The 110,307-nt window shown below is 38.3% G+C and overlaps 3 protein-coding genes across 3 annotated transcripts; 2 read left to right on the forward strand and 1 right to left on the reverse strand.

The window, feature by feature from the left end:
- Window positions 1-8,387: 8,387 nt before the first annotated feature.
- Window positions 8,388-52,168, forward strand: LOC139717217 (transcription cofactor vestigial-like protein 4). The gene is made up of 4 exons (XM_071628720.1): window positions 8,388-8,744; window positions 45,963-46,143; window positions 50,141-50,499; window positions 51,260-52,168. Exons 1-4 carry the CDS (start codon window positions 8,681-8,683, stop codon window positions 51,601-51,603), a joined length of 948 nt encoding a protein of 315 aa, XP_071484821.1. The 5' UTR covers window positions 8,388-8,680; the 3' UTR covers window positions 51,604-52,168.
- A 12,782-nt stretch (window positions 52,169-64,950) lies between these two features.
- Window positions 64,951-88,454, reverse strand: LOC139717181 (ubiquitin-like modifier-activating enzyme ATG7). Its single transcript, XM_071628682.1, has 19 exons — window positions 88,354-88,454; window positions 84,997-85,167; window positions 84,400-84,454; window positions 83,459-83,576; window positions 82,738-82,815; window positions 81,959-82,075; window positions 81,180-81,320; window positions 79,877-79,965; window positions 78,963-79,084; window positions 78,249-78,339; window positions 77,698-77,842; window positions 76,995-77,153; window positions 76,441-76,498; window positions 71,360-71,496; window positions 69,428-69,619; window positions 68,599-68,714; window positions 68,002-68,086; window positions 66,452-66,652; window positions 64,951-65,081 (listed from the first exon to the last, which is right to left on the reverse strand). The coding sequence occupies exons 2-19, from the start codon at window positions 85,157-85,159 to the stop codon at window positions 65,037-65,039; spliced, it is 2,112 nt and encodes a 703-aa protein (XP_071484783.1). The 5' UTR covers window positions 85,160-85,167; window positions 88,354-88,454; the 3' UTR covers window positions 64,951-65,036.
- Window positions 88,455-96,317: 7,863 nt separating this feature from the next.
- Window positions 96,318-103,024, forward strand: LOC139717135 (cytochrome P450 2U1-like). The gene is made up of 7 exons (XM_071628636.1): window positions 96,318-96,478; window positions 97,199-97,395; window positions 97,898-98,046; window positions 98,638-98,779; window positions 100,367-100,566; window positions 101,250-101,712; window positions 102,840-103,024. The coding sequence occupies exons 1-7, from the start codon at window positions 96,318-96,320 to the stop codon at window positions 103,022-103,024; spliced, it is 1,497 nt and encodes a 498-aa protein (XP_071484737.1).
- Window positions 103,025-110,307: the final 7,283 nt, after the last annotated feature.

Below are 110,307 nucleotides of genomic sequence, written 5' to 3' on the forward strand. Positions count from 1 at the left end.
AATCGACACACAGATGGCGCTATGCAAATTTTATCTTAGCTTTGCAATCACTCATGGGTACTACTTGGCCAAGAGAGACATGTAGTACCGAACAAAGAGTTCTGGATGCGGTGCTCCTCAATATACAGTACACCTGTACTAAACTTTTAATTATGTACATATTATACAATAAGGCAATGCGAACCGCTGTTATGGACTCAAATTACTTAACACATGTATTGCGGAAGAACCCTCGGGTGTTTTTCCCCTGTAATGCTATTAGAATTCGCTTTGATGATGGTGAACTGTCGAAGGAGCGAATATATTTAATCTCATATTGTCGTGAATAAACCCAAGTAGATCACACGCCACGTAATATGATGGCTGTCACAAATATTGCATCAATATCCTTACAGTAAAAAGAACGTCCAGTGTCCTCTGTCATCAGGGCAGGAATATACAACATGTATGATGATGGAACACAACAGAAGTACATGATTACCTCTAAACGGACACAAAAACCTACAGGCGCTGTAATACACTTTCAGTATTGATATATTGAAGATATTGTGAGTGTTTGATAATAAGTGTTAGTAAATGCCGTTGGCAGTTGCCAGTTGCCAGTCCTTGTAATGGAAACTGATCAAAGATATTTCATAAACTCGTCCGATACTATACAATGTACTTCCATTTCATACCTTGTTTTCCGTATACTACATTATTCATGAACCGTGATAGATAGAATGATATCCTCTGTTATCGGGCACTTATAAGAGAGTGAGAACGCAAAATGTCAATCCATGTTTTATTATCTCATTGCACTGAACGTTACCACAGAAGAACTCTACCACGGCTCTGAAAGCCGACGACGAATTAATGACGTGATTTCAGAAAGTAAACTTCGTATATCACGCGAAATAATTCATATAATACACATGTATATCATAGGCTGACCCTCTCACCGACAAAGATGGACAAGCAAAATGTCCCGAGTAGTCTCTCTCTGTTTATGTTTTGAGATTGTGAAAACAATGCTATTGTGCATGTACCTTGGTATAGTTATAGTTTTGCTTAAATATGGATCATGTTTGTTTTCAATATGTAATGTATTCCACGATGTCGCTGCTTGAATTTCAGTCATATTCAGTACAGAGTGATAATCACCGGACATCTTGTGAGGTTTTGTGCCGATATGCCAACGTGAATGTCACAATGATTCATGTCTCATTGCTAGGATGGCTATCGATAGTATCGTTCCTCCTATAATCGGTGCTGATAGTCTATAGTCCAGACCGTGTGCAGCAGCACTCGACTTCCTTTTCTCTCAACCAAAGGAAATTATATTTTTTAAGTGACCGAGACTTCAAAACGTAAGCTCCACTTAGTTTATGATGCTCTATTCATAATCGACCTAATAATGATGGGTGATATTTATATAGCGCCTTTTCCGCTGGATACAAATCGCTTTGACACTGTTTTATGTTCGCCTTTAGACAAAACAGACAGAAAAAACAAGTTTTTCCTCTCCATATGAAACGTTGATGGGATACAGACAATCATCGTGTTGTGTGCAATCCGTAAGACATTGTACATTTTCGAGATGTTTTTAAATAAAGTGATACACCGTGTCCATGCTGGATCAAAGAAGTGGTATACATTTTCTTTGAAGACTTAGTGGTTGGCGTAAAAGACCATTCTTTTTTTTCCCTACCGTAGTCTGATTGGTGGAGAAAGAATAATAGATATTCACAAAGACAGACGGAGAGAGAGGGAGAAAGAGATTGCAAATGTTAATGTTTCATATCATGTGTATGTGTGTGTGTGTGTGTGTGTGTGTGTGTGATATACAAAAGTATTTCATTTTCGGATTAAAATGTGACTAAAAGTTTGTTTACTCATCGCTGTATTCCAATTAAGTATTTTACACTCTCAAACAAGAAGATGCTGACGCACAATGAGGATACAATTTATTACACTATAGTGTCTTTCAGGGATACATAATATTTACCTCCATTTTACTTAAAATTTGGAATACATGTATGCATAATTAATTTATAATTTCTTCCTTTCTTTCTTTCTTTCTTTCTTTCTTTCTTTCTTTCTTTCTTTCATTCTCTCTTTCTTTTTATGGGGGGGGGGGGGTGATATTCGGCCTCTGTATTTAGAACAGAAAGCGCATTCAGCATATAAAGCCAGTATCAGTAATATCGACAGAGGAAGAGAACTCGCCCTGAAACGTACCACAAAAATCAATCTACAAATACGTGGATTCGAGGGCTTTCGCTACTAGTCTCTTCTATACGTTTTAAAGGGAACACAATCACAGCCGATATGACGATGAACGTTTGAGTGAATCTATTTGCTCAAACATATATACTGTTTTATTGGAAAGAACCCCTTTCGATATATACATGTACTTATTTGTAAGTATCTTTTGAACAATTAGATCATTCGGTAAGAGCATACCGCGTGCCTATAGTATAAGTAATATACACATAACTTTGTCGAGGCCCTTTACCTGTAAAGTAACCCAAATGGTAAATTCAAGAGAAGCAAAGCAGAGGTTCGACCCAGAGGCAACCTCGCGCACATGCTCTTCGGCTCGCTTTGACGCTCTTCTTGACGCTCTTCGGCTCGTTTGCTGGCCATTATTGGCGCAAACAACTGCGTGAGAGCCTGTGAAAAAGGCTAGCCTTTTGCTGGGAAGTCTCACTTCTCTCTCTCTCTCGCAGCGTCAAACCGGATGTCACGTGGCTAGAATTAACCAGTGAGGGCAAGGAGATGCTAGTAACTGGATGAAAGCACCAGCCTGCATATTATGTTACTTTGTATCATGCACTGCACTGGACAGGTCCTTCGTGCCGTTTTCCGGTATACTATACCGGAATAAGGAAGGGCCATTGCATTCCCTAATGTGATAATCAGGGAGGTCGTTTTAATCTATAATAGCCAAAATGTTCTCCTGATGACTGGGTTTCGTTTGTATTTATTTTTGTGTAACTCTTTGTACAAAGAGAGATAAACAAGATTAAAGCACAAGATGTTTAATACCATGATCCATACTAAGTCTAAAAAAAAAAATCGAATTGATTGCTTTTTACTGTCTTAGTATTAATATGCAGCATCAGGCCTTTCCCCCTAATGGATGAATGAATAAACAACTAAAATGATAAACTAAATTAACACATATGATGTTGAGTTCGTATGAAGTTACTGGCAGTTTTCTTTTTGAAAATGTGTTATGATAAAATATTTCGGTAGGCCTATAGACCAGTCACGGAGGTTATAGGTGTTACAAAAAACATTTCCCACTTTTGATCTTTACTAGCTCAAAAACTATATATCAGATAACACTGGCATTGATATGAACAATAGCTGAATGGTGTACAACTTTGTTTGAGGTAATGCAAAATAAAATCATAAATCTGTTTCATTAAATTCAAGATTTACTTTTAAGCTAGGTTTTGGATTTTGCTCTATATTTTCAACTCTCTGTACAAAACTTTAATTTTGTACAGGGGTCAATTTGTGTGTATGGGAGGACAATGGTATACTGAACAATGGCAAGGGTTTGAATGCTTTATTACATATTCACGAGAAATTCCACTATCACAGCTAGTCTTTATTCAGCCTGAGATGTAGTGTACGCAAGCACATGAAAGCATGTGCTTATTCTTTTCATGTGCATGCATTTTACCCTTTACCATGAATTCAGACTAACTGTGCCGAGGGTAATCCATCATGAATAACATGTATTAATAAAGCATTCATGTGCCCGGGAGCAAGAGTCCAGAAGCCTAGTCAGCAGACTTTTGAAAAAGGTGGTATTCATGGTATGCATGTCTATTGTTCAGAGTCATTGTAAGCACACACTCACATACACGTCATTGTTCCTTGTGTAAAATTCAATTTCGAACAGAGGGTTCGAATTTGACCAAAATTTGGAACTTTATACTTGAATATTAATCATGGATTTAACGAAATTGACACATGCTCTCATTGCATATTCAAATCACCTAGAAATTGTAAACTATTCAGCTATAACTCATACATTATAATAAAATTATATGAATGACAGTGTTATATGATGTATATAGTTTTTGAACTATTAAGGATCAAAAGTGGGAAATGTTTTTTGTAACACCTATAAGTCCTTCCATAATTACCAGTAAAGCATCGAGGAGAACCACCAAAGGGCGTCACAGTCTTTCTAAGGCTGCTGTCATAGTGATTGTAGTACTCGAGTATACTCTTTGCCGCCAACTTAGTCCAATTTATGCTCGTTTTACTTACCGCTTAAATTGCTTTATCGCTAAGTGCCCAGAATTCCTCATGTGGATTTATTCTCGTTAAAACCCTTCTTCATCTACTATTCTAATGAGGTTGTTTAGCGGTTGTTTATCATTTATAACGCCGGCATGTTATATAGGATCGTCTTGATTTCATAATATATATACAGAAGGTGAACAATATGAATGAAACCCAGAACCCGGAATATTTTGTTTTGCGGAGAAGTTAGACTGCATTCACCAACAAATATTCATTTGTAAAAACTACACAACAACAGTAAAGAAGTGCAATGTTATAGTTACAACAATGGTGATAATCACGTCAAAAAATATTGTTATTCATGATAACGATGAGCATGAAAACAACAATAATATCATCATTAGCAACATTGTCAGCTCAAAAAATGTCTAAATGGCGCGTCATAGCTGGATATATAGCACTTCCAAGATTGCAACTCACGATAATCCTTTTTTTTTGTGATAAACTGCCGATATACAATCAGCAAAAAGAGAAAGTAAACCTTTTCAAAGTTCACATTTTTCGTACAAGACTGCAATAGAATCAAACGAAACATTAACATCAAAATAAGTAAATTGTATTCTCTTTCATAGGGTAGCATGAAGAATTAAAAAAGTCAACTCAATTTCATAATGTTCACAAGTTGACATTAAAGTAGCGTAAAATCAGACCAAAAGAATGGCAGCAGCTTCATAAAGAGTTTCACAAAGTTTCATAAATCAGACCTATATAGAAAACAAGGAAGCTATTAGATTTCAATGTTGTACTTATTTAAAAAAAAAAATGATATCAGGAGCAACCACACACAACGTGAAGGATTCGTAGAATTGGGGCAATATCGATACCAAACATTAAAGGAGAAGGGAAGGCGTGAACACTTCGAGGTGATTATGTATGTCATTACTTATATAACAATTAAGCCTTGATTCTATCAACCTAATGTACGTAACTCTTCATTAAATTAAATTTACTTTTTTTCGAAATGAAATCAATAAATCAAGCGATGTTCTTCTCGTCAAATTATTGCAGTCGTGTAATGACTTATGTATATAGATTACAACCAACAACGGACTTTTCAGGAGGTAATGGGTTGTAATAGATTATCAACCAAAACAGTATTTTTGCTTTTGCAGTCCAGTAGGAGAGTTACGGGGTGAGAAAGTTTAATGATTTATACCACTATCAGGTGAAAAAATTAAAATCGATAAATTCCGTATAACTTTTGAATACTTTTTTTTTTAACGTCTGACTTTACCCTTTTTTCTATAAATTTATCATAAACATGATGTGGAATTGCACTTTAAGTTATATTCCTATAAAACGAAGCGACGGTTGCTGAGGGTTGCAGAATAAAACACACATATTATATACTGTATATTAAATTCATTTCTCGATTTTAACGAACTACTGTATAGTTATGACTGAAGTTACTGCAGTTAGAGAGTCAAGTCTGGAAAATGATTAGACACAATGAAATCTGAAGTCAATTTAAGATCTAAGGTTTAAAATGTCATTTTGTGACAATAAATACGATGGAATTCAACCCGTCATCTACAATGTGATAATGATAAAGTGGTTTTAGAGCCTACTTTTTGGAACCTGTTTTTTATGTGCTTTTGATAGTATCAATTAACAAATCATATACGTAACATAGTACAAACTTGGTGAAACGAAAGGTCATCACAGAAAGATAACCAGCTACAATCATGACAATAATTTGGGATGTTTGAAAGGTTATTTAAAAAACCGTCGCCATAGCAGACATGCCAGTGGACAGTTTAATATCGTGCGCTGCCTGTATCCATAAAATAATGAGGAATCCAATGGCTCTCAGAGTAGATCAGATAGGCCATATAGTATCATTATTGATCTGAAGAGTAACATGCAAGCAAGATGTCATTGCCGATGAATTTGTGGTGTCATAATCATGTTTTTCATCATTTTAGTCGTTTTAGTCCAGCCAAAGCACCCAGTCATCTATTCTGCATCATATCACTTAATTTCACACTGAGAAATAATTATTATCCTCACGTGCGCAAAGTTGTTGCTGTGTGAGTGTGTATGCGTGGCATGAATATATCAATATATTAGGTGTGTTGTGCTTCTTTGTATGTGTGTGTGTGTGTGTGTGCGCGTGTGTGTGCGCGTGCGTGTGTGCGTGTGTGTGTGTGTGTATGTGTGTGTGTGTGTGTGTGTGTGTGTGTGTGTGTGTGTGTGTGTGTGTGTCCCTCGGGGTGTTCATTATGATTCATAATGACGACGCATGGAGCACCGTTATAGTCCAGTTCCACGCACGAGGCAGAAAATTATCGTCTTTGTGTCTTGCGTCCTGATGATTCAACGGTGGCAAACTCAGGAACGAGTATCGTACATTGGCGCCACGCCTAGCACTGGAATGAGTGTGTGCGTGTGTGTATATATGTGTGTGTGTGTGTGTGTGTGTGTGTGTGTGTGTGTGTGTGTGTGTGTGTGTGTGTGTGTGCGTGCGAGCGCGCGTGCGTGAGTTTGTGTGCACGTGTTTATTTCCAGAATATATTATCCGTCCATTTGGTGATATTGATAGCCACAATAGTATGACTTTAAATTCCATGATAGCACACAATATAATTATTTTCAAAGCTCGCTTGCGTTCGTTGTGTGTGTAGGCCTATGTGTGTGTGTGTATGATAGGACTGTTTATTAGAAATCACAATTCGATGATATTAACGGACAATAAAAGCTACACTGCTACTAAAAGAGTATCGTAAGAACGCAAAACAGCTTGTCCTTTAAATATGATCTATACTCGTATGTTGACGTAACACATAAACGCCATTAGTATGATTTAGCAAATAAGCATATAGTGTAGGACCACTAAGAAATATGAAAATAATACCTTTATGGCATTAGGTATTCATTTATACTCACTTTATAAGTAAAGTGCTGCGGTGTGGAATGAATGAGAGAACGTTTGGTCAAATATCCACAATCGTTCAGTCCCCCCCCCCCCCTTCTCTCTCTCTCTCTAGCGGAAGAATGGAAAAGAATAAAGCCGTCGTTACACACAAAAAAAAAGAGACAAAATTCTGAAAAGAACACCACCTTTGTTCAAATTGTGGTCGAGATTCGAACAGTAAGGCGCAAGTCAGGGTATATCAGAGGATACATTGTGTTTTAATGTGATAACCACGCCGCCAGCGGCGTAGCCCAACATGAAAAGCAACACATTAATGTCTTCAACTAAACCGTAAAATACCTAGACCTTCCATCACTAAATACTGTTATGTAGGTGAACGTAAACCTTAGATAAATTCCACGTAAATAAGTGGAAGCCTGTAAATTTAATGACACTGTTAGTAAATGGTAATTAACTGTCGCAACATACTCTACCTATATCTCCTTTATCATCAATGTTCTATCATGGAGCTACCTACAACACATGGTTTTATGTCTTGTAGCCGAGTAGCTCCACGGTTTTATCGTGCAGCGTGGATAGCGGTAATGGGGAATTTATTCTTTCGACATCGTGCATTTCGCTCTCCGTTTCACCAATAAGAGCAGGAGAGTACCGAATGGTAAGTGCAGTATATTTCTAACAGTGAGTTAAACTTGCAGGTCAAACTGCTCCAATCTTGAAGATTGGCCACATTATATGTATGCCCCGGAATTGACATAGCAGACATCTCTCCTACAAAAATTCCTATGTGAAAAGGGATCCATCGATTTTTAACAGGTTGTGTTGATTCACTGGTGCGGGTTGGAGGTCGTGTGTTTTGAGGTAGTTCAATAGCCATGAAATTCCAAAACACGAACTACGTTTAGGGTCCACAGCATCACGTTGAGTTATTTATTGTGGTTTATGTTACTCTTTATTCAGCAATATGTAAGTAGTCAACCTGTTGTATGACGCCAACGTCGTGATGAAATGACAAGTAATGAAAGATTGATTCAGAATTGCGTAGATATGACTTTAATATCTAAGAAAAAAATCATTACAATATCAAGTCCCCATATCAGAATGGTATAACCCTACTCAACACACATTCCTTCATTCCTCGCATATTTTCTATCAACTTGTTTGATCCCCGTTGCGAGCTCTCGCGCTAGCCAACGATTGTTTGTCATTGAGGTAGATTGTAATTTGTAGCTGCCAGCCACTGCGCTATTGTACAGCGGAAGAAGAGAAATTTCTTCTTATCAGTAATTTTACACGCGTAGGAGATCTATTTCTGCAAGTTTTTCGTCTGTGTAGGCATATTCGTTGCAATTCTGCGGAATCCCGCTTTGTTTACATCTTTGTTTACAGGGCATGTGATTCTGGAGATCTGCTCGGTGGTTCTCAGTGGGCGCATGTACTGAAGACACGGTCGTGTGTTGTGGGAAACAGAGCAGAGAGACGTCGTCGAAATACACCATGGAAACACCTCTTGACGTGCTTTCCAGAGCTGCTACCCTTGTAGAAACCGATCCCAAAGACAGTGAGTATATGATTTCGTACCTCCTTTACGTAAAAATTGGTTAAATGAGGGAAAAGATATAAAAACATTTGTTTCGGTGTGTTTTTTACTGAACAATGCGATAGGGACGAGACCTGCGTGCTTGCCGGCAATTTACGTGCAGTGTACGGAGGGCAACCTGTTCGCACGCTGCTCTGCTCTGTACCAATTCTCCTGTGCTCAACTCGTGTCTAGATCTTGCGCAGCTATCGACCCCCGTTTATAGCGGCATAGCTTCCAGCTAGCCACCCATGCCATGCCATATCAGCAGGCAATCTTTTGAGTCTCTGCGCTGTTTTCTTTCCAACATGGCATTCCTTTCTATTGTCATGATTGTGTCGGATGTTGTTGGTGTTTTTGGGGGTGAATGGACCTTGAGACTATCCTCAACATGCAGTCCAAGCGCCACGGAAGGTGGTCGAGACAAGGCGATACAGCTTCTAGCTCTATTCTAGTTTAGACAGGCCAGTTCTCTTCCCGCCCACCTCCCTTAGATTATAGCGACTAGACTCTAGATCTACTGTAGTCTAAAGACTCTACCAATTTGCATTACCAGCTATGCTACCACTATAATCTACAGAGTGATATCCGGATGTGATTCCCAGACAGCATTATAGGACAGTGGAAGATGAAATGAGAATTTACGTTGTTGAGGTATAGATCTAATTTCTCTCTGAAAATGAATTTATTTTGTGTCATCAGAGTCGGCTCAGTCAAAGCTGACTAATACTAATTAATAGAACGAAATGATGACAGTGTATGATTTTCATTATTACTGAGCCATCCCCAACACTATAACAGTGAATACCATTTGAAAACAGTAGGGCCTACAGTTTGCAAAAGATCACGAGAAGATGATGTAGTTTATTGCTCACATTTCATTATAAAACTAACCGTACAACTATATGCAGTCAAGCTTTAGTTGTACTTCAGAGATACAGAAGATGAATTCCATCACTAGCTATGGCTGCCCCTGTCAAGAAAAAACCCCCCCACAACAACAACAACAGCAAAACACAATCCACAACACAACAATAGGAATCGGCACTGGCTGATGGGGTGGAAGCTCAGTAGTCTAGTAGTAGTGGATATGATACCTGTCTAGTAATGAAGAGATTGTTGGTTTGAGTGCAATCCCTATATTTGTTTTCTTATTTATGTTGATGACAGGCAAATCATAAATCAGTGGCAAAAAAAACCCCCAAATAAAAAAGTTTAAAAAAAGAAGAACCCTAGCCGTTGAATAATTTGATTGGTAGAATAAAAAACAGAACAGTTAATAAAGGTCTCCTTCCACTTGGACCTAAATTCCTAGACTTGTAATATTTCAATCGTGCAGATACAGTGCTCATATTCAGAGATAACTATATACACGTTGTACATAGCCCTGTTGCTGTACACAACTTCATACGGCGTCTGGTCAGGCTAATTCAAAGATAAAGTGCAGATCTGGGAGATAATTTATAGGTGAAATAGAAATTAAAATCACAAGTAAATTTTTGTTCAGCACATCTCAAGACAGCCATATTCATTGATATACAGTCAATTAATGTCTCTCAGTTGTAAAGTTCTGTAAAGTATAAATTACGCATTAAGAAGACCAGAATATTTCAGTTGTGATTTATTTTTATTTATGTATTATTGTAAAGAATATAATATTTTTTCTCAGAGTCATTCTAATCTTTCATCCAATAATTGAAAGCAATACCATTTTCACCAGAGCAGAACACTGTCTGAAGACTACCATTATATAGTGGCATACAGAAGATTTTAAAAAAGGTTAATAATCAGTGTAGTAGGCCTACAGCTGTATGTCATCTACACTGTACATTGTATACCAGTTGACAAGTTCTTGAAGTGAATGGCATGGTGTAATTTCAGTCTAAGAAGTGTGATGTGATGTCTGTGGCATGGTGTGATACCTTCGATTATTGTCAGAATGAGACAATGATAGTCTCATGTTATCCTTGAAATAGATAATCTTTAGGACTCTGCTACTGGTACCAGGTATACAATGTATAATGTTATTACACATCTGCCATAAGATATGAAATTGATTCTGCAAGGAAATTGTGAAAAAGTGGGACATTTGTATGCAAGAAGATCAATGTATTGTCCTGAGAAGGGTTTTATTTTTTATCCAAAAATATGATGGTCATATGACAAAGACTTCTTTTGTGAGGCCTCCAAAGGATGTTCTGTTGGATGAATTTGTAGCATTCTTATTTAAATGTCTGTCTTCAAAGCTTCAAAGTGTCCTCAGTTTTCTTGGCTTTTGTTATTTTTTTTCTTTTCTGTTGCTTACTTTGTGCAAGTTTTTCTTGAGGTTGAATCTCATTTGATTTCTGTGATTTTTGAGGTTCATGCATGGTTGTGTTGAAGCACACTTCCAAGTTTTTCTCACACGTCACATTACTACTCCCCAATTGATGGGAGGAACACTCTACAGTGAGTGTAGCCACCAGGAAAACCTATCGCGCCCTGGCTGTCTTTCCCATTGAAATTTTCGCTGATGCCTTTTAGGCTGGAACAGTGAGTGTGACCAGACTGAAAAATCATTTGAGATTTGCCATAACATTAACCACTTCCGCTGCAAATTTTTGCGCTGTGAAAAGTTGCAAGGAAAACTCTTTTGACTTGGTTTCAGATTGCATGGTCTTAGACAGTCACATGCATTTGGGGATATTTGCTTAATTTCATGGATTTCAAGCTCAAAGTGTTCTTACAGCTTTGCCAACAATTAGATTGAAATAGGTTTGGAAATATGATATGCAAAGATGATTTTGAAATACAGGAATTTCTTAAAATATTTGGTCGTCAAAGATTCAGTTGTTTTTTTTCCATTTGCCCAGATGTATAAGATTTCACAATTGTCAGAAGTCACAGAAAATGCCCTCTTCAGCTTTGTTTATAGAAATTGCTGCACAGAATGCAATGTCAGACGTTGTGGCTTTGCTGGTAACCGTCTTAGAGTTGGAACCACTTGGGCGTGATTACTGTACTTTGTGACCTAGAACTTTCATATACATGTCTAGCATTGTATTGCATAATCAAGCTTATATTGCTAGCAAAAGGAGATTATATAAAACATTATGGGAAATTTGAAATTTTGAACTTAGCTGGCAGATAGATCAAAGCCCCATTTAATGGTCAATGTCTGTATGGTAAAATATGGCAAAACACTTGGTGAGGAACTGTTATGATGAGTGACTACCATCAATTTCTTGGGCAGATGCAGTGTGGTTTTAAAGGTTAGGCCTAGTTGTTTTTCAGAAAAATCCATATTCAGAAGAAATTAAAGGAAATTGGGTAGTACTCATTGCCCCATTAGTGATAGGGTATAGATTGTGTGACTAAAGTGTGAGTTAGTCATTTCTTGCACTTGTAACAAACTTGAGTTCTTAGTTTGTCCATGGATGTTTTGTCTTTGATGACCAAAGTGAGTCACCAAGAAATGAACGGCTGACATCAAAGCACCTCAGTCTTGAAACAAACTTGGTAGTCGGCATACATGGTACTGCAGCCGGATGTATATAACGCCAGTAGTTTGCCAAGAGTGGCTTGCTCTTTGTCTTAGACTTTGGCTGGTCCAATTTTGATTTGGCTAATAAAGTACATTTTTTTTCTTCGCCAATATGGTTCAAATTGGACAGTATTTGTTCGGTTAAAATGTAAAAGTCAAGTGTTCAGATTTCTACAAGGTAGTCCTTTCAGTACTGGCAAGTTATTGTATGTAATCAGTGGATGATGCTAATTTCAATGTTATATTTACAATTGTAGGTTAAGATATGAAGACCCAAAGCACATAAGCACTTACAATATTATTATAATCATTGATATCCCTGCCCATTGTGGCTGGTGCATCTTCAATACTACTCTACTGACTCTATTAAAGGCAGAGGAATCATACAGTAGGAGGATTGTAAGAGGTACATTCAATAATACATGTATACCAAGAAAGCTGTACAGTATCTGTCACAATAAAGTTTCACCTAACGTTTCACCTAACGTTGGTGTCGTGAAAATTGTCCTGGCTAACGTTAGCTAACGAAAGCTAACGTTAGCGATCGATACCTAACGTTAGCTATCGATACTGTAGCTAACGTTAGCTGCCAAGCTGGCTAACGTTAGATGCCAGCTAACGTTAGCTAGCTGGCAGCCAACTCGTTTGTGTGTTGGCTCGATGGAAACTCGTGCACCGGACTCGAGTACTAACGTTAGAGTTTTCTCGGTTCCGAAAAGCGAATTCGCGATCGTGATTTTTTTCTTCTTTGCTTTCGGAACGGAAAACTCGGAAGCGCGGCGGCGGTGCCGCACGCTTCCACCACCTGCAGGTCGCGTCACAGAGGTAACTTCTTCCAGATACTGCACTAGAACTAGGTCTCGTAAAATCTCAGACCTACGTTGCATCATGCATAACTATAAGAAATACAATTAATCTTCGATAAGCTCACTCGATATCTCGGTCCTGAAGGCATCGGGAATTCGTAGTGCTCGCTCGATTGAGCGTAACTTTGCTAGTGGACAGTTTATCATGTAAATTAACGCTCCTGTGGTGCATGGATCGAGCTGCGAGCATGATCGTGCCTCGTATCATTCCTAACGTTACAGGCAATACAGCGTACACTGTTACAGGCAGTCTGATTGATGCCTTCTCATTCACGTTCTTACTGTTACTATGTCACTGCATTCGACTGTGTAGCTGTAACTGTTAGTACATTCGGCCTTCCTAACATTAACGTTAGACTTCTTCGTTGGATAGCTGTGTACCGTGCGTTTTATATAGCGAGCTCGCGAGTTGAGTATGGACACAATACGACGCCACAGCACATTAATGTCTCTGCATACAATAAACTGGTAGCGAACACGTGTTGATGTCGATCAGTCTGTGAGCTGAGATTTCATTGCGCAATTGAGTAGCACGCGACGCATGGCACTGCTGGGCCCGCGTGGCAACTTGTAGTGCAGGTGTGTGTACCTTGACCCAGGGAGGTGAGAGCAATAGAGTAAAAAGATAAATAAAATAATAATTATAATAAATGAAAAAAATAGAAAGAATTAATGGATAAATAAAGAAAAGAAGACTCCGGACAGACGGATCTTTTTATTCCTATGATGCAATTACTTGGGCTGACGTTAGCTTTAGTCCTATTCAACTACAGCTTTACAAACGTTATTTGTTTTTTCTTTATATACATTACATATTTTAACCACGCTCAAACACACACACACACACACATACACACACACATCCATCCACAAATCTCATTTGGTGTGCATTGCAGAGAAATATCTTTCCTTTCTCCCGTCCCTACCTTTTGTCAGATAACAATGAATATTAAATTACTAGCTAACGGCAGAATTGAGGAGACAGTATTGAACAGGACAGACCAACCCTCTCTTTTCAGTCCAATAATTAGTGTCAGTAAACGCATAAGTGATGAAAGCTAGGCCTATATTCAGTCAAAAATATTTTTTTTTAATGAATTCGCAAAGAATTGTGTCTTGTGTAACTACAGTGGAGCGTGAGTCGTAACGTTAGCTAACGTTAGCTATCGTTAGTCTGTATAATTCTTTACAGACACGCTCTCTCTCTCTCTCTCTCACATTATGTACAGCCACCTAAAGCTCATTAGATGTACACTCTGAGAAATTTCTATCCCTCTCCTGCATCTAACGTTAGCTAACGGAAGTTTGTTGGTTACCCTGTGTCAGATATCAGCGAGCTCGCAGAAACGTTTTTTTTTTTTTTTTTTTTTTTAAATGAGTAGGACCTATATTGGACAAAGCACTTCTTTTTATCATTGTTCATTAAGTATTGTCAATAAAACGCTTTAGCGATGAAGACTAGGCCTATATTTAGTCAAAAAGGGGAACTTCTAATATGCATTCGCAAAGAAAAAAATAAGTAAAAAAAAAAGGATTTTCCGATTTCACGTTGAATATTCAAGATCATGAATAATCGGAAAGAAAAAAAATCGGCAATATCTCGCTAAATCAGTTCACGATCCTCGGTGTTACACTATCATAAATACTGTAATTATAAATTCACAAACCTATAAATATAACCCTATTATTATGTAACGTAATAATAGTAGCGTAGTACAATCACTCGGGTTAACGTTAGCTCAGACTAGTCCTCAGAATACGTTTGTGTATACAGTGGATCGTTAGCCCTAACAAAATACTTTGAACGAAGTTTTATCCAGCTTGATCTTTGTAGAGTTTGTGTTGTTGTCGGGAAGGTTCTTGGTACTTTGTTACGTGATTTGTTTGCTTCGGTGTGTTTCTCGAGTGATGATGGTGGTCGTGTTTCTGAATGAAAAAAGGCTAAGGATCGAAGTGATGGTGATGATTGTGATGCTGGTGTACAACATACGTGGCATACTTATTTCATTTCTCCCTCTTTTACTCTTCTTTCCCCTCCCATGAATGATTAAAAGAAAATACAAACAACCCAACAAAAAGAAGCACACAAACACAACACAAAGAACCAAAGAATAAGGGGAAAACGCAAAGAGATTGTATGCGGTCTCTTCAGATAGAAGAAACTTGACACCCCTCCCCCAACCCTTGTGAAAATTTTTTTCACAAAAGCAGGTGCCGGACCATCAGGTGCCAGACGAAAGAATGCACGCACTGGAGTTCTGGTAATATACAGCGTGTAATTAGCCTGGAAATGTCGATCCAAGAATTAGCTAAGTGAGTTGAGTTAAAAGAATCATTGCAAAAATCACAATTTTAAGCAACATAATGATTTTACTTTTAGAGCCTTTCTTTTGGCTCATAGTCGAAATATCAGTCGATTATTATAGTGTACTTAATCGAGTATGCCATAACCGTGATCTGCCATAACCATGATCGCTAAATGCCACGTTGTATTTATCGATCAGATTTATGGTAGACTTTCTGATTTCAGTGAGGTGGAGGGCGGGGGAGAGAACTGGAATACTTAAAGAAAACGATGTTTAAAATCCATGAAATTGAAAAATGAAACAGCCTGAAAATAATGCATGACTATAGCAAACAATTGAAAACAACCCCGCCCCAAAAAGTTTTGCATTCGCTTACACAAAAGCTCTCGTGAAAGATGAAAGCGTACTTTGGCATAAATTATGTCGTAATGTGTTTAGAGCATCTACGCCTTATACGTGGGTGAGTTTACTTAAAGTTTTGAAATGGTAAATATAAAGAAGATTGAAAGTAAGACAGTTAAAAGTAAGTTTCCGCGTCGACAGTAAACCTTTCTAACTTATACAGAATATACCTCAATGTACATGTTGTATACTTTTTTTAAGTGGAGACGTAGCAAATAATCAGATGGTGAATGGATATTTCGTATCTGTTAAATCACGCGAGCGTTGGTAAACGAATTGCAGTTACTTGAGCTAGTATAATTTCTGTCTCTTCATAATCCAGAAATGAGCTATCAAGTCATGTAACTCATGCCTTACTTTCGAAGCAAAATCTAGTTGTCAACGACCTGTGTGAGGATGTCTCTTTCAGTCCGACTTCTGCTGTTTTTTGTCTATGCTGGACCATTGTCCGATGTTGAAGCGATGCGTGAAAATTCTCCTTTGAAATCGGCAGACCTTTTTTGTGCAAGGGCTTTTGTTTTGTTTCTTTTAACGTCCGAACGTAATTAGCTGGCCCAGTTACTGCAGGTAGTTATGACTCTTTCGACTCTGAAATGTCTTTTTGGAGCGCAGAAAATTCATTTTGTTCAGACAATAACTACTTTTGCGGATGTGCATCATCCGTCGTTCGTACGATGATTATTTTTTTTTCCACACGTTGCGCCTGTGTAATACTAGTAAACTCAACGAGAAGTGGCCTATAGGCGGAGGATGCAGCTATTATTTGCTGCTACGCTATGTACATCTAATACGGCGAGACTTATCTTTGCTGAGCCACACGTCTGATGCGGCGAGACTACGAAGTACGAACAGTGAAAGTGGATCAGGATGCTTCGCTCGCGTCTACTGTTCGTAGTCTCGCCGCATCAGAATTATTGCTCTGCAAAGACAGTCTCGCCACATCAGCTGGTCAGAGTTATAAACAGCATAGACAATATAGCAGAGGTGGCCATGTCTTTAAAATGTAAAACGTTATATTTTGGGGTAACGTGTACACAATGTGGACGTGTGAGTGTGTGTGTGTGTGTTGTGGGGGGGGGGGGTGGGTCAATAAATAACAGTGCAATCTTCTTTCTTCATCATGATAGGTATAACAAAAATATGCAGTGTAATGTACATTATGACTGTGATAACGCATTTCTTCGCTTCATCTCCGCAACGCTTGCAACACGAGATTGAACCATCAATGTTGTGCGTGTGATAAACGATGAAACTCTATAAATCTTTTCGTGATATTCAAGGGGGGGGGGACGACGCTTTTAGACATGTTAATCAGCCAGAATATAAGGCGCGCGGAATGTCAAAACAGGGAGGTAGTTTCAATATTAGTTTGGCAAAGTTGTATTGTCTTCATGTCTTTTCTTAAATTCATAAACATTTACATGTAGTTTGTCGTGATGTTCAATTACTTTTTGTCTCGCCCACCGGAGGTGAAGGCGAGACTAAGGGATCCAAATGGCGTCCGTCCGTCGTCCGTCCGTCGTCCGTCCGTCGTCCGTCGTCCGTCCGTCGTCCGTCCGTCGTCCGTCGTCCGTCCGTCGTCCGTCGTCCGTCACAAATGTTAAAGTTTACCTGCAAGACTCTCTTATGATGCATAACTTGGCAACTGTTACAGCAATGGCAGCCACACTTGGGTGATAGAAGCTCTAGGGGTATCTTCATGTTATGGTGTTGTCAGAGGTCATGTGATGATGTCAAAGGTCATTTTGAGGTCATATATTAAAGAGTATGTGCAAGACTCTCTTTTCTATGTTAAAGTTTACCTGCAAGACTCTCTTTTGACAAATAACTTCACATAAGTTGCTTGGATTTCAACCTAACTTGGGTCATAGATGCACTAGGGGTACCTTCATGTTATGGTGCCGTTGGAGGTCACAGGATAAGGTCAAAGGTCATTTGAGGTCATACGTTAAAGTTTACTTGCAAGACTCTAATCACATGTAACTCGACACATGTTGCTACAATGGCAATCAAACTTGGGTGATGGTCAGAGATGATGTCTCTTGGGAAGTTGAAGGTGACCACAAGGTCAAAGGTTACAGACAGGGGTCAACGAACTTTTAGGGCCCAATGTTAAGTTTTTAGGGCGCATTTCGTTTATGGCTCATAACTTTTGATCCCTTTGTCCGTTTGTGACCAAACTTGGATGAAAGATGTCCCTTGGGGAGATTAAGGTCGTCACAAGGTCAAAGGTCACAGAAAGGGGTCAGCAAACTTTTAGGGCCCAGTGTTATGTTTTTAGGGCGCGTTTTGATTGTGGCTCATAACTTTTGATCCCTATGTCCGTTTGTGACCAAACTTGGAGGGTAGATGTCCCTTGGGGAGTTAAAGGTCATCACAAGGTCAAAGGTCACAGAAAGGGGTCAACAAATTTTTAGGGCCCAATGTTAAGTTTTTATGACGCGTTTCGATTATGGCTCATTTCTTTTGATCCCTTTGTCCGTTTGTGACCAAACTTGGATGGTAAATGTCCCTTAGGGTGTTGAAGGTCACCACAAGGTCAAAGGTCATAAGCAGGTCAATTAACTTCTGGGAGTTATAAAAAATATTAATTCCTTGTACGCGAATGGGCGAGACACAATTTGGTGATTGCCTTGTTAAATGAACAAGCACAGCAGAAATCAAACTTAAATGTACAATGTATTTCCGTATTGCCTTTCTTGTAATTCATTTAATTACTACATGTAATGGCATGATTTGGCGAGATTCAAAGGTGTCTTTCCTTGTCAATCAACGCTGATATCGCGTACCAAGATCATCCAAAGTCAAAAATCTTAGTTGCGAGCCGTGATAAAGGCCTACCTCCTTGGATTTCCATTAAAAGAAGACGCTAAATCTTGCACATTGATTAAAGGTCTGCCGATTTCAAAAGAGTCACATATAGCTGGTAACTCCCTGCATCAACTGGGCCAGCTAATTACGTTCGGACTTTAACAGAAACAAAACCAAAGTCCTTGTATACAAGAAACAAAAACAACAACAAAAGCCTGCCGGTTTCAAAGGAGAATTTTCTCGCATCGCCCGATCAACGATAATGGTTTAGCATTTTCGACAAAAACACACGACAAAAGACGGATTGAAAGCACCTTCCTCACACAGGTCCTTGACAACTATACGAACTAGATTTTGCTTCGAAAGTACAATTGTATAGGTATGGGTTACAGGACTTGATACCTCATTTCTGGAAATGAACTATGGACAGACAGAAATTATACTCGTTGTAAATTGTAATCTGTTCGCTCACGCTCGCGTTATTCAACAGATAAAGATGAAAATCCATCTCAGTATATTTTATTAGGCCTACTGTTATCATTAATTCCCATGAAATATCTTAGACTAATCCAATCAAAATTCTACCTACAAACATTATATAACCCTAACCCAAGTCCAAATCATCATATCAAAATTAAATCTAAAGCCCTACAGTCTTAACATAATCCGGCGCAACTGTTGCAGGAGCAAATGTTGTGTCACCAACATCTAGAATAAGCTGAAAAGGTTTACGTGTCGATGCGCCAACTTACTTATGACTGTCTTAATACATTGTAACTTTCTCTTGGTTTTCCAAACTGAAGAGTATTCATATTAGACCACGCAAGATTAATTATGAATATATATATATAAAACATCCGAATGAAAATATTTGCTCATTATATATATATATATATATATATATATATATATACTGTTATATATCAACATGACTGTAGTCTCAATGATGTCTATCATTACCGATTACCGATAAAAACGGTAACGTTTCATTCTCTCTATAATGTGTATCTCACTTTGCTATATACTATAAGCATATTATATACGTTCTAAAAACTTACATCCCATGTTCATCATCCCTGGATCGTAACAGGTGGCATCCATTGTCACACTCTCTTCCTGCCATTGAGAAGCTCTATAGCAAGTCATTAAGACAATCCTTTGTTCGTTGCCCCTCCCGCTTGCCGAGGTTTTTATTGTTCGTCAACAAACGATCGCCGCGATTCAAATTGTCTTCATCGTGCATCTCGAAGTGGCATCATCATTGCGTGATCGGAGACAATGAGGTCTTAATCTTTTACAGGCGGATGGTTTCAAGGGACGCCTTGAATTCTTTCGTGGATAGGAGATTGGTCCTGAATAGAACCTTCTCTATCTCAACGTTTCGGTAAGCATGTCCTTATTAACCTTCTTTTAAATTTGCCAAAACAACCTGTAACCGGGACAGACACTCAGTTCTGTCTCTCTACTTTAACGTTAGCTACAAACGTTATCTATTGTGGTTTTTGTTTTCCATACATGTCATTATGCTTAAGAAAAAAAAAAAGGCGTAATGAAATGAAAGTGATGCTAATATATAATTCTGTTAGTGTGAATGAACTTTTGAACGTGTCTAAGTTGTTGTGTTTTTTTTAATATGGTATACTCCAGACCAAAAAACCACAATGTTTACTCTTCATCTTCGTAACCAGCATGATACAGCGTATTCACGAGACCTCGCAAAAATTATAACGGCAACAGACCCCGTATTCTCTCATGTCATATCCCTATAACATTGAAGCGTGTCAACTTCTTCTGAGCATGCACAGTAACAAAATGATTTTTACAAGTATCATCGTTGGCATTTTGCGATTTTGTCTACTTTTATGCCTTAAACCAAAACCTCGTAAAGCGAATGTAATTGCAGAACAAAACCAATATAACAACAAGACTCGCTGTATACCCGGTACAGACAATGCAGTTCTGTCTCTTTAACGTTAGCTAACGTTAGCTAATGTTGTTGTTTTTTATACATGCCATTAACTATAAAGGCCAAAGGAAATTAAAGTGATGCTAAACGTGTGTTGGTTACATGTGCATACAAAAATCAGACCAAAGTTCACAATCTTTACGCTTCATCTCGTATTCAACACGATATTCACGAAATCTTGTTTTGTCTACTTTTATGCATGATACCAAAATCTTGTGAAGCGAATGTAGTTATACAGAATACAGACCATTGAAAACACAGAGAAAATTCGCTGGGTACCCGGTAGACGTGCATGCAGTTCTGTCTCACTAATCTAACGTTTATAGCTATAACGTTAGCTATTGTGGTTTTTGTTTATCATACGTTTTTCTATGTTTCGGAGAAAAGGCAATATGAAATTAAAAGGGATGCTGATTATGTGTGTACAAATATAAGACCAAAGTTCACAATCTTTACGCTTCATTTTCGTGTCCAACACGATATTCATGGAACCTCGCAAAAATAATGGCAACTCACCTCGTATACTCTCTACTCTCAAGCACTAACGTTAGCTTACTGATGCGTGTCAACTTGTTCTATAACAGCATGCATAAAAGTAAACAAAAATCGCAAAATGCCAATTTTGGTACTTGTAAAAATATTTCATTTTGCGTGCTCTCATAGAACAAGTTGGCACGCTTCAGTATAACGTTAACATTAGCTAACGTTAGTGCTTGAGAGTAGAGAATACGGATTGAGTTGCCATAATTTTTGCGAGGTTCCGTGAATATCGTGTTGGACACGAAGATGAAGCGTAAAGATTGTGAACTTTGGTCTTATATTAATTTTGTACACAAATATAAATTACTCACGTTCAAACGTTCATTAAGAGAATATTACGATCCCTTTAATTTCATTTTGCCTTTTCTCTTAAACATAGTTAATTGCATGTATGAAAAACAAAAACCACAATGGCTAACGTTAGTTAGCTAACGTTAGATTAGTGGGACCAGAACTGCACGTCTCTACCGGATACCCAGCGAATTTTCTCTTTGGTATCAATGGTCTGTATTCTGCAATTACATTTGCTTCAAAATGTTTTGGTATCATGCATAGAAGTAGACAAAATCGCAAAATGCGAATGTTGATACTTGTAAGAATATTTCATTATGTATATGCTCTAGAACGAATTGACATGCTTCAGTATCAAAATTAACGTTTGCTAACGTTAGTGCAGAACTGCCTGAGAGTATAGAGAATAACGTTAGCTAACGTTAGCTAACGTTAGTTTTTGCTTTTCTTACATGGCATTGCCATTAACTGAGTTTAGGAGAAGAAGACAAAATGAAATTAAAGTGATGCTATAATGAATCATTATGTCGATGAAGGTTTGAACGTGTGGAGTTATAAGTAAGTACAAATATCAATCTAAGACCAATGTTCACAATCTTTGCACTTCATCCGCGTATCGAACGCGATGTGCACGGAACTTATAGAATCGAAAATAATGGCAACACAACCGTATTCTCCAGTCTCAAGCACGATGAAGCGTGTCAATTGCATGTAGCATGCATAATGAAATATGTTACAACTATCAACATTTGAATTTTGTTATTTTTCTACTTTAATGTATGATACCAAAACCTCGTAGCGAATGCAATTGCAGAATAAAACCCACTGAATTCGGCCTACACAGAGAAAAACTCGCTGGCTACCCGGTAGACATGTAGTTTTGTCTCTCTAACGTTAGCTGATTTGGTTTTTGTATTTCATACATGCCGTTTACTGTTTAATAGAAAAAGGAAAATGAAAGTTTTTTTTTCTCGGTATAGGTATAAACATAACTATTTGCAATTAAAAGTGAGTCTTTATAATATTCAGTCATTCTACCGTAGCATATAAATAAACTGCAAGATTAACAGCGTATTGAACATGCTAGGCACGTTTACTGTCAAGTTACACCCGGTACCCGCGCGCATAAATAAATGTCATACTGTTATAATTATATTTCTTCGGAAAACCTGCAAATAATGTCCTGTAAATACTCAGTATAAACACTTTTAATAGCTTGGCGATCGTAAAGAGAGAAAAAAATAAAGTGTTGGTGCACATTGAGAGGTATAGAATTCATTTCAAAATTACGGGACCGACGCTCATCCACGCTTCGATATCTTCTCAGCAGAGAGAGAGAAAAAAAAATGCCTTAGCTAAACATAAATGCTTGCCGATCTCACAATGAAGATCGGAAACGACATCGAAATAAAAAAAAGACAGGGAAATGTCCACAAAAAAAAATAAATACTCGGATCACCTAATAAAATGGCGATACACTCGATCGGTCTGCCCGGCGAACCGCCGCTTTTCACCCCAAGTATCGGTTAGGCCTCACATTAGTTCTAACATTAGGCCTAACATTGTACTGTCATGCTTGAAAGTACAGTTCGATTTGATTTTAACGAAAGTAAGTAAGCAGTGTATGATGTTTTCTTTCTCTGGTGCATTGTACGTTCTTTACGAATGTACTGTTTCTGCTGAAAGTACAGCTTGGTTTGATTTCATTATAATTATGTCATGCTAAATCGTGGATTTTGTAATACATGTGATTTGATTTGTTGTGAAATTGTTTTGAATATGGAATCAATAACAGATTATGGGAAAAAAATTAGTCCTATACAAACGTTGATAATGTTTTTCAGTACACGGAACGCTACTTTATATCACGGAGGTCGCTGGGCTACCGAAATACATTGACATTGTATCAGTATTATTATCGTTGGGGATATTTTCCGTGGGCATCACTGGTACGTCTGGCTTCACGGAACCCCCTCCAAATTACATAATGATACAAACTGAAGGCTAAGTACATTGTACAACAGGTGGGATGCTCTAGCACGGAAACCGATTCGCCCGTAATCAGTTACTAGTTCAGAAGCGCCGCACGTGCGCGTGACTACACGACACACACATGCTGTTGGCAGAGCTAGTACTTGGTACAGGTAGGTGGAAGTATGTGGGAAGGGGATTTCCTGCACTCAACACGTTATACATTATGAACATTTCACTGTCAAGATAGATCGTTGAGTGTACGATTTATTGTACTGTATCTGTATGCATCGTGAGTTTGCAAACAGTGTCGACGAGCGCGAGCTGGTAGCTGTGTTTTCCATGAAAACTACACCCAAATCTTCGCTTTTTCGAACAGTCGGTGAGCGTGATTGCCGATGTGTTTATGAGATAATACATACAATGTAATAAGATTAATTTTGCCGATCTATTACGTCCGTATAGTCAGTGTAGGGACAGTGGTGCATCCCGCTACGCAGCGTTGTAAATTATGTCGGCCTTCCGTGTGTCTCGATCTCCGGAGCTCGGAGGAGGACCGTAATACTGAACAGTAAAATAAAACTCCGAACAGACGAAATTCTCCGTCTAACGTTAGTCCTCACTACTCCTACATTATGAGCAAACGTTAGTTGATATCGATAGCTAACGTTAGCTATCGATAGCTAACGTTAGTCAGCTAACGTTAGTTATCGATAGCTAACGTTAGCTGACTTCCCGGCGGCTCCGTTAGCTAACGTTAGCTAACGATAATCTCCGTTAGCTAACGTTAGAAGTGAAACTTTATTGTGACGGATACTGTACATGTGTACACATGTACAACTTGTATGTGTTGCACCCATGGAAGAGAGACTCAAATGATACAATTACATACAATGTACATTTGTTGTACAAGTTGCATTAGAAGCTAACAAAAGGCTTTATAGCCTCAAAGCTTCACAAATGCTTTGATCTCAAATTGTCCCTTTACTTTTTTTTTCTTCTCATAATTACCATCTCAGCAATGGAGCACTGCTTAGCTGCCTGGTTTATGAACAGTGAAGATTTTGGTTTGAGGAGTGAATCTCAGCTTAATTTGCTGTGTCGTGTACAACAGTGGTCATGTAGTGTTTCACTGCTCAAATGTTGTAATTCATTTCATTTCATTTGGGCCTAGAGTTACAGTACTGTTGTAATTAATTTCATTTCATTTGGGCCTAGAGTTACAGTACCTTATGCACACCACGTGAAGGTGAGATGTACCCAACTCCTTCCACAAATCGAGTTTCACAACGAAAACACATGGGGAGTCACCTTTTGATTGCACTTGCGAATTATTCAATTAGTGCAGGGCCTTAGCTGGGTGCGTACTTGAGAAATGCAGTGCAATATCCTGTTTAATCTATCACCAACTCTTGTGGGATTTCCAGCCTGATGTGGAGCTCAGGGATTGTAGGAAATGGGAGAGTGAGAAAAAAAAAGTGGTTGTGGGAAATGGTTGGTAAAGGAAGGAAATTGTCACTTTAGTTAGAGAGAAGTGGCCATGTGGTTATAAAACTTAGTTTCTTATTTCTGTTGAAAGTGAAAACATGTCATGTTGTCTCTGCTACAAAGGGGAAGACAGTGATTTCATGAAAGGGGAAGTGAGTTGTGAGCCGCATACCTCTGAGGTATAAAAACAAGGCAATGCTCTTTGAGTGTGTGGATCAACTTTCATGTAATCTGTAAGTCGTCCAAAGTTATACAGTAGTCTCCACATAACTGGTCACCAAGTGTTACGGAACTCGTTTTGATTTGGTAGGAATTCAATGAATAGGCCTACTTCTTATTTAATGATTTTTGCTCGTGTTGTTGATAAATTGAGTAAAATCTGCTCCGACCAACTGTACGCATAAGCACAGAGTATTACTGGAGAGTAATCTGCCCAAGGAAGTTTCAGTTTAATGGTTTAAAGGGATAGTACAGTATTGGTGGAGATGAGAATTGGGCTTTTAACTTTTTGCGAGATACCTAGAAAACACATGATATAGCACAGAGCATACCATTTTAAGAGGAATTCAAAGTTTATTTGATGAAAATTGGGTTTGGAATGACTGAAACATCCAAAAACAGAGTAAAACAAAGCGATCGTAATAAAGTGTGGGTCCCACACTTTATTAGAATCGCTCTTTTTTGGATATCTCAGCCATTTCAAAACCAATTTTCATCAAATAAATGTTGAATTCCTCATAGAATTACATGCTCTTTCATATTTCATAAGAGGTTTCTCATTATCTCACCAAAAACTGTTAGAAACATGAAATAAGGTCTCAACCAAAACTGTATGATCCCTTTAACAAAAAGACGTTAAAATGTTCCCTGAAATACAAATGCATATTGATTTGTGTTGATTTACATTGTATGATACCCTCAACATCACTTTTGCGGTAAAATGAATATCTAGAAATATTCCTTATATTTTTAACCAATTTTTCTTCAGATTGCTTGGATATATGCCCACAAAAAATCCCTCCAAACCATTATTCCTGTTGTGACCTCATCTGTCAATCATTGCTAAAGTAGTGACGTTTAACAAAAGACACTGGAATGCACCTTCCCCTCGACTCCGCATAACTTGCATGTTCCCTCGCCATGTCTTTTGTTAGTCACATTAATATCACAGAAACATGCATTCTGTATCCCTTGCAGGGCATGACATTTACTGGTGGCCTGGGGCCCCTAAAAATTTATGTTGGGCCACCAAATTTCCAAAAAGGCCATCATTTGGTGGTTTGATTAAGCAGCTAGAATTAAAAACGAATTTTGATATATTTCCTTTTATTTTTGGCCACTAAATTTCTTTGTTTGAGCCGCCAAACTTTCAAATTAAAAGATTTGTAGTGGCCCGAACAGACCACAAGAGAAAAATGTTGGTGTCAAACCCTGTCTTGGTAACTTGGGTGGCAGTACAATGTGCATGTACATTGTATTTGAGTCATCCATGCTCCTATGATGCATGAGTATTTTACATGTAATTTGTAATCAAATTATGTATCTCAAGTAATCTCAAGTATTGCGCTTTCATGTCTATGTGTACATGAAAGAGTTAAGAGTTAAAACAACAAGAAAATGGATTGTTGAGGTCATCATATGCTGCATATATTGCTATAGACTACTCAGTTCTCAGTTTGTAAATAAACTATTTCATTTGTTTCATTTGCTGTAAGTGAGCACATGTGTCCTCTTGGTTCACTTTTTGCCTCCTGCAGAATGGAGCAAAGGATTTCCATACTCTGTCAGCAGAAACCTTTTTATTCCAGAGGGAACACCTTAGCAAATACCGCCATGCAGAGTCTAATACATGTATTACTCTTGTGGGACCCAATCTTACCTAGCCCCAGGAAGTCACTAGAAAATTTGTGGAATTCTGGTACCCAAGACACCTCTAACAAGCTGCAGTCTTTATTTTTCCCCATTTTTTCTTTTTCAAGGGGAAGTGGGGGGGGGGGGGGAGGGGAGGGGAAGATTATGGGTGGGGAGCGGAGCTGAAGAGGGGAAGTGGTCTCTTTATGTGTGACTCTAGTAGATGGGGAAGGGGGGGGGAGGGAGGGGAAGATTATGGGTGGGGAATGGAGCTGAAGAGGGGAAGTGGTCTCTTTATGTGTGACTCCAGTAGATGGGGAAGGGGGGGGGGGGTGGGGAAGGGGGGGGGGGGCTTTTAGGAACCTTGGGCAAACAGTGGGGATTTAGTAGGCAAGGCCTGGCTGGTATGTGGGGACAAATGCACTGAATTCAATAAAGGAGCAGGAAAAAATAACAACAAATGCAAGCTGTACCTGGTGAGTCCTACAGTAGGCTGGAAGTATTCATCTTTCTTGATGTTTGGCTTGGAGAGCTGGAAGAGGACTTAAAGGACAAGTTCACCTTCATAAACATAAGGATTGAGAAAATGCAACAATATTAGTAGAACACATCAGTGAAAGTTTGAGGAAAATTGGACAATCGATGCAAAAGTTATGAATTTTTTAAATTTTTGTGTTGGAACCGCTGGATGAGGAGACTACTACAGCTTGTGAGTCATATGCGTACAACAGTATAAAGAAAATGTAAAAGAAAATTCAACATATTTTCACTTTTTTCGCATAATAAAAGAGCACTTGACTTGCCTCTTTCTAAAGGCAGGGGGAATAATATTACCCATAACATTTGTCGGTAACGAGTCAGGGGAATATGTACTTTTTTCAAAAGATGGAATTTTGTGAAATTCTCTTTGTATTTTCCTTATATTGTTGTACGCATGTGACATCTAAGTTATTCATACACTGCAGTAGTCTTCTCATCCAGCGGGTACTGCACAAAAACTTCAAAAATTCATAACTTTTGAACGGATTGTTTGATTTTCCTCAAACTTTCAATGATGTGTTCTACTAATATTGCTACATTCTCTCAATCCTTATGTTTATGAAGGTGAACTTGTCCTTTAATTGATTGTGCTGTATCATGCCCTTGGTTTTGCAAGTGATCAGAGGAATGTATTACTTTGTACAATAAACTCCAAGAGGAAGAATCTTATACAGTTGTATTTCACTCATTGGACACTGAAGTAAGCTGCAGTAGGTCCTATCAGGGAGGTGAGACACCTCCCTGATCCTATCTGTTATATTATTCAAAGACATGCAACTTTTTTGCTCCATGAAGAAGATACCATCTTCTATATAATTCTGAGGAATGAGGAAAGTGTTCTTAACTTTTGAAGTTACCCTCAGAGCTTATAATATGTAGATGGACACATGTTGAATCTTCAGTTAATTCGTACTGGTTGTATCTCTTGACATTGTGTGATGTTGATAAAGTGACCTGAAGAATTATCATTTGATGGTTGTCAGTCCCTTTGTGAAAGTGGAAGCATCCACTTTGAATGGGCAAATGTCATAGAGACCAGACCAACTCAACTGAAGAAACTATGGAAATTTGGGCGATTCCATTCTTGAGGAGGGGCTATGTTCCCTTCACTGGCTTCCATCCCACACTTTCCTCCGTGCCTATGCTTTTGTTCATGTCTCACTGTGCCCCAAGCTGTCCTCAGGATCAGGTATCCAGGGAAGTCGGGATGACCCTTGCATTCCTGACATAACTCAAATTGTCATTTGCATAACTCTCTTGGCGTGTGGGGCCAGTCTTCACAAGGAACTGGTTCGTAGATGACTTCAGACTGCTTTTTAACTGGGACATTACCAGGATGCAGGTACAGTCTGACCTGGTCTCAGTCTCAGCTGGTCTATCATTCCTTCTGTGGATTCCTCTATCATCCAGACAAGACATGGCATATGATTGTTGTATACAACACAAAAAATTGCTTGCACATACTACGTGATAAGAAAGTTTGGATGTAAATGTTGATTTCCATTCATGATTAATTTTATTTCCACATTGTGTGACTTATCAAACATGCAGATATCATGTAGATTTTCATGGTAATAGTAAGATGGCAATGCTCTTAGGCTGTCCATTCCCCCAACAAAACTTACTGGAAAGTGTCATGCTTAAAAACATACAAATGTATCTCACTTATTTGACAATACCACTGATACAGATGGCTGCTGGTCCTGCATTAGCTAGCTATATCTGAGGTTGGATGGTACATTTTGTGTACATGTACATACGTATGTGTAAAGGGTGACTTTTTATTATTTTATGTTTTATAATCAAATAATGGATGATGAAAAGTTTGGCAGAGTTAAATAGTATCTGTACTTTATCATTAGTTGAGCCATTAATATTCTTGCAGTGACTGCTGCATCTTGCCACATTAAATTTTCTTTCTCAATAGTTTGAGATTTATGGAGAGTCAAGTCTTACCGAAAAAGAAAAGAAGATTTTTATTTTCACTTAGTCGTGGGTGATACTTTATTGAACAAGCAAATTCCTGTTAACAGCTGTTGAACCTCTCCTTTGATACACGTGTATCAAATTATTTTAATCTTACATAATAGCACAGACTTACTGGGGTTACTGGCAGCCATGTTAAATTTTGTGACTTAAAAGAATAGTGCACTCTTTCTTCCACGTGACAGCGACTGTTTATAAGAGTTATCAGAAAACTTTTAGTACTTAAATGTGAAGAAGGGAATCATTGCTTGACTCGTCATTTTTTTTTTTTTTGCATTGTGGCTAGAAAGGTATTGAGCTTATATAGCCTCAGTTCTGATTTGACAGACTAAAAATGTAGGATTTAATGATTGTCACTCTCATTAGATATGTTCACACGCAGTTGCCAAATTTGAAGTTTTAGGTAAAAAACTTAACTGTCGATGATTAGCTCCACTCATGAATTCACGACGCAGGTTCACACCCGCACCTAAACTTAAAGTTACATCTTACGAGTGAATTCCAGTCGATGATTACGCCGGAAGTGCAGAGTCTTTGCTAGATGACGTTATGCCCATACAAATAGCACAGCTGGAGGTTGACCCGGATGCGAACAAGAAGCAAGGGTCACACTAACTCACAAGCTCACTGATTTAATATTGTGTCCACACAGAGCGAAACTACGAGTGGGTACCCCCCGTGGCTCGTGGAGAGAGCGTAAACCCTAAGATGTCTCGTGGTTCTAATCATCGACTAAATTTTAAGATTGCTAACTTTCAAGTGCGTCCACATGGTGCTAAACTACAAGCTAATCATCGCGGGTTAAGTTTTCGACCTAAACTTAAAGTTTAGGAACAGCGTGTGAACCTAACTAAAGAGAGTGCAGACTGTCGCCAATTCCAAGCAACCCTTTGGATCCTATCAGAACAGGAAGTTTGGAACCGACTTCCCCTTTTCCCTATCTTGTCTGGTGATGTTATGGACATTGCAATCGTGTAATGAGTTTAACATTTCTTGTTGATCCATTCGAGGCAGAAATCCATGTTTTCCATCACAGTGCCTTTTTCTAAGTGCGTCCCAGATTACATGTGCATGCAAGGTATGAAACTTGGGAGGAGAAAATTGAGAAAAAATGGGTGAGTACAGAAATGTAGTCTATATTATCAGCATACAGTAGGCCTGAAAACTTTACATTGTCATTCACCTCCCTGGTCATTCCAAATGAAAGTGTAATCAGATTTTAATAGTACCAGTGCAAATCAGATATTCTGAGGGTGTGAGCCTTTCAGAGAATAATTGATACACTGTTTTCTGGAGTTGGATTCCTTTTTTTTTTAGAGAGAGAGTGTAGGGCGTCACAATTAAAAAACATATTTGTGCAAGCTTTGCTGTGGCTAACTATGAAAATATGCAATTGCCTGTATAATTCACTTGTCCATCGGGTTGTTTCAGTCACCCTGGGCAAGCTCGCGTGTTACAGTTTGAGTCATGATGGAGAGTTGAGCTTTATTCCTGCCAAATGTTGTGTGGATGTCAAAGATACAGTAGTATTTTTGTTTTCCATACTCATGAAAAAAAAAAGACTCTCTCTGACAGTGAATTTAATTACCCTTACTAGTGGTCTCAAACGGGTTTGTAAACCTAAATACTCCCTAAGCTCTATCGCTTGTAGCAATCTTTTGTTTTTGAAATATCTCTTTTTACAGGTGGTTGATGAATACACTGTTCCACTAATTAATACCAATCAATCTTCCTTAGTGCAATAACAAACATGATCACTCAAATACAGGTCATGTCATAACAATAGAATTAAAATATTAATAACAACAATATATGATAGGTACAGTTGTACATTTGGGGATCATAATGTGACTGTAGATAGCAGGTGATTGACAAGTGTTTTTTTTTTAAACCATGTTTATCACAATGAACTTATTGTGTTTTGATTATTTAATATGTGGTTGATGAATGTAACAAATATTTGCATGCAAAGAATGTGTTGCAATGCTTTCTTTGAAAAATAGAAAAAGAAAATACATAGAGAAAAAGCTACAATGTGTTCATTGTAATACACAGAGTTGAGACAGTAATGCTTTAGCCCAACTTCTGAAGCTTGAAAAGTTAATCTTTTATGAAAGATTATAACTTTATACTGGACTTTTTTGCATAAATTGATCCATTTCGGAGAATGTGTGAGATATGAAATCATGCTTACGTGTATATCATATACATGTAATATCCTATTGCCTGCCCCCTAGCCCTTCCACCTAAACAGAGTTTACAACTTCAAAATATTTTGTTTTTCTGTTCTGCAATCATAACCATGAATAGAGAGTGATCACAATCTTAGGATTGTCTATTTCTCTTGTTTGTTCAATCAGTCAAAAGAAATTAGAGTAATTCCTGTACATCTACTGCACCAGAGGTATGTTGTATAGAAATTAGTGCATCTTGTTTCTGTCTACATCTAATCTCAGTAGACTATCTCTCAGACGTATGATCTTCTTCATCATGTCTCCTTTCTCACATTTTTTCCCCTTGTCTTTATTTCCTCCTGATGATGTCATTAAAGGGATGGTATACAGTAGAGGTGGAGATGAGAATTGGGCTTTTAACTTTTTGCGAGATACCAAGAAAACACTTATGAAATAGTACAGAGCGTACCATTTTAAGAGGAATTCAAAGTTTATTTGATGAAAATCAGGTTTGGAATGACTGAAACATCCAAAGACAAAGTAACAAAAACAAAGTGATCGTAATTAAGTGTGGGTCCCACACTTATTAGAATCTCTCTGTTTTGGATATCTCAGCCATTTCAAAACCAATTTTCATCAAGTAAACATTGAATTCCTCATGGAATTACATGCTCTTTCATATTTCATAAGAGGTTTCTCATTATCTCTCCAAAAAATGTTAGAAACCTGAAATTAGGTCTCAACCAAAACTATACGATCCCTTTAACCTCAATACATTTATATCGCACATATTGTAAGTGATAATTTGTGGAAGTGTGCATGATTTCCCAGTTGGAAATAATCTTAAAAGTGCGGTACTGGGATTGGAACTGGGTAAACGTTCATAGCGATCATTTCGTGGGATTGGAACTGTTCCACTTCTTACCAGTGAAAACAGCACCAGTGTTGGCCCTGCATGGAGGCAAAGTGAGGGTGGGAACAAACGTTGGTATTTTGGGGTTGGTTGCAATCTGTGGCATCCATGGTGTTTTGTATATGGAAACTTGCCTTTGACATCAGTAGTCTATGTTTTTCAGAATATTTTAGCAATATTGCATTGACACTTTTTTTGTGGTTTGATGAATTAATGCGAAATGTGATGTTGATACAGCAGCATCTCATGAAGTAAGTAGGGAAAACCTTTTCAAGCCAATCTCTGAAAGTGTTCATCCTTTCTTCAGAAAACAAAGCAACCAGTGATTACTCTGTTGTTTGAAGGAAGAGACTAGAGGAATATCCTATGGCATATATCTTGTATATCATGTTAGTCTATGTCTGATGACAGTTTGTTAACAGTGTACCAAATGATAGTTGGCTCTCAAAATGATGAGAATTCACATGTCTTTGATTTCTTATGTTTGCAGCCAAGAGTTTTATTTGACAGAAAGAAAGACAATCATAAGACAAAGTTTGATAAAAGTAAGGTTTGTAATGCAGACACAGTGTTGCTGTGAATCGCTCAAGGGTCTAGAGTGTCTATGAGATAGAGACTGAAGAGGATGCCAGTGTTAATGGAAACCGAGGAGGGTGCAAGGAAAGAGGATGCGACATTTGATTGGACAAAGTGAACTCCAGAGTTTGTTAGAAGGATGAGGTGGTGTCAGTGGTAGTGGTAGTGGTTGTGTGCTAGAGGAGGAGGGAATTCTGGAGTGGGATACCTGATCACGAATATTTTTTTTTCCTCTCTAGCTGTTGAAAAAGTTTGACGTACAGTACATTACAGCAATGGGGGCTGTATGAATGAACGCTGAGTGGAGAACTGTTGCACTTCTTTTGTCTGCCCAACCAACTAGGTACCTGCCTGCTTGTTTTCTAGTTTTGGTGGTGTTGGGTGGAACTCATCACCCTAGGGTTGCACATCTCTTCAGTCCAACTTGGAGTCCATGGTCAGAAGCATCGAGACTCCTTTCCAAGCTAAGAGCAGAGAAGTCTGGCAACCTGAACGAGGCACATAAATGGCCCGCTCCGACCATATGACATCAACTTTGTCTTTGTAAAGTTAGATTTGTTTTCAACTTTCCACTACTTGTTCATGTCAGATCAGGTCAGGTGGTACACGCCTGTATGTGTGTCGAAGTCAAACCTAATTTACTGTGAGTAGTGCCCTCAACTCATCTCTCGTGCAGGCCATGTAGTCTTGTTCATTGACCAATAGGGTGAAGCCTTGGTGACCTAGGATCTACACGTGGTGAACCACTGAAAGTTGGAATCAAACACTGCTGGTGTTACAGCAAACTTTGGTGCCATTCATCAGAGGAAAGTTGATTGTGACAGAGAGGAGAAACTTTCATCCAGGATGGAGACCATGAGCTATTCTCCCTTTTTGACATGCTTCAATGCCTTTCATCTACCTTACCTATCTCCGCCAGGTAAAAACCCCGAGACTTTCATTGCAGTGATTGAAGAATAATACTTTTACAATTAAACTTGGTATTTCAGCTATTTTCTTGATGACGATGATGATGGTGATGATGATAATGATGATGATGAGGATGATGATGGCAATGATGATGGTGGCGATCATGATTATCATTATCGTTATCATTATCATCGTTAAAATGATCACCGTCATCACTGCCATCATCATTGTCATCAATAAGCCCTAGATATCTTTAGACAAAGTGCTTATCATCGTCCATAAACAACTGATAGAGAAAAACTAGATGGTATGAAGTGGGCAGTCTGTGCAGGTACACTGTAAGGCATAAAAAGGAGTACTCTCAACTGAAAATAGTGGCACTTGCATGTATAATGAACAAGTAATATACAGTATCGTGCCAACCACTTTTACAAGTCCTCATCTACATCTTTCCATATTGGTCATGATTTTACTAGTCAAGTAGTTCAAAGCTCCTTGATTTAGTCCACTCCTGCAGTGATCACTGAATTTGCCATGTACATCTTTGTGCATTGCATCGTGAATACTGTTTTCTCAATTTTTAGCTTTTCAACGTTCAGAAACCTATCAGCATTAGGCCTACATTGTATACGTTAAATGTGCCTCACGAAACCAGCAATGCAATAAATCCCGCAGAAATTTAGATGTGCTAATATTGTGGTGGTAGGCCAATATGTTTATTAAGTTTACAATTTGCCGTGAGTTTTCGGCCAGTTACAATGTGTGTAGGGCAAACATGTAGGGGGCCTACAGTTATAACTCCCAAGTTTGTGCCATGTCTACACCAGGGGGTCAGCAGTGTGTACAGGATATAATGGCTTTGCATGACTCTGACAGCTAGGATAGTATGATGATAAGTCGTCAGCTGTTAGGCACAACAGACAAGGTTCTAGTGAGTCATTTTTTGTGCTCTTGTTTTCTGCAAAGGAGGGTCACAAAATATTCGGGATGGATTTGATTTTGCCTTCTTTTTATGTGGTCACAGTGTAAAATTTAGCCTAGATAATTTTTTACATTGATCAGTCAAACATGAATAACACGAAGCAAAAAAGAGCCTTTGTGCATGTACATTTTGTAGTTGTACTGCATAATCATACAATGTAAAAGTCTGAATGAGAAGAGAGTTGATTCTGAATTAAAGAAAAAATGAATTAAAAAAGATAGTTACAGTATAGTCATAGAAGCTACATTTGTATATTCAAAATACCTGATAAGACCTTGGTACAGTGTAAGTGCCATTTTCCCTCATTACTAGTGCAGACACTTTCAATAAAGAGTCTACAGAGCTCTAGTCTGTACGTTTGAAAGAAGTTTGAAAACATTGCACTCTTACTGCTGTTACAGCTTCTTCTTTTTTTCTTGTTAGCCAAGGAGGGAAAGGATTAACCACTGGAGCAGTATGCACTGTTTATTAGAAACATGCATTCCTCAAATCAATATGGGTTATTTATTGAAATATAAGAAAGGAAACCTTAAATCTTGATTGGAAATATCTTGATAATTTGCCAAATTCGTGTTAAGGAGCAAAAGATCCCAAATATAAAATGCAATTCATATCTATGCATTATGCAGGGAGGTGTGTTTCACACCTCCGTGCAGTACAATTACATGTTCAAAGTAAATAATAATGCCAGATCTGAAATATAAAATGTTGAATGAATTGCTTTGTGTGTGAATTCTTTAATGGGTTGGTACTGTCATGTAGTATAATGTGAAATGTATTTGTTATTTGACATCAATTCCACTATCATGCCATAACAGGAAAGATGATTAGGTAGGCCTACGTGTACCAATAATATATCTTGTGAGATGAACCTGTTCGTAGCATGGTACTGCAGCCATGTGGCGTGATGGAGAGAGAGAGAGAGAGACCACAGCGAGAGGGAAAACAGCAGCATGAGGAATACGGAGTGATGCAGACATTACGGCTGTGTGTCGGTATGTAGAAAACACACATTATGGGGCCTGCCATCCAAGGCGTAGTACCTCACCAGCGTGCATAAATTAGTGCTGGTTCATCATAGATAGATATTTGTAGTGTTTTTTTTTTTTCTTACCCCCAAAAGATGAGTCATGAGGTGTTCAAATCCAAGCATCTGCCATAGGGTCTTTGGCCAGGAATGCAGGCGGGTATCATCTTTCTCCTCCCCATCCTCATGGGGAGGGGGGGGGGGGGGGGGGGGGGAGTGGCTGGGGGTGGTTTTGAAGAAGAATAAAGACAAAATGATACAAAACCTTGGGTTTGCATACCAGTTCTTTGTCTGAATACTAGTAGAATGTATTCCATCCTGCCATTACAGCCAATTCTCAGTGTGTTGACTGCAAATTAGTCACCAAATTTCATCAAAAATGGCATTTTATTAACAGGTTATAAGAGGAGATGCCCTCGGGTTAGAGGGTTTGATTACTGGTGGGAATGCTGGTAACTGGCTGGAATGTAGTGTAGGTATTCAGACTAGTCTTGATTTCAGCCACACAGACCACAGCCGAACTCACTTTTCTAATCCTTCCTCACTGACTATCGACCACTGAATCTGAAATCATTCTCAAGTTGTTCAAAAGGTCACCTCTTGCATTTTGGTAGAATCCTGATGACAACATTGTAGTACTCATTTTACCAAAGGAAGAATGGTTAAAGGGATAGTACAGTTTTGGTGGAGATGAGAATTGGGTTTTTAACTTTTTGCGAGATACCAAGTAAACACTTATGATATAGTACAGATCATACCATTTTAAGAGGAATTCAAAGTTTATTTGAAGAAAATTGGGTTTGGAATGACTGAAACATCAAAAAACAAAGTAAAACAAAGTGATCATAATAAAGTGTGGGTCCCACACATTATTATAATTGCTCTTTTTTGATATCTCAGCCATTTCAAAACCAATTTTCATCAAATAAACGTTAAATTCCTCATAGAATTACATGCTCTTTCACATTTTATAAGAGGTTTCTCATTATCTCACCAAAAAATGTTAGAAACCTGAAATTAGGTCTCAACCATAACTGTACAATCCCTTTAAAGTCAACTTTCTTTACTGTGTATAAAAAGTGCAATGTCAAAGATGTATGCTGCATGAATGGTACCAAGGTGGCTCCACGTTGTCAGGGAAACAGAACCAGATATGTCTTTTTTTTTGGGGGGGGGGGGGTGGGGTGGGTAAGGATTGAAACAATTGATTCTCTCAGGCCCATGTTCATTGGGAAATGTAGGGATAGTGAACATTGCAGTATTTGACTGAATCCATTCACACTGGAGTGAAACCTGCAATGATACAGATCGGCACTAATGAAATATCACCATATCATAATGCCCAAATGTAATAAGGCCTAATTGGCAGTTTACTGCCACTTCCACTGACTTCATACATTGTACTTGTAATAGCGTAGCCAGCTCACTGGGCATTTTGCATTTGGCTGTGGGGAGCAATCAGAACTTCATATGTAACAATAATGACTTTTTTTTTTTCCTGGGGGGGGGGGGGGGGTTGTGGCTGGGGTTCATATTCCAAGTTGCCCAGCAGCTTTTAATTTACAAATGTGTTTTGTGATTTTTCCTGTCAAGTGTCAATATTTCTCATTTGATCTCACATTCCGTGCTCCTTGTGAAATCATTAAAAAGAAGAATCCTGCAATATACGTTATACATGTACAACTGTAGGCCTACTTGTAAATTTGTTTTCATTTATCAGCTTTTCCCACCTCCCTGCATGTATGCATGTACATTTACAGCGGTGTAGGCTTACATGTGTGTGTGGTATATGAATTCACAAGTTAATCGTGGAAATCATATCTTTAGCTTCCACCATGCTATCCAAACCTGTTTAGGTGCCCATGATTTGTGCAGTAACTGGGCTTTAGGTGGTGGTCTGAAGTATCTGTCATAGCCAATGAATGAGTCATCTTAGCATGGCATACCTGTGTGATATGTATATTATGTATGCACACTTTGTATGAGTGTATATCATCAGGAGGTGGACACAGAGTGTGATAGTCTTAGAATTCAGACTCAATAAAGCGCTGGATAGATGACTGTACCACTGGTGATATTGTGCTGCATATTGAATAGTATTTTTAGGCCCACATGCACTGTCAAATCCATGTGTACACATATGCAGTGTAACTCAGAACCAAAAGGTCGCTTATCCATGCTCATTTATTGTTACATTAATATAATTTAATTGATTTTTAGCCACAATAATGACTGTAATATCAGCAAAATATTATTAGACTATGAATACTGAAAAATGAATAATTCATGAACATGGACATGTTGGAATTTTCCCAGTGGAGTCACTCCCATGTGTACCTACCTCACTGCCAAGGCACAGTATGAATGAAGGAAGCTGATGGATAGGTGACTATTGAATGCTGGACATGCAAGAGCAATAAATTCTGCTGCGATGGTGATGACTTTGATATTGATTATGATATTTTGATTAAAGGGATGACAGCAGTGGCGTTTAACCGAGAAGCCTTGTAGAGGACAGTTTAGAGAACAGGGAATTCCCTGTGTCACTGAGATGTCTTCATGTGGATGCAACTCATTGGAATAGATGACTATCAGAAATTGTGAAAGCAAGGCTACTACCTTTGTACATTAAAACAGCATGAGTGGCAAATTCCTCTGTCCATTCAAAGGTATCTATGTTTGCTAGATGCTGTGAAATGGAGATACATGTGGGTTGTCATTCTTTCTCCTATAAAGTTTTACCTTACAGACATTGAGGAAACTGATGTTTCATGGAGTATCATCTTTTTTTTTTCTTCTTTTTTTTCCGTAGTTGATCAGTCCAGACTATAACCAAACACTTGCATGGTGGCCTTGTGTAATAAGAAATCCATGCTTTATCTTCACACAGACTTGGGTGTGATGAGTGCATCATTGACGACACAGTCCCTTGGCATTTTGAGTGAAATTATGCAAGCATGCTCCATGACAAGACTCATTTTGACTGTTCTGTTGATGAAGTCCTGAACTTGGGAAAGTTTTACGTTGGTGCCACCATCTGCGGAATCCCAGCTGCTGTTAATTGGATGTCATCCAAGCATCTCAGTTCTCAAGTGGCCACTATTGGACTGATTTCCTCCTCCAGTGAAGACTGGCTCACAGAGGAAATGTGTTCAGACAGAAACAAGAAGTCCAATCACATAATATGCCATGTCTGATTTCAATTTAGTCTAAATTGAATTGCGTCTCTGGTATGTTACCAGTTCTTTGCAACATTCTGAAGTGCTTCCCCTCAGAGATACTAACTCTGTGGTCCAGAAAGTGATGTTCAAAAACTTATAGCAAATTTCAGATGTGTAAGCAGGTTTATCAGTGACTCGAAACTGATATAGTAAACTGTTCTTTATGTTGTTCTTGGCGTGAATCTTATTCATGGGGGAATTTCAAACTCACAAACAGACTTAAAAAAATGAGAAAATCAAGAGTTTTATCACTCTGCCATGCCATAATGCTTTGTAATGTGCGATTGAGTTTAAAGGGGACTGTTTAGATCTTTATTTGAGACTACATGTAGGCATTGACAGATTTATCCTGTATGTAAAACTTCTTAAACAATAATGTATGTACATCTTGGAAATTATTTCAATAGCTTAAAGGATTACTTGCTTTTGTACTATATAGTCGACAGTATTTGACAGAAGGGAATATTTATGTTAACTGTAAAAAGGCAATGATACCAGTTTGAGAGAAGAAGGGCACTCATCTCATGGTGTTGTTTGTGCCTTTTTGCCTCTCAAGTAACGCGATTTCTGTGCACAGGTCAATGATAACCAAATAGACATGTACAAACTGAGTCCAAATTGGTCTCTCAAAATGATTCACAAGATTGACACCTTTGAAGTTAATGTTTTTTTGGCAGCCAAAGTTCACTACAGAAGGTGAAGGTCCATACAGCACTCAAGTCGATCTGTATTGAAGGGTTTTGCTTTGTGGAAACTAACAAAGATGTACAACTGTTCCATGTTGTACATGTGATCTGTTCCTTGCACCTCACAGCAGATACCCTTTTCAAGCATTTGTCATTATATGACAGGCATTACCGAGTTGACAAATCGCTGTGAGATATCCAGTATCTGGTACAGATGTGTTTCAGGCGAACAACACTCTATTTGAAACCTGGACAGCCAGGAATATCAGCGAGCAAGATAAGCATGCTTTCACTGGTCTCACGCAACAGAATTACTTGTGTTTCCGCCTCACAAATGTGGCCTCATCTCAGTCGATGATATGAGAGATGAAATGGATGGGAGATCAGAAGCACACACTATATCAAACTTCCTGTATACTCTTCCACATTTATTGCTAAGCTTCCTCCATCTTAGCTCAGATCGGACAAACACGTGCTGGGCCTGGATAGACAGCAGCAGACAGAAAGGAGTGAGGCTTCCTGCTTTATGAGAAATTATTATTGCATTTGATTCATCATTTGTGCTTTACATTGTAGATGTTGATATGGTAGTGAAGCTTGCGTGCATTGAGGCAATCTTAGTCTAATAAACACTGGACACTGGGGAACTACAATTCCATTCTTTATAAACCATTTGGTCATGTTAAGAACCAATATCATCATACTCCATATTTAGCTATCAAAAATTATTGCAGACTATGGGATAGAAAACTGCATGTATCGAATCAGGTTTTACTGCACAACAGGTGGATCTGAAATCAAATAATGTAAAGTTAGTGGTAACTGTCTTTCCACCTGTTGGAAATCAACAGTTTGTTTGGTTTTATTGGCTTGGTTTAAATTTTTGTTAGTCCCTGAACAGGATTCAAGTTATATGGCAGATGTGAAAGAAATTCCTACCCAAACATTTGTTATCTATGATGGGTGGAATTTGAGAAAAGTGGATATAGGACCAATGAGATTTTGAGCCTAACAGGATAAATGAAAGAAAAGAGCCAGTGGACTATATGAACACGAGGAAATCACCCTCACGTAGCATCCTATAGGTACCTCTCAGACTAGCTGTCTTATTCAAAATCATAACTTTTCTCAATACGACTCATTTAATTCTGACACTTATGTGGATATTTCCAGTCAGGCTTCCTGAAAATTTCTCTGTTTCATTGTTTCCTTTGTTTGCATTTGTAGATGCTAACTGTGTAGGTATGTGACTACCTTCTCAATGGATATTCCTCTAAATGGATACAAACTGAGTACCCTTGATGAATCTCAAACAAAATTGTAGACAAATTTGTGTCCAGACCTTTCTCATAGACATATTCTGGCTTTGTGTAGACTGAATAAATGGTTTATGCCATTTGGATGCTGGTGGCTGTATTAATATGGAAGATTTTGTATGAAGCTGATGTTTGGATCCATGATTGGAGGTGATCTGAAACCTGATAGACAGCCTGGTGGTATTCATGGCTAATGACACTACTCACAATACCCAGTCTCAATAATAAATCTATCTGTCCTTTTTTCTCTGTCTGTCTGTCTGTCTTTGTCTAAACATCCCGCCATCTCTCCCTCCAATCGATCTTGGGTTCAAGTTCATGTGGGTGTGAATCAATAACCCGCCATGTCGTGACATTCCAACCATTCCAGCCTTTTGAGAGAAATATGGCAAATAATCTGAAATGAGCCGCCTGGGTGTTGACATAAGGACCCAGGCAGTCAGGGGAAGGCATTCAGGTGACTGCTCCCTTCTGAAGAATGGTGGGCTCTCACTGGGGGATCTATTGGGAGTTAAAGGCCATTTCAAAATATCAGGAAACAGCAAAATAAACTGCAATGTTATGCTCTGAATTCGTGCAACACTTTGGAGAAGGTCTGAGAGAAATAACCATCAGGATCATTTAAAAAAATACCCTATGTTTGGAGTCCCTGTTTGAAATAACTTGTTCCAGCTTATATAAAGCACTGTGCAAGAGCAAGGTTCCTCTGTTACTGTTAAACTGACAAGTCATTCCATTACTGTTGATAGCTTCTGTTGCATAGCATATCTGATCAATTTTCAGTATTAGTCCATGCCTGCATTGATAGATTATGTTAAAACTGTCCAGTGTTTTTTCGTGTTCAATATCCAGAAAATGCATGTAATCATATAGGCAACTGGATGACCTCTCTGCTTATACAATGTAGCTGACAGAATTTGCATAGATACAGCTGCACACAGTTTAATGTCTCTCGGTACCTGGTTGTGTGCCAACCACCTGTGTCTAGTTATCATCTACAATTTATTACATTGATGGAAAATACCATATTCTGGATCCTTGATCTGTTTTTAGTAAAGCCATCTATTAATTGTAACCAGTAATAGGTTAGATATCCTATAGAGTTATATCAGTGCATACCAAAAAACAAAAAGAAAAAAGGTGAATGTGTAAAAGAAATATCAAATTAAATGCTTACATATTGCAAGACGTCACAAACATTATCTTCCCTTATTCTGAATTTGTTCTAGATTGACAAAGTATGCAATTTCGTACAACTACTGCTGAAAATCGTCAAACCTACCAAAAAAAAAAAAATGCTTAGAATCAACTCATGCCAAAATTACATCAGCCTGAGATTCAATGACTCGAATATAGTTGCTGACAATTTGTGCTTTGTTGATCTGATGAAGCAAGGTGGGTGTAAACTTGATTCTTGTGAAAACATCCCCAGAGACTCCAACCCGAAGCACCTTCTGATCTGGAGATTCTCCCGCCTGAAACCCCTTGCAAACGGGAGACTCCAAATTTATGTGCGCGTCACGAGCGCGAAGTCCCTTGCGGCCTGGGTCCTGGGCCCGCTTAAAGGACAAGTTCACCTTCATAAACATAAGGATTGAGAAAATGCAACAATATTAGTAGAACACATCAGTGAAAGTTTGAGGAAAATTGGACAATCGATGCAAAAGTTATGAATTTTTTTAATTTTTGTGTTGGAACAGCTGGATGAGGAGACTACTACAGCTTGTGAGTCATATGCGTACAACAGTATAAAGAAAATGTAAAAGAAAATTCAACATATTTTCACTTTTTTCGCATAATAAAAGAGCACTTGACTTGCCTCTTTCTAAAGGCAGGGGGAATAATATTACCCATAACATTTGTCGGTAACGAGTCAGGGGAATGTGTACTTTTTTCAAAAGATGGAATTTTGTGAAATTCTCTTTATATTTTCCTTATATTGTTGTACGCATGTGACATCTAAGTTATTCATACACTGCAGTAGTCTTCTCATCCAGCGGGTACTGCACAAAAACTTCAAAAATTCATAACTTTTGAACGGATTGTCTGATTTTCCTCAAACTTTCAATGATGTGTTCTACTAATATTGCTACATTCTCTCAATCCTTATGTTTATGAAGGTGAACTTGTCCTTTAAGGGCCCTGGAAGCTTTAGGGTTCCAGATGCTCTCTCGTGCTATCTCATGCTTGTTTTTGACATACGATGATACTAGGTAAGATATCATTTCAAGCAGGAGACACAAAGCCAGGGCGGGAGAAATTGCATCTCAAGCGGGAGAACGGGAGATTTTGCAAAAATTGGCTTTCGGCGGGAGATCTCCCGTCGAAAGCAGGAGAGTTGGAGTCTCTGCATCCCGCCTACGGCTAGATGGAATTCTGAAGGGGTGTCATGTAACTTTTAACAGTAGTATTTGATAATCGAAAGGAACAAATGTTTGTTATGACTTTGCATAAACCATTTATCATCGTCAAACAAGGATATGCCTGCACAAGGATATCAAGGGTCAGTTTTTCCTTGAATGTGAGTCTAAGATGCGGTATGGAATGGAGATCCTACCTCAAAGGTATTAACTTCTTTCAAGGAAATGAAATGGATTTGTTTAGAGAGTGAAACTGGAGGTTCAATGTAGATGATATGCCAGCATTCAAATAATATTCATTTTAAAGTCACCTCAACTGTTCAATTTAGCTCTTGTTCCGAGCCACTCTCGATTGATGAGTTTTGCCATACATGTCTGATTTCTGGTGTTATGACTTTATCCGAGAAGCAGGATTGAATACTGGCCATTAGACTTTTCTTGAGATGTAGCTAGGCCTGTCTTCATCAGCCCAAAGTTTCAAAATAGTGCTCTATTTTGCGGTCACAAAACTAGCCCGATGTCAAAATAGTGCACTATTTGTGCAGCGAAGACGCAAATTAGCTTGCTATTTGATCGGGAAAGTTTCCCCGAAAATCTTAGGCTAGTTATAGAATTAGCACACTATTTAGAATGCATCTACATCAGCCCGGAATTTTCTCGATCCCACCATAGTAATGATGCCAAGTACGCATGCATCAAATTTCGGGCTAATTTCCCCAAGCGGGCTGTTTTGAGCTGATGAAGATGCACTATTTCCCGAAACCACAAAATATCCCACTAGTTTGAACTTCGGGCTGATGAAGACATACTTGCTGAGATGTCAGGGTGATGTACTGATGTTTATCAATTATCAGATTGCTTTAGCAAGGGTGAAAAGAAAATTATTTGGGTCCTTTAATCCTAGAGATGTTTATTGTTGAGATGTTTTTGCAAATTTTTATAATGGTCTCTTCAAGGGTGAAGACTTCAAGTGAAATTAGAATGGTACGAGGGAGAGAAGACTCGACTGGCGGTGGTGCTGCATCTGTCCGTGTTTTCTGGGGAGAGGAAAATTAAATCAATCCCTGTGTGCCATTCTTGGCATAGTCGGCATAGCAGCGGCCTCACCGCCGGTAGGATGGCGTGGGAAAGTGTCTGCATCAGTAAGGCTTGGTGGTAGGAGAGGACGGATCGGAGGAAGAGATGATGAGAGAGGAGGAGTCCAGGAAGAGACAGGTTGATCCCTACCGGTGTCCACTCCCAGACCCAAGATGGACGGAAAACACGAAGAATGCACAAACATCACAATTTCAATGTCACATTTTGTCTGAGTTGTTTTGGCTCAGGACCTAGTCAGTTTCTTCTTTTTCCATCGTAATTATGGATGATGGCTGGCATGCCGGAAGAAAGGAGAAATCAAAATTGTGCATGTGTTGCTTGGCAGGGTGCAAAGCTAACAAATGTGTGATCGTCTCACAACACAGTGGTCCAGTAAATAATGAATATTTCGATGAACTGTTGATCAGTGTAAAACAAAGAGGTGGCAAAGACCAGCAATGTAATCAACAAGTGGTTTGCACAAACTGGCTACTCAACCTCATGTGTGGTGGCAAAGACCAGCAACTCAATCAACATGTGGTTGTGCAGGGTCCCGTTTCATGAAACTTGTTATCAGTGACAACTGCCACATTTCTATGACAGATTTGCTCTTAAGTAATCAGATGCAAGGATTTCAGTAGCTTATAACAACTGTGACAACTTGTCACTGGTAACAAATTTTATGAAACGGGGCCCAGACCACCACCACTGTCACTGCATTGTCGCAGATAATGGATGGTTAGAACTGGTAAAAAAGTCTTCCAAACTTGCAAAAGTAAAGTTTGCATCAATAAAGACCACTTTGCATTGCAGGCATCAGAACAACAGTACGGTACTGGAAGAGGACAGTACCTAACCCCTTTTCTATGTGCAGGCATTTTGTTGTTGTTGTTGCCATTGCTGATTTCCATGAAAGAAAACAAAAAAGATACATAATGCTCAAAAAGGTCCCTAGTCATAGTCAGTTAACTGACCCCTTGTAAATGGGATTGATGATGGTCTAGGTGGGCATGCACAGTGACAAAGCACTGAGTCAGAGCTAAGGTATGGCGTTTGGGGATTATGATCAGCGGTCAGTAAGGTATGCAGGATGCCTTCAAGTTATATGTCCTGTGAATAAACGGAGGTCACGTTTCAGTCAAATAGGGCTAGCTCACAGAATAGCTGAGTTTCGTGAGGTATTCATCTTCAAAGATGTTTACTAAATAAGGCGACCCTTAGTACTGGTTCTTTGTACACTGGTTTCCTGTTGCTGAAGTTCTCGCTATCTTGTGATCACCTGAAAATCACTAAAACACAAAGAAGATGAACAAATACAGCACAACAAACTGACTCAAAACAGGATGATTTTTCAGAGCCTGGCAAGCACACCTTCCCACCAATTATAATCAAAGTCTTTGTCTTTGCTTTGTTTCTAGATATGGGCTATCCCAGGGGGACTAGATCAGAGTCACCTAAGGAGCTACCATCTCGTATCAACAGACAAAGGCGGAGCTCGGAGCGTCGGGAGGGACCCCTAGGGGTGAAGTGTGATGACGACCACAACCACAAGGCGACGAGCACAGCGACCACGTCAACGAGATGTGCCAGCACTCAGACGTGAGTGAAGTTCCCTCGCTACCATCCTTTCATTACTCACCCTCACCCTGTCTCTCTACTCCTCCTCTTTAAAGGACTGAGAACTGAAGAATTGCAAAGAAAGTCATATTCTAAGGGAGAGCAAAGGAATATTACAAATCAGCAGCAACAGCTTGATGAGACAATATTGCATTAAAGTTAAACAGTATCAAAAGGACAATGAAATGTATGATGTCCAGCAATGGGACTAATTCAGTAACTTTCCAATTAATGGTGCATGTATCGTACCATAATGGTGTTCTATGGTTCTTACCAAAAAGTTCTTCACCCTTGATTCTTAAAGATATCTTAATACCAGGGAGGTGGGAAGAGACGTCTCTTCCCACCTCCCTTTTAATACCTACTACGTCATTCTAGCCTTGGCAAACTACCAGCCATACTCTAATTCAGTGAATACTAGCTTGTCTTGAGAGCTGGGAAACAATAATGTGTGATGATATTCATACATACTTTACAAAGTAAGATTTGTCCATCTTGTTCTTCATATCAAAAACATTGAAATATCATATGCGTGCAAATATTCTAACAACAACCCGATAATTCATTGAGATCAGTCTGACATAAGCTTGTTGACATTAATTCTGATGATAAAATTTCAAAGTAATACTTGGCAAGTAACATGTTGCAGTATTGGATTAGCATGCATAAATACACTATGACCTCCATACATTCATTCCTGTTTTTGGAATACTGTTGAGAAATAGGTTTGATCTCCCTTCCAAATCAAATTAATCAGACCAGTCCATACTTGCTTCGTACTCTGCATTCAGCATTTTCAAATTAAAAGTATGTACAATACCAGTCTACCACCTACGCCATTTCAGCCATTCACATGATTTCCAAAGCACATGTTGAAATAAGAGTTCTCATGTCTGGTATGGTTTCAAAACTGAAGTTACGTTCAGACGGCAGGCCCTAACCTCGAGGTTAGGAAACCTCGAGGTTTCGCTCTTGCCCCCTAACTACGACGTGTGTCCACACGACGAATCTTAACCTCGAGGTTACGAAACTTCGAGGTTAAGCTTCTGCCCCCCGTAACTACGAGTGGGTCCTACTCGATGTTAAAACCACAAAACCGGAAGTTTCAGCCCACACTGCTAACAAGGCGTCTATTTATTCTTTAGTCGAACCCTGTCGGACTCGCTTACGGGTACTCTTTTTCTCTGTCATGGTATGCAGAGATAGCACTGCACTGATGACTTTATGCCTTTATGAAGATATTCGTCGAAAACATTTTTTTTTTAGCGTCGGAGAAGAATATAGAATACAGTTTGATAGCGAGTTCGACGTGTTCAGTTTCAGAGATCAAGCGCATGGGAAGAAAAGATGATGTTGTTGTGTCATGCGTCATAGGTTTTTCACGTGTGGTGTATTTGTGGTGTACGTTTGGGAGGTTGACCCGGAAGCAGAGGGAAATTGTGGGGGCCGGAGTTTACGGCGAGGTCACTCTTAAAGGGAAAGTAAACCCAAAGAGCAATGTGGATTGAGTGAAAGCAGTAATATTAGTAGAACACATCAGTGAAAGTTTGAGGAAAATCGGGCAATCGATGCAAAAGTTATGAATTTTTAAAGTTTTGGTGTTGCAACTGCTGGGTAAGGAGACTACTAGAGGTTATGACGTATGAGTGGACTACAATATAAAGGAAATAAAAAGGGAATTCAATAAAAATTCATTTTTCATGAAAATTACACATTCCATCAGCTTGATACTGACATATGTTAGGGGTAGCACTTATTCCTCCTGCTTTCTGAAAGCGGTTAGTCAAGAACTCTTTCATTTTGCTAGAAAAGTGAATTTTTGTGGAATTCCTTTCATATTTTCTTTATATTGTGGTCCTCTCATACGTCATAACCTCTAGTAGTCTCCTCATCCAGCGGTTCCAACACCAAAACTTTAAAAATTCATAACTTTTGCATCGATTGTCCGATTTTCCTCAAACTTTCACTGATGTGTTCTACTAATGTTACTGCTTTTACTCAATCCACATTGCTCTTTGGGTTTGTGTTCCCTTTAACTTCGAGTTCGTTGTGTTTTGTGTCCACACGGTGCTTAACTACGAGTGGGGACCCCCCGCGGCTCGTGGTTAGAGCGCTAACCATAAGATTTCTCGTGGCTCGAAACTTCGAGCAAACCTCGAGGTTTGCTAACTACGAGTGCGTCTTCACGGTCCCTAACTACAAGCTCTAACCTCGAAGTTTCCTAACTTCGAGGTTAAGGGCTCCCGTCTGAACGTAACTTGAGACTCTGACCCCTGTTAAGAGATAATGATCCCTCATTCTACTCACAAGAAAAACGAGAGAAAAAGGAATCGTCAAATCTTGTTGACACAGTTCTATGGATAAGCCACATTCCTGACATATTCCACCTGATAGAGGTAGCCCCCTTTCACACCCAAACAATAAACCTGATGAAAACTGTAGGGTGCCTGGTACAGTTTGTCACAAAAGAAATAATTTCGTGGCTTCCGCACTACACCAGCACTTGGAAGAAGCAGGCTCTTGTCTTTTGGTGCTATATCACAAAATAGTATACTCTGCTGATTTGCATTTATGAAGAATTTTGTATCTTGACGTATGACACTGAATGAAAAAATAGTATGATTTTATGAGGTCTTCATGTTCTGCACCTATTAGATGTAAACAGAAGATATGGCATTGATTACATAGATATCTCACAACAAGAGCAATAACCGCTTCTGAGATAGTTTGATCGTGGACCCTACGTCCATGGTTTGATAAATTTTACTGTCGTCATTGTCAATAAAATGTGCATTCTTCTATGTTCATGTGGCATTCCACCTGTTGATGAAAAGAGATATTATTTCATGCCACACTCAATAGACAACAGAAATTGTCGTTTTGAATTCAGGACCTTGAAAGGCCTTTGCTGAGCTCCACTGTTCCCACATTGTAGATTTCTTTTGGATTCAGACAAAAGCTGGAATGTTTGGAATTAGGTTTAACCATGGAGCTAGCTACAACGAAATAGCTCCATAGTTTAACAGTGTGAATTGATGAGTGTTACTGGCAGCTGCATACTTTGGTCTCAGTGTAATGCTTCTATGCTCACCTGACCCATTGCCAAATAGTGGTCTTTCCTGTGGGTTCCTAGTGGGCTTGACCCTTCTGGTATTAGTGGCATGGATTACTGATCATTACATCTGTTGACATGTTTCTCTTCTTTATTTCGTATTTTTTTCTCCCTTTTCTTTTTTTCTTTTTTTTTGCTCTCATTTCCCTTTCTTGGCAACACAGTTGCATTATTACTTTGCTTTTGACCATGACCAGTATTAGTGGCAATTTAAAAGAAGAAGAATATTACAAATAATGATATTTTTTAAAAAGATGTTACAGAGAGCTATAAATGCAAAATACTCTTGTTGAGTATACCTGTGTGATCCTGGGTGTATCAAACAAAGAGGGTAGTGAAGTGCACACAGTGTAGTTCCTGTTTGTGACACTCTGAGCTCTGACAGAAGTACGCTATGCCATATTCCACATAGCTGGACCATTACTCCTCCAGCCAGGGAGGGCATGTAAAGAAGAATGTGCCTGTGGTTGGTGTTTTCTTTGTTGTGTTGTAATGCATTTGGTCAACTCAAAGCCATCAATCAGTGAAAAGTTTGGCACCATATTGGGAAAAATCATTGCACTTTGGCTGTGTAAGATGGGATAATTTATAAGCGCTTTACTTTATGAGCCTTTAAATTTGTTGTTTTGATCATGCAGTTGTAATGATGCCTGCATAGAAATTCCAATTTTGATGCATGGAAAATTGTCAACATTCGATATGTTTTTCAGTGGGAAAAGAACTATTATTTAGAAACTCAGGTAGACAATCAATGTGGGAATCAACACAGTCTTTAGTTTAGTATATAAGCTACATGTAGTATGCATTTGACACACTTGATATTTTTTTTCTTTTTCTCTATTCTTTCATTGAATGATTGGACTGCAGGTTAATAACCAGTGAAATGGTCGGTATCCCAGAGATCAATCCAGACCTCCCTACCCCAAGCAGTTCCAGTCTCATCTCTCAGGACCATGCCACGCCTGTCAGCCGCACCCCTGCCATGCCATCAGCACACCCCCACAGGCACCGGAACATGCCCCAACAGCTTCTCCGTCCCTCCGTCATTACCTGCGCCCCTGCACCTCTCATGAGGGAGTCTAATGGGGCAGAGCTGGCTGCCAGGCCAGGAGCAGGAGGCGGGGTCGGGGTCGGGCATGGACCGGTCTTCCTGAATGGGCGGGGCACAGAGGATGTGGACAGGTGGTCATCAGGGAGGATGCAGCAGAGGTCCCTCAGCAACTCAGGTGAGATTACCAGTCTGAGATGAGATGACCTGTGGTAGCACAAGTATTGTCAGGTTTACTTACAAATTACCCAGTGGTTAAAGTTACCCTGTGATTTGTAAAGCATAATGTGATTTAAACATTGATGGAAGATGTTCTACAAAAAATAATCAATCTTTATGAATGGTCTTATGACTGTATACCTTGCACAGCCATAAAGCATGTACAATCGAATATGCTACACTTCAGGGAGATAAAAAGCTGCTCCATGATAGTAATGATATGCAATGCAGGGCCGGCGGAGCGTTTTCAAAAGTGTGGGGGCCCACTTCCGGGTTTCATGAGCTAACAAGCAATATTAAAAAAAAAGAAAAAAGGTCCTCAGCCCGTCTCTCCCCTTCCACTTCCAGGTTTGTTTGTTTGGTTTGTTTTTTTTCAGCTGACGAGCAAAAAAGAAAAAGAAAGAAAAGGTCTTCAGTGGAAAAACATAACCTTACTGCGCTCACACTTCAAGATCTCTATCCATTTCTATTTAGTGCCACTTACGTACTTCCGGGTTAAAAAAAGTGTGGAGGCCCAAAGTGATGACACCTTATGTATTTCTTTTATATGGGGCCGTGGGGGCCGTGGGGGCCGAGCCCCCACAGCCCCCACGGCCCCCACGGTTCTGCCGGCCATGCAATGACAATTTTCTCTGCTTTGCTACTATGAAACGTCACTGGCATGTCAGTGAGATGTTCTTTCTCATCTCTTGCATTCTCATTCATGATTGCTTCAACAGATGTTGATCCAGATATCGAGGAGCACTTCAGAAGGAGTTTAGGCAGACACTACCAGGAGGCGTACTCAAGCCCCCCTCCCTCAGCCACCTCCCCCACTTTGGGCCAGTCCACATCGTCTTCATCCTCCTCCGCTCCTCCCTCATTGCCAAATGGAAACGAGGTCAACATCACGGGATCAGTGGATGACCATTTTGCCAAAGCCCTGGGTGACAAGTGGTCCCAGATCAAGGATGTGATTGAGCCCTCCATGGACCGGTCCTCTCCCTCATCATCACCCTCCTCATCACCTTCTATCAGTGTGTCCTCCCCTGTTGTGCAGCAGCAAGCCTCGGTGGCATCGTGAGCACTAGGGACATATCTCAGAAAGACTTGTTGGATTCCTCTTTACCGAGCCCCAAGGAGTGTTATGGAGATGACAGTCCGAAGACTGATAATAGTGATGAACCTCTTACTACAGATATTGTAAAAATGTTGTGCCATTTTGGATCCTTGATTGAACAAAGAGATCAAGATATTGAACACAAAGTACAGTCCATTCTTTCAGGTATCTTGGTAGGTTAAAGGAACAACAAGCTTTCCTCAAGCATTGATGTTTATGCCGAGAGTGTTTGCGCCATTGGACTGCAAAAAGATATTGAGACAGAGCTGTATGTGAGTTTACTTGACTCTGCTCCGTTTACAGGATTATAGCATGGAGGAGCCCTGTGAAAGGATCACTATCAATGCCCGATGTGTGAAGTAACCCGAAGGGAAGTGTTTGCACACCATACACAGCTTACAGGGAGTGGAAGTGTGATTCTGGAGTGAGATGTCATGAACAAACATGGAAACTCCTCCTTGAAGCTCATTGAGATTATTTCACCTTGCAATATCATAGTGAAACTGACTCTGGTCATCTGTTATCATTGCACACTTATTACTACCTTTCTTTATCTTGAGTTTATCAAACAGCGCCATAACTGGTTATGAGTTACATTGTCAGTGATTGATGGTGATAGGTATCATATCACAGGAATCATAAAGTTCCTATCAGTATCATCACCTTCAAATGGTTTGAGTGACTGGAAAGTAGGTGACCTTTCTGTAAAGGTCATTAAAGAGGCATCGCTCTTGCTGAGTATGGTAGATGGAGGAGGAGGAGAAAGAGAGAGACCTTTATAACTGTACTGGATCATCATTTGAATGTTGGTTTTGTGTTGGATATGGGGATGGGTCATGAAAATTTGCTGAGTCCTTATTTACCTTGCAAAAGTGACATGTGACAGCATTAAACCTTGACATAAACAGTGCAAAGTAATTCCTTTGTGCTCCTTATTCTTTGAAGAGAAGATAAAAATGACCAAAGTTTGAGTCCAGCTTTTGACTGTTAGAGTCTGAGAATGTCACTTTTTTTCTGGCAGACATGTCAATGTCAAATAGGCATCTATTCATTGTGAATATACTGCAGCATAATATGACACATATTTTTGTATAGATCTGTGTTCATTTGCCTGTTGCTTTTTGTGTGAAAACTGTTTTTTTTCACCTCTTTTGCTGCATTCAGGGCAGAAATGGTGTTTTTACTGTTATTCTTCCCATGCTTTAGTTGCATTGTAAGTTAATTGATTTTAATCAAACAATTTTGTAAAAAAATAAAGACTGTAACTGAATGCATTGCACATGATATGGTGTCGAGAGTCTACTATGTTGTAGGTCATGATTGTGTTGAAAGATTTTCTCAATGTCTTGCAATGAGCAGGCAACATGGAAAAGCAGTTCAAAAAAGTCCGTAAGAAGTTAGTGCGTAATACAAAGGATGTACCCAATCTCATTGTTCACTCATACTCTTGGTCTGCATAAGGACCGACTGCAATGAATATGAAGTTATCATTCTTGTGTTGACGTTCCAGGAAAATGTGCCTGGTGCATGTGGCTCAAATATGCGGGTATATTTTTTTGTGTGTATTTGTCTGGGCAGCTGCTTGGCAGACAATGAGAGGTACAATAAAAGGTTTGTAGTAAGAGCCAGGTGGTGTGGCAATGTTGGCAGTAAGCCATTCAGCTGGTTGGCAGACCCTTGGTTAGGAGAGGCAACCAAGATTTCTTCTTTAGACATCCAACCCAGTTATGGTCTGATTCTATGTCTTTCTCTTTCACTCTCTTCCTTACTGATGCACTCAGTCCTCTAGTCTATTCTCTCCTGCATTCTATTGTTTGTTTGTTTTTTAGTTCAATTCATTTCCTGCATTTTTTCCCCATTTCTGTCTATCTTCTGTATGTCCTGTTCCCCCTTTCCCCCTTGTAGCACATGCTGTACTTTAGCAATTAAATTGTTAAAGAAATGATCTGTTATGTCTTTTGTCTCCTAGATTTAGATCTATTTTAGTCCAACCATACAAAGCAGTTTGAAAATCGCACATTTGTGAGAGGCGATGGAGGCATTGTTGTAAGCTTTCATTGAAAAACAAACTTTTTATTGATGAGGGACATGCCGATACTTAGGAGTAAATAATTTTGGTTAATGAGCTCTATCGTTTGTTCTCTCATACTAACAAACAGAATGAAAGGGTTGGAAGTGACTGGGTGGGATAAATAACGTCTCCATGTGTCGACAATGATTGTATCGCGTGATGACAACAGCATTCAGGTTTATACATCCGTAGCAGTCTCTCATTGTACATTGAGGTGTTGGTATATGCTTCTTCTTTTCGATAAATGAGGATAGATTGGAAGCAGACTGTATTTTTAGAGATTTATTACCTAGGTGTCTTTTGACAAAATGATTTGCTTTCTTTCTTCTTAACATATGTTTGAATATTTTCTCAAAGGTATGGGCCAAGTTGTTTTAATGAAACATAAAAATTACGGTCAAATCAGTATTGAATATCTTTGCATTAAGTGGTAATTCATGAAGAAATTTTCATTGTATTTTGATAAGTTTTAGGCATTGCCATGTTCCATCAACTGATCAAGGTGAGATCTGTTGGTAATTTATATGAAGAAAAAGTGAATTCATTACCCAAGATTCACCATGTATCAGACTACATCCCATTCTCTCCAAGTCGTGTGTTTGGACATGCACACAAATGACTGTCCATGTTTAGTGTCACATCGTCGTAGAAAATAATTTCTGTCCTTGTCCAAATTCTGCGATGCTCATCTCAAGAGTGGCTAATATCTTATCAGGTACCGATGTGCATCCTTGTAATAGCATAAAGTGAACTGAATATGTCCATTATTCTCCACAGCAATAAAGTGACGTACATTGGTTACTTGCCATGACCGACTTCCTATGTAGAATGGATTGGACAATCTGTGCTTTGTTTCACAGTAGACAAACATTGTAAATAATTCTTTAGATGACCGGGGATGAGAAGTATTTGTAAATATTGTAAAACAAGCCAACTATGAAAATTTCGATATAACTTTAATCAAGCAGTTTTTTCTGTTGTGTCTGTGTGGTTTAAAGGCAGAATATGTGTTGTTTGTGCCTGTTTATTGTATGTTATACAGAAATACTGTCTTGTCCAGACTTTGTGTGATTTTATCATCCTGTATGTGTATCTGAGTGGTTGAAGAGTTCCAGTATCTGTGTACTTGTGTCATAGCAAGGTGGAATATCTTGACTAGCATGTCATGCATTCTGTATTTGGAAAATAAAAAATACAGACATTTTATAGAATTCATGACGTCTCTGGAATGTGCAATTCTGATGTCTTTGAATGATTGTTGTGATGAAATATTCCACTTCATTGCAAAGTTGATAGACCTCTAACCTTAGTGATCAAAAAAAGATATCTATGCCGATTTGTTTTTATTTTCCTAATGCTTTATCGGTGAACATGGAATTAGCTTTACTCAATGAAATATTGCCAGTGAATGGAATATTTATAAAAGTCAGTATTATATTTTGTTGTTATATGGTGTGTGTGTGTGTGTGTGTGTGTGTGGTAAAGGTGAGCTGGAGCGATATTTAGAAGAGACATTTAAAGATTATATTGGGTTATCTCAAAGATTCATCCACACTGCATCATAAGAGGATAGAGTACCTAACAAAACAACATTGTTTTATTTCATCCAGTTTACATAATACAATATTATACAAGAGTAAAAAAGCCGGTTTTTTTTTCAATTTGTTCGCAACAAAAATGGATCAGAAAATTCTAGTCCGTTGTTTCTCAAAAATCCTTAGTAGTAATTCAAGGGGAAGAATTACTAGAATAATGGAATTAATGCACACACACACACACACACACACACACACACACACACACACACACACACACACACACACACACGTGCAAACCCTCTCTTATTCTCGGGTAATGTTTCACATTCAACATACTGTACCCATATTCTATTTGTGATTTCTTCTGTTATCTTGCGATGGAATTCAGCACTTTCCCCCGGGACTTTCCCTGCCTAACGAAAAGTCTTTGACAATGAGACAGCCACCCCAGTTATCGCCGGCAGTAACATAACTTGGCGACCCAAATTCTCGCTATTTTAGCATGAAATGTAGAAAGGAAAATATTACACGGGGAAGTTTGCTTGTACAGTCATGTTTAAAGACCCTTCGTCTCACATAGTTTAGCATTCATTGAAGTTCCAAACCACATTCTCGACGTATCTTCCATTAGTGATTCAAATGTTTGTGTTCTTCTGCGGCATCTCACTTCCCTTCTTTGAGCTACAGAGTCAATTCTAGTTGGTCTTTGTTTTTTTGAACGTCACAAAGAAGACAATGACGTAAGCATTCCTCTATCTTTAGCTTGGAGACGCCGAGTGTCTGTGATGTGTAACGAGATACCAATGAGATAGACGTCCAAGACTGCGTGGGGGAATGACCCGTGGGACGCCTCCCCTAAACCAGCGGTGATGCAAGTCTATTCAGATAGTGATACTTATTAGCAATGGATTGTCACAGTTGTGAAATGAAATCTCAATATTCATGAAATCATAATTCAGAGAGAGAGAGAGAGAGGGGGGGAGGGGGGACACGGAGGGTACAGTAGGAGTAGGAGACAAAAAGGGTTGGAACACGCGGTGTTGGAGGTGAACTTAAAGGAGGAGGAAGAAGAAGAAGAGAAGATGGATAAAAAGAAAGAGGTAGAGTGAATATAGGTGGTGGTGGTGGTGGTGGAGGGGGAGTGAACGAGGAGACTATCATAGTCACTGAGAAATTAAGAAATAACTATTGTATGCTCTTATTCAATCTTGAATATTTTGCGCGTTCCGAGTTTCTAGGATGTAAGTACCAAAACATTTTGATAGACGATAAACACCATTTTTTTTTTTGTTACGTGTTACTGTACAGGTATAATGTTTTGCGATTTCCCATCATATAGAATAGAGAAGAAATGAATGTTGATGAAGTCAGTAATACCAGCACGGCATAATTCAATCTGGAATTTCCTGTTAGCTTGATGTTAGCTCTAAGAAAACCGTCGCTCTACGAATCAAACTAGTCTTAATTTAATTCCTCGTCAAATGAGACATCTTGCAAGCAATAATACCCCTGATCACGAAACCAATAGGGAGGCAAAGCATTAAGGTTAAAAAGAAATTGAATTACGTCCACTGGACGTGTTGGGAGAGAGAGAAATACCAGTGAGAATTCGTTTCATTCGTATACGGCGTGCTGACGGTTGTTTTTTTCTTTCTTTCTATTTCTTTCATGTCGCTGAAAGTGACGCGAATAGGAAGTAATTTGCTTGGTGTATGTCATGAATGACAAGCACGATCTGAATGGAAGTTATTTGACGAGCGCGGCTTGTCTGAAGTATTCAAAGCGCGCAAGCACGCTTTCCACATGACGGAAGTATTGTTCAGCATACGGGTCCGCAGGATTTCTGGCTATGTTCACATTCACTCAAGACATCCTAAATTTAACCTCACTTTAGTTGTAACGCATTCTCTCAAACTTCTTTGAGAATTCTCTTCTATGTATACACGTATCAATCTTGAGTGATATGCTTTGTGTATAAAAGAAGGCGAAGTTTGATAGCGTTGGCCTATACTAAGCAAGGGAAAATTTTACCGCATGAGAAATTGTTTTAAAAGACAGTGGTCACATGAAAACAATAACTGCATGCATGTGTATCCAAAAAATTCTAATGGGGGAAATACGTAAAGAAGAACGTTATGACCATAATTATACTCTGTATGCCAGCTGTCATGTCATCTGTCATTTCATCTAAATGTATAGATCGATTAGAATAACCATTGGTGAGATCCAAGATCCTACACACTACGGAGAGAAGGATCTTTGGTGAGATGATGATGAGGACCGTTGTTTCTCACTCCACTTTTGATTCAGACACCGAAAATAATGATTTTTCTTGCTTGTTCATGAAGGCAATGGCTCTCGCCATTTTGAGAGATGCTATAAAGATATACTAGTAGCAACCTGGAAATTACAGGACGTGGTGTGGAATTTACTAAAAAAAGTCTTTGAGGCGAAAAGGTGAAGTCAGACTTCACCTTCCAAATAAATTCTATAGTGTAATGCCACTCTTTATACAAGTCAATCTCCTTCCAAATAAATTTTTATATAAAATAGTGTAATGCCACTCTTTGTTCAAGTCCGATCAGCCTCCGTGAACAGATTGTAATTAAAACATTACAATGGTAAAAGTTTGATGGAAATTTTAGAGAGAAAACGTATCCTTCTTATCAAATCAGCGTTGTGTAGTAGGACCAATAACTTAAAATTATTATTTTGGGGACGGGGAGGTATTCTAGTTGTTAGATTACGGACAAAATATATGCTTTCTTTTTCTCAATATTTTGTCAAAACGCACCATCATAAGTTGTGGCATGACGGCATAATTACACTCATCTGCACTCATCCAGTTCGCATAAATGGTTGTCGCGAATATGATAGATTTCGGTCGCGAATATGATAGATTTCGTGAAAACGAGCAAGACCTTAAACTTTCACTATTTTAGAAATTCTAGCCGATTTTGTTTGATTTTGTTGTGCTGCTAAAGAGTAAAAACGAACATTATACTGTGCAGCACACGCGACATCAATTCAATGCCATTATCTCGGTAACCATTTGATAACCACAGGGCATTATGGTAATTGATCCATTGATTTAAGTGGTCAAATGCCCTTCGATCATTTCTTCTTCTTCTTTTTTTTCTTTAGTTTCACTCCATTTTTTGTCAGGAAGAAATTGTATTAGCTTATACGTTGTTATTCATGCTGATCCGGAAGGATATACAAACAATAAAGGTAGTAACATTGCCCATTCACACATCATCACGAGTGAATGCTCACCAGCCAGTCAGACAGAGCTGAAGAAGTGACTCGGACGAGTCACCTAACTGTTCTCTCCGTGATTTTCACAACTTAGACAAAATAGACCTAAGTTCAGTCGAACAGATTTAATTACGTACTATTTGGATAAATCAAAATCTACATCGATATGTTGTTATTCATGATTTTTATTCTGGATATTATGTTCTTCTTCAAGCGCAATTAAAATAACGGAAGGCGTGATTAGGCAAAATGCAAGACTTATCCTGCAGTGTAGGCCTAGTCCTAAATAAAATGTTCCAAGGTTGTTAAGAGGCCATTTTACGAATCATTTTACTTAACCCATCTGGGTACGTTCTTCTGTAAGTGCGATTAAAGGATAAAGGTGTGACTACACAAATTCAAGACTTGCAGGGCTATTAAGATGCCCCACGTAAAGGTATATCATAGGTATTTTAAATAGGAAACATTTCCCGTAAGTCAGCAATTTCTACACCAAATCATGTTCAAAACTATTCCTAAATGATTCGAGAACAAGAGTAATAACTAGTCGCGGTTGTTTTCTGCTCGTGTTAATTCATTGATTTCCAAGTCTTTCAGCTGAGAACTCTCTTTTATATTTGTATTTTATTTTCACAAGAGGAACTAAAAAGAACGATAGTGGGGATAGACAACACACCAATGATTATAAAACGTAAGATTTGACACTACGTATCGTAGACTGCTTAGTGGCTAACTTTTGTGCTTTCATAAAGAATGTAATATTGCTTCGGTTACATTATTCAGATTTTTTTTTTGTTAGTCTGCAAACTTGTCAAAAACCATGTCTTCAAATCATGGAGGTACAAACATTGTACCTCCATGTTCAGACTCAATACGCCACGATATTATACGAACATACACACCTGAGATCAAAGCAAGAGCCTTATCAGCGCATGCGTAGACGAACTTCCCCTCGCATTCTCGTCCATCTCTCAAGGACATATGAAATGAATGCAAGGTATGTGATGAATTGATAAAATAAATCCATGTCCATTTTGTAAATAGAAACCAGCGATGAAACCCCTCCTGACGAAAGAGGGATATTGTAGGCCTACATACCAACCGTCATTGGACCTCGACAGGAATGAGATTTCGACTAAAAATGTCGGTGCCTGAAATCCGTTTTTCATCATGGCATGATCATTGCCAGAAATAGAAATACCTACGCAGTCAGGATTTATGACACACCTTATCAAGGACAGAAAGCTGGGTACATGGCGACGACCAGATTAACGGTAGTGAACTCCCTTCTTCTACGAGCGACTCGTTGTACATCCGCTCTTTCTTTTCTTTTTTTTTTTAATGGAAAGACAGTTTTAACAATATCAACAAGCTATTAGTGTGTAATAATATTTGATTATAAAGACATGCTACCATTCGTATAGATTACTAGTAATTAATCTGAAAAAGTTTCTATACTTTTCCAAGGAAAAGTGGTGGTCCGAGAGGGCCGAAAAAACATGTAGATGCAGAGATGCCAAGATCTTTTGTTGTTGTTGTTGCTGTTTTTGTTTTGTTTTGTTTTTTTTTTTTTTGGGGGGGGGGAGTGGTAGTGGTGGAGGTGATTAGAACTCCATGTACTAGTTAGGATTTCTTTCCTTATTTTTTGTAGTGAAGCGTGAGAAAAAGCGTCAGAAAAAGCGTCAGATTTGTGAGTGTGACAAAAAGACCCCTGTGGCGTGAGTCTCCCGCCTAATGCGTGGGACTTGGTAGGTGTGTAGATGATAAAGAGGTTGTCACAAACTGGAGAGGTCTATGCAGCAATATATTATATTTGAAATGTTCATAACCGTGCGTAACGATCGGCAATACAGACGGATTACTTTGAACACTCGACTCTTATTACAAGTACCAGAAAGATTTTCCTCAAACTTTCACTGGTGTGCCCTACTGATATTGCTGCATTCACTCCACCCACATGTACTTGTCCCTAATTTTTTTTTTTTTTTTTTTTTTTTTTTTAGAACCTCTTCACTAAGAACCTATCCCCCAGGGTGGTCTGACCTTTGATACCCATCTGTGCAACTCAACCCATTGAAGACGAGTCCCGAGTATACTCAGGCAGGTGTCTATGGGAAATGCGTGTTGTAGCAAAATCAGCCCGTCCTCAATGGGTTAAACTTAACATCAGTTGGTTGTGGAAGAAGATAGACATCTACACTCAAGTCTCAACTTTGATTCCTAGTTCATAATCTTTGTTGTATAACAACTGTACAGTAAGATGGAGGAATCTATTTAAGAACTGCGGAATACTACAATGTATATAAAACCTGTTTGATAATTGAATTATATAGCTGAGAATGAATATGTTTATGACTGTTTTATTTTGTGTCTAGAAGTGATGACCATACTATCTTTCATGTCAATTATGACAAAATCATCATACAATTAATCTCTGTCAAACTCAAGACAATTATCAAGCATGATAAGCAATTTCAATAAAAACAAATATAATTCTAAAGACTAAAGATTCATCATCATTACCAAAACTAATCAACAGGTAATAAAACCTGGCACCACTATCCTTCCATCATCATGATTCTGAATTTTTGCAGTTATGTCTTGTATTTTTGTCATGTTCGATTTGGTTTGAATAAACTGAACTGAACTGAACTGAACTAACTGATCAACTTCCTCATTCCTCACAAAAAAATCACTTGTAAAACAATGAACCATCCAATCATCCATCATAAATACACAGGTATCAATTAGCATTGAAACCAATTCAGGTTTATTTTTAATGTCCAAGCAAGGAGAAACAGACAAAATAAAAATATCTGCTTGCAACTGCGTCATCACATCACAACATCTTTTGCCCACGTTCTCTTTTGTTCAGTGATATTTCCTGTACTTGCAAATGGCATGAAAGGTTACGTGCCATAGACCTGACCTCTCCACCACTACACATAATCATATTTTGGAACCGGTGAGGAAAAGGGACTTAGGTAGCTATTAGAAAAAATAGCAACAACAAACAGATAGACGGATAGACAGATAGTAAGAGAGTGAAATAGGCATATCAATAGATATTATACAACACCTAAAAATAATGTAGCTATCCAATTGGTCGATTGCCCATCATGTGCCACTTAGTTAAAAGTTCCATCACATGCTGTGGCTGTCAGCCATGCAATTTTGTTTGAGCCAAAATGGATAGCGCATGGCTGACGTCACCCATTTCCATCGACTCCCATCTTAAACTCACAATTGACTCCAAGTTTTTGCTCCATCGCACAGCTCTGATGTCACAATAAACAAACATTTGCCGCGCGCACTCAACAATTACAAGTGCGCTTATAAGCGCGTACTTTTGTCACTTATTTTTGTAAACAACTTCAACCAATCGGCTTTGCGTACGTAGGTATGTACACGGTGACTGTCTTTCGGTGACGTCTTTCAAGGAAAATGGTTGCCATTCTGTGCTAAATTCAAGAATCTGTGTGGACCACATCTGTTGATGTTTAAGGTGATGTATAAAACAAATAGTGTATATGGTCTTTACTCGTGCAATGGAACAAGATTTCACACTCAGTGAAAGCTGAGGCGCACTATTCAACTCGGCTTCGCCTCGTTGAATAGAGCACCTCTATCTTTCACCTTGTGCGAAATCTTGTACCATCGCACTCGTGACCATTCACTATTTGTATATAGTCAGTCAGTCAGTCAGACAGACAGACATATAGACAGCCAGACACAGACAGACTGAAAGACATACAGAGTAACAGAGAAAGATAGTAAGATGGAAATACAGACACACACAAGATGGCAAGATAGACAGACAGACAGACAGACAAAACAATATTGTAATCCCCACAACACCTGTGACAGGCCCCAGGTTCCTGCCTGTTATGTTTTTTTTTTATGTGTGCAAGAGATAACTGTGAATGAAATATGCTCTGATCAACTAATTTCACATGTTAATACAGATGAGATGAAAGGTAATATAAACCTTGATTTATCATACACATAATGTTACATTGCACAATTCGTAATTATGACAATTATTTAGTTCTCATTTCCAGTTGCAAAAATATAGACTTAACTGAGTATAAGAAATATAGTGGAAGGCATAAAGTACAAAATTAAAGTTTTGCATAATGAGAACACAACATCCATATATATAGTAGACAGCATAAAATATAAAATCAAAGTTCTGCTTATGGGATTATATAACATCTATATGTACACTTCACTGCAGTGCAGACATATTTCACAACATTGGCTTGACAGCATAGGTGAAGACTCATAGCTTCATTAGCCAAAACGACTGTACATACACAAGTAAACATTTGTTTTCATAAATTCTTTCCAATTTTAGAATAAAGCAGATGTACATATACACTATGCCAAGCTTTATATCTTCTGCAGCAGTAGCAGTAAAACACATCCATATTTATAACTTGAAAAATGGCAGAGAATAAGGACCACTGATTCATCCATAATTGATACAGGGTGATATACTATGATGAAGTTTATATAACCTGATGATGACAGCCAGTTGTGGTGCCATCCATCCGTCACAAAATACTCTTTTTCGAGTACTTATAGAAAAGAGTAATCCTCTGTAGGTCTTCCAATATTATTTCACATGTACCCTGCTATATACCTGCTTTGACTAGTATAATGGTTTCTGCTTCAACAACTTAGACGTAACCAAGCTACACATTGTGGGTTACAGACTTCTTGGTAGATGAATTACACGATAACAGTAAAACATTACCCACGGGTACAACTATTTATCTTTGATACTTATGTCATTTACAAAGAAATTTTCAATGGTCAACCCTCCCAATTTTCAACAAATCTGTACATAACATTTGGTCACATAAGGATGTGGAGTTGCAAACCGATAAGTTTATAATTAAAGAATGGAAGGATTTGAGAAATTTTATCTTCTCTGTCTACTTACTGATAGAGTCTACCAGAAACAAAAAGAGAAGAATCTAAGTTATCCAGTAAAATAAAATTATGACAATTCTACTAACATCCACAGAGAAGATTGCAACTAATGAAACATTTCATCCTACTATACTGGCAACAATGAAATATTTCAGTATTCTAATTTCTGTTGGGAAAGATACATCAGAACAATCCTCTGATGCAGCACTTATTTCCATGTGTTACGACACCAGTCCTCATTTTTGCAATCTTATCTTCCCATAACTTTCCAAAATGCTTTTTCCTGAGGCTTTATCACAAGAAATAATTCATAGAGTTTAATGCATGAACATTTTCTTTGGACAGTGTTGTACTGATACAGCAGCATCACTTTGTGGCAATAAGAGACATAGACAGCGAACATGGACATGTATATTTTGTACATTGTATTGTGTATTTTTTTAAAGCAAAAATACTCATTTTGGTGTCCTCACTGCAAATTCTTAATCATTACTTCAACCAATCTTAGAATTGTCTAATGATTCCTGATTAGCAAAAATACATGGTGTACACAGTAGTTAGCTACTCTGTGACATGGCATGAATGGGAGTTATGAGATAACCATAACCTTTATTCCTAGCTCTAGACAAACTGCAAAAGATTACATTATTTCAAATCTTCCTATGGGTACACCCAACCATATGTACATATAGAATGCACATGCCACTAGATTTTCTTGGAGAAACGAATGGAAATTCTTGCTACCAAGGAAAGGTTATGTGATATTCTTGAACTGAAGAGTACCTTCTTCCTATGTAAGTATAAATGATTAGTTAGTAAAAATCTGCAAATTATGCATATCAAAGAAAAAATCCTGAGCTACAGCAATGATAACAATCAGCCAATATGTGTAAACCTCTTGGTCATCATGTGGTATTAAAGTGAGTTGTAATCAGTAACTGAGGGTTACAAGCACTATTTCTCGATCTACAATGAGGCAAAGAACATAAGCAGTTATCTTCCATCATGTAGATTTTCTATCCTGCTCAATTTGTGAAAGTTAATCGTCATGAAAAATGTCCACAAATGCAAATTCAATGTTTCGACCAATTATTTACTCGATGACAACAGAAAATTTGTGCGATGAAAAGCATGATATTCTTTTTCTCCTCACATAACGTCACTGGGGTAACAAGACCCTTTTATCTCAAATTTTGGTGTAAATGACTTTTTGGGATCATTTGTCAGATCATCAGTTTACTGATGTTCTGTCCAAATCCTAGCTGTCTTACCCCAAAAATGAAGCCACCATGGCATGTCAAAAGAAAGGCCATCCCATTTGATATAGTGCTTTGGTTGCCATGTTTTTTGCTCTCCTGAACATTTGACATTTTGTAGATACGAGGTCTCGTCGCCCTAGCAACGTTAAACATTTCTAAAGCTTGAATGAAATTGATGTGGCTACAATTTAGTTGATATCAAAGACAGAAACATAAGAGAAATTAATCAAAACCGTTTATCTGTTGTGATAGTACAAACTTCCTACTGTGCTCGAGGAACCACAGAACCAGTCTGAGATTACTGAAGGCAGGAATGATACCGTAGCTATGACATCACTGTGACGTGATGCTACTGTCATCATCACTGAAATCCAGGATCTAAAAAGATAATCAGGAACAAAAAGAGATTAGAAAGTCTATCAATGGAAAAAACTTCTAGTCTTGAAACTGACATGATAGCTCTATGCACAAGTAGCTGAACTAATGCTATGGCTCTCCCTTCATTATTGGGTGGTGACAGTAAACTTAAGTTAAAATAAATTATCAAGGTTTATCGGATGTTGATATACAATTGTTCTTTATTATTCTTGTTGCCGACTAATGACTAAGACGTGGTCTATTATACTGTGGTATGCCATGCGCTACGCAGTAGTCATTGTATCTAAGTACTGCAGTGCATTGCATTGCATTGAGCTTTACTGTTTTCGATTTGGAGCTAGTTACTGAAATGCTCCAATAGATGATCACTGATAGGGCATGTGACTATGGGCTGGAGGCCATCTTGGGCTTACTTGTTCAAGATAAATGAAACAAAAACTGAGTAAGTTCACAAGGAGAGATCTTGGGATACGTCTTCCTATGACCACATCCCCAAGACCTTGGCTCAGATCTCAAAAAAAGACTGTGATCAGTTCTAAAAGATCCAGAGATATCTTTTCCAGTGAACATATCCAAAAGACCTTGAATCAGTTTGCTAAGACTGTTTATGACAGTGAGTGATTTCAAGTTTGGCGATAAAACCAGTGTTAGTGCTATCTGTACACTAGCACCTGTAATAACTCAAGTCTTTCATCTGGACAACCTGTTAACAACAGTCGTTGTAAGCAAGGTTGTATGATGTAGTTCTTGTAGTTCCTTCGTGTTGGGCCTGGTGCTGAATATTGTCTGCAGAACCTAACTCCACTTTCCCTGTAGGTGATTTATATATCCCCCCCCCCCCCCTTTCTGGTTAACATCAGCCTCAAGGGATTATCCCATTAGTCATTCCTAGTTCGGTGTTGGTGATAGTGTCACTATGATTTGTGAGACCCATAATCATGGATTCACGGATGCACATTGTCCCCATTCATGTGAAGTAATGTATGTCCACAATCTACATTAATGCAATACACTTTAGACATAGCCACATAAATCAATGCCTGGAAGCAAAATAAAGGTTATTGTATTTGGGAGATGTTCAGATATTTGTGCCATTTTAATTCTTCTTCCACATCACTTGTCGCATCTTTTTTTGACTTAGCCAAGCAACATCTCTTTTTTTGTTGCACAATTCCTACACAATCTCCAAACTTTGCAGTGATGTGAAGACAACAATTGTGCTGGGGAATGATAATTTTGATCAGTATTGCTTGTGTTAATCCGACTGTCGGTGTTGAAGCTTGATTTAAGGCACATGTGTGAGAGATAAGACCAGCACCAGTACTAAACTTGAAATCAGCCGATGTCCCATCCTGTCCCCCTCTACTCACCTCTGCTAATTCACTTTCTTGGTGTAGAAGAGTCAATCCCGTCAGATCCTCCACAAACCTCGGCTTATTGAAGACTTTCATCAGGAAGTCAAATCCCTCCTTCTCATAGCTGTCTATGACAACATCACAGCAGGCAGTACACTTATCAAAGCGTACACTGGCTGGGAGAACGCAGTGGTAGCGGGCAAGGAACCCTCGGATCTATGCAGACATTAGGACAGGTGTCATTAATTGATAAGAAACTGATTTTCAGGAATTAACTACCATGGTATTTCACTTTCAAGCAGTGTGTCTCAATATCAACATATAATTGGGATGAGACTTTCAACAGTTTATCAACTTGTCTCTCTCTCTCTTCTTGTTTGTTTTCTACATCAGCTTTTCATAATCATTCTTGACATTCACATCCAACACTCAATCAATTGAGCACAATACTATTCCATTCTGTGTGGGATGTGTCAACTAATTCTCGCTATTGCCAATGACGTAAAAAGAACCTGGATGTGGCTTTTTCGTCAAGATATAGTGCACTTCCGGGACTCTGGCACTTCCGGTGCGGGGCATATTTTGCACAGCGCTAGCGTGCGCGTACGTGTACCTTACCTAGTGCCACGCCGGCCACAGATAGGCGACTGTACCCGCAGTGTACCCGAGCCAGCCAGGCCTGTGATACATACTGTAGCTATAGCCCCTGCATTGCCCTAGGCCTTGCATATAGCATGCAGCGCACGCATACAAGCTAGACATACCGTACCGGTACTGCTTGATCATTGCGATCAACTTAATTGCACATTAGTCATCTCTGCATACGCTTAAAATTATACTGGAAAATATTCACCCACCTGGATATCGTCATGGAATACCCATCTTTTTTTATTTGTTCTCTGTCGAAGTGCCGCGAACACAATTGGGAATGAACCGTGATCTCGAACTTATCCTGTCTCTGAAGCAATTTCTTCCAAGCAAGTCGCACGCGCTGTGGAGTCACCCGGAAACTTCATCCACGTCACGTCTCGCATGCCAGGGATATTTCTGTAGATTTCTTCATTTATTGTCGCGCGACCAACACATTGCAGCTTCGCAGTAACGACCCATATAGTCGTATTTACAGCAATTTCTCTACAATGGAGAAATTTCAAATCATATAAAAGCTAAAATTCAAGTCGAGGAAACAGTAAGTACATGTAAGAATACAGTCGGTTGTATGTAAAGAGCATTAGTCGCGTATCACGCGCGTACGAATGGAAGTGACTTGGCTCCCGAACTATCCCATAATGCACCGTAAATGATGCTAAAAACAACATCCGGGTACTTTTTATGTCATTAGCGATAGCGAGAATTATGTCATTCTGTGTTTTATTACACAATAGGTCTGCAAATTACTATACACAGTGGAACAAAATTAAAGTATGAATTGATAAACAAACAAACCAACAAACAACAACACACTGCATTTCTTGCAGACATTAACAGAGAATGAATAGGAGAGTTTTAAAGATGGCAAAGGAAGTGAAGAGAAAGAGACTAAAGAGAAATGGAGATGAACTGACCTGGTGAGGTACCAGACCAAGAGGTGAGACCAGATCAGCTGTCAGGTGGGAATCTTTGGCACTTGTCTCTGCTGCTGCATAGCCCCTGCAGTATGGGTATACACACATATCACTTGCCTATCATTAATAACGTTAACATAATAATGAAGGAAAATAATAGGTTTTCCTGACATTAAACTCTTATTTAGGAAATTATGTAATTTGGAACATTTTTGTGATATGGACACTGAAGTGGCAGGGTGAAATATAAAGGAGATCTAGCATGTAATACAAGAGATGTCAGGAATGCCTGCAAATCTTTGATAGGATATCACAGCTCATGTCGTTAGTTTAGGAAGTGTATGAATTACATAAGAGTATAAAAGGAACATATATTCTACTAAAATTTGACAGCAAAATCCCTTGCAATCTATGTGCATTGCCAGGATCACACTCTGTGGCATTTATGTCAACGCTTTAACCTACTTCCAATTACATGCTGTTGTGACACAGAAAATACTGACAAATGGCTTTGGACAGATGGGATTAACAATGAAGTCACATGATCTTGGCAATCTACAGTCATGTGACTCCTATCACATGACCTCAGACACTCACTCATCTGGATGTTGGAGGATGCTGATCATGAGTTCAACCACGAGGGCAGCAGCCACCATGGATAGACCTGGTCTTGACACAGTGCATTGTTGGTCCAGTGTTCGGTCCTTTGTGGACTGCATGGATTAGAGCAGAGTTGAAGATTAGCATTTTTGTATTACCAGAGGACTGTCTTGATTAGGCTTTTCAACTAGAACTGTCTTGGGGAACAATTCAAACCATCATAGGCTGTCCATGCAATTCTGTATAATTAGGATCTAGTTTCAGATTAATCATGGTTTCATGAAACAGACCCCTCGCTGCGTCTTTGATAGCTGTACACAATTGTATGATTTAGACTTCACTGCATTCAGTCGTGTTTTGACCCTGAAGATCCCATCCCTACATTCATGGAACAGAATTCAGCTATCTTTCCGCACCTAAAGAGGTATTTCCCTGCTACAATGTCATCAATGGACAGCACTGCAGCACTTGTTACATTAGAGAAACTCTATTCAGTCAATTTGCTCTGGCAAGTGAGAACAGATCTCAAATCTTTAGAGAAAGGTAAATATACTTTCAGTCTTCCACTTCTTTTGACTTCTGTCCAAAGGTTGCCATCTTAACCTGTTGAGGATCAGTCCCGCGTATACTCGGGCAGGTGTCTATGGGAAATGCGTGTTGAGCAAAATCAGCCCGTCCTCAACGGGTTAACTTGGCACACAGGCAGGCTATGGTCAGGTTATGTCATAAATATTCATCTGCTAGATTTGTAGTCATGATCCAGCAAATGGTGGTTGGAAATCTCCATTTGAACAAGTTTTTGTGGTAAGAACAGGTGTGTACTCACATCACCGGGTGCGACCACATCATTGCAGAAGTAGCATCCCAGCTTGTGGCCAGGGATAAGGGGTAGGTTGGAGTAGGAGGAGGATGCAGATGCCTCCTGAGGCTCCGGAGGTGGAGGTTGGTCCTTGGAGAGTTTCATTCCGTGTCTTAAGACCAGATAGGTGTCAAAGCCCAGGGCAGCATTCATGACAATCTGGAGAATGAGGAGAATGACAAAAAATCGTCGAGACAAAGTGACTTTTGATCACCATGTCAAAACTAATCAGGAGTATGACGAATAGAATGGCAACAAGAACAAGGAAAAGTAGAAATTACGCAGTGCGTAATATATGTCCCCGCCGGAAGTAGCATTTAGTAGCAAAATGTACAATATAGGTAAAAAGATCAAGGTCAAAGGTCAAAGAAGTCAAAGGTCAAAATTCTATGTACAAGTTTTGAAGCCCTCACCTAGTGCCATCACATAAAGCGAACGGAATCGAAATCGGGTTAGAAATGGCGAAGGAGTAGCATTTTGTAGCCAATGTACAATATAGGGAAAAAATCAAGGTCAAAGGTCAAAGAAGTCAAAGGTCAAAATTCTGTGTAGAAGTTTTGAAGCCCTCACCTAGTGCCATCACATAAAGCAAACGGAATCAAAATTGGGTAAGAAATGGCAAAGGAGTAGCATTTGGTAGCAAAATGTACAATACAGGTCAAAAATCAAGGTCAGAGGTCAAAGAAGTCCAAGGTCAAAATTCTGGGTAGAAGTTTTGAAGCCCTCACCTAGTGCCATCACTTAAAGCAAACGGAATTGAAATCGGGTTAGAAATGGCGAAGGAGTAGCATTTTGTAGCAAAATGTACAATATAGGTCAAAAATCAAGGTCAAAGGTCAAAGAAGTCAAAGGTCAAAATTCTGTGTAGAAGTTTTGAAGCCCTCACCTAGTGCCATCACATAAAGCAAACAGAATCAAAATCGGGTTAGAAATGGCGAAGGAGTAGCATTTTGTAGGCAATGTACAATATAGGTCAAAAATCAAGGTCAAAGGTCAAAGAAGTCAAAGGTCAAAATTCTGTGTAGAAGTTTTGAAGCCCTTACCTAGTGCCATCATATAAAGCAAACGGAATCAAAATCGGGTTAGAAATGGCGAAGGAGTAGCATTTTGAAGCAAAATGTACAATATAGGTCAAAGGTCAAGGTCAAAGGTCACAACTGAAATTCTGTATAGAAGTTTCAAAGCTCCCATGTAGTGCTATCATATAAAGCAAACAGAATCAAAATCGGGTTAGAAATGGCGAAGGAGTAGCATTTTGAACATTTTGATCACACACGGACGCACAGACGGACGGACGGACGGACAGACGGACACACGGACACACACACGTACGGAGCCCGTTTCATAGTCCCCTGCTCGAACTCGTTCGGCGGGGACAATAAGATATCAGCTGAAGAACAATCCATATATACGTGTGATTGATAAAACACCACTTGTTTCAAAATGAAAATAACTCTTATGTCAGACTTCCCCAATGATCAAATACAATGAAAACTAGTTTCGTAGATTTAGCAGAGTAATAGGCGACTCCACCAAGTAAACTCTGCCCATGTTTACCTTCACTAGAGAAAGAGATGATGGTCACAATGACATACGAAAAGTAATACACCTTGGTAACATCCTCAACTAAACTGAAAACAATATTCCTGTCTAAAGAGACAAGGGATATGGAAGAATTTTGACAGTGTCATCACTGAAAAACTATTCTCGTATTAAACACTAACTGCACTGTATTGTATTGCATTGTTTTTACATAAGAAAAGTAGTACATCTTAAACGCATTCTCAACTAAACTGGAAACAACATTCAGGTTTAAAGAGACAAGGAATGTGGAAGTCTTTTGGCAGTGTCATCACCAAGCACCACTCCTCAAGGACTGCAAGGAAAAAGTCTTCTCACCTTTCTTTTACTGCTGCCAATGACTGTGGGTAGCCATCTGCTCTCTCGTGTGTCCATTAAAAGGAACAGCACGTCATGGTTATCAATCAGCTCTTCCAACTTCTTTACAGACTCCCTCGCTTGCTGTATGGCTTCCTCTGAAATACAGATGAAAAAGAAAAAAATGATAAGTACTAGAGGGGAGGGAAGAAGAACAAGTGGTAATGGGTCAAGGAAGAAAAAATAGCAAACTGCATAATTTCTTACACAAATTGTTTCAATGATATGAATACTTACATGTATGTAAAATAATCTTATAACCACATAAACTTGAAGTGTTTGTCTAGAGATATAAAGACAATTATGTAAGTTGCTCAATTTATTGTATCATTCATCTATCACAGATTCAACAATACACAGAAATGAGTACAGCTGTTGCAGAAATCATGTATAAGATCTAGGAGAGGTCTGTGCAGCTCTGTATGAATATACAAGGAAAAGTAGAAAGTACGCTGTGTGTAATATATGTCCCCGCCGGAAGTAGCATTTTGTAGCAAAATGTACAATATAGGTCAAAAATCAAGGTCAAAGGTCAAAGAAGTCAAAGGTCAAAATTCTGTGTAGAAGTTTTGAAGCCTTCACCTAGTGCCATCACATAAAGCAAACGGAATCGAAATCGGGTTAGAAATGGCGAAGGAGTAGCATTTTGTAGCCAATACAATAAAATGTAGGTCAAAAATCAAGGCCAAAGGTCAAAGAAGTCAAAGGTCAAAATTCTGTGAAGAAGTTTTGAAGCCTTCACCTAGTGCCATCACATAAAGCAAACAGAATCGAAATCGGGTTAGAAATGGCGAAGGAGTAGCATTTTGTAGCCAATACAATAAAATGTAGGTCAAAAATCAAGGTCAAAGGTCAAAGAAGTCAAAGGTCAAAATTCTGTGTAGAAGTTTTGAAGCCCTCACCTAGTGCCATCACGTAAAGCAAACGGAATCGAAATCGGGTTAGAAATGGCGAAGGAGTAGCATTTTGTAGCAAAATGTACAATACAGGTAAAAAATCAAGGTCAAAGGTCAAAGAAGTCAAAGGTCGAAATTCTGTGTAGAATTTTTGAAGCCCTCACCTAGTGCCATCACTTAAAGCAAATGGAATCGAAATCGGGTTAGAAATGGCGAGGGAGTAGCATTTTGTAGCCAATGTACAATATAGGTCAAAAATCAAGGTCAAAGGTCAAAGAAGTCAAAGGTCAAAAATCTGCATAGAAGTTTTGAAGCCCTCACCTAGGGCCATCACATAAAACAAAAGGAATCGAAATCGGGTTAGAAATGGCGAAGGAGTAGCATTTTGTAGCAAAATGTACAATATAGGTCAAAAATCAAGGTCAAAGGTCAAAGAAGTCAAAGGTCAAAATCTGTGTTAAAGTTTTGAAGCCCTCACCTAGTGCCATCACATAAAGCAAACGGAATCAAAATCGGGTTAGAAATGGCGAAGGAGTAGCATTTTGTAGCAAAATGTACAATACAGGTCAAAAATCAAGGTCAAAGGTCAAAGAAGTCGAAGGTCAAAATTCTGTGTAGAAGTTTTGAAGCCCTCACCTAGTGCCATCACATAAAGCAAACGGAATCAAAATCGGGTTAGAAATGGCGAAGGAGTAGCATTTTGTAGCAAAATGTACAATATAGGTAACAAGGAAAAGTAGAAATTACGCGGTGCGTAATATATGTCCCCGCCGGAAGTAGCATTTAGTAGCAAAATGTACAATATAGGTAAAAAGATCAAGGTCAAAGGTCAAAGAAGTCAAAGGTCAAAATTCTATGTACAAGTTTTGAAGCCCTCACCTAGTGCCATCACATAAAGCAAACGGAATCAAAATCGGGTTAGAAATGGCGAAGGAGTAGCATTTTGTAGCCAATGTACAATATAGGTAAAAAATCAAGGTCAAAGGTCAAAGAAGTCAAAGGTCAAAATTCTGTGTAGAAGTTTTGAAGCCCTCACCTAGTGCCATCACATAAAGCAAACGGAATCGAAATCGGGTTAGAAATGGCGAAGGAGCAGCATTTGGTAGCAAAATGTACAATACAGGTCAAAAATCAAGGTCAGAGGTCAAAGAAGTCAAAGGTCAAAATTCTGAGTAGAAGTTTTGAAGCCCTCACCTAGTGCCATCACTTAAAGCAAACAGAATTGAAATCGGGTTACAAATGGCGAAGGAGAAGCATTTTGTAGCAAAATGTACAATATAGGTCAATGTTCAAGGTCAAAGGTCAAAGAAGTCAAAGGTCAAAATTCTGTGTAGAAGTTTTGAAGCCCTCACCTAGTGCCATCATATAAAGCAAACGGAATCAAAATCGGGTTAGAAATGGCGAAGGAGTAGCATTTTGAAGCAAAATGTACAATATAGGTCAACGGTCAAGGTCAAAGGTCACAACTGAAATTCTGTATAGAAGTTTCAAAGCTCCCATGTAGTGCTATCATATAAAGCAAACAGAATCAAAATCGGGTTAGAAATGGTGAAGGAGTAGCATTTTGAACATTTTGATCACACACGGACGCACAGACGGACAGACGGACACACGGACACACGGACACACGGACACACAGACACACACACGTACGGAGCCCGTTTCATAGTCCCCTGCTCGAACTCGTTCGGCGGGGACAAAAAATCAAGGTCAAAGGTCAAAGAAGTCGAAGGTCAAAATTCTGTGTAGAAGTTTTGAAGCCCTCACCTAGTGCCATCACATAAAGCAAACGGAATCAAAATCGGGTTAGAAATGGCGAAGGAGTAGCATTTTGTAGCAAAATGTACAATATAGGTCAAAGGTCAAGGCACTGGAACAACTTACCACTTACCATTAGACAGTCTCCATCAGTCAGTGTGTTCAAAAAAGCCTTGAAAACACATCTTTTCAGTAGCAACTAGTTTGTAGCTGTATATATAACATTTATCCAATTATAAATACTGTCGTACATGTTTTGAATTGATTGTAAGCGTTTTGGGCCTTGTGGGAAAAGTGCACTATAAATAATAGTAATAATAATAATAATAATAATAATAATAATAATAAAGGTCAAAGATCACAACTGAAATTCTGTGTAGAAGTTTCAAAGCTCCCATGTAGTGCTATCATATAAAGCAAACAGAATCAAAATTGGCTCACAAATGACAGAGAAGTAGCAAACTGAAGATTTTGATCACACATGGACACACACACGGACACACACACGTACAGAGCCCATTTCATAGTCCCCTGCTCGAACTCGTTCGGCGGGGACAATAATATACTAAACAGGCAGGGACCTAGGAGGCAAAGCGTACATTTCTCTCATTATATATTTTCTTACTTTACACGGCATGCATCTTTCTCCTGATAAGAATGACCCCACAAACTTGCAAAGGTCATCATGCTCGTATAGAATTTGGGGCAGACAACATGTGCGTCCAGGAAACTGATGGAATATCGCCCGACAGCCCCGATCTCTCATCTTCATCTGAATACCAAGCTTGCTGTGATAACATGTCCAGGGTGTAATGAACTCTACCAGTATTTGGTTCAATCATTCACAGCATCCTTTGATTGTAAGCTACAACAATCAATGCCACAATCTCCATGAATAACTGTTCACAAAAAATAAAACATCAAACTCCATCACACACATTTAACCCTAACAAAGCCAAAATATGCATAAATCTTACAAAAGCAATGACAATATGAAATAGCAATGCTGAAAGAATTGAAGAACACACATTCCATTTTCTTAGAAATGTCAAATATTGTAACTATGCATCTATCGCTTCTGACATATCATGTGACTAGACACATTTTAACTGGATCGCTAACCCTCCTTCTCAGCTTCGGATTAACAGCAGTCAGAACTACACAACACCTCAGCACAATGATTTGTACACAAGCAATGAACTTAATATGCCATCTACTTCATGCTTGTACATCACAGCTGGGAGTCAGCTCTTACCCAGGTTACATTTGAAAACCTCAAGAAAGTAAGCACCAAAATATTACAACACTGCTCTCTAACAGCAATATTTCATTCTTAAAGAGTTTCATTGTGGCTTGCTTCACTCCCTCTTTACAGCACAGGATATGGAAGCACCAACCTTGGAGTGATATCAGGAGGTGTGGCAGCTCTAGCAGCCACCATCAGTCATGACCCACATCTCTTATATTGACTGATAGATAAGTTGTCTAGTAAGATAGCTTGTGGAATTTCAATCTCCCAACTCGCAATGGGGAAAGCCCCCAACCTTGTAACCAAAAATCTAGATCTCGACATAAGTTGTCCGATAAAGAAATAAGAGTGATTCTCCTGCCCTGGATACCAAGCATGTGTGGGTACTGTTCACACTGAAAACAAAATCCTGTCCAACAATCCACTATGCTTTGTAAAGTAGTATATGTCATTCAGTACATGATCTAATATTGCATATTGTGAAAACTTTTAAAGTGACTGCACCATTATTTTATGTTACTGTTATAGTCAAGAATTTTCAATCTGCTCCAAACAAAAACAATAGCTACACCCGACAAAAAGACAATCCTATAATTGACCTGGATGCAACCATTACGTCATCATACCATTCTTGTATGCTGCTAATGAATGACAGTCTCTGCTTGTATCACTACACAAGGGTTAAACATCAACCAGTGTGGATGAGGAAACTTGTGATGACTTACTTACATCCACATTATTACCAAGATTAGTTTTCAGGAAAATAAATTCTAAGATTTGTAAATCTAAACCACTGGATTAAAAGAAGAAATAGTGTTTGTGTATGTCTGTACATTGGAATGTTGAATCCAGTGCCATTCGTAAAGCTGTTCCAAGAGAACAAATTTCATGGTGAATAGACTTGTCGTACACTTGTGACACTCCACAGACAATGGTGATGATGGTGATGATGTTGTGTGCGTTTTGTGTAGTGTATATAGGCAAAAAGGACAACAAATACTTCATGAGTGAAAATGTGACAACTGCTTTGTTCCACCCCTTTTGAGAGATCATATCTACCACAAATGTTTCTGTGTCATTGGTGCCTGAGTAGCACTGAATTGTTCCATGAGTAAAGCATGGTCGTTGAATCAACTCACCTGAGGTACCGACAGCATGTCCTGGCATGGGGATTGAGAGACTGACTCCTTCTGATTTCTGGTGAGAAAAATTTATCAGTGGACGATACTAATATGGTATAGTTTATGAAAGTGATTGGCAGGGGAACATATATCATGAGCAGTAGAAATATACTTGATTTTCCTACAGAGTCATGGAAAATACTCTCTCTCTCTTTGAGTCTTCATTTCTTTCTCTAGAACTCTGTACAGACACACAGAATAATGTGCCATTTTGAAATAAAAGGAATATACAGGCCAATTACCCACCATGGAATTCTTTGTCAATTCATAAACTATCTGATGAGATGATTACTGATTGAAACAAATAACCTCAAGGCATTGTCTTATACACCATAGATGCCATTTATTGTGCTCATATTCTGGATCATTTATATGATTCAGAGTTGTAAGCTTATCACTGCGTGAACGGTTCCAACATTGTCTGAAGAGTCTGATGCTTTCTTTATCAAGATGGTGTACTAGTTATGATGTGTTCATTATAAGAGATGAGATTTCAGGACATGATTTCTTACAACTCCAGGAAAGATCTTCCTGATCTTGTCTGCCGCAGTCTGTGCCTTGGGCTTGCCTCCTCCAAGAGAGTCCTCAAACTCAAACAAGGACTGCCTTACTGGGTTGGAGTATGACACTGTGGAGTTGTCGACAAATGTGATGGTACGAATACCCCAGCCCTGTCAGCACACCAGGAGAAATAAAATCATATCAGTTGTAAGTTGTGTGCACATACTGACAATAGAATCAGAGGAATGCATGGATCGTGTAAAACCCACAGAACTACAACATTATACATTGCTTTACACACTCTTAGCCATAACACTGATCTATGTTGCGAATCTCCCCAATGACCCCTTCCCCCCTCCCCCCACTTCCCTTCCAAGCCCTCCTAAGTGTGACTGTATCACCGAGACTTCTAAAATTACACCTAGCAAGAAGTGATCACCAGGGACAGAAAGAAGTACATATACAGCTGAAGACAAGAATAATATCCAGCGACCAATGATACGCATCTTAAGAGCACTCAATGCAGAATGTGTGTTTACAAGGCAATGAAATATTTGTCACCTCAATCATGTTGAGCTGTTTACCCCCTTTGGACATTTTAAAGGAAAGAATGAGGGCAGTAGCTTTCATGTATGCCTTCTGGCAAACAAACCGAGTATAAGAAAACTTTGATCAACTGTGTGAAGGTAGGTCAATCTCCATCAGTTCACTCACCAACAGACATCTTGCCACATTGCATCCCAGTGTCCCTGAGCCAAGGAGAAGACATCTCGTCTCTGCCACTTTATCTAGGTCGAGAGAGGGCAGCAGACGCCATCTCATCAACTTCAGATTCAAGTCTACGGATGTTTCAGCCAGCCTGGTGCAGAGGTATGCACAGAAAACTCAATAATAATAAATTGGCATGTATCTACAATAACAAATAGGACATCAGAAAAGTAGCTGTGGATACCTCTCTGTGGACTGTGTGGTTGAGCAGCAACCTCTGTAAACTGTAAAACACAGTATTGCATTCTCAAAGCCTTAAAATACACACATGTAGCAAACAGTTTGAGAGAAAAGATGCTAAGAAGACATCAAAAGCTCAAAGTCAGTCTCACCTTATTGCAACAGATTGACAAATTGCCCTTCATCAACATAAATCATGGCTACTACTTAAACACTGAATAATTGATGCTTATCTATGTCAATGAAGGGCAATTTGTCAAATCAGTTACAATAAAAACAACTCAATGCAAGGATTCATTAATTTGAATAAGTCTTACCTTGTGGGGTCCATACTGGAGCTGAGGTCCACCTTGCGGGGGCCAAGTTTGTTCCTCTGATTCTTCTCCCAGCCAACACACTTTGGGCATGCTGTGAGTGGTAGCAGCAAATCCAGCCATAACAGAAATTTACATGATGAAGGAATATACAGAAACTCTTAGTAAGTCATATCACTTGCCTATACACTGTACAGCTAGACTATGCAACAAGGAGTGACATCTTCTCAAGAGAGTCATACGAGTGAGAAAATGTACCAGCTAGTTCATCATACATAATTTTGCATGACACTTCAACTGCATAAGCACGATTTTGCAGCAACATTTTGTGCATCCAAATTGAAGAAGTTTTTGATGTTTTACAAAGGAGAACAAAAAAACAAAACAAAACAAACTAAATCTGCATACAATAGAACATATGACAAGAAGAACTCAAATCATTTTTGAGTGAATGGTAAAGACGATGCTACTTGTCCTAAGTAACTGTATGAACATTAACTATTATGAACACCACTGAAAGAGCTCAAAACTTAAATTTTCAGACATGCTTATGAGAAGATATGCTATCTGAAATTAATAGGACACAATCTGGAATGCTGAGTCAATTCTGCATTTGTTTGTTTGTTTGTTTGCTTGTTGACTGTTTTAACTGAAGTCTCACTTATACGGATCTGAGGAAGAAATAATAGTGTGAAGAGAGTTGGAAAGCCTCCTTACTCATCTCAACGCTAGTTGGAGGAATGTGAAGATGAAATATGAGGCTGTGAGCACTGCTTCGGATTCCTTCTCTCGTCCGGTCCCTGAAGGACACGACCGTTATCTCCCTTGCCTCAGACACCCTGCGATTAAAAAAACAAACATAAATATCAAAATAAACAACAACAAAACAAACACACAAAAAAAAATGTTTGGGAAGTCAGAACTAAAGAGACATGACAATACTATCTCCATTAAAGTTTTACAAATATTGCATCTTCACATGTCTATTTTACTTTTCCCATTCACCACTGACGTAAAAAACACAAAGCCTTTAATAAGATTGGGAAGATTTTCAGCTAACATGTTGTCTGCATTTGATGAGGGTATTGTAATTAGTAAAGGGGTGCCATATCACAAATATATACTTTGGTGGAAGAGAAAACAATATATCAGCAAAAAACACAATTCAAGAAATCACAGCTTCAGTAAGCTCAAAGCTCACAGGACTAACAAAAAGGACTCAACAAAATTGCAATTCCCTAGGCCTGCAAACAAACATTCATACAATAAACTGAAAGTTATTAAAGAAGTTGTCATTGAACACGGCCCTGATCTTTGCCTACTGGAGATCCTCCCATCCTTGCTCAGTAGCTGACAGCTACTACATCTGACTGCACAGATAGATAATATCTGAATGATTTTCATCTTTAAGAATACTTTGTAAGCGTAGAACTTCACAGCACTTGAGGCATATCATTCACACATGCCACTTCTCATTAGTATTGTTGCTGATGGTTAGACAGGTTTCTCATTGATAACAAACACTGATACAACACACTTGTTTGAATGATAGGAGGTAATCTGCCAGCTACTTCTACCTGCATGGAATCAATCTCCATGATGGAATTGACCACAGAGGGGATATTTCTCACCAATGACAGGAGATGAGACAGAGGAAATTCCTGAGTGACCATCCAGGGTAGTGGTCAAGGGTACAGGGATCAGCAAAGCCAAACATGACCTTTAGCATCCAAGGAGAGAAAACCACAATGGTCAGATATAATTGAGAGAAATGTCATATTGCATCAATCACAAGGCATGGCAAAGTTTGGTCACCTTTGATTAAGATACACACAGCACCTGAAAAATAGGAAGTCACTGGAAACAGGAAAATCCTTAACTTGTTTGATGTGACAAAAATTCCATGCCACACAACATAATTTCTCAACACTGTTGCCACATTACATTTCCTCAGGACTCTAATTCTTCAGACTGTTCAGTTGTAAATCAAATCACTCTAAGTTACAACATCAAATATATCAACGACTTCACGATTTTGCTGTATTTGTGTATGTGTATATATTAATACATGTTAGCTGACGTGAACATGTTTGTTATTTCAAGTATCAATATTAACCACAGCCACAATTTGTTAAACAATGAGTCACTTTATGACTCATATCAAAACACCTATTTCTCATAACCACGAGTTACACACTGAAATAAACCTACCAAACAGAACTAAGTGCATGTAATATATTGCTTCTAAAGGCTTTTCATTATCAGTAAAGTAGTGTGACTGGTTATCAATCACAAAGCTATTTTCCCTCACAGAAACAATACAGAATATGAAAGCAATATATTTTCTTACAGTATAAAGAGATCGTATAGTTTTGGTTGAGACCTAATTTCAGGTTTCTAACATTTTTTGGTAACATAATGAAAAACCTCTCATGAAATATGAAAGAGAATGTAATTCTATAAGGAATTCAACGTTTATTTGATGAAAATTGGTTTTGAAATGGCCGAGACATCCAAAACAGAGCGATTCAAATAAAATGTGGGACCTACAATTTATTACGATTGCTTTGTTTTTGGATGTTTCAGTCATTCCAAACCTGATTTTCATCAAATAAACTTTGAATTCCTCTTAAAATGGTATGATCTGTACTATTTCAAAAGTGTTTTCTTGGTATCTCGCCAAAAGTTAAAAGCCCAATTCTCATCTCCACCAATACTGTACCATCCCTTTAATGACCCATGAGAATGCATCTAATAGCTTGAGACACTCAATCACAAAGAAAACTAAAACTAGATTTTTTATGACATAACTCTCTAGGTGATTGTTTGGTTCTTTTGAAAACGAAAAAAAAAAAAAATTATTGAGAAAGCATGTAGTAGATGAGTAGGATCTTGTTTCCTATCAGTCATGTCCTGCAGTGTCTACTTCATTACCTGAGACTTGTCGTTAGTCTCATCCCAGGCACTAAGTGGGAACACCTTGAATTCATCTCCCTCCGAGGAAATCAGGAAGTAGGCCAGGTCACGACCCTCAGCCTGACATGCAGCGTCATACGCAGTCTGGAGGCTGGAAATCTGATGAGACATTAGCGACAGAGTGTAATGATTAGCACCAAACCCTGTAGTGCATTATAAACTATTGAATTTTGGACACATTCTGCATTCTGGTAAAAATAATGAACATTAATTATGCATGCGAAAGGAAATGATGATTATCATCAAAACTAATTTCCAAATAGTTAATACAGACGTGAAAACACTATGTTTTCTGGCTCAAAAATACATTTGTTCATTGTCAAAGGTCTCTCATGTTTAGAAGCTTTTCCTTTCCTAATACAATGTACAAGAAATATTATAATGGCTGTATGGGAACAAGGGATAAATAGTCCCCTGATTATAACATTCTTGTTATTCACTCAGGAAACTGTAGAGGAAGTTACCCACTTACAAAATGCAAAATGAAACATCACATTTCCCATCACCTGATATTCTATCCTTCCTCAGAAATCCAGTTTTATTCTAGCAAAAAATAAAATCAAATAGATGTGGTTTAATATGACTAATCTGGAAAGCTTCAAAACATTGAGTCTAAATCAAATTATCATCTCTAACTGTTAGTGCAATTTGAGGTCCAGTGGCGATCGCCTACCTGTGCTAACTTGTCAGAGATTATGAGTAATGATATGAGCATGTCTTCCATACAGGAAACTGACCTTTGACCCTGACATGACCTTCTCTAGTCTCTCTGGAGGTCTGGTGTGTCTGACTCCTTCTGGTGTGATGAGGGCAGGGAAGGCAAACCAGTAGCTGTAGTGATACTTCTTCAGGTCCTGATACAAAATCAGCATTAACATTGGTTAGCGATACAAAGAGTTCCACACTTTCTCAGAAACTAAGCATTCCTTTCCATTTCTTACATATATAATTTGACACTTGCATAGTATCATATGTTTGCAACTAATTCCTTTATCATCCAGCAAAAAAAAAAATGTCATATGGTAATTATTATGGTGTCATCAAACTGCAGTAAACAGATTGAAATACAATCTGGGTAAAGTAGTCATTATGAAAAACTTACAGTATAAAATTTTGGGAAAAGTTGAGAACTTCAGTGTCTGAAAAAGCAACAATGATGTGCTTTATCACTGATCTACAAAACTTTATTATTACAAAACTTTAGCACACACACACACACACACACACACACAAATCATTCAGAAAATCTCACCTACTGTTTGTTTAAAGCTGCATGCTCACAGATGATAACATTAAAATGAAATACATAATGTCAACTGTGATAGAGTATCTGACACTATCTAGTGTCTCCTTAGAAAACATAATATCACACAGTAATTGGTTTGAGAAAAGCTCCTCATATTTTCACTAGTAATCAAATGCAGTAAAGACTTTTCACAACTTTTCTTTCTCAGTCAGTATAAAAACAAACTAACACACATTCGGAGTGTAAATAGATGTGAAAGTTTAATCTTACAGCGAAAGCGAGGAGAAGGAAAGGAGACAAAAGAGATGGGTCTTGGATGGCAGCACCTTGTCTGATGTCATCCCACAGCTGTAGACACAGAGACACAAACAAAGATGTCAAATATGAAGATTTTAAATCTGATATATGTAATAAAATCCTCATCAGGTCACTGATATCGTAGACGAAATAAGGTCACCTCTTAGAACACATTATTTATGTGTGTAAATTCAAATACAGGAAGATTAGTAGCTGGTAAACGAGTGTTACAACATACTATATACAATGCTGTTCATGGCAAATGTAGAACAAATCTATATAATCGTGAAAATTTCATGCAAATGGATTCTATTACATCAATGGCATTACATATTGCTCAAATTGATAGTTTATCAGTCATAATCTGGACACACATTCATTGTTCGGTGAGCAACAAAAATTTATGGTGTGCCATCTAAGCCATATATTTTGCGAGGGTTTAATTTATGCGAATATTGTAAGTCGGGTCCTTTTTGCACATTTAACAACACAAAAAAAATATGAACACTGATCCCGATATGAATGCAACGTTCACACATACACTTTTGCTATATTACTGTACTCAAGAACTGCAAATTTAACTGCTTGCGAAAATGTCCGTAGGTCCCAATTTGTGAAATAGTAGACTTGCTTAATATATGGAGTATGCAGTCCTCAATTTAAAAATAATAATAATAATATAGTGGTAAGTGACCTTTTCTGCAGTTTTATCCAGAAGAGCTTTCTTGTCACAAGTCTTGAAAGCATCCAGAGTGTTGAAGTTCACTAGTGTGCCCCTCGATAGATGACAATGTGGTGGAGTACTTGCAGACCTAGAGAGCAGAATGAAATTTATATCCTACTAAGAATTCTATCATATTATAACACGCTTTGGGAAAATTCAGCACACAGGAAAAATCAAATTAGCAGAATGTATGTCACCCAATCTATTTAATTAAAGATTATGAGATCTTTACCTCTTTGAATTTTGAGGGCAAAGTTGATGAATGGTTCAACTTCAAAAGTTAGGTAAGGATCAGAGGAGTACCATAACAATATCTTTGACATACATGCATGATGGAAGTGACAAAGAATAAATAATGATCTACTGCATGTTTTGGGGTTTGGCTTTACTCGCTTTGAAATACGCCCTTACAAGCTGTCAAATTTAAAATTCATGTGATGATCAAAATTGTTCTTAAACACAATGAGTCACTCTATGACTCAACCCAATGGACCTACTTTTCATAACCACTCTCACATATGAAGCAAACTTACAATTAACTGCTTGTGATAAAACATCTAGGCTTCTCTTTACAAGTAGAGTAAAATGACATTAGTTTTGAATGACAAAGTCATTCTCATACACTGCAACAATAGAGGATATGAAAGTAGAACTTCTCTTGCACAGTGTGATAGCACCAGACAGCTATTCAACTGACACAATATATGCCGTTTCAGACTGTATTCCAAATACATTTCAGTACCATGCAGAATGTTCATACTTGTCACCCTTCAACTTCACTTGAATAATTTGTTTCTTTCATCTGTACTATCTTTATCTATTCTAAAAACTTAGTATAACTGTGGGTACTTGAATTGATGCTGCCCCAAGAAAGGATAACACAAAGCTCCTGCTACAAAAACACAACTTACGAGTCAAATGCATTGAAGTCCAGGCACAGTCTACAGGGGAGTCCATCGGGATCCCCTAAGTCAAAAGAGAAAGGGATAACTTCATATTGGTTACACATGTCTCTTGGTCACACAGGAGAAAGTGTTCAATATTACATGAAGGGGATAGAATACATCACTCTTGCCGTGGCAGAATTACAAAAGTGACTTGCTGTTTTATCATTCATGTCAAAATGTGTCTAATGATTGTATCCAGGATTCTGGACAATTTCATTCATCTTATGTGGTTGGTTTTTATTGGGCCATGGTGCACTAGCAGTCAAAGATGCAAACTTTATGGCATCATGTTACATTTCATTCAGCTTTCATCATCAATCACTGGCTGGAATATTAAATTACTGCTCTCAATATAAGACAAATATCTGATGTACACAAAACACTACCAACCAAATAGTGTTTTGCCAAACCTGAAGACTAAACCTACTTCAGATGTTGGCATTGCTGTTCCATGGAGTGATTTCAAAGTAACTAAAAGTGGATCAGTTGCAGTATCACCCAGTCTGTAGCTAGGGTTACTTAAAACAGACCCCTATATATATATTTTAACAATGAACTCACCATTGTAGTAGTAACCATGTATGTCCTTTGGTTTGTCATCCAGCTTGTACTCATTCAACTTCTTCTGGGTCAATTTATGCCAAAAGCCAACATCCAGGGCACTACTGAACGGAGCAAATTGTAGCTGTGTTTGGTTTGTCTCCTCATCCTTTTTTGTTGCCATGGTGATATCTACATCAAATAGACACAGACATTAAAATGGTAGAAAGTTACTTGAACACAATGATCATGCATAACTAGTATTGAATTGCAAACAGCTAATATGCTGCAATCGATTCACTCTCATGCAATTGATAGTTATGGCCCAATGTATATAATCAATTATAAGACATCACAGCAACCATAGTCCGGTATTCTCTGAGAATGCAATACCTCCCGTGTACCTCTTTGGGTATTATTTGCCATTTCTGTTGTTACCGAAGAGAAGATGTGTTATCAAAGCATTATTTCATACATTTCTTAAGCATATATATCTATCATAAAGTTAAAAATAAATAATTTCTGCAGTTATATGGGTCCTATGTTTTACCCTCAATTATATGATTCAAGACTGTTAAGTAAGTGAAATTGTCCCCACAAATTTTTTGGATTATCAGGCATATGATCTTTGAACAACAAAGTGGTTCTTCAAAGAAAAGGGATATTCAAATTCACACCAAAAAGGAATGATGTGAATGTGACATTCCTGTCTTTTAACAGAGAACATCTACAGATGTACATACACTGTATCACGAGTCATTTTCGCATAGCCATTGTTGCTCATGTACTTTCCTTCTGAGAATGTTTAAATTTAGCTGCAAGGACAAATAATGAATGAGTTATTTCTACTGTGCTTGAAGTTGCTCTACAGCGTAACTCAACATGTGAATACAAATTATGCTGTGACATACCGTGTTTAAAGGACAAGTCCACCTTCATATACATAAGGATTGAGAGAATGCAGCAATATTAGTAGAACACATCAGTGAAAGTTTGAGGAAAATTGGACAATCAGTTCAAAAGTTACGAATATTTTAAGTATCTGCGCAGTCACTGCTGGAAGAGAAGACTACTACAGTGTATGATGTCACATGCGTACAACTATATAAGGAAAATAAAAAGAGAATTTCACAAAACTTTATTTTTTGAATAAAGTGCACATTTCTTCGACTTGCTACTGACGTATGTTAAGGGTGATGTTATTCCCCCTGCCTTCTGAAAGAGAGAAGTCGAGTGTTCTTTTGTTATGCGAGACAAATGGAAATATGTTGAATTTTCTTTATTCTTTCTTTATATCGTTGTACTCATATGACATCACAAGCTATAGTAGTCTTTTCATCCAGCCGTGACTGAGCAGAAACTTCAAAAATTCATAACTTTTTAACGGATTGTCCGATTTTGCTCAAACTCTCACTGATGTGTTTTACTAATATTGCTACATTCACTCAACCCATATGTCTATGAAGGTGAACTTGTCCTTTAATGTAGGCAAGGGGCTAAAAAGATAAGCATTTGTCAAGATTCATAATGAGATGGGGGTATAGACTGAACAATGTGTTTTGGTAAGCATACTGTCAGATAGGTGAAGATGAGACTTTACATATATGCTAAACAAACCCAAATTGCTAGTGAAGTGATCTGTTCATTCATCCAAATCATTTTGTTTGACCCATGGGTATGATTAACAATCTGGTTCGACCAAGGAAATGAATAAAGTTAGTGAATCTTATCAGCCAGGCATACCATGCCATCTGTGGGAAGAGCAGGCACATGTGTGTTACTACTAGTGTACTAGTCTATATAATTGTAGTTCAACTAATCGGCCCCCCCCCCAAAAAAAAAAAAAAAAAAAGAATAGACAGATACCTGCCGAATGAACCTCAATACAGAGAAATGTGAAATCATGGCAGTCAAGGCTGCATATCTTGCCCTAGTCCACCCAAAATTTGAGTATGAAGCAGTGTGGGTTCGTCCTCACCAGGCATTATTACTGTATACGCTGTTATTTTTGCGTACAGATATTTTCACGAGTGAGAAAGTCACAGGCATTTTCATGAGATGTTGTTCTTGGCCCATTTGGCTGTTTGGCATAGCCTTCTCATAACCCCTTCACTTAATAACTTTGCTTTATAGGTAATGTCATATCTATTCATATTATTGACAAATTTTAATGTATGCCTGTTTTATCAATTAAAGAGTACATCTACATGAATGAATGAATAAAAAAAAAAACCTGGTTAAAAAAAAAAAAAGTGCTTATTCACAGATTCCGAACAGCGTTATCATTCAGTTCAGTTTATTTTCATTCATCATAAAATACATTAAAAATACAAAGACACATACAATTTACAACTACAAACTTAGAAAAATTTGTTTCATGTGACTGGGGTATCAACAAAAAGAACTTAAGTCTTATGACATGCTAACCCCAGAAATATGAAACACTAGACTACATCAAGGACACAAAGCACAAACACAAAAAGAAGTACAGTAGATAAGGTTACAGAAGTGGCCTTTCAAACAAATAAGTGACAGGAAGAATACAAACTCATAAGATGATCTTTATAATATGCACGTTTAAAACTATTAAGGAATGGGATATTTTGAAGTAGGGGCCGGAGCAGTCTATTCCAAACAAAGGATTTATTGGACCTTTATTAACTATACACAGCCTTGTCGCTGTACACAAGTGTAAGTCGCGTGCTAGTGCACGGCGCCTGGTTGGGCTAGACCTTCCTGTAAGTACTAAAGTAGCCACATCGCACATTTAGCAACATAATTTCTGGACGACGATGCTGCATGCTGTAGAGCAATAATCATATTACAGATATGATCCCCTGTAAATGAAGACAAACATTGCTGACAGCAATAATTCACAACTTTTAATACACCAAAGCCCAGGACCAGATCATGTCTTGTATTCCTGTTAATTGTATTATTATTATTGTATTCTCAATGATTGTATAGATCTAAATCATCTGTGATTGTAAACTTGAACTTAAAAATTTGGTAATAAATCATTCATTCATTCATTCATTCATTCATTCATCATCCATCCACCCATTCATTCATTCATTCATTCATTCATTCATTCATTCATTCATTCATTTATTCATTCATTCATTCATTCATTCATTCATTCAGATCCCACCTGCTTCAATTGATTGACTGAAGTGCGAGACACGGCACAACACAAATTTCAAGATATGGGACTACGCAAATAGAACAAGTCGCAAACCCGTCTTATAATAGACTCCTTAGAATCCAGTCTCGTGAGCTACAAGAGTTAAATGATTTTCAGTTCATGCTTGGAATGATCAGCTCCAAGCACCTGACTTAGCCTGTAAGTTTGACGATATAAGAGTACTGATTACTTACTTCAATTGACAGTCTAAATACAGAACAGCGTCATCGAGAACAGTGAACTTCTGCTGCTGTGTGACGTGTGTGAGACAGAGAGATCCGGATGACAACTCGACCCGCAGCAGCATGCGGGATTCTCGGCGGCCGCGCCGAAGTCACGCGATTCGCGAAGTATTTTGGTGTAGGCCTACAATGTAGTGTTAATTACAACAGCTGCTACAAATTACAATAGGTGTATTACAAACTGTAAGTGAAACCACACTGGTTCGCCTCGCGGAAGTCAAGTATAGGAAATTCTCAAACGTGCCAGGAACAATGAGGCAAGAGCCTCAGAGAATGGTTTCATTTCATATTTCAATAACAATGCTGATGTGCCAGAATTGTCCCATTCCAGTTCCACCTTTCAAATTTTGTTTGTACTTGCCCCCGAGTCCTGAGCTCAGCTTTGTTATTGACGTCCAATCGGACACCTTTATTTACATCTACTCCGGAGTCGATCTATTCCAAAATTTCACATAGCTCCGTCTTGGACATGATGCCATGATTGTATGTGTGATACTAACCAAGCAACAGCTATTAAACTCTTCATCCTGCCAGGTATATCTATAGTAATTATTCAAATCATAACTATTCTTATCTACAGCTATCCACCTTTCATAGCCACCTATTTACATATCTATCTGTAGGCCTACATTTTATATAGGCCCTATCTATATCCAAATATATCCATATACATATATATCCATATACATATATATATATATATATATATATATATATATATATATATATATATATATATATATATATATATATATTGTCCTCTATATGTTTTATATTCCTCTCCATCTACCCCCATCCCACTCCACCTCATCCCTGTTTCTCTTTCGATCGATCCATTTACAATTTTGGCACAACTGCAGCAGCTGCTGCCGACCGAGACAAGGTGTGGCCATAGAGATATTTCTTAAGTTCTTGTCCAACGCCGCATATGACGCAAATGAGAGTAATGGTATGGTATATTAGGAAAACTCGTTATTACACTTCAACAAGTCAGTGCAGCACCTACAAAGAGAGTTTTTTCTCACTACATGGGCCTACTCCTATCCACAAGCTTTTAGAGTCGCCAGCATTGGTGGAACATCTAGATGTTACTATGGCAACGCGTTCACTCATTGCATTGATATTGATCAGTTCCGTATTACTTGCACAATCATTTGAAAACATAAATAGAGAAATTGATTTCTTTTTCTTTCTTTGTTCAAACCACCATTAGTATTTTGTTCGTCATAGTTTTGTTGTTGTTGTTGTTGTTGTTGCTGCTGCTGCTGCTGTTTTTTTTTTGACAGAAAAGAATCTAAAGGAGATAAGCTTGAAAATTTCGCAGACCCAAAGGGTACCAAAACACAAATGACTGAAGTGAATACAGCATATCTTTGACAATGCAAATTTCATATTTGATCTGTAATATTTCACTTTCATCTACTTTTTTCAAATAAAGAAGAATGCCTCTCGCACTATTACTCCTGCAAGAGATACCACGTGTCTGCTCTGTTGTGCTCTGACGTGCGAAAAATTGAATGGGCGATGTGCATCTGCTCGGAAGAAACTTCATCCGAAAAAGTGTCTTCAACTAAACCTGCGCTGGACTATTATGCATTTGTATGTTTTTGGAATGATCTCGCTTCAGCAACAACAATAACAATCGCAATCTATCAGAGACGTCGAATGGAGAAAAATGAGATTATAGGAAATATAAGGAGAAAATGATAGAAGTGATGTAGGCCTACCTAAGTCGAAGTGTACAAATTGCCATAAAAAAAAAGAACAGAGCAGAGGAAGAGAAGAGGGAAAAAAAAGAAATAGAAAAGTATAGACGAAAAAGATAACATTTATATGATTCATCATTTTTTTTCCGGAGATGTTTAGATATTGTGTGCGTCTGTGTGTCGTTGTATGCATGTGTAAGTGAATTTAAATGAGTTACAGCAGGGGCAGATCCAGGATATGGAGGGGGCGGCGCAAGCACCCCTCCCCAATTTTTTTCTTTTTTATCTCATTATTGTTTGAACAAAAAAATAAAGGGGAGGGCGCCCTGTGCGCTCCCACTAGATCCGCCACTGCGTTACTGTTCATGTTGAAATCCATTTTTAACGGAACGTCATTCTAATTATACGACCCACATATCACCCGATCTGATCAGGACTTGACTCAATGTCATCCCGCGGTTAGCATTCACATGAAGATTTCGGAATTTGGTATCAGTTTAGTCCAGCAAAGATCGTATAAGAACTGAAGTGAAACGAGTATCAGATAATAATCTGGCATGAACCTGACTTAATCTGCGGAGAATTTAATAACCATTTCAAACGTCTGGAACGCAGCAGCGAGCACTGGAATCGCCTCTTAACGAGTCAGGTGTATAATGTTCACTATATATGTATTCTAAAAAAATCATCGTGATACTAAGTAACTCCTTAAAACTGGAGAACGTAGTTCACATTGATATTAAATTGAATAACTGAAACTGCACTGGTCTTGCACTCGAGACACAGTGAACAGTTCCAGCACGTTTATTTTCATATTTCACTTGACATCAAAATACATCCAAAAAAAGAATACAAACCAAGTAAGATACAAAATATGTCATACGTCGGGACATGAACAGAAAAAGTGTGTCAGCATACATAATGTACATAAGACTATTCTCTATAACTTGTGAAATATGATGGAACCGCAAAAGCAAAGCTTGTAAACGCAGGTTCCATGAAAAAATACCGGCGTAAATTTGCTATGCAATCAATGGAGATAGGACACAAAGTAATAATGACGAAACGATTATGAAAGCTAAAATATCAAAGTACAAAGGGAAAAAGAAATAAGAGAATAAAAAGAAAAAGTGAAAAAACAAAACAAAAAACAAGGACCCAAAGAATAAGAACTAAATGAAAATATGGCATATATAATAAGTATATACGTGCACATTATCTATAATCAACTTCATAATGAGTTCAAAATGTTAATACAAATACGGGTGCAGTGATTATATAACGGGAGCATAAACCAGAAATATACATTGAACGAGGATACTGCGCATATAACATATTGAAATATTCTAATCAGACTGATTATATTCATTTATTAACATTAATTTCAATTTTTGTTTAAATGTAAACATACTAGAACAATTGATTAAATCGGCGGGAAGATCATTCAAGAATTTAGGTCCGGTAAAAACAATTGTTTTTTGAGCAAGGAGTGTGCGAGTACGTGGAAGGTGAAATGATTCTCTTTGTCTTGTGGGGTAAGCATGGACGACATAGTTTTTCTGAAACATATGAGTAAATACGTCAGGCAAGCCGTTGGCTGATAACTGAAACATAAATGTGCCTAAGTTATATAAAAACAAGTCAGCAACCTTAAGGAGTCTGTTTTCAAAGAAGAAATAATTCGTGTGACAATAATAATCGGCTAGATTTATTGAACGAATAGCCCGTTTTTGTAGTTTGAAAATTTTATCAATGTATAATTTGGCACAGTTTCCCCAGGCAAGTATTCCGTAACAGAGGTAGGGTAAAATGAGCGTTGAATATAAGTTTTTCAAAATATACTTTGGAAAAATATGTTTTAGCTTATTTAAAATCCCAGTATTTCTCGAAAGCATTTTAGATAAATAATTCATGTGATATTTCCATGTTAATTCATGGTCAATATGAAGACCTAAAAATTTAAACGATTCAACTTGAATCAAACTATTATTATCGAGCATGGGGGAAACTTACGAGTTTGACGTGGGAAGAATTATGATCTATCTTATATGGGTCATTCAGACGAGCAAACAGGACATGATGCTTTTGCTGAAGAATGATTTTACGTTGGTGGATGGCAATTAATAGCTGCTGATTAGAACGAGTATACTAGTAAGCGATGTCTGGTCAATGATTAATACAATAAGAGACAATGACCCAAGGAACTACGTTCCAAAAACGATTTTTGTTATGTTTCAATCAACGATGAAAAATATTGGATTTGGATCTGTATTCAGATTATGCGCGAGAAAACTGATGGAAAAGAGAATGAGGTAAAATGGCTGGTTATATGTTGGTCATCATATATCCCTGAAACTTCCGACAGTTAACATAATGTAGCGAACATAATTATCCACATGATGAATACGCGTACATTCACGCTCATTATGATAAATGGGTTTGACAGATTTGATTTACTGGCTAAACTGTCGGATGACTAACTCACCCTGTTTCCTCACTTCTCTGACGATAATGATTTGATATATAGTTACGTAATGATTCCGATCTGGTATCACGCCTGCATGGACTGTGATATATAAGGACAAACATTTCACGCAACACTTAAGTGATGTGCCACGTATAATTATAACTGATTGAACGAAAATCAAGGTACATGCATGTGAAATTGTGCAGAAAATTAATCGACTTCGACCACATTATTATAACATGCCACCCCCCCCCCCGCATATCATCAACAAAAAATAATGTGACTTTGACAGAATGCAAATCTGCACGACGTCGCAGAAACCTGTGAGTGTCCCCAAAATGCACTAATAGGGCCTATAAATAGGCCTATATAATTTATTCAAGACTATTATACGATGGTTCACATAGTATCTATACGTATGTTATATGGCAACAGGCTATCCAACTTAAAAGGGGACAGTGGCATCTGTATATTGACATTGATAAATTTTAAAACTAATATGGCCGTAATGGTTCAAGAAATGGCGATCTAATTTACCCGGTTTTACTAATTGCATCTCAGTATCTGGCACTTGTCTGGTATCTAGTGTTTACTATACATCGGTCTATAGCTCGGACTAACACAGCCACTTTGCAATGACTAAAATATTGCTTGGAGAGAAAGTTGTCGGTACTGCCATATTGAAACATAGTTATTCAGATTCAAACGATACAATGATTGAAAAACATACAAGCTTAGAATTAGTGCAATATCTTGTCTTACTCTCTAAAAAAAATCGAGTGAAAATATTCACTCTTAAAAGAGTGAATACAAAAAAGAGTGAATTTAGAGTGAAATTGGAGTGAATTTTGAGTGAAAATTTTCATTTTCACTCGTTTTAGAGTGACCTCAGGGATCACTCCAAAATCTTCGAGTGATCCCTGAGGTCACTCCAAAATGAGTGAAAATGAACATATTCATTCAAAATTCACTCCAATTTCACTCTAAATTCACTCTTTTTTGTATTCACTCTTTTAAGAGTGAATATTTTCACTCGATTTTTTTTAGAGAGTAAAAAGCCTTTAATATTCTTAATGATCTCTTAATTTTATATATATTACGCTTCGCTTATCATTGCACTTTGTATGTTAAAAGCAATTTCAATGGTGTAATAACAATGGCGATTGAAAATTATAATGATAATCATATTCATTTTATACATGGTAGGGTCCTAATTACATGGTCATCATCATTGCCAGCATTGCCATTCTATTAAACCGCTTTTTCACAGTATATCCACGTTTTACTTTCTATCACTAATAGTGCCATTGATATCACAGCTATCTATATCTATTCTTCCGGCATAGAAGGAAATCACTTTGTCCAAGGTATAAGAAGACATGAATACCAAGTTATCGATGAGCACATGACGTCACAATAGAAGTGTAAGATGGAGAGCGTCGAGATGAATAGGTTACTGTTTTATGTTTTATTGATAGGTGACATTAAGGTACTGTTTACCATTGATAGCAGTGATTTAAAAATTTTTCGAGTTATCACATTGATGCATAATGTGTAGGTCAGTTGTGTCACAAAACTTCTTCCGATATGAGTTTTTTGCAATGAAGCTTAAAATATATAATTATATAAGGAGATATCACTATTTTTCTCATTAAACCATAACTGTAGACGGTTTAGTCTGGAAACAATTTTTATAACTATATAATTGTTCACATTTTGTATATTCAACAATACTTAATGTTGATCATACTTATCAGAGTTTTTATATTGATTGTTTCTATCCCTAGCTCACAATTTTGGAGCTATTTTGAAGCACTAAAGCTGGGTCTTTGTTTTATCTGCAAATGGTAAATAATGCCTTTAAATCAGTAATTTGACTTGGCAACTCGTTAGTTCCTTGCTTATCCATAACACACGCATAGCCTCAGGAAAACCTTTTGATCCCGCGGTTATACCGAACTAATCATGAGCTCGTAATGAGCCTATACAAGGATGTGTACCAAAGACGACCCATGATGTATCTTGATACTTATGACATAATTTTTATATACTGTGAATTTGTATTATCTGGTATTTCTTCTTCGTTGACTGCTTACAGAGGCTTGAATCCATTGAACTGAAGCATAGTTCCGTATACATCAGCGGGCGCGACTGGCGAAGTGGGGTAGGGGGTGTCAAGGTTCAATAGAATTGATGTCCCCCCCCCCCCCCCCCCCCCCGGCCCCTCCATTATGTGCATGTGTGTTTAATAGTGAGCCACAATTACTATCATGCAACAATGAAATTTTGTATTCATTATGTATCTAACCATTCTAGAAAGGGCATCGCATGGAAAAATAGTTTATTTTCCGCAACCTATATCCTTGGCGTACATCAGATAAATGCAGCTCAATGACATAGATCTAGACACGTTGCATAACAAACTCTGGATGTGTTACAAAAGAGTATAGCAATGTCATTGATACCACTTCTTCTTTCCTATTTAAGAACATCCCAATGTAGCGTTAATGCCGCAGATCATATTGGGTGTCCCTCGCAGACCGAGGAGTCATCTTTGTGACACAGCCAATGTCACAGAGAACACCATTCAGGCTTCACCAATTCCCGAAACCGCTCGCCGAGATGTCTGAATCCTTCGGGTTCATGTGCGCTTGGAAGGTAAGACTAAGAAGTTGTTGTGTCTAGACACCAGATTATTATATAACCTTCTGATGCCACATGCCATTGTTATTTTCATCAGGCATGTTGCCTTACTAAAGTAATGCTACGACTTCGCATGGCTGTATTTATAGCTTCCATACCCCGGTCTGTTCATAGGAAAAGTTACTAGTGTAATGACTGTCATGTCTGTGTTGCATGTTCCTTTGATGGTGGAGTCTATACATAAAACACTTTAAGCAGCCATGATTTTTCTCTATTTCTCCATTACTTTGTCACTCATCTTATTCTAAGCTTCAGTCCACTATACAACATCATTTCTGGCGACAATGATGAAGTTAAACTAACACTCTTTACCGTGTATTTCCGTCGTATACCGGTAAAGCATTATAGGTTCCAACCATTACTTCAGTTTATTTTTCTGCATCCCCAATTCACGGGGAATGAATACGTGCGCTGCCTACAGTCGGCGGAGCGTGCAGATTTTGAAGTTGTTCATTGATTTGATGACCTGGGAACTGTCAATCGTCGTATTGTCATAACATCAGTTTGTGACAGGTGTATTCATGGGGCCGAAGAGCATTCATACAAACTGATTACCTACCTATTGACTACTTGGCCTCCACTAGCCTTGTCTTCATGCGTTTATTCAGATTATAAACCAAGAACCAATGTAGAATTCCACCGTTCTTATTAAGATAAAAAGAAAAAAAAAACACTACTCAACAAATCAAAGGCAAATCAGACAAACTTCACCTGATGACTTTGATATAATCTATAAGTGACACACATCGTAGAGTCCGTTAAACGATCTCGTGACCCGTTGATTTTTGAAGATTAGTGTTCGGTAGTACTATAATTATGGACACAACATTTTATATGCCCAACGATGTCACGCGTCACGCTTCCCAGTTTTCTTTGTTGAGTTGGTTCTCTCTAGGTGTGTGCTTTTTTTCCTGATGCATATAATGGATTATGCTTTCCTGCTGTTACAGCTTAAGCAGTTCTCTAATTCACAGCTTGTGTGTTTCTATTTATGGTATGAATGCCAGGTCTGGATTGCATGACATAAGAGGCTACAGAACATGGAGTCAACACTCTTGTCGGATCCATGGTTCTTGCTGACCATCCTCGTGGTCACCCTATCGGTGATCTGGATTCTGGCCAGCCGAAAGTGGACTCGAGCCAATTTACCACCTGGGCCTGCCAGCTGGCCCCTGCTCGGCAACATACCGACTTTAATCAGGTATTTATAACCTAGATTTACATGGTATATTGACTGTACAGGTGTGTATATAAGTGCATTATCTGTGATTGTGTGTACGTGTGTGTGATATTATAACCGACCTATCTTCGTTTACCGAAAGTATACATCAGTATACATTCAGCTCTTCTTTGCAGAGTATACATTGCATGCTCCGTTAAATAAGTTTTAGCTCATGTTGAAGTTTATGCTTGCAAAACTCACGATCCATAATACTCACCTGCTCTTTTTCAGATTAGAAATAGATTAGAAATAAAAGCAAAGTACATTAGGCAAATGGGAAAAGGTATAAAAACGCAACGTAGCATACTTGTCTCATGAATATAACATATAAATCGCTTGATGTGGTTTAAGTTTAGGATGCTCACGTTTCAAAACAACCATATAATGCTCCTTCAAACAATTTTGTAACGCACATTGTGTAATGTGCAAGTGAACCGAGGGTCAAATCGACAGTGTGATGAAACGCTACCAGTCCCGAGTGCAGGAGAATGGCAAAACACAATACTTATTCTATTTTAAAAGACATTGCGCCCCTAACTTTGGTATTTCTCAATACATCGTGTAGACAATGTGATTTTTGTTTTTCAATGCAGTCAAATGTGACAGAGCTGGCTGCTCTTACAGTGGCATTGGCTTTTGGAGGTATGGCGTAAATCTATCGTTTGTCTATTTCTGTGTTTCTTGTAATCTATGATGCAGCTCTGCCCTTTCACCCCTAAACCTGTTGACTGCGTTCGCTGACAAGTATGGCGACATCTACAGGCTGCGCATATTTACGACAGATGTTGTCATCCTCAACAGCTACGAGTTGATGAAGGACGCCTTCCAGAATCCAAACATTCTGGATCGACCTCGCATCGTCCCCATTGAGGACTTCTTCGATAGGAGGAATATTGGTGAGATTAACATTTCGAAATAGTTTGGATACTGATAGTATCCTCAATATCTCCACTTTTATTCATTCATCTTCCCTTGTACATTCCAGTACCATACTCTTCTTCACACTACACGTCGACGCAGTTATATCAGCAACATCAAAACAGCAAACGACTCATACTGATATGGAATCACATTTCTAGAAAAAAACATTTTTTATTACCTATACTTACCCAGTATATAGCCGTCAGCAGAAAGGGTACGAAATAATGAAAGCGTGTGACAGATTAAGTCCACGGAAAGATCATTAAGTTTTGTACAATTACTTATACGTTCATCCGACGGAAACTCTCTATAGTGCACTTCAAATTCTGTATTTCTTCTGTGTTGCTCTAAATTACTTCCAGTATATCTGTATTATGACATGAACTCCGTATTTGTTATTGTTTTGTTCTGTTCAATTATATGACTATTTAAAGTTGTTGCTATACTGGTCTTATCTTACATCTTCCCTCCTGGCAGGCGTAGCTGGTTCTTCAGGTAAAGTTTGGAAGGATCATCGTCAGTTTGTCCACGGTGCCTTGAGGAAGCTAAACACGGGTCCTCGAACGATTGACGACATGATTCACGCCGAGGCTCGCACGCTTCTCGAAGAGGTCGCCAAAATTCTGGTGACTACTTACATACATAAGCAGATATGAATTCTATATAAAGAAAAGAAAGAAAAAAGAGGGAATGATTGTTCATTGTTAATACTGTTTTTATCATATCTTCATGATTATTGTATTTTTATCAATAGCATCATCATCATCATCTTGATATCTTTATCATTTTCTCCGTTTTGACGTACATGTTAAGACATCACAATATTAAATTAAAGTAGCTTACCACCGCCCGAGATATAACATCATTTCCAGATTTGCAACACATCCACCGCTCACAACATTGACACTTATTAACACTTAGATAAGTCGATTGCGGGTCTGTTTAAAGTATCTCTTTTCGAGTTCATTGAGATATTTTCATGACAAAACTGAACTGAATGGTGTTTAAGAAATGTTACATTTTCATAATTTTGTGAAAAAAAAAGTTGTCCGTGTTCACATATTATTGGCTAATTCTTTTGCTTATATAGGTACTATATCTATATCTAGATCTATCATGAAAACCATTGGAAATGGTGAGTCATCCGCTTTCTATAAAAAAATCCAAATCGAGATCTGACTTTCAGTAATTCAAATTCATTTTCTATTGTATGAAAGGATCACCCTCTCAATCCACAAAAGCTTTTCAACTGCGCCGTTTCCAACGTGATTTCTGTGCTGCTGTTTGGGAGAAGTTTCAAGTACACAGAGCCTGCCTTCAATCAACTCCAGGAAATCATCAACGAGAACCTCAAGCTAGGTACAGTCTGAAGAAGTAATATATCTTTATAGGATACTGTATTGGAGACTCTGTCTTTCTTTAAAAAAAATGAAATTGAATATTTTAAACAAAGATAATGCGCTGGTGAGATTTCGCCCGTTCAAGTTGAATGCGATACCACGAATTCAATTTGATTTGACTCGAGATGCAGCTTTCTAATTCAAGCAAAATTCAGGTTAGGTGGTCATTATAATAATATCATAATATTTCTTTACTATGGTTTCGGTATATGTTCACTCTTATTGACTTGAACCTGTCACAGAAGGCAGCTAGTTACGTAACGATTCCATTATCAAGATGCCTACAAACAAAACCTGCTCAGAAATTTGTGAGATTTTCAACGAATTAGCCCATTGTGTTATACATGATTACCACATATTATCTTTCGAAATAACATTCGGACTTTGTGACGGACTTCGAGACGAAATACTAGTAATCTCTCGAAAACAATATGCCAGTACAAAACATATCATATTACAATATAGAGAATCTTCATCCTGGGTTTTAATAGATACTAGAATAATGATATGCCCTGTGAAGGCCTATAGCAGAAAAAAAAAGTCAACAACAAAAACCGGGGACAAGGTCAGTATACCAGCCGAATTTAGAAAGAAATAGATATGAAGCACTTATATCTTAAGCGATAGTGATAAGCTGTAATGGCGGAAGAGGAAACGGAGGTGAAACTTTTTACCTCATCATGAATTCAAGTTCTGATATCAACTGTGTTTGACTGATAAGTACACGCAGTGCATAAAGAAGCTTGACATAGCATTAGTTACGTGATATGGATGTCGTCTGACATGCATTATTTTTTTCCCCCGAACTATTGGTGGTGGTTTTTTTTTTTTCAGATGTGATGACGATGATCTTTAGTTATTCAACAGGTATGCTGTTTGTAGCATCATTTTCAATAACTGTCAACTTGAGCATGTCATGTATTATTACATTGTGCTTTCTTTGGTATTTTTACCTCAGATTGGCATGAACAGGTTCCACATTAGATTTTAGCTGATAGGGATTCCCATGTAATGTTAATTTGCCCACGGTTTTCAGGAAAACAGCGATCTCGTAACGCTTCTTTTGTATCAGGTCGATGTTCGGAACTCTCGAAAAACACTTTGGAAGCACCGTGATTACATATTTTAAGTTTTGCTCACCCTGTGTTGGATTCTTGCCACGTGCGCGTATCAGATTTATGACAAGGTGGTTACCCACTTTATCCCGGTGTAGGAATGGGTGCTGAAGCCGGGGTGAACATGATGACAGGATTATCCAAAAGATCAGCGTAGATATTAAAGATGCTGCCATGTGCAGAGAAGACACCATTGGTTTCCTCTTGTCGTTGATTTTGCAACAATTGTTATCAAACTTCGCAAAACAAACTAACAAACAATCAAACAAACCGACAACTGGATATATTGTATCTACTTTTTCATTATAAACGGAAAACTAACAAAAGCATGTGAATGGCACAGTGCAATTTGCGATTTAGTTAAAAATGAACAGCTCGCTTTGTAATTAGAAGCATTTAATCAATTTTCTGGTCTCTGCCATTGTCCACAGCTGCGTCGGGTGGGATTTTCATCTTCATACCGATCCTAGCGAAAGTTCCTTTCAGCCCAGCCAACAAGATCAAGAAAGGCGTGGAGAATTTCACGCGCGTCATTGAGAAGATCGTCAATGAACATCGGAACCAGCCCGAACCCAAGGATCTTCGAGATTTCATTGATCTCTACCTCTCTGAGATTCAAAGAACGAGTGAGGTATAAGCCCTTCTGTTTGTTTGTTTGTTTTTTTTTTTTTGGTGTGTGCTTGTGTCGGGGGGGTGGGGAGAGTTATTGGATCAAAATTTCAAATTCAATGAGAAGAATTACTCGTTGCGTATTTCTGTCTAAATTTCTTATGGAATAGTTATTTTGACGGCTGTGAACTGCTGCCTTAGGTTGGTGTCTACTTGGTGGAGACTCGAGTCTCGTTGGTCGCGGAAATATCTCCGCCATGTCTCCGCGACGCCTCTTGAGGCTAGCCTGGGCTCCGGAGAGCTGCGTTACTTTTTCCAGTCTCCACAAGATGGTCGCGGAGATGTCTCCGAGGCGATGTCTTCTTAAAGTCGCGACCAAGTCGTTTAGACTAATTTTGTCCGAGACGTCTCCGCAACCTTGGAGAGACCTATTGGCGACCTCCTGAGAAAAAGAAAAAGAAAAAAAAGGTTGTCACCTTGTTTGGTTGCAGACGTCTCGGAGGTCACCCTGCAGATGTAGTCGCCTTCTTGGTGAGGGCGCAAGCCAGTTTTTGGTGTTTGTAAAGTTACACGGGTCGGTGGCCCTTTAGCCATCACATGACGCATTAGAATTTTCCTAGATAAGAGGCTTTTTCTAAGCAAATCCGCACCTTTTTGAATATTCAGTGAAAGGATATTTTTGTTATACCATTCTTCTCCAAATAGGACAGTACGTCGTCATTCGATGAGGTCAACCTCAAAGTTTGTATTGGAGATATGTTTGGTGCAGGCACCGAGACAACGACCGCCTCCTTGAAGTGGAGCATTCTCTACATGGTGGTCCATCCAGATGTCCAGACACGAGTACAGGACGAGCTTGATCGAGTCGTTGGTCGAGACAGACTTCCAACGCTCTCCGATCGTCCTAGTCTCCCATTCACAGAAGCAACCTTACAGGAGATCCAGCGTATGGCACCAGCAGTGCCCCTTGGTGTACCACACACGTGTCGGACAGATACGAAGGTGGGTGGCTATGGCATTCGCGCAGGAACGCTCGTGGTGTCCAACCTGTGGAGAGTCGCAAGAGACGGCAGAGTCTGGGACTCCCCTGATGAGTTCAGGCCAGAGCGATTCATCAGTGATGTTGGTGAATGCGTCAAACCGGAAGAATTCATCCCATTCTGTACAGGTGCGTACCTTTCTTGTTGGTCACTGCTCGTGCACTGCATGCATTTTTGTTATCAGTGCTCCCAGGTCCCATACACGTATCATTAAAACGCATTTGAAAAATCACCAAGTCAAAAATCTATGCAGCAGGGATCGAGGTGTTATACTATTGCTCTCCTTTGAAGTTATGCTCGACATCGCGTCGAGTAGTCGAGTGTCCAGATGCTTTGACAAAGATCCGCATCAGTTATGAGGAGCTTTCATGGTAGAAGAGATCTCCCTGCTGCAGTTACTTCGCTTTCTCTTACAATGTGCTGGCACGAATCATGCATCTGTAGGCTTTGAATTGGAGCAGCAAATCAAAATGCAGAGTAAATATTACAGTTTTACGAGCAAGAAGTAGAAAAACGCGCGATTGAAACGAGCTTTATAGCGGAGTGCTTTAAACGAAAGATCAAATATGCCATCAGATTAAGACAGGAAATTAACACAAGCAAAAATGTGCGCATCGTGGAGATCAGTTCAGAGGACCTACACGACCTAATTTTCATTTCATTCCGATTTGCGCATTACGTGGAGAACAGAAATATATGTGTATAACTTAAAATTCTTTCCTAAACTGTTCCAAACAAATTCTAGTATTTCATTCAAAATGTTACTTTGAAGTACAGCTGCTTGTATTCTGAGAAAATATGAAACTTTTTCTTCGTCTCCGAATTTCGTCTTGGAGCTTGAGCGGCGCCAGGCATTACTCTAAAGCGTACAGAAATGTTACACACCTCTTTGCAATGCTATAAAACTCAAACATGGATTTGCGTGGATTAAAAAAAAAGTTGTCATTCCATCTCCCTGCTACCAGATACACGTATCAGTTTCCCACAATTTGAAATCGTATGCGGAATGTTTAAATGTGAGGAACAGAGTGCATGGGAAAAGTTTCGGGAAAGGTGCATTTGTTTCAATTACGACATGAAAAGAAGGAGAGAGAGAGAGAGAGAGAGAGAAACATTTTCAGTGTTTCAGTGACAGATTTTACATTGAATCGTGAATTTCGTGATAATGAGCCTCGTGCTTATGCCTCGTTATATGTGATTCTGATTAACGTAAACCGTCAATTCACCTCTCTTTGTTTGTTTTTTTGTTGATCAGGTAAACGAATCTGCATCGGAAAGTCTTTGGCTCGGAGGCAGATATTCGTCTTCTTCACTAATCTCCTGCATCGATTCACATTCAGGAGAGTGGAAGAATCGTCTTCCCCTTTATCACTCGAGGGTCGTCTAGGATTTGTCTATGACACCCCGGTCTTCCAAGTTTGGGTGTGCGACCGCATGTAGCGATATCATCGACTACCGGCATTACGGTTCCTCTTCACTTGCAGAGACTGTCTTCCAGGAACATTTCACCTTAAATAAAATCTCCTTTTTGGGTTGTTTTATACGAGGATGTCTTCAAGTTTGCTTCCTAGGAAACAAATTTCCCTGGCTGGTATTTCGTGGTTAGGTTCTCTTCCGTTCACCACTTGAATGTATGTCTCTTTTTGGTCAAATTTGTGATGCATACTCACAAATACACATACACACACACACACACACACACTATATGACTGATATCTATATATTACATGTATATATACATATACATACAAATAAAGGTTTACAGACAAAAGAAAATATCCCTTTTCATGCCAATTCTCACATATTATTGCCGCATGGATTTGTCTATTATCAGTTCGTGGACCTCATTGTGTTTTTAAATAGTCACCTCAACATGAATAGTCGCACAAATAAAATTTGCCGTCGCTGATCCTTTGCCTTGAGGACAATAAGGAAAGTTCTTTGTTTCGTCCACAAATTCACTGAAATAGTGGTTTTACCCTTGTCACATCGATTTTGGATTGTTGTAACAGTCTTCTCACCCTCCGGGGCAAGCAGGTCTCTATAAGCTTCAAAGAATTCAAAGTTCTGCTTCCCGCCTCGTTATTCTTTATTGTTAACAAGCGTAAACATATCCCAAATCTTTCAAGATCTGCACTGGCTTCCTGCTACACTGTAAAAACATCGGTGTTAGATTTAACACCATGGGTGTTAAATCTAACACCGATCAAACTTCAGTGGAGGACCACACCCACAGGTGTAGAAAATGCACTGCGATGGTGTTGAAAAGTGTTCACCTGACACTTCGTGGTGTTAATTTGACACTGTACCTGGTGTTATTTTGACACTGTACTGGTGTTAATTCAAAAATGACACCACATGGTGTTGATTTGATATTTGTTGGTGTTAATATCAATGGTTTAACACCCGTCCAGATTCTATAAGAGACCACACCAGCTGGTGTTACTGTGGTGTAAATTTATTTTCACATTTTTTCAAAAATCTAGTATTTTAATGTAAAATTCTTGATCGTCTTGTTTAAATTAAAAATCAACAAGAAGTGCAGTTACTAAGAAACTCTTCAAAAAACAGTTTTATATTTGGAAATGACACCCGGAGGTGCTAATTTAACACCATAAATGAGCACCGAAAATTTAACACCAGCTCGGTGTTCACTATTTATCACCGGACTTTTTGCAGTGTAAGTATCGCAGTCAGCACAGGATTCTTCTCGTCACCTTTCAAAGCAGTGCATGGAACAGCCAGGGAGGTGAGATAACTCCCTGGAACAGCCCAGCATTAAGCTGAACTCATAATTTCGTATAATCCTTCTACACAATGTCTCCGGTCCTCTGCTCGAAAACTTACGAGTGGTATATACACCCTCCATCCGTTCAAGTGTTATGGGGAGAAGGCGTTTATTGCACCAACACTTTGGAACTCTCTACAAGACCCATGCACGGAGAAGTCAGATGCCGATTGATAATTCCATGTAGAAACACTAAACTCACTTGACAAATTTGCATGCGCTCATTATATTTTGATTCATACACATAAATAATTATGTCGAACATATAAAAAGCTTCAAGATGTTATGCATACTTGCATGCATGCCATTTATTTATTTATTTATTCCGTCATATTTAAACAGGGTAGTCCCCTCAGTTTCACAACTGCTTTCCAGGGGAGCCCTGTGTACATATACATGATAAAAACATTGGATTACAATAGACTTAATAAAAAGAAAAAAACATATACAAGAGTAACACATATACACAAAACAATACAAGCTTTAAGAGATACTTTAGACCATGGAGACTGACTTAAAATGTATTCTGAATTCGGCATAAACAAAATGTATTATTTAAAATAAAATAAAAAAAATTATTTACATTGGCATTGTAAGTTTCGTTATAATGTACTATTTCATAATTTGTCTTTGTAAAGCGCATTTATTGTAAATTCTTTACAGGTCTGAAATTTGCTTTATGAAAACTTGCTATTGTTATCATCATCATAATTGTTATTATTACTATTGACACAAACATTATCATCTCTAAGATGTATATAGGCCCATGCTTGGGATAGAAAGTGCCGGCATTCTCCATTGTTGTACTATGTCATCACTAATGGTACTGAATATTACTTTTCTGTATTATGAAGGTGTTTGCAAAGCTTGATGAATTCTGCTTTTTAACATCCTCAATCTAATGTTACTTTTGTGATTTTGAAACTCCGTTTCACTTGATCTTGATGAAAATTTATCAAATTTGTTAAGACAGACGTCTTATACACTGATCACCAAAATAAAACCATTATCGCATACCCTGTATGGATTTCAAGCATGACAAATTTTCGAGTACGTATCAGTTTAGGTAATTATTGCGTCGTGTAGACCTACGTTACATGTGACTCTTATTCTGTTTGATGATTATTGTTGAAGTTAAATCTTTGGTAATCACGTGCTTGAAATTATTATTATTTGTTGTTGTTGTTCAGTTCTTTATATGTTTTGGCTGCTGAAATAAGATTATATAACCAGCTGATAACGGTGTGCGTTATATATGGATTTCTGATATTTTCATATTCAGAAAATAATCTTACGTATATTCAGCTCTCGTAATCCTTAACAAGTCTGCACTTCTTTTTTTTTATAACTCCAAAAATCTGTCAAAAACGAAAGAGCCGTATGAGGCAAAGTGCAAAGGTGTTCGAACAATTTTCTGCAAACAACAAAATCATGAGTAAGGTCACTAAATTTTTATGTTGAAATGTGATGATAACTGATGTATCAGCTCGGTATATGAAGTGTCGTGAATGGAAAAAAAAAGAAAAGAATCCACGCTGTTCAAGCTTGTTCCAGCCATATAGCTTGCTTAATCGCAGACTGGTGTTGATTCTGTTGTTCTTCTATTGTGGTATATAATTATGTCTTATCAAGATATTCAACATTTATGTTTGTTTGTATAATAGCTCTAATTACTTTATCAGAATTATGAACCAAACCACTAGGAATTCATACTGCAACCTCGGTATAGACATGTATTTTATCAGCTGTATGCATAGTGCAACTGACTTTTAATCCTGAAATCACTGACCTTTCACCTTCCATTGAGATATATGCTTGTATATCAAGATTATAGAAATCATATATTGGTGATATAATCACACATTGTGTATTATTATTGCGTTTACTAAATATAAAATTCAACTGTAAAAAAAAAAAGGAAATGACGTGAATTTGAATCAATAAAAAATATATTACTGGTATTTGGAAACGACGTATCATCATTTCAAGAGTCCAGTTGAAACTAAAGCGGAGAGCACCGAATTTGTGGCACATTATCAGGTATTACAAGTTTTCCTTCTGGAGGTTACACCTACAGAAAATCATGAACCACTCTTCCTTCTGAAAGGCATAGCTGCCGAAGAGTGTATGCTCGCTTGAGTTTCTGTTTCTTCTCTGCGTAGTGTCACACAGGTCATGCCATCCGCAAAATCAATATCATGTGCAAAAGATAATCTTTACCATACTGATCGTTCCTTTTCTGTATATGACTTCATGAGGCAATATAATACATGTACAATAATACGTATCATAGGCGTAATGATTTTAATGAGTGTTTCCACAAATTACGTCCTGAGATTGACTTTGTTTGAAGAGTGATAGAGTGATAAACACGCTGGTAAACATTCTCTAAAGTTCACTCCCCCGTTTCCCTCCCCCTCTCCTCTCTCTCTAAATATAATACACACACACACACACACACACACACACACATATATATATATATATATATATATATATATATATATATGTAATATAATATATATACTGTATATAATACAGTGAAAACTCGAGATAAAGAGATCTGCTATAACAAAATACCTGATATAACAAACTAATTTCTCTGGTCCCTATGAATGTATTTCCTTTATTTTGTATTTGTTTATTGACTACTGATATAACAAAATATCTGATATAAAGAACAAATTGTCTTGGTCCCAAGGATCTCATTATACTGAGATTCCACTGTGTATTATATACATACATATATATATATATATATATATATATATATATATATATAAGTAACAAAGCTGCAACAAAGTTCATGCTGTATTCACCAACGGTTTATTTCTTCACACAAATTTTCGGGCGTCTCGCCGCTCTTTCATATATATATATATATATATGTTCATCTTGGAATTTTCACGTGTTGGACTTCAAATGTTATAATTATAAGAAGAATGAGTCTCAAATACGCCATTTGTAGATCCAACAAGAAGGTTTTTATTCACAAAATTTTCAACCCGCCTCGGGCATTCGTCAGTGTAGTGTATACTAGTACAATGTACTATACACTACACTGAACATTTTTTGAATAAAAACCTTGTTGGATCTACAGATGGCGTATTTGAGACTCATTCTTCTAATCATATATATATACATAATAAGGAATATAGTCCATGAGGTGGTTCCAGTGTGCAAAAGATGAAGAGAAGAGATTGGAAAACTCTGAAGAAGACGCAAGACCCCTTGAAAATTTGGTGAAACCATTAAAAGTTGTGGGACGCTCATAATGGCTTAAAATCTGTTCTTTTTATCCTTTACCATTAGAGTAATATAATGTGCATTTTTCATACTTCGGAGATATTGCAGTTTGAGTGTACGGCAGATGGCAGGAAATGGTCATCGGTGAAAATGGAAAACACTCATACAAACATTCAATCTATTCAGTTCAAATGAGCTACATGTACTAGACTGTATATCTCAGCATTAAAGAAAGTAAGCAAACAAACAAACAAACAAACGACAACAACTTTACAGAGTTGAACAACTTCATCAACAAAATCACAAAGTCTATGCAGTCCAAGTCACAATCATTTACTTCAGTGGCTTTGCTCTCAAAGTTATCAATACCATTGCCACCTACACCAGGGACATTATTCTCTAGGAGGATGCAGGCAGAGCTTCGACATCAAGACCCCAGCAAAGATGGACAGATGGTATATAGGGGAGGAGTGAATATCAGTGAAAGTTTTGACTGTGAGTCAATGATTCTCTAATTTGGGGTTCTGGGCTCCCTGCGAAGCAAATAATTGCCCAGTTTGGTGGAAATTCGACCATGCGTTTTCATATAGATAAAAAGCATGAAAATTGAGCAACAACTTAGTGCTCCCAGGCCCTTAAGGGAGTACCCTTGGATCCGCAATGAACAAATTTGAAACTATACAATCAACAAGAGCTCATAACACCAACTAAAAGCTCAGCCATTTCTGGTTCAAGAGAAGATTATTACAGATTCTATAGCCCTTTGGGGCTTTTGGGAGGGGTGGGAGGGCATGGTGCCCAATTTATTACAATCCTAGGGATGCTACCTGCCAAGTTAAGTGAAAGCCTGTCCCGGGTTTTAAAGAAGAAGCTGAAATGTGAAAATTTGGCCGAAGTTGGTCCTCCCCCCCCCCCCCCCCCCCCCCCCCCCGATCCGCCATGAACTTAATAACTATATTAAGTACATTGCCATTAAAATAGTTCTATCTCTTCTGTTTTTAGAGATGATTTTTAGAGATTCTTTTATTTGGGGGCATTGTGCCCATTTGAACAAATTAAGATCCTATCCCCCTAGGGATGCTACCTGCCAAGTTTGGTGGAAATGTCATGAGGTTTTCCAAGAAGCTAAAAAGCACGAGGCACAACGGAACGCGCACGACGTACGCCGACCTACATGAAAGATCAGCTGTACATGTAACTGTTTTCATTACTTGTTTCTTAAGTTACCCTTTCCCCCTACGTCGTCAAGGTTTCCTCTAATCACTATTAAATCACACTCACCAAATCTACCATCTCACAACTCCAGGTATTGTAATATCCATGATATACAAGTTTCTTTATTATTGTGCAAAGACTTTATTTTCATAACTCTGTATATAATAATACCATGATTCACAATGCAAAAATTTTGTCAAGTCTGCCTTGTTTTGATTCATCAATAAACTTACATGATAAAGCTCTACATTGTGTCATTTTACTGTGAAGATTACAAATGTTTATAAAAGAACGGATTACAAAGAGGTGGCATGGTTGACAAAATAAAACAGGTTTTCCATGGATTGCCAGGTGCAAGCATGCTACGTGTGAAAGTTTGAATAAAATATTAAGCTTCAAGTGTCCATTTTACAAATGTGACTATATTAACATGTCCGAGCAAATATGACATGGTTATGTGGTAGACTCCACCCTCACAGAAGTAACTTTGAAGAATCAGAATTGAATCTAGCTGGAGAAAGGATGCCATCTTTACAACCAGAATGCTGCCATACCACCACAGGCTTCCTTTCTCAGCCTGACTACATCAAAGGGGATGGATGGTCTGAGGAGGTTTGTTGATGGTGTAGGAAATAAAATGGTGGCATTTAATGGCATGTGCATCAGAACACTGATTCCCTTTTAGTAGGCCTATTTCAACATTTTTGCAAGAGAACCATGTGAAGAAGTAAAATAAAGAAGTGTATTTCGAGGATTTTCTTCTGATGAAAATGTTTTGACATGAAATGTGATTAAAGCTTTGATTATGTGACTCTCCTTTTACTTACCAGTCATCATCTCTGTTCAGAATAGTTAAGATTAGTCCAGAAAACATACGACTTATGTGAACATAAGAAACTGGAAATCAATCACACTGAGTCAAATATGAAACATTCTTGATCGAACAATTTCTCAGTTATCAATTTTCCACACTGGCCAGTCATCAATCTTTGCTTATGTCGCAGTCTTATCATTCTGTGAAAGACACATGAAAATAAAATGTTACACTTTACTGTACATGATATGTCCACACACTATAGTGTACATACTAAGGGGTTTGTGACATATGTACATAATTATGCTGCATGCACAAATATAGGCTTCTTGACTTTACATATGGGAGTCTCATTTCATTTTGAGTGACAAAAGAGGTCATTTTGCTGGTACATGTGTACACGTACTTCTAAATCATTTTTCTTTTCCACAATATGGAACTTCTGCATTTATCCATTCAGATCACATAATGTTACCTGACATTGTTTAACCCACAAAACAATGTCATGACTCTTAATGTGTAACAAAGGATCAAACAAACTACACTCTTGGAATGTTCTTGGTCTGCTCTTCTTTTTTTTTCTGTAGGAAATGTAAAGATTCATCTAGTCATCAGAAATAATACCACCACAGTAAAATCAAAATAAGCTATGGAAATATT

Source organism: Diadema antillarum, unplaced genomic scaffold, assembly GCF_040938485.1.
Source record: "Diadema antillarum isolate AM-2024a unplaced genomic scaffold, OU_Dant_1.0 scf00000072, whole genome shotgun sequence".
Classification (NCBI taxonomy): Eukaryota; Metazoa; Echinodermata; class Echinoidea; order Diadematoida; family Diadematidae; genus Diadema; species Diadema antillarum.

Bases quoted from the DNA above. Each gene is read 5' to 3' on its own strand.
- LOC139717135 (XM_071628636.1), top strand. From the start codon at position 96,318: ATGGAGTCAACACTCTTGTCGGATCCATGGTTCTTGCTGACCATCCTC. The intron at 96,479-97,198 runs GTATTTATAACC...TCTATGATGCAG, and splicing joins AACATACCGACTTTAATCAG to CTCTGCCCTTTCACCCCTAA. The intron at 97,396-97,897 runs GTGAGATTAACA...CCCTCCTGGCAG, and splicing joins CTTCGATAGGAGGAATATTG to GCGTAGCTGGTTCTTCAGGT.
- LOC139717181 (XM_071628682.1), bottom strand. From the start codon at position 85,159: ATGGCAACAAAAAAGGATGAGGAGACAAACCAAACACAGCTACAATTT. The intron at 81,321-81,958 runs GTCAGTTTCCTG...ATGTCTCATCAG, and splicing joins AGGTCATGTCAGGGTCAAAG to ATTTCCAGCCTCCAGACTGC. The intron at 78,340-78,962 runs GTAAGGAGGCTT...TACCACTCACAG, and splicing joins TCCAACTAGCGTTGAGATGA to CATGCCCAAAGTGTGTTGGC.
- LOC139717217 (XM_071628720.1), top strand. From the start codon at position 8,681: ATGGAAACACCTCTTGACGTGCTTTCCAGAGCTGCTACCCTTGTAGAA. The intron at 46,144-50,140 runs GTGAGTGAAGTT...ATTGGACTGCAG, and splicing joins AGATGTGCCAGCACTCAGAC to GTTAATAACCAGTGAAATGG. The intron at 50,500-51,259 runs GTGAGATTACCA...TTGCTTCAACAG, and splicing joins GAGGTCCCTCAGCAACTCAG to ATGTTGATCCAGATATCGAG.